We start from the raw sequence: 128,833 nt of genomic DNA on the forward strand, positions 1-128,833 counted from the left end.
AAGCTCGGGGCGTGGGCTGTCGGTTACGATCCTATGGAGGTGGGGTTTAGTTGCCGATCGAGAATGTTTGGGCTTCGGTTGGCAATTATGCCGGTTATGGTTGGTTAATGGACGGTTGTTGTTATTGTTGTTGTAACGAGGGTTTTTTTTATGGCCGGCCTTGTTGTAGTTTGTACAAACGTGGGGAAAAAGCCACCGAGGGCATTCACACACTGGGCTGGGCTTTCCCCATTCTGTACAAAACTGTTCAAGCTCAGTCAAATGAATTTGTTTTTCACTTGGAAGTTGTGGGTTACGATGTGTAAATGAAGGTGGAGAAAGTCTGATTTAATGCATTTTAATTCGAGGCTATAATGTAACAAAAGGCGAAAAATTTGAAAGGGGGTGTAGTGTCGACTTTCTGGAGGCACTTTAAGCCCTAACTAAGCAAGCCCTAGCTGTGCTCCCTTCTCCAAATGTACACAAGAAAATGTGAAATTGTCAAAGCATTAAACAAAACTTTTTCTCCTGTGCGGTTTACTTCCACCGCCGAAGGTGGGCAGAGGTTATGTTTTCACCCCTGTCTATCTGTGAACAGGATATCTCAAAAACTTTGTGGACAGATTTGGCCAAAATGTGGTGTGGAGGTTGAGTTTGTGTGACGAGGACGAATTGATTCAATTTTGGTGAAGATCCCAATCCGTATTCGGATCAGGAATATTCAGCGATTCTTCACCATCAAGTGATGGGGCTAAAACCGATATATATAGAACGATATATTAAAATCTATGTATGGATTCGGACTAAACTTGGTGGACCGGTTGGGTGTGTGACAAGGACGAGCCAATTCGATTTTGGTGAAGATCCGGATACGAGAATTATAGTAAGATTATTGGTGTTGGGGCCACAAACGATATATAACATGATATTAAAAAAAGTTGTGGACGGATTATGAATAAACTTAGTGGATGAGTTGGTTAGGCTTCAACAACAAGCCGGTATGATTTTGGTTCAGGTCGGAATCCAGATCCGGCCTATCAGTGGATACAAAACAAACTGTTCAGCCTGATGGAGGTATGTGCTCTACCGAGTGCCCTTCTAGTGTTTCTACTGTTTTCCCCAAAGTGTAACTTCATAAAATATTAAGCAGGTGAATGCTCCTGCAGTGCGAGCAATGGGCGCGGCGACCATGGCTTGGTTCTTTGTGGAGACGTCCCCCGAGTTAGGAAGGCAAAATAAATTAGAGGATTAGAATGAGTAAAGCAATAGGATACGTTAACTCCGGCTTCAAGAGGGAATTGAAAAATGTTTCCATTGGCGACAAAGCAATGAATCCCCACACCATAGCAGGATGGCCGACAACACACTCGCTCTAGGCTGGCTAGGCTGCTTTCTAATTGTTTCATCTTTTTGTGTGATCTGCCTTAATTTGGGATGTTATTTTGTTTCATGAGGAGCTTGGAGCGATGTTACATTCCATAGAAAAGCGAATTAGACGTTTGTTTGTTTGTGACCCTGCTCTGAGCTCCCGAGGTTAATGTCGACAAAATTTTGTCGGATCACATGGTTTACCACTGCATTTTACTCGAGGTTTTAAACTCATTTTCTTACAATGTATAACTTATAAACACAAGATCGAGCTACCACCTGTTGTGGGGAATGGGTGGGAGTCCTGGGGGAAGCAGGGGAGGGGCTGTGAAATGGAAGAGGGGGTGATAGGAGGGAGGAGGTATGGAGGGCAGAGGTGGGAGGCCGCAGAGGCAGGAGTGGGATGGGGGAGGTGATGTGGGTGGAGGGAGGGGTGGGAGACCGGAGGGGGAGGGGTGGTAGGAGGGACGGCAACGCTGGGTGCATGTGCTAGTCAGGAATAAACGACCTCGATCTCGCTTCGCTTCGTCTTGGGGTCGAATTATTTGCCAAGCTATTATCTTCTTAGACAAATGGCACGTCACCAACGTCACTAACTCACAAAGCCGTCGAAGAAACAACTCCCAACTCGTCAGATTGGGAATACGATCATTCCTGCAACACCATTGATGTTCAAATCATTGATTTGTGAAAGTGGGGAGATTTGTACAAGTGCAAATGAAATGAATGAATGATCGTTTTAAGGCCATTTTTCCTCGAGAGCGGGGGTTAGCCTTGCGGGCCCCATGACAATCATGGTTCCCTGTTTGAGGCAATGTTTTTATGGCCGGATGCTCTTCCTGGCGCCAACCCTTGGTCACGATCTTACGATGCGCAGGGATACGGTGTACCTATTCTAAACCGGGGTACACACCGGGATCATTCATCCCAGCAAGCTGGTACTCAATTTGCCGACCTCGGAAGGATGACAGGCTGAGTCAACCCCCCTGGCGTTAATTCAGCGATCGACCGGGATTCGAACCCAGGATCCCAAGCCGGCACCCTAACCGCTAAGCCAACATCCTAGGATCCCAAGCCGGCACCCTAACCGCTAAGCCAACATCCTAGGATCCCAAGCCGGCACCCTAACCGCTAAGCCAACATCTTAGGATCCCAAGCCGGCACCCTAACCGCTAAGCCAACATCCTAGGATCCCAAGCCGGCACCCTAACCGCTAAGCCAACATCCTAGGATCCCAAGCCGGCACCCTAACCGCTAAGCCAACATCCTAGGATCCCAAGCCGGCACCCTAACCACTAAGCCAACACCAGGCTTAGATTTGTACATGTGCATTTAAATGTTGATTTGGTTTATTAAATAAGAAATCCACACCCTTGATCTCTGGCAAAAGGAAATGTTTAATGAGCCAATAAACCACATCGAAATTCATCGGAGGAGTTTGTTGGAGTAAAGTGTCTCACTTACCCTCGAACCAAAAACAAGGCGTCAACAACCAGGAACAAACAACTCTCAGCCAAGGTCAAGGTGTGCAACATGGGTCCAGGTGTGTCACCATGTAGTGTGTGTAACAATGAAATGTATAAATCATTGGCAAACCGAATCTACACAATGAAAACGTGAAAGAAACTTCATTGTTCAAATATGTTTTTGTTCTCCACTTGGTCCACCTTGGCATTGTGTTTGCACACCTCTTCATTTCGTGCAGCAAGGTACTCGTCCACAAACGTGTCCATCACTGAATCGAGTCAGGAATGACGGTTCATTTTGCAGAAAAGGAACACAAAACCACACAGACGCCATTTAACCGGAACACAGTCGGTTCATCAAGGCAGAGGAACAGAAACACAGATTCCGGTCCAAGGATACGTGGATGGTGTTGGGACTTTACTCCAAACAAGCTCACGTACCCCGTGCCATTGTAGAAGTGTCCCTCAGGTAAAGGTTCCAGGTGTCTCTTTGTCTATTTGATGGAAATGTGAAAAGAACCTCAATAATTCACGAGTTTGTGAACAACTGAACGAAACCCGCACCACCGGATACTCACGTGAACGGTTCTCAACTCCTTTTCTGTTAAACTTCCTTTTGTTCTCAAACTCTTCTTTTGTGGTTTCTGTAAAACAATTGATGCATCAAACGTTCGACCTTAACGTGTCTTTCTTTCTCTCTTGGGATCGCGACTTGATCCGACGGTGAGATCTGCACAGCGAGGTGTTCCGAATCGGCATCCATCGACCATTTTGTTTGTTTTTGTAAACATTTCTATTTCACAGCATAAATAAATAAATAAACTCATCATTTTGTTATTAAACCTACGGAAGTGTTTGCCGTACACCTGGTTGGTAAACACCTTTGGGTTAAACAACGTCACTTCCCTCTGATACAAGTGTCGCTGTTATGCCTCCCTACCCTCCTCATGTTCTTCTACCCTCATGTGCTCCCTCTACCCTCCTCATGTTCTCCCTCCTCCCCTTCCTGTCTCGCTACCCTCCTGATGTTCTCCCTCCTCCCCTTCGTCTCTCTCTACCCTCCTCATGTTCTCCCTCCTCCCCTTCGTCTCTCTCTACCCTCCTGATGTTCTCCCTCCTCCCCTTCGTCTCTCTCTACCCTCCTCATGTTCTCCCTCCTCCCCTTCCTGTCTCTCTACCCTGCTGATGTTCTTCCTCCTCCCCTTCCTGTCTCTACCCTCCTGATGTTCTTCCTCCTCCCCTTCCTGTCTCTCTACCCTGCTGATGTTCTTCCTCCTCCCCTTCCTGTCTCTCTACCCTGCTGATGTTCTTCCTCCTCCCCTTCCTGTCTCTCTACCCTCCTGATGTTCTCCCTCCTCCCCTTCCTCTCTCTACCCTCCTGATGTTCTCCCTCCTCCCCTTCCTGTCTCGCTACCCTCCTGATGTTCTCCCTCCTCCCCTTCCTGTCTCTCTACCCTCCTGATGTTCTCCCTCCTCCCCTTCCTGTCTCTCTACCCTGCTGATGTTCTTCCTCCTCCCCTTCCTGTCTCTCTACCCTGCTGATGTTCTCCCTCCTCCCCTTCCTGTCTCTCTACCCTGATGGTGTCCCCCTCCATCCCTTTCCAATATGTTCTTCTTCTGTTATGTTCTGATCCATTCTGTGATCTCGGTCTTCCAAGAACCTAAACCTTGTAAACAAAAAAATATACTCATTCTTCATTGATTGTCCTTAAAGTTCCCCCACTCAAGTTGTCAAACAATGGTTTATGTGCACAACCACACACGCGTGTAAATGAGTGGCAGCAGTAAGCGGGGCTGTCCAACATGTATTCTGATCCGGAAGAGGGGATTCAAACACAGTTCAGGTTCACATTCATCTCCCATTGAACTAACACCAGTATTAGCTTCAAACAATTTGTTAAAAACTGACAGTTACCACTGAAGGTGTACCCACCTTGGAAGATTACTTTGGTGAATAACTCAATTTGGCCATGGATGTGGGATGATGATGACGTGGGATGATGATTTGGCCATGGATGTGGGATGATGATGACGTGGGATGATGATTTGGCCATGGATGTGGGATGATGATGACGTGGGATGATGATTTGGCCATGGATGTGGGATGATGATGACGTGGGATGATGATTTGGCCTATGTTCACGGACTCACGCAAACCATTAACATTCCCAGATCCAAACATCTCAGTTCCAAAATTCGAACCAAACTCGGTTCTAGAATTGCGTCCATATTCCCACTCACTACGCCATGTAGGCATGTTCAAGGTGAGTGTCACAAACCTGTTTAGCTGCTCCTCTCAACCAGTTTTTTAAGGAACTGTCCTTGAGATCACAACCAGTAAACACCAGGAAGAAAGGCTCTCTGTTGTCGTCCAAAGGCAGAAATGTGCCAGTCAGACCCGATCCTGGTTGTACGCTCACTAGTTTCAGTGAGCCCTCCAGTGTGTTGTAATTGACTTGTACCACAGTGTCAGAGTCTGCAAAATAAGGTAATGAAAAATACACACCAAGCTCTTTCCAAGAAAATTGGAATTGAGTGTGAGCCCTCGAGTTATTGGAAATAATTTGCAAAATCTTTCAAAACACCCCTCACCCCTCCCCTTCAAATCTCTCCCTCACCCCTCCCCTCACCCTAAAATCTCCTCCTCACTCCTCCCCTTCAAATCTCCTCCTCACTCCTCCCCTCACCCTCAAATCTCCTCACTCCTCCCCTTCAAATCTCCTCCTCACTCCTCCCCTTCAAATCTCCCCCTTCGATACGGTCTGGCACCCCGCTCTGCTCACCAAACTCTCCTCCTATGGTATCCATGGAAATAGCCACGCTTGGCCTGCGAACTTCCTCTCTGGTCGTAGTCAACGTGTGGCCCTGAATGGATTTCTCTCATCTCCTCTTCCTGTTCAGGCTGGAGTTCCCCAAGGCAGTTTTCTGGGCCCTGTGCTATTTCTGGTCTTCATCAATGATCTCTCCGTCTTTCTGGAAAATCCTCTGTATCTCTTTGCTGATGACTCCACTATCTGCCGCTCCATTCCTCATCCCTCAGATCGGCAGTCTGCAGCCTCCTCACTCTCTGCAGACCTTGACAAAATCACAGACTGGGCAAACAAGTGGAACATGTCTTTCAATCCTGACAAATCTCACACTCTTACGATGTCTCTCCGAAAAGACCGACTGGACAACCCTCCCATCCACTTTCTCAACAATCCTCTCCAAGAAGTTCTGTCACTCAAGCTTTTGGGTCTCACTATCTGCCATGATCTTTCCTGGGAAAACCACATTTCAAATCTGGCCTCCAAAGCCAGTCGCCGACTGGGCATCCTCCGTCGTGCGAAGTCCTTCCTTGGCACACCTGAGCTCCTCACCACATACACGGTTTTCATCCGCAGCTCAATGGAATACTGCTCTCCCCTCTGGGCTGGTGCTCCTGCCTCACACCTAGCTCGTCTTCATGCTGTTGAAACCAAAGCTTTCAGAATAATTGGAATCTCCCGCAATGAAGCTGATTCTGAGGGCCTTTCTCTCTCTCTCTCTCTCTCTCTCTCTCTCTCTCTCTCTCTCTCTCTCTCTCTCTCTCTCTCTCTCTCTCTCTCTCTCTCTCACCGCAGGCAGGTTGGTGGTCTTTCTGCGTTCTTCCGACTCCTCTCCGGCCTTGCTCCCCCAGCTCTCTCTCGGGGCTCTGTCCCCCAAATATTCCTGCAGGTCGCACAAGATCTGCCTGCAACCCTCTTATGGTTAAACTGCCAAAATCTCGGCTCTCTGCTCACCTTCACTCCTTCATTCCTCTTTTTCCCCACCTATGGAACAAACTCCCCCACTCCCTTTTTTTTTTTTTTTTGTATACTGAATCGAGGCTCGTGAAAGAGCTAACATTTATTTCACAAACAAATCAACCAGACAAACAAAATATACAAAAAGAGGGAGCGGAAGACAAGATGGGGAGAGAAGGGGAAGCACACAAACACAACATTTGAGAGCAGGGAGAAGTGTGGGAGGGAGAGGGCTTGGGGGCAGGAGGCGTGGGAAGGGGGGGGGGGGGGGGAGAGGTATAAAACACAAGGGGGACCGAAATTAGCAGGGGTAGAAAAGATCAAGGTTTTGGATGGGGGAGGATAAGAGATGGTGGTGGACAGCTGTTTTAAAGACCTGGAGGGTGGAGTGGGATTGAAGAGAGTGAGGGAGTTTGTTCCAGAGGTGGGAGAAAAGAGGAATGAAGGAGTGAAGGTGAGCAGAAAGTCTTGATTTTGGCAGTTTAACCATAAGAGGGTTGCAGGCAGATCTTGTGCGACCTGTAGGAATATTTGGGGGGCAGAGCCCAGAGAGAGCTGGGGGAGCAAGGCCAGAGAGGAGTCGGTAGAAGACGGAAAGACCACCAACCTGCCTGCGGTGAGTGAGTGAAAGGCCCTTGGAGTTAGCTTCATCGCTGGAGATTCCAATGATTCTGAACGCTTTGGTTTCAACAGCGTGAAGGCGAGCTAGGTGTGAGGCAGGAGCACCAGACCAGAGGGGAGAGCAGTATTCCATAGAGCTGCGGATGAAAGCCTTGTATGTGGTGAGGAGCTCAGGTGTGCCAAGGAAGGACTTCGCACGACGGAGGATGCCCAGTCGGCGACTGGCTTTGGAGGCCAGATTTGAAATGTGGTTTTCCCAGGAAAGATCATGGCAGATAGTGAGACCCAAAAGCTTGAGTGACAGAACTTCTTGGAGAGGATTGTTGAGAAAGTGGATGGGAGGGTTGTCCAGTCGGTCTTTTCGGAGAGACATCGTAAGAGTGTGAGATTTATCAGGATTGAAAGACATGTTCCATTTGTTTGCCCAGTCTGTGATTTTGTCCAGGTCTGCAGAGAGTGAGGAGGCTGCAGACTGCCGATCTGAGGGATGAGGAATGGAGCGACAGAGAGTAGAGTCGTCAGCAAAGAGATAGAGAGGATTTTCAAGAGAGTCAGCGAGATCATTGATGAAGACCAGAAAAAGCACCGGGCCCAGAACACTACCTTGGGGAACTCCAGCCTGAACAGGAAGAGGAGATGAGAGAAACTCATTCAGGGCCACACGTTGACTATCCCACTCCTCCCTCTAGGTCTTTAAAGCAGCTATTCACTACCATCGCTCATCTTTCCCCATCCAAAACGTTGATCTTTTACACCCCTGTTAATCAACCATAAAATCCACCTCCTTCAAATTCCCTGTTTTCTTTCCTGAAAGTCCTTGCAGTGTCCATCTTATTTATCCCCCTTTCCCCCACCCCCAGCCCTCTCTCTTCCACAGATCTCTCGATGTTCCTGTTCACTTCCGTTGTTGTGCTTCCCTCTCTCTCCCACTCCATTTATTATGTTATTTGTGTTAGCTGTTACATGAGCCTCGACTTAGCATACAAAAAAATAATGAGTTTCACCGAGTTATGAGATGACATGGGGGGGGGGGGGGGCTCAGGGACAAGACTCGACGCAGTTTGCACATCAGCACCGAGTTGAGATTTTTCAGCGGTAAAGCCAGTTCAATATTTGGCCATGTCCGTCTGTCCATCTGTATGTCAAAAATGAAGATGAACCTCTTGAACCCACCATGTATAATCATAAAGGGTTGTAAAGGGTAATTCAAATGGGTTTTGTTCGTTTCTCGGCTTTGCCTATTTCATATTTAAAATGTCAAACTGAACCACTTCCTTCTGGCACGGGATGGATTTTTTAGTGAAGAGATACTCTGTGGATGAGTTTGCAAAAAGAGGATCGGAGGTAAAAACAGTTATTTGCTAAATTTTGAGGAGTGACAGGTTTTCCTCTCACCCTCCAATCGAGTCCATCAATAATAATCCAACTCTGCGTTAGGATTGAACATACGAGTGACAAACCACCGTCTTATACGGATTCTTCATGGTCTATACCTGCTACAGTGATCTATTGTATGACGATGTATGAATGGTCAACCTTTACTGGGAAATAGGATTAAACTAACGTTGACCACCGAGCAGATTTTATTGGTGTATTTTAAACATTAGTGAACATTCTTGGCCAACCAACCGTATTATGTTCAGGAAGTGTAAACAAACTTTTATTCGTCTGATTAAAGTGTCCGATGATGGCCCATATTGTGTCCAACTACAATGGGTAAATTAATGAAAAGTGTAACGAGAGCACACCTGAAAACTTCACCCGGCCCCAGATGTTATAAATGTTTCCGTAGAAAGGAGCGTTGGCGAGCGACGATTTCAGCCTTTTGCAGTTCACAATGAAGAGAGGTTTTTCCAAAGGCAGATAAAAGGAGATGCGGATTTCCACAATGCGGGGATACAGCGATCCACCAACAAAACTGCCATCGGCCCTTCATGACACAACATGCAATGGATCAGAAATGATTACAAACAAGTACAGCATATTGTCGCGTCAACCCTGTGGTGAAGACCTCAGGGCGACGAATGGCCAAAACGAGCTTGAACTCCGAGGCGAGCAAGCCAAATCGACGGGGGTTCCTCTGTATGGCGCGTGCGGGAAACAGAGGTCCCGTGGTCTTAGTTGAATGGGCGGACACGACGAGGGTTTATCCGAAACCACGAACAAATAAACGTACAACACAAGAAATTTAAAATGCAACAAATAATGATTCAATGAAAATAATGAAGGCAATAAAGAAATTAACGGTGAGGTAAAAACTATAATTTCTAAATGAGGATCCTCCATCAGACACAAATACAGACAACAGGCAGAAAGAAATAGAAGTAAAATGTGGTGTGGTGCTTTGGCCGATACTCAGCCTACCATCTTTCTCCAATCCTCCCCTCTCTCCTTCCTCCTCAAAGCTGCCTCCTCCCCACTTCCTCTCCCTTCCATCTCATACCTCCACCTCCTCCAACCTTCTACTTTGCTCTGCCTTCCTTAAACAACATCTCACTGTGCCTCTTCCCATCACAATCAAACCTTTTGTCCTCCTCATCCTTCCCTTTCTCCTAACTCTTCTGCAATCTCTGACATACTATCAACTGCTCTCCCCTCCTCCCTCTCTCACCCCCATCTTACCCTACCTCTACCCTCCCGCGTCATGTACCCGATGCTGCCCCTCCCTCTTCCTTAACGGTATGGACCTCAAACATCCGGGGCCTTCGCTCAAACCTGATTGATCTCTCCATTCAGGTTGCTTCTGACAAACCAGACTTGATCTGCTCAACAGAAACTTTCCTTTCCTCCTTCAAGATGACTCTAATTCCTTAATATATCTTCCTGGTTACTCCCTCCTCCGGTATGATTGACCTGATCCTCGTCCTGGTGGGGGGGGGGGGGGGGGGGGGTGCTATTTTTATCAAAAACTCTTCCTCACTCTACTTGCACTGCCCTCTCTCCACCTTACCCTCAGGTGTACCTCTGGCTAAGGCTTCCGCTCCACGCCCACGTTTTGTTCATGTGTCCTACCCACTCCTCTCCGGCCTTGCTCCCCCTGCTCTGTCTGTGCTCTGCCCCCAAAATATTCCTGCAGTACGCACAAGATCTGCCAGCAACCCTATTATGGTTAAACTGCCAAAATCTAGGCTCTGCTCACCTTCACGCTTTCATTCCTCTTTTCTCCTGCCTCTGGAACAAACTCCCTCACTCTCTTCAATCCCTTCCCCCCTCCAGGTCGTTAAAACAGCTGTTCACCACCATCCCTCGTCTTCCCCATCCAAAACCTTGATCTTTTCTACCCCCGTTAAAACACCCCAAATCCACCTCTTTAAATCCCCAACTTCTTTCCTGAAATTCCTAGTAGTGTTCATTTGCTTTATACCGTGCACCTGTACCCCTCCCCCAGCCCTCCCCCTTCCACAGAGCTACTGACGTCCCTGTTCTCTACTGTTGTACTTGTGTGCTTCCCTCTCTCTCCCCCTCATCTCCCGCTCCCTTTATCTTGTGTTTTATGTGTCAGTTTGTCTTTTTGTGATTAATGTTAGCTCTTACACGAGCCTCGATCTTGTATCCAAAATATATATATTGTTGCAGTTTTTAGAACCTTCACTATCAAATTTAGTATTAAAATTCCTTATAAATAACCCCTGTGTACATTTCCCTTTAATTGGCTGTTAATTGAAATGAGTGCACCTTAGCTAGTCCATGTACAAGCACGTAGCCAATCATAGAACGTCTCCATAGTTATATCGTTATTCTGTGTTTCAGTTAAGGCTATGTTCCCACTAGTCGATCTTACGCTGCACCAAATCAAATAAGATAGATCCCCTTTTCAATTGCCCCATAGCCTACATTTCCAACTGCATTCGCCTCCATTACCCACACGGTCAGTTCAGAGAAGAAGGGCGTGGCCCGCCCCTCGTCATCGTGGGCGGAGCCAGGAAGAGCCCGTGCCAGCCAACCGGCACTGCGGTGAGCGACCAGGTAGGCGTGCCCTTGTAGCCCGCGGCTTGATCTCGGGGAGGGCCATAAAAGGGTGGATGAGGGACTGCTTATGCAGATGAGTGAGGGAGCACGCATTGAGAACGCATGAGGCAGAGAGCGCATGAGGCAGAGTTTTTGAGGGAGGTGCACTGGACAAGTTCTGTGGAGTGAGGTACGAGAGAGAGACGCGCAGATGATCCGGAGAGTGCTCGCAATACCAACCAGCACTGACGGCAGCTGCCGGAACCAACCTACAAAAGGACAAGTGCGTGCACGCGAACCTCGACGTCGTGCCGCGACCCCCGGACCTCCCTGTCGCCCGTTCTGTGGACCACCTGAACCTTCTTCTCCCTCCAGTCATTCCTGCCTGAGATTTCCTATTCGTGTGAGTCTGTTTGTGTTGTCCTGTATGGGTATAAGTAAGACTGTCTAAGCTAAGGATTGCACTGTGTCTTCTGTTCTTTTTCTGTAAATAACTTCGATCTTCTTCTTTGGGTTTTGGTGTAAATAATAATAAATATCTGTTCCTTCTTACCTTTGGTTTTCTTTCTCATCCGATCGCTTTCGTGATTTCTTAATTGAGTTCCTGTGGCGCGATTTCGGCCAACGCTTTATAATCGGGTTAGTCATTGCTAACGGCTCGGATTCCGCAGTTCGCCTCGCTCGGCGTAAATAATTATCAATCACGCTGCGGTCCGGGCGGTAGTATTTCCTTGCGTCCGGGAAGGTGCTGGTACTTAGGTCATAGGACGGATAGGCCTAATACCCTATTCAGCGCTGACCGGGCGTGACGTCATACCCCCAGGATCGGCGACGGCCAGTATACAGGACAAGGGGTTAACCCCCCTTGGTAAGAGGAGCGCCGTCGTCTGGATTCCGTAACAATATCTATAGTATATATATTGTATATATTTATTTATATCGTACACAGCTAATGCTTACATGTTTACATTAAATAAATATTTGTAATCAGTTCATTCACCAGGTTGGACATGTCGTATGTCGCAGTCTCACCATCGCTGGATCCTCAAATTTGTTTCCTGATAAAATCAATTCCACATCTTCCTTCCTGGAACAGAATGAAAAGTTTAAATGAATGCACGTGCTTGCAGGGTTCCAGGAAATGTATAAACTAATTTAAACCGATTAATAATTCCGAGGCCTAGTTAGATATACAGTTACTGCAGGCAACGGATCATACCATTATTAATCCGGTTTAATATTGTGAACCATGTGTTATAAAATGTTACATAATTGTGCACTTTGATTGTGATGTGAGTTTTAAGAGGAAAGACAAAATGGAGTGGTACAACTACTGGTGTGAAACGGACTCGTTTTATGGGTCTCCATTGTTAAAAAAGGAAAATGAATGCATTCCGCACATCGGTGGAGCAAGTTTATTTGTTCATTAGATCGGACGTCATTGATGTCATTGCACATGGTTTATAACAATATATTGTGCAAATGAAAAGATTACCTCGAGTCATTGAACATTCCCTAAAGTTTGCTGTGTTCCCGAGTCATCTCTGGTCACAGGCTGGTTTCTCAACATGCACCAAGTGAGTAAAGTAGCTTAGAAAAGTCTCTTTAAATACAAACACATTTTACAATTGCATTACCTTCAAACACAAATAGTACATTATTCTCCTGGGCCCGTATTCATAAACGTTCTTATGTTAAGTACACTTAAACTGCAAGTGTGACACTTACCTAGGACTAAGACTTATGTCGGTATTCATAAATGACCTTAAGTGTTACACCTCACTCAGTGTGACACCTAAATATAGGCATAACACCTAACCGTTTTGACTGGCCGTTGCTAGGGTTAATGATCATATTTCTTGCACGATTGTGTCAGTTTCTGTGGTTTGGCTGAGTGCCATGACATAAGGACGGGACTGCATAACTGGGTTCAAAACCAAATGCTATTATTTAATGCTGTTCCAAGTCGCTAGGAAGACCTTCGGCATTCTTTCCACCCTTCATCATGGCAGGGAACACTTCGTCTACGAAGCGAAAGAAAAATTTCACTGATGCTGAAAAAATTTCGGCTGTGCGAAGAGTATGAAAAGCATATTGGTGTCATCGTATCGACGTTTTCTGCCGCCGTTTCGAACAGAAAGAAGCATGACGCATGGGTTAAGATAACCGAGGCCATGAATAGAAGAAATAGTACTGTGGTGAGGAATGACGAGGACTACCAGAAAAAATGGCAGAACATGTGCTCAGTTATGAAGGATGAATACAGCGTGCACAGAAAAGAACTGGTGCTCAGTTATGAAGGATGAATACAGCGTGCACAGAAAAGAACTTGTACAGAAAAGAACTTGTGCAGAAAAGAACTTGTGCAGAAAAGAACTTGTGCAGAAAAGAACTTGTGCAGAAAAGAACTTGTGCAGAAAATAACTTGTGCAGAAAAGAACTTGTGCAGAAAAGAACTTGTGCAGAAAAGAACTTGTGCAGAAAAGAACTTGTGCAGAAAAGAACTTGTGCAGAAAAGAACTTGTACAGAAAAGAACTTGTGTAGAAAAGAACTTGTGTAGAAAAGAACTTGTGCAGAAAAGAACTTGTGTAGAAAAGAACTTGTGCAGAAAAGAACTTGTGTAGAAAAGAACTTGTGCAGAAAAGAACTTGTGTAGAAAAGAACTTGTGTAGAAAAGAACTTGTGCAGAAAAGAACTTGTGCAGAAAAGAACTTGTGTAGAAAAGAACTTGTGCAGAAAAGAACTTGTGTAGAAAAGAACTTGTGCAGAAAAGAACTTGTGTAGAAAAGAACTTGTACAGAAAAGAACTTGCCAAAACCTTAAGTTCCCTTGGCAATGTCAATGGATCAAGATTATCACCAATAACATCAATAACATCCAAAATCGTTTGCCGGTCAAGGCGGTATCGTTGGTATAGTTCGACATCGTCGTACTCATCTAGCGGATGAAGTCGGTCACGAAATACTCGTTCTCGACGAATCGCACGCCGTCGAACCAGCCGTTCTTGTGCTGTCAGAAGCAATGCAGCCATTCCGCTTCGCTGTCTGGTCGAACGTGGACAGACTATACAGTGTGTGGCCAACTTACGTTCACTTAAGACACTCCTGGTGGTGTCTCAAATATAAGCATGAAGTTGAGTGTAATACATTAGGTAAGTAGCATATTGAATACCACTTGTTCGTAAAACCTAATTTAGGAGGTACTTAAGTGTTATACTTAGACTTAAGTACGTTTATGAATACGGGCCCTGAAGTTTTCCTGACAATGTCACCAAGTTTCCCGACATTTATAATGCTACTAGCAGAAGTACCCATTAGGTAAGTAGGTGCCGGGTGGGGGAGGGGGAGAAGAAGGGGGAGGAGGAGGGGAGAGGAGGGAAAGGAGTAGGGGGGGGGGGAGTGAGAGGAGGGAGGGGGGAAAGGGAGGGAGGAGGCAGGAGAGGAAAGGGGTTAATCACCTTTTCGTTGAATATATATACTGGTGAATGTGGCATTCATCACGTTTCTGAGTTGAGTGTGATGCCGATCAAGAAGAAGAAGCCTTACTACCAACTTTGTACACTTCCGGAATTGTTTGATTTATTTGTGTTCAAATGTCTGGTGATTGTTTTTTTGTTTTTTTATTGCGAATGTGTACTTGTATATAACTGTCATTAATTTAAAAAGGCGTCGGCACTATCGAGAGATTTAGGCACAATCGAGTGAAATCCAAAACAACGATCTCTTTTTTTTTCATAATTTTTTTTTTTGGCCTAACACACTCCCAGGCACTCACTGATGAACCTCTGAAAGTTTGACGAAGATCCGTTCAGCCATCTCTGAGAAAAATGGCGCACACACACACACACACACACACACACACACACACACACACACACACACACACACACACACACACACACACACACCCCTCTTGTATAGTAGATGATGAGGCTCCAAACCCCACAATCTCACAGCAGGTCACCTTGCCCTTACCTTTCGTGAAGACTGATGACTCCCCATCTGCACACTTCATCTGCTGGTTGTCGTCAGTCCTGCAAACCAGGTGTGATCCCTCATGGCCTCCGTTGTCTTATCCTTAAATAATCCAGATCGGTGGTGTAATGCTCAGAGCGTTCCCTCCGAGTCTGGGAGGTTGGAGGTTCAAACCCCAGCTGAGTCGTACCAAAGGCTTGAAAAATGGTACGTGCTGCTTCCTTGCTTTACGTTCAGCACTTAAAAGGCTAAGAGCATGGACAATCCCCATAAGTTGGCATCCATGGGGATGATGAAATCCTCCTTAAACAAACAAAAAAAGCCCCGCTGAGTGCGGTGAGAAATGTGGCGCCAGTCATGACGTCACCGATACCCGGCGTACCCCCAGGAAGTGACATCACGTCCCACAAGCTTAGTCGTGGTTGTGTTTGTCTCATCTAACAGTCCTGTGTTGTGTCTGTGTGTGTGTGTGTGTGTGTGTGTGTGTGTGTGTGTGTGTGTGTGTGTGTGTGTGTGTGTGTGTGTGTGTGTGTGTGTGTGTGTGTGTGTGTGTGTGTGTGTGTGTGTGTGTGTGTTGTTGGTTATCCCCAAATGCAGATTGCAGCAGGTGGAAGAGAACCCTCTCGATGTATCCACCTTTGTGGATGTGTGTGTGTGTGTGTGTGTTGTTGGTTATCCCCAAATGCAGATTGCAGCAGGTGGAAGAGAACCCTCTCGATGTATCCACCTTTGTGGATGTGTGCGTGTGTGGTAGTTCCACTATGAGCCTTATATCATGTTAACTAAAAAAAGAGCAAAAGTGAATCACCTACCTGAGAACCTTCCCACACTCGGACATGATGATGGAGGCACCCGGATTCACGGTAAGTATGAGTTCCCTCAGCAGGTGGTGCGGTGCTTTGTGGGGCCCAGTGAAGACCACTGCACTCACAAATCCTGCCAAAAGAAACACTTCCACATTCCCCTCATCCACTTGCACACATTGTGGTCCAAAAGCTGGTGTTTGAGTGTTACACACCTGGAGTGCATTGTTCCAGGAATCTTGGAAATGTAAGTCTGCCGATGCGCATGCGCGTTAGTTTATCACAACAAAGGATAAAATACGTACATTCTCCATTTTTGTAACACAAAGTGTGGACTGTGTGTGCAGTTTGGTTACCTGTGCTCCATGTACACAACCTTGGGATTCACACATACAGTGATGGCTCCAATAACACAGTGCGAGGCCACAGGTAGATCTGGGTGTTTTAAAACTGCATTCACCACACTCACAATGTCTGTCAACCTGGGAAATAGAAAAGGTATTAAATACCTGCATGCGTTGAAGTTAAATAGCAGAGTGAAAGATCGAACAAGCTCAAACAATTACATTGATAATCATTATTAAAATGTGGGGGTTTCCATGACGACGAGTACGATCTCTCAATTGATTACATTGAAGCATGACGACATTTCCTCCTCATGATTTCATTGAAAGTCTAAAGGTGTTCCTCCTCCATGTGGCATCACTTATGGCACCTCTTCCTCCTTCCCACGCTATTATCTATCTCTGCAAGTGCCTACAAGCAGGCTATCCCATGACCTTGAACCCGGGCAGCATATTTTTAATGGCTGGTGCATAATTACCCTGGTGTTAGAAGGATCAAGCGGGGAGGCTTGGCATTCGGTTTACTTCCTCTCGACCATGACTGTCCCTGTACCATGTCTGACAGGTACTGCTGCAGCACCCTTGTACACAGTCCTCCATGTTTATCTGCAGTGAGCTGGAGCACCGTCCACCTGAATCGCAGTGCACATTTGTTCCCTGTTATTGCTTTTGTCCAGCTTTGTGAAGAGCAAAGAGGAGCACTTTTGATGAGAGTCTCGAGCTGAGATGCACAAGGGATAACTACAGAGGAATAACTACGGAGGGATAACTACAGAGGGATAACTACAGAGGGATAACTACAGAGGGATAACTACAGAGGGGTAACTACAGAGGGATAACTAGAGAGATAACTACAGAGGGATAACTACAGAGAGATAACTAGAGGGATAACTACGGAGGGATAACTACGGAGGGATAACTACAGAGGGATAACTACAGAGAGATAACTACAGAGATAACTACAGAGATAACTACAGAGAGATAACTACAGAGGGATAACTACAGAGGGATAACTACAGAGAGATAACTACAGAGGGATAACTACAGAGAGATAACTACAGAGATAACTACAGAGAGATAACTACAGAGGGATAACTACAGAGGGATAACTACAGAGGGATAACTACAGGGATAACTAGAGGGATAACTACGGAGGGATAACTACGGAGGGATAACTACGGAGGGATAACTACAGAGGGATAACTACAGAGGGATAACTACAGAGGGATAACTACAGAGGGATAACTACAGAGATATAACTACAGAGGGATAGCTACAGAGGGATAACTACAGAGAGATAACTAGAGAGAGATAACTACAGAGATAACTACGGAGGGATAACTATAGAGGGATAACTACGGAGGGATAACTATGGAAGGATAACTACGGAGGAAGAACTACAGAGGGATAACTACGGAGGGATAACTACAGAGGGATAACAGCAAAAGGAAGAAAGAGTGCAAGCTCTTCAAGCTAATCTGTTACACTGTACGTAACTTAAAGGTATTCATTTATAGAATAGCAAATGGCACATTGGGCTGGCAGGATGGCCTTGAGGTACGGACACTCACCTCTGGACTGCCTTGCCTGGGTTCGAATCCAGACCTAGCTCTAAACCACCATCCCGGTGTTCCACAGACAGGGCGAGGCGTCCATGTGTGTGCCCTCCCTCGAATGGACGTTAAACTGGGTACCCCGTCTGTTAGCATTAGTTGGTGGACGTTAAAAATACCACGGTGTCCTTTGCAAAGAGTAGGTGAGTTATCACGTGCACTTTAAACCAACTACAAATTCCTACCTTCACTGACCGCTGGCAAACCACCCAGTATAACCCTACCCTTCCCCATTATCTGCCACACCAGCACAGATGGTCTGTAAAAAGTATGGTAGATTGAAGAATATCATACAATATCTAGTTTCATGGAAGAACGAGGTAACAAGATAGCAAGGATACAAACAGAGTGGGGAAGTGGAGTCCCAATTGGACACAATAAGGGAATGAACCAACAACAAAAAAAGAGAAGAGGAAACACAGCAATTTCTATATAATATATAGTTGGGTTAGGTAGGGTAAATTGGGGTACAAAAACATTGCTGGTATGGATGGGAGATGATACGAGATGGTGGTGAACCATCTGATTAAACCTCTAGAGGGAAGAATGCAACTGAACCACCTGGAGAAAGGCGGCTTCATGTACGGGACAGAATAGGAACAAGCGTTGAGGTGTGCAGTTTAACCAGGAGGGGTTATGGGAAGAATGTGCATGTTCTGGAGGAGCTGGTGAGGGTTGGAGTGCTAAAAGAGCAGAGTGAGCAAGACGAGAGGAGAGAAAAAATTAAAAAAACCAGAAGTCACCATCTGTATATGATGTAACATATGATGCAACAGCAACTGGCCTTGTGGTTCTGCATAATCACAGGAGATTCCACTGATGGTGAGAGCTCGACGATCTGCCGACCCCAAAAGTGACATATGTGATGCTTGGGCACAGACACATCGGAGAAAGTACGACTCCACCGAGCTATGGGGAAAGACTTCGTTGACTATGAGTAGTTTGGAATGTTCCAACAATGAGTTAGAAAGATGGAGGATGCCTCGTCTGTAAGTTGGCTGTATGATCACGTCAGCCCAGGAGAGGTTATGGCTCATGGTGATGCTTCAAAGTTCAAGCGACTGTACCTCTTCTTGTGGCTGACCATGAAATAGACAGGTGGGATCATTGGCCGGTCCTTCTGGAGTGACGGGCGAGACCGAGATAGTTACAGGATTGAAGGTCGTGTTCCATTTATCACACAAACATAATCATTGCCAGATCAGCAGAGAGTGATTCGGCTGCTTTCTGTGAAGCAGAGATGGGGCTACCGCACGGCACAATATAGGATAGTCTGTAGAAAGGAAGAGAGGGGTTTGCAGATCAGCAGAGAGTGATTCGGCTGCTTTCTGCCGAGTAGAGATGGGGGTAGGCACAATATAGGATAGTCTGTAGAAAGGAAGCGAGGGGTTTCCAGATCAGTAGAGAGTGATTCGGCTGCTTTCGGTGAAGCAGAGATGGGGGTACCACAAGACACAATATACGATCGTCTGTAAAAAGGAAGCGAGGGGTTTCCAGATCAGCAGATAGTGATTCAGCTGCTTTCTGTGAAGCAGAGATGGGGGTACCGCACGGCACAATATAAGATAGTCTGTAGAAAGGAAGAGGGGGGTTTCCAGATCAGCAGAGAGTGATTCAGCTGCTTTCTGTGAAGCAGAGATGGGGGTACCGCACGGCACAATATAATATAGTCTGTAGAAAGGAAGAGAGGGGTTTCCAGATCAGTAGAGAGTGATTCGGCTGCTTTCTGCCGAGCAGAGATGGGGGTACCGCACGACACAATATACGATCGTCTGTAAAAAGGAAGCTAGGGGTTTCCAGATCAGCAGATAGTGATTCAGCTGCTTTCTGTGAAGCAGAGATGGGGGTACCGCACGGCACAATATAAGATAGTCTGTAGAAAGGAAGAGGGGGGTTTCCAGATCAGCAGAGAGTGATTCAGCTGCTTTCTGTGAAGCAGAGATGGGGGTACCGCACGGCACAATATAATATAGTCTGTAGAAAGGAAGAGGGGGGTTTCGAGATCAGCAGAGAGTGATACAGCTGCTTTCTGTTAAGCAGAGATGGGGGTACCACACGACACAATATAGGATCGTCTGTAGAAAGGAAGAGGGGGGTTTCCAGATCAGCAGAGAGTGATTCAGCTGCTTTCTGTGAAGCAGAGATGGGGGTACCGCACGGCACAATATAAGATAGTCTGTAGAAAGGAAGAGGGGGGTTTCCAGATCAGCAGAGAGTGATTCGGCTACTTTCTGTGAAGCAGAGATGGGGGTACCGCATGGCACAATATAAGATAGTCTGTAGAAAGGAAAAGGGGGGTTTCCAGATCAGTAGAGAGTGATTCGGCTGCTTTCTGCCGAGCAGAGATGGGGGTACCGCACGACACAATATACGATCGTCTGTAAAAAGGAAGCGAGGGGTTTCCAGATCAGCAGATAGTGATTCAGCTGCTTTCTGTGAAGCAGAGATGGGGGTACCGCACGGCACAATATAAGATAGTCTGTAGAAAGGAAGAGAGGGGTTTCCAGATCAGTAGAGAGCGATTTTTTTTTTTTTTTTTTTTTTTTGTATACAAGATCGAGGCTCGTGAAAGAGCGAACATTAATCACACAGAAAGACAAGCCGACACATAAAAAATATAACATCGGGAGCGGTAGACAAGATGGGGAGAGAGCGGGAAGGACACAAACACAACATTTGAGAGCAGGGACCGAGAGACATGGAGACATCGAGAGATCTGAGAGAGGGCGAGGGCTTTGGGGGGGGGGGGGGGGCATGGGAAGGGGGCGGTGGGAGAGGTATAAAACATATGGACACTGCCAGGACTTCCAGGAAAGAAGTTGGAATTTCAAACAAGGTGGATCTGGGGTGAATTAGCGGGGGTAGAAAAGATCAAGGTTTTGGATGGGGGAAGATAAGAGATGGTGGTGAACAGCTGTTTTAAAGACCTGGAGGGAGGAGTGGGATTGAAGGGAGTGAGGGAGTTTGTTCCAGAGGCGGGAGAAAAGAGGAATGAAAGAGTGAAGGTGAGCGGAGAGCCGAGATTTCGGCAGTTTAACCATCAGAGGGTTGCTGGCAGATCTTGTGCGACCTGTAGGAATATTTGGGGGACAGAGCACAGAGAGAGCTGGGGGTGCAAGGCCGGAGAGGAGTCGGTAGAAGACAGAAAGACCACCTACCTGCCTGCGGTGAGTGAGTGAAAGGCCCTCAGAGATAGCTTCATCGCGGGAGATTCCAATAATTCTGAAAGCTTTGGTTTCAACAGCGTGAAGCCGAGCTAGGTGTGAGGCAGGAGCACCGGCCCATAGGGGAGAACAGTATTCCATTAAGCTGCGGATGAAAGCCTTGTATGTGGTGAGGAGCTCAGGTGTGCCGAGGAAGGACTTTGCACGACGGAGGATGCCCAGTCGGCGACTGGCTTTGGAGGCCAGCTTGGAAATGTGGTTTTCCCAAGAAAGATCATGGCAGATAGTGAGACCCAAAATCTTGAGCGACAGAACTTCTTGGAGAGGATTGTTGAGAAAGTAGATGGGAGGGTTGTCCAGTCGATCTTTTCGGAGAGACATAGTAAGAGTGTGAGATTTGTCAGGATTGAAAGACATGTTCCACTTGTTTGACCAGTCTGTGATTTTGTCCAGGTCTTCAGAGAGTGAGGAGGCAGCAGACTGCCGATCCGAGGGAAGAGGAATGGAGCGGCAGAGAGTGGAGTCATCAGCAAAGAGATAGAGAGGATTTTCGAGAGAGTCAGAGAGATCATTGATGAAGACCAGAAAAAGCACGGGGCCCAGAACACTGCCTTGGGGAACTCCAGCCTGAACAGGAAGAGGAGATGAGAGAAACCCATTCAGGGCCACACGTTGACGACGACTAGAGAGGAAGTCCGCCAGCCATGCGTGGAGATTTCCATGGATACCAAAGGAGGAGAGTTTGGTGAGCAGAGCGGGGTGCCAGACCGTGTCGAAGGCACGTGATATGTCGAGGGAGACAGCTCTAATTTCCTGCTTGGCATTTGACTGCTTTCTGTGAAGCAGAGATTGGGGTACCACACAACACAATATAGGATAGTCTGTAGAAAGGAAGAGAGGGGTTTGCAGATCAGCAGAGAGTGATTCGGCTGCTTTCTGCCGAGTAGAGATGGGGGTAGGCACAATATAGGATAGTCTGTAGAAAGGAAGAGAGGGGTTTCCAGATCAGTAGAGAGTGATTCGGCTGCTTTCGGTGAAGCAGAGATGGGGGTACCACAAGACACAATATACGATCGTCTGTAAAAAGAAGCGAGGGGTTTCCAGATCAGCAGATAGTGATTCAGCTGCTTTCTGTGAAGCAGAGATGGGGGTACCGCATGGCACAATATAAGATAGTCTGTAGAAAGGAAGAGGGGGGTTTCCAGATCAGCAGAGAGTGATTCAGCTGCTTTCTGTGAAGCAGAGATGGGGGTACCGCACGGCACAATATAATATAGTCTGTAGAAAGGAAGAGAGGGGTTTCCAGATCAGTAGAGAGTGATTCGGCTGCTTTCTGCCGAGCAGAGATGGGGGTACCACACGACACAATATACGATCGTCTGTAAAAAGGAAGCGAGGGGTTTCCAGATCAGCAGATAGTGATTCAGCTGCTTTCTGTGAAGCAGAGATGGGGGTACCGCACGGCACAATATAAGATAGTCTGTAGAAAGGAAGAGGGGGGTTTCCAGATCAGCAGAGAGTGATTCAGCTGCTTTCTGTGAAGCAGAGATGGGGGTACCGCACGGCACAATATAATATAGTCTGTAGAAAGGAAGAGGGGGGTTTCCAGATCAGCAGAGAGTGATACAGCTGCTTTCTGTGAAGCAGAGATGGGGGTACCGCACGGCACAATATAAGATAGTCTGTAGAAAGGAAGAGGGGGGTTTCCAGATCAGCAGAGAGTGATTCAGCTGCTTTCTGTGAAGCAGAGATGGGGGTACCACACGACACAATATAGGATCGTCTGTAGAAAGGAAGAGAGAGGTTTCCAGATCAGCAGAGATTGATTCGGCTGCTTTCTGTGAAGCAGAGATGGGGGTACCGTACGACGCAATATACAATAGTCTGCAAAAAGGAAGCGAGTGGTTTCCAGATCAGCAGAGAGTGATTCAGCTGCTTTCTGTGCAGCAGAGATGGGGGTACCGCACGACACAATATAGGATAGTCTGTAGAAAGGAAGAGAGGGGTTTGCAGATCATCAGAGAGTGATTCGGCTGCTTTCTGCCGAGTAGAGATGGGGGTAGGCACAATATAGGATAGTCTGTATAAAGGAAGAGAGGGGTTTCCAGATCAGTAGAGAGTGATTCGGCTGCTTTCGGTGAAGCAGAGATGGGGGTACCACAAGACACAATATACGATCGTCTGTAAAAAGGAAGCGAGGGGTTTCCAGATCAGCAGATAGTGATTCAGCTGCTTTCTGTGAAGCAGAGATGGGGGTACCGCACGGCACAATATAAGATAGTCTGTAGAAAGGAAGAGGGGGGTTTCCAGATCAGCAGAGAGTGATTCAGCTGCTTTCTGTGAAGCAGAGATGGGGGTACCGCACGGCACAATATAATATAGTCTGTAGAAAGGAAGAGAGGGGTTTCCAGATCAGTAGAGAGTGATTCGGCTGCTTTCTGCCGAGCAGAGATGGGGGTACCGCACGACACAATATACGATCGTCTGTAAAAAGGAAGTGAGGGGTTTCCAGATCAGCAGATAGTGATTCAGCTGCTTTCTGTGAAGCAGAGATGGGGGTACCGCACGGCACAATATAAGATAGTCTGTAGAAAGGAAGAGGGGGGTTTCCAGATCAGCAGAGAGTGATTCAGCTGCTTTCTGTGAAGCAGAGATGGGGGTACCGCACGGCACAATATAGGATCGTCTGTAGAAAGGAAGAGAGGGGTTTCCAGATCAGCAGAGAGTGATTCAGCTGCTTTCTGTGAAGCAGAGATGGGGGTACCGCACGGCACAATATAATATAGTCTGTAGAAAGGAAGAGGGGGGTTTCCAGATCAGCAGAGAGTGATTCAGCTGCTTTCTGTGAAGCAGAGATGGGGGTACCGCACGGCACAATATAATATAGTCTGTAGAAAGGAAGAGGGGGGTTTCGAGATCAGCAGAGAGTGATACAGCTGCTTTCTGTGAAGCAGAGATGGGGGTACCGCACGGCACAATATAAGATAGTCTGTAGAAAGGAAGAGGGGGGTTTCCAGATCAGCAGAGAGCGATTCAGCTGCTTTCTGTGAAGCAGAGATGGGGGTACCACACGACACAATATAGGATCGTCTGTAGAAAGGAAGAGGGGGGTTTCCAGATCAGCAGAGAGTGATTCAGCTGCTTTCTGTGAAGCAGAGATGGGGGTACCGCACGGCACAATATAATATAGTCTGTAGAAAGGAAGAGGGGGGTTTCCAGATCAGCAGAGAGTGATTCAGCTGCTTTCTGTGAAGCAGAGATGGGGGTACCGCACGGCACAATATAATATCGTCTGTAGAAAGGAAGAGGGGGGTTTCGAGATCAGCAGAGAGTGATACAGCTGCTTTCTGTGAAGCAGAGATGGGGGTACCGTACGACGCAATATACAATAGTCTGCAAAAAGGAAGCGAGTGGTTTCCAGATCAGCAGAGAGTGATTCAGCTGCTTTCTGTGCAGCAGAGATGGGGGTACCGCACGACACAATATAGGATAGTCTGTGGAAAGGAAGAGAGGGGTTTCCAGATCAGCAGAGAGTGATTCGGCTGCTTTCTGTGAATCAGAGATGGGGGTACCGCATGGCACAATATAAGATAGTCTGTAGAAAGGAAAAGGGGGGTTTCCAGATCAGCAGAGAGTGATTCAGCTGCTTTTTGTGAAGCAGAGATGGGGGTACCGCACGGCACAATATAAGATAGTCTGTAGAAAGGAAGAGAGGGGTTTCCAGATCAGCAGAGAGTGATTCAGCTGCTTTCTGTGAAGCAGAGATGGGGGTACCACACGACACAATATAGGATCGTCTGTAGAAAGGAAGAGGGGGGTTTCCAGATCAGCAGAGAGTGATTCAGCTGCTTTCTGTGAAGCAGAGATGGGGGTACCGCACGGCACAATATAAGATAGTCTGTAGAAAGGAAGAGGGGGGTTTCCAGATCAGCAGAGAGTGATTCGGCTGCTTTCTGTGAAGCAGAGATGGGGGTACCGCATGGCACAATATAAGATAGTCTGCAGAAAGGAAAAGGGGGGTTTCCAGATCAGTAGAGAGTGATTTGGCTGCTTTCTGTCGAGCAGAGATGGGGGTACCGCACGACACAATATACGATCGTCTGTAAAAAGGAAGCGAGGGGTTTCCAGATCAGCAGATAGTGATTCAGCTGCTTTCTGTGAAGCAGAGATGGGGGTACCGCACGGCACAATATAAGATAGTCTGTAGAAAGGAAGAGGGGGGGTTCCAGATCAGCAGAGAGTGATTCAGCTGCTTTCTGTGAAGCAGAGATGGGGGTACCGCACGGCACAATATAGGATAGTCTGTAGAAAGGAAGAGAGGGGTTTCCAGATCAGTAGAGAGCGATTTGACTGCTTTCTGTGAAGCAGAGATTGGGGTACCACACAACACAATATAGGATAGTCTGTAGAAAGGAAGAGAGGGGTTTGCAGATCAGCATAGAGTGATTCGGCTGCTTTCTGCCGAGTAGAGATGGGGGTAGGCACAATATAGGATAGTCTGTAGAAAGGAAGAGAGGGGTTTCCAGATCAGTAGAGAGTGATTCGGCTGCTTTCGGTGAAGCAGAGATGGGGGTACCACAAGACACAATATACGATCGTCTGTAAAAAGGAAGCGAGGGGTTTCCAGATCAGCAGATAGTGATTCAGCTGCTTTCTGTGAAGCAGAGATGGGGGTACCGCACGGCACAATATAATATAGTCTGTAGAAAGGAAGAGGGGGGTTTCCAGATCAGCAGAGAGTGATTCAGCTGCTTTCTGTGAAGCAGAGATGGGGGTACCGCACGGCACAATATAAGATAGTCTGTAGAAAGGAAGAGGGGGGTTTCCAGATCAGCAGAGAGTGATTCAGCTGCTTTCTGTGAAGCAGAGATGGGGGTACCGCACGGCACAATATAATATAGTCTGTAGAAAGGAAGAGAGGGGTTTCCAGATCAGTAGAGAGTGATTCGGCTGCTTTCTGCCGAGCAGAGATGGGGGTACCACACGACACAATATACGATCGTCTGTAAAAAGGAAGCGAGGGGTTTCCAGATCAGCAGATAGTGATTCAGCTGCTTTCTGTGAAGCAGAGATGGGGGTACCGCACGGCACAATATAAGATAGTCTGTAGAAAGGAAGAGGGGGGTTTCCAGATCAGTAGAGAGTGATTCGGCTGCTTTCTGCCGAGCAGAGATGGGGGTACCACACGACACAATATACGATCGTCTGTAAAAAGGAAGCGAGGGGTTTCCAGATCAGCAGATAGTGATTCAGCTGCTTTCTGTGAAGCAGAGATGGGGGTACCGCACGGCACAATATAAGATAGTCTGTAGAAAGGAAGAGGGGGGTTTCCAGATCAGCAGAGAGTGATTCAGCTGCTTTCTGTGAAGCAGAGATGGGGGTACCGCATGGCACAATATAAGATAGTCTGTAGAAAGGAAAAGGGGGGTTTCCAGATCAGCAGAGAGTGATTCAGCTGCTTTTTGTGAAGCAGAGATGGGGGTACCGCACGGCACAATATAAGATAGTCTGTAGAAAGGAAGAGAGAGGTTTCCAGATCAGCAGAGAGTGATTCGGCTGCTTTCTGTGAAGCAGAGATGGGGGTACCGCACGGCACAATATAGGATAGTCTGTAGAAAGGAAGAGAGGGGTTTCCAGATCAGCAGAGAGTGATTCAGCTGCTTTCTGTGAAGCAGAGATGGGGGTACCACACGACACAATATAGGATCGTCTGTAGAAAGGAAGAGGGGGGTTTCCAGATCAGCAGAGAGTGATTCAGCTGCTTTCTGTGAAGCAGAGATGGGGGTACCGCACGGCACAATATAAGATAGTCTGTAAAAAGGAAGCGAGGGGTTTCCAGATCAGCAGATAGTGATTCAGCTGCTTTCTGTGAAGCAGAGATGGGGGTACCGCACGGCACAATATAAGATAGTCTGTAGAAAGGAAGAGGGGGGTTTCCAGATCAGCAGAGAGTGATTCAGCTGCTTTCTGTGAAGCAGAGATGGGGGTACCGCACGGCACAATATAGGATAGTCTGTAGAAAGGAAGAGAGGGGTTTCCAGATCAGTAGAGAGCGATTTGACTGCTTTCTGTGAAGCAGAGATTGGGGTACCACACAACACAATATAGGATAGTCTGTAGAAAGGAAGAGAGGGGTTTGCAGATCAGCAGAGAGTGATTCGGCTGCTTTCTGCCGAGTAGAGATGGGGGTAGGCACAATATAGGATAGTCTGTAGAAAGGAAGAGAGGGGTTTCCAGATCAGTAGAGAGTGATTCGGCTGCTTTCGGTGAAGCAGAGATGGGGGTACCACAAGACACAATATACGATCGTCTGTAAAAAGGAAGCGAGGGGTTTCCAGATCAGCAGATAGTGATTCAGCTGCTTTCTGTGAAGCAGAGATGGGGGTACCGCACGGCACAATATAAGATAGTCTGTAGAAAGGAAGAGGGGGGTTTCCAGATCAGCAGAGAGTGATTCAGCTGCTTTCTGTGAAGCAGAGATGGGGGTACCGCACGGCACAATATAATATAGTCTGTAGAAAGGAAGAGAGGGGTTTCCAGATCAGTAGAGAGTGATTCGGCTGCTTTCTGCCGAGCAGAGATGGGGGTACCACACGACACAATATACGATCGTCTGTAAAAAGGAAGCGAGGGGTTTCCAGATCAGCAGATAGTGATTCAGCTGCTTTCTGTGAAGGAGAGATGGGGGTACCGCACGGCACAATATAAGATAGTCTGCAGAAAGGAAGAGGGGGGTTTCCAGATCAGCAGAGAGTGATTCAGCTGCTTTCTGTGAAGCAGAGATGGGGGTACCGCACGGCACAATATAATATAGTCTGTAGAAAGGAAGAGGGGGGTTTCGAGATCAGCAGAGAGTGATACAGCTGCTTTCTGTGAAGCAGAGATGGGGGTACCGCACGGCACAATATAAGATAGTCTGTAGAAAGGAAGAGGGGGGTTTCCAGATCAGCAGAGAGTGATTCAGCTGCTTTCTGTGAAGCAGAGATGGGGGTACCACACGACACAATATAGGATCGTCTGTAGAAAGGAAGAGAGGGGTTTCCAGATCAGCAGAGATTGATTCGGCTGCTTTCTGTGAAGCAGAGATGGGGGTACCGCACGACACAATATAGGATAGTCTGTAGAAAGGAAGAGAGGGGTTTGCAGATCAGCAGAGAGTGATTCGGCTGCTTTCTGCCGAGTAGAGATGGGGGTAGGCACAATATAGGATAGTCTGTATAAAGGAAGAGAGGGGTTTCCAGATCAGTAGAGAGTGATTCGGCTGCTTTCGGTGAAGCAGAGATGGGGGTACCACAAGACACAATATACGATCGTCTGTAAAAAGGAAGCGAGGGGTTTCCAGATCAGCACATAGTGATTCAGCTGCTTTCTGTGAAGCAGAGATGGGGGTACCGCACGGCACAATATAAGATAGTCTGTAGAAAGGAAGAGGGGGGTTTCCAGATCAGCAGAGAGTGATTCAGCTGTTTCTGTGAAGCAGAGATGGGGGTACCGCACGGCACAATATAAGATAGTCTGTAGAAAGGAAGAGGGGGGGTTCCAGATCAGCAGAGAGTGATTCAGCTGCTTTCTGTGAAGCAGAGATGGGGGTACCGCACGGCACAATATAGGATAGTCTATAGAAAGGAAGAGAGGGGTTTCCAGATCAGTAGAGAGCGATTTGACTGCTTTCTGTGAAGCAGAGATTGGGGTACCACACAACACAATATAGGATAGTCTGTAGAAAGGAAGAGAGGGGTTTGCAGATCAGCAGAGAGTGATTCGGCTGCTTTCTGCCGAGTAGAGATGGGGGTAGGCACAATATAGGATAGTCTGTAGAAAGGAAGAGAGGGGTTTCCAGATCAGTAGAGAGTGATTCGGCTGCTTTCGGTGAAGCAGAGATGGGGGTACCACAAGACACAATATACGATCGTCTGTAAAAAGGAAGCGAGGGGTTTCCAGATCAGCAGATAGTGATTCAGCTGCTTTCTGTGAAGCAGAGATGGGGGTTCCGCACGGCACAATATAAGATAGTCTGTAGAAAGGAAGAGGGGGGTTTCCAGATCAGCAGAGAGTGATTCAGCTGCTTTCTGTGAAGCAGAGATGGGGGTACCGCACGGCACAATATAATATAGTCTGTAGAAAGGAAGAGAGGGGTTTCCAGATCAGTAGAGAGTGATTCGGCTGCTTTCTGCCGAGCAGAGATGGGGGTACCACACGACACAATATACGATCGTCTGTAAAAAGGAAGCGAGGGGTTTCCAGATCAGCAGATAGTGATTCAGCTGCTTTCTGTGAAGCAGAGATGGGGGTACCGCACGGCACAATATAAGATAGTCTGTAGAAAGGAAGAGGGGGGTTTCCAGATCAGCAGAGAGTGATTCAGCTGCTTTCTGTGAAGCAGAGATGGGGGTACCGCATGGCACAATATAAGATAGTCTGTAGAAAGGAAAAGGGGGGTTTCCAGATCAGCAGAGAGTGATTCAGCTGCTTTTTGTGAAGCAGAGATGGGGGTACCGCACGGCACAATATAAGATAGTCTGTAGAAAGGAAGAGAGGGGTTTCCAGATCAGCAGAGAGTGATTCAGCTGCTTTCTGTGAAGCAGAGATGGGGGTACCACACGACACAATATAGGATCGTCTGTAGAAAGGAAGAGGGGGGTTTCCAGATCAGCAGAGAGTGATTCAGCTGCTTTCTGTGAAGCAGAGATGGGGGTACCGCACGGCACAATATAAGATAGTCTGTAGAAAGGAAGAGGGGGGTTTCCAGATCAGCAGAGAGTGATTCGGCTGCTTTCTGTGAAGCAGAGATGGGGGTACCGCATGGCACAATATAAGATAGTCTGCAGAAAGGAAAAGGGGGGTTTCCAGATCAGTAGAGAGTGATTCGGCTGCTTTCTGCCGAGCAGAGATGGGGGTACCGCACGACACAATATACGATCGTCTGTAAAAAGGAAGCGAGGGGTTTCCAGATCAGCAGATAGTGATTCAGCTGCTTTCTGTGAAGCAGAGATGGGGGTACCGCACGGCACAATATAAGATAGTCTGTAGAAAGGAAGAGGGGGGTTTCCAGATCAGCAGAGAGTGATTCAGCTGCTTTCTGTGAAGCAGAGATGGGGGTACCGCACGGCACAATATAGGATAGTCTGTAGAAAGGAAGAGAGGGGTTTCCAGATCAGTAGAGAGCGATTTGACTGCTTTCTGTGAAGCAGAGATTGGGGTACCACACAACACAATATAGGATAGTCTGTAGAAAGGAAGAGAGGGGTTTGCAGATCAGCAGAGAGTGATTCGGCTGCTTTCTGCCGAGTAGAGATGGGGGTAGGCACAATATAGGATAGTCTGTAGAAAGGAAGAGAGGGGTTTCCAGATCAGTAGAGAGTGATTCGGCTGCTTTCGGTGAAGCAGAGATGGGGGTACCACAAGACACAATATACGATCGTCTGTAAAAAGGAAGCGAGGGGTTTCCAGATCAGCAGATAGTGATTCAGCTGCTTTCTGTGAAGCAGAGATGGGGGTACCACACGACACAATATAGGATCGTCTGTAGAAAGGAAGAGGGGGGTTTCCAGATCAGCAGAGAGTGATTCAGCTGCTTTCTGTGAAGCAGAGATGGGGGTACCGCACGGCACAATATAAGATAGTCTGTAGAAAGGAAGAGGGGGGTTTCCAGATCAGCAGAGAGTGATTCGGCTGCTTTCTGTGAAGCAGAGATGGGGGTACCGCATGGCACAATATAAGATAGTCTGCAGAAAGGAAAAGGGGGGTTTCCAGATCAGTAGAGAGTGATTCGGCTGCTTTCTGCCGAGCAGAGATGGGGGTACCGCACGACACAATATACGATCGTCTGTAAAAAGGAAGCGAGGGGTTTCCAGATCAGCAGATAGTGATTCAGCTGCTTTCTGTGAAGCAGAGATGGGGGTACCGCACGGCACAATATAAGATAGTCTGTAGAAAGGAAGAGGGGGGTTTCCAGATCAGCAGAGAGTGATTCAGCTGCTTTCTGTGAAGCAGAGATGGGGGTACCGCACGGCACAATATAGGATAGTCTGTAGAAAGGAAGAGAGGGGTTTCCAGATCAGTAGAGAGCGATTTGACTGCTTTCTGTGAAGCAGAGATTGGGGTACCACACAACACAATATAGGATAGTCTGTAGAAAGGAAGAGAGGGGTTTGCAGATCAGCAGAGAGTGATTCGGCTGCTTTCTGCCGAGTAGAGATGGGGGTAGGCACAATATAGGATAGTCTGTAGAAAGGAAGAGAGGGGTTTCCAGATCAGTAGAGAGTGATTCGGCTGCTTTTGGTGAAGCAGAGATGGGGGTACCACAAGACACAATATACGATCGTCTGTAAAAAGGAAGCGAGGGGTTTCCAGATCAGCAGATAGTGATTCAGCTGCTTTCTGTGAAGCAGAGATGGGGGTACCGCACGGCACAATATAAGATAGTCTGTAGAAAGGAAGAGGGGGGTTTCCAGATCAGCAGAGAGTGATTCAGCTGCTTTCTGTGAAGCAGAGATGGGGGTACCGCACGGCACAATATAATATAGTCTGTAGAAAGGAAGAGAGGGGTTTCCAGATCAGTAGAGAGTGATTCGGCTGCTTTCTGCCGAGCAGAGATGGGGGTACCACACGACACAATATACGATCGTCTGTAAAAAGGAAGCGAGGGGTTTCCAGATCAGCAGATAGTGATTCAGCTGCTTTCTGTGAAGCAGAGATGGGGGTACCGCACGGCACAATATAAGATAGTCTGTAGAAAGGAAGAGGGGGGTTTCCAGATCAGCAGAGAGTGATTCAGCTGCTTTCTGTGAAGCAGAGATGGGGGTACCGCACGGCACAATATAATATAGTCTGTAGAAAGGAAGAGGGGGGTTTCCAGATCAGCAGAGAGTGATACAGCTGCTTTCTGTGAAGCAGAGATGGGGGTACCGCACGGCACAATATAAGATAGTCTGTAGAAAGGAAGAGGGGGGTTTCCAGATCAGCAGAGAGTGATTCAGCTGCTTTCTGTGAAGCAGAGGTGGGGGTACCACACAACACAATATAGGATCGTCTGTAGAAAGGAAGAGAGAGGTTTCCAGATCAGCAGAGATTGATTCGGCTGCTTTCTATGAAGCAGAGATGGGGGTACCGTACGACGCAATATACAATAGTCTGCAAAAAGGAAGCGAGTGGTTTCCAGATCAGCAGAGAGTGATTCAGCTGCTTTCTGTGCAGCAGAGATGGGGGTACCGCACGACACAATATAGGATAGTCTGTAGAAAGGAAGAGAGGGGTTTGCAGATCAGCAGAGAGTGATTCGGCTGCTTTCTGCCGAGTAGAGATGGGGGTAGGCACAATATAGGATAGTCTGTATAAAGGAAGAGAGGGGTTTCCAGATCAGTAGAGAGTGATTCGGCTGCTTTTGGTGAAGCAGAGATGGGGGTACCACAAGACACAATATACGATCGTCTGTAAAAAGGAAGCGAGGGGTTTCCAGATCAGCAGATAGTGATTCAGCTGCTTTCTGTGAAGCAGAGATGGGGGTACCGCACGGCACAATATAAGATAGTCTGTAGAAAGGAAGAGGGGGGTTTCCAGATCAGCAGAGAGTGATTCAGCTGCTTTCTGTGAAGCAGAGATGGGGGTACCGCACGGCACAATATAGGATAGTCTGTAGAAAGGAAGAGAGGGGTTTCCAGATCAGTAGAGAGCGATTTGACTGCTTTCTGTGAAGCAGAGATTGGGGTACCACACAACACAATATAGGATAGTCTGTAGAAAGGAAGAGAGGGGTTTGCAGATCAGCAGAGAGTGATTCGGCTGCTTTCTGCCGAGTAGAGATGGGGGTAGGCACAATATAGGATAGTCTGTAGAAAGGAAGAGAGGAGTTTCCAGATCAGTAGAGAGTGATTCGGCTGCTTTCGGTGAAGCAGAGATGGGGGTACCACAAGACACAATCGTCTGTAAAAAGGAAGCGAGGGGTTTCCAGATCAGCAGATAGTGATTCAGCTGCTTTCTGTGAAGCAGAGATGGGGGTACCGCACGGCACAATATAAGATAGTCTGTAGAAAGGAAGAGGGGGGTTTCCAGATCAGTAGAGAGTGATTCGGCTGCTTTCTGCCGAGCAGAGATGGGGGTACCACACGACACAATATACGATCGTCTGTAAAAAGGAAGCGAGGGGTTTCCAGATCAGCAGATAGTGATTCAGCTGCTTTCTGTGAAGCAGAGATGGGGGTACCGCACGGCACAATATAAGATAGTCTGTAGAAAGGAAGAGGGGGGTTTCCAGATCAGCAGAGAGTGATTCAGCTGCTTTCTGTGAAGCAGAGATGGGGGTACCGCATGGCACAATATAAGATAGTCTGTAGAAAGGAAAAGGGGGGTTTCCAGATCAGCAGAGAGTGATTCAGCTGCTTTTTGTGAAGCAGAGATGGGGGTACCGCACGGCACAATATAAGATAGTCTGTAGAAAGGAAGAGAGAGGTTTCCAGATCAGCAGAGAGTGATTCGGCTGCTTTCTGTGAAGCAGAGATGGGGGTACCGCACGGCACAATATAGGATAGTCTGTAGAAAGGAAGAGAGGGGTTTCCAGATCAGCAGAGAGTGATTCAGCTGCTTTCTGTGAAGCAGAGATGGGGGTACCACACGACACAATATAGGATCGTCTGTAGAAAGGAAGAGGGGGGTTTCCAGATCAGCAGAGAGTGATTCAGCTGCTTTCTGTGAAGCAGAGATGGGGGTACCGCACGGCACAATATAAGATAGTCTGTAAAAAGGAAGCGAGGGGTTTCCAGATCAGCAGATAGTGATTCAGCTGCTTTCTGTGAAGCAGAGATGGGGGTACCGCACGGCACAATATAAGATAGTCTGTAGAAAGGAAGAGGGGGGTTTCCAGATCAGCAGAGAGTGATTCAGCTGCTTTCTGTGAAGCAGAGATGGGGGTACCGCACGGCACAATATAGGATAGTCTGTAGAAAGGAAGAGAGGGGTTTCCAGATCAGTAGAGAGCGATTTGACTGCTTTCTGTGAAGCAGAGATTGGGGTACCACACAACACAATATAGGATAGTCTGCAGAAAGGAAGAGAGGGGTTTGCAGATCAGCAGAGAGTGATTCGGCTGCTTTCTGCCGAGTAGAGATGGGGGTAGGCACAATATAGGATAGTCTGTAGAAAGGAAGAGAGGGGTTTCCAGATCAGTAGAGAGTGATTCGGCTGCTTTCGGTGAAGCAGAGATGGGGGTACCACAAGACACAATATACGATCGTCTGTAAAAAGGAAGCGAGGGGTTTCCAGATCAGCAGATAGTGATTCAGCTGCTTTCTGTGAAGCAGAGATGGGGGTACCGCACGGCACAATATAAGATAGTCTGTAGAAAGGAAGAGGGGGGTTTCCAGATCAGCAGAGAGTGATTCAGCTGCTTTCTGTGAAGCAGAGATGGGGGTACCGCACGGCACAATATAATATAGTCTGTAGAAAGGAAGAGAGGGGTTTCCAGATCAGTAGAGAGTGATTCGGCTGCTTTCTGCCGAGCAGAGATGGGGGTACCACACGACACAATATACGATCGTCTGTAAAAAGGAAGCGAGGGGTTTCCAGATCAGCAGATAGTGATTCAGCTGCTTTCTGTGAAGCAGAGATGGGGGTACCGCACGGCACAATATAAGATAGTCTGCAGAAAGGAAGAGGGGGGTTTCCAGATCAGCAGAGAGTGATTCAGCTGCTTTCTGTGAAGCAGAGATGGGGGTACCGCACGGCACAATATAATATAGTCTGTAGAAAGGAAGAGGGGGGTTTCGAGATCAGCAGAGAGTGATACAGCTGCTTTCTGTGAAGCAGAGATGGGGGTACCGCACGGCACAATATAAGATAGTCTGTAGAAAGGAAGAGGGGGGTTTCCAGATCAGCAGAGAGTGATTCAGCTGCTTTCTGTGAAGCAGAGATGGGGGTACCACACGACACAATATAGGATCGTCTGTAGAAAGGAAGAGAGGGGTTTCCAGATCAGCAGAGATTGATTCGGCTGCTTTCTGTGAAGCAGAGATGGGGGTACCGCACGACACAATATAGGATAGTCTGTAGAAAGGAAGAGAGGGGTTTGCAGATCAGCAGAGAGTGATTCGGCTGCTTTCTGCCGAGTAGAGATGGGGGTAGGCACAATATAGGATAGTCTGTATAAAGGAAGAGAGGGGTTTCCAGATCAGTAGAGAGTGATTCGGCTGCTTTCGGTGAAGCAGAGATGGGGGTACCACAAGACACAATATACGATCGTCTGTAAAAAGGAAGCGAGGGGTTTCCAGATCAGCACATAGTGATTCAGCTGCTTTCTGTGAAGCAGAGATGGGGGTACCGCACGGCACAATATAAGATAGTCTGTAGAAAGGAAGAGGGGGGTTTCCAGATCAGCAGAGAGTGATTCAGCTGTTTCTGTGAAGCAGAGATGGGGGTACCGCACGGCACAATATAAGATAGTCTGTAGAAAGGAAGAGGGGGGGTTCCAGATCAGCAGAGAGTGATTCAGCTGCTTTCTGTGAAGCAGAGATGGGGGTACCGCACGGCACAATATAGGATAGTCTATAGAAAGGAAGAGAGGGGTTTCCAGATCAGTAGAGAGCGATTTGACTGCTTTCTGTGAAGCAGAGATTGGGGTACCACACAACACAATATAGGATAGTCTGTAGAAAGGAAGAGAGGGGTTTGCAGATCAGCAGAGAGTGATTCGGCTGCTTTCTGCCGAGTAGAGATGGGGGTAGGCACAATATAGGATAGTCTGTAGAAAGGAAGAGAGGGGTTTCCAGATCAGTAGAGAGTGATTCGGCTGCTTTCGGTGAAGCAGAGATGGGGGTACCACAAGACACAATATACGATCGTCTGTAAAAAGGAAGCGAGGGGTTTCCAGATCAGCAGATAGTGATTCAGCTGCTTTCTGTGAAGCAGAGATGGGGGTTCCGCACGGCACAATATAAGATAGTCTGTAGAAAGGAAGAGGGGGGTTTCCAGATCAGCAGAGAGTGATTCAGCTGCTTTCTGTGAAGCAGAGATGGGGGTACCGCACGGCACAATATAATATAGTCTGTAGAAAGGAAGAGAGGGGTTTCCAGATCAGTAGAGAGTGATTCGGCTGCTTTCTGCCGAGCAGAGATGGGGGTACCACACGACACAATATACGATCGTCTGTAAAAAGGAAGCGAGGGGTTTCCAGATCAGCAGATAGTGATTCAGCTGCTTTCTGTGAAGCAGAGATGGGGGTACCGCACGGCACAATATAAGATAGTCTGTAGAAAGGAAGAGGGGGGTTTCCAGATCAGCAGAGAGTGATTCAGCTGCTTTCTGTGAAGCAGAGATGGGGGTACCGCATGGCACAATATAAGATAGTCTGTAGAAAGGAAAAGGGGGGTTTCCAGATCAGCAGAGAGTGATTCAGCTGCTTTTTGTGAAGCAGAGATGGGGGTACCGCACGGCACAATATAAGATAGTCTGTAGAAAGGAAGAGAGGGGTTTCCAGATCAGCAGAGAGTGATTCAGCTGCTTTCTGTGAAGCAGAGATGGGGGTACCACACGACACAATATAGGATCGTCTGTAGAAAGGAAGAGGGGGGTTTCCAGATCAGCAGAGAGTGATTCAGCTGCTTTCTGTGAAGCAGAGATGGGGGTACCGCACGGCACAATATAAGATAGTCTGTAGAAAGGAAGAGGGGGGTTTCCAGATCAGCAGAGAGTGATTCGGCTGCTTTCTGTGAAGCAGAGATGGGGGTACCGCATGGCACAATATAAGATAGTCTGCAGAAAGGAAAAGGGGGGTTTCCAGATCAGTAGAGAGTGATTCGGCTGCTTTCTGCCGAGCAGAGATGGGGGTACCGCACGACACAATATACGATCGTCTGTAAAAAGGAAGCGAGGGGTTTCCAGATCAGCAGATAGTGATTCAGCTGCTTTCTGTGAAGCAGAGATGGGGGTACCGCACGGCACAATATAAGATAGTCTGTAGAAAGGAAGAGGGGGGTTTCCAGATCAGCAGAGAGTGATTCAGCTGCTTTCTGTGAAGCAGAGATGGGGGTACCGCACGGCACAATATAGGATAGTCTGTAGAAAGGAAGAGAGGGGTTTCCAGATCAGTAGAGAGCGATTTGACTGCTTTCTGTGAAGCAGAGATTGGGGTACCACACAACACAATATAGGATAGTCTGTAGAAAGGAAGAGAGGGGTTTGCAGATCAGCAGAGAGTGATTCGGCTGCTTTCTGCCGAGTAGAGATGGGGGTAGGCACAATATAGGATAGTCTGTAGAAAGGAAGAGAGGGGTTTCCAGATCAGTAGAGAGTGATTCGGCTGCTTTCGGTGAAGCAGAGATGGGGGTACCACAAGACACAATATACGATCGTCTGTAAAAAGGAAGCGAGGGGTTTCCAGATCAGCAGATAGTGATTCAGCTGCTTTCTGTGAAGCAGAGATGGGGGTACCACACGACACAATATAGGATCGTCTGTAGAAAGGAAGAGGGGGGTTTCCAGATCAGCAGAGAGTGATTCAGCTGCTTTCTGTGAAGCAGAGATGGGGGTACCGCACGGCACAATATAAGATAGTCTGTAGAAAGGAAGAGGGGGGTTTCCAGATCAGCAGAGAGTGATTCGGCTGCTTTCTGTGAAGCAGAGATGGGGGTACCGCATGGCACAATATAAGATAGTCTGCAGAAAGGAAAAGGGGGGTTTCCAGATCAGTAGAGAGTGATTCGGCTGCTTTCTGCCGAGCAGAGATGGGGGTACCGCACGACACAATATACGATCGTCTGTAAAAAGGAAGCGAGGGGTTTCCAGATCAGCAGATAGTGATTCAGCTGCTTTCTGTGAAGCAGAGATGGGGGTACCGCACGGCACAATATAAGATAGTCTGTAGAAAGGAAGAGGGGGGTTTCCAGATCAGCAGAGAGTGATTCAGCTGCTTTCTGTGAAGCAGAGATGGGGGTACCGCACGGCACAATATAGGATAGTCTGTAGAAAGGAAGAGAGGGGTTTCCAGATCAGTAGAGAGCGATTTGACTGCTTTCTGTGAAGCAGAGATTGGGGTACCACACAACACAATATAGGATAGTCTGTAGAAAGGAAGAGAGGGGTTTGCAGATCAGCAGAGAGTGATTCGGCTGCTTTCTGCCGAGTAGAGATGGGGGTAGGCACAATATAGGATAGTCTGTAGAAAGGAAGAGAGGGGTTTCCAGATCAGTAGAGAGTGATTCGGCTGCTTTCGGTGAAGCAGAGATGGGGGTACCACAAGACACAATATACGATCGTCTGTAAAAAGGAAGCGAGGGGTTTCCAGATCAGCAGATAGTGATTCAGCTGCTTTCTGTGAAGCAGAGATGGGGGTACCGCACGGCACAATATAAGATAGTCTGTAGAAAGGAAGAGGGGGGTTTCCAGATCAGCAGAGAGTGATTCAGCTGCTTTCTGTGAAGCAGAGATGGGGGTACCGCACGGCACAATATAATATAGTCTGTAGAAAGGAAGAGAGGGGTTTCCAGATCAGTAGAGAGTGATTCGGCTGCTTTCTGCCGAGCAGAGATGGGGGTACCACACGACACAATATACGATCGTCTGTAAAAAGGAAGCGAGGGGTTTCCAGATCAGCAGATAGTGATTCAGCTGCTTTCTGTGAAGCAGAGATGGGGGTACCGCACGGCACAATATAAGATAGTCTGTAGAAAGGAAGAGGGGGGTTTCCAGATCAGCAGAGAGTGATTCAGCTGCTTTCTGTGAAGCAGAGATGGGGGCACGGCACAATATAATATAGTCTGTAGAAAGGAAGAGGGGGGTTTCCAGATCAGCAGAGAGTGATACAGCTGCTTTCTGTGAAGCAGAGATGGGGGTACCGCACGGCACAATATAAGATAGTCTGTAGAAAGGAAGAGGGGGGTTTCCAGATCAGCAGAGAGTGATTCAGCTGCTTTCTGTGAAGCAGAGATGGGGGTACCACACAACACAATATAGGATCGTCTGTAGAAAGGAAGAGAGAGGTTTCCAGATCAGCAGAGATTGATTCGGCTGCTTTCTATGAAGCAGAGATGGGGGTACCGTACGACGCAATATACAATAGTCTGCAAAAAGGAAGCGAGTGGTTTCCAGATCAGCAGAGAGTGATTCAGCTGCTTTCTGTGCAGCAGAGATGGGGGTACCGCACGACACAATATAGGATAGTCTGTAGAAAGGAAGAGAGGGGTTTGCAGATCAGCAGAGAGTGATTCGGCTGCTTTCTGCCGAGTAGAGATGGGGGTAGGCACAATATAGGATAGTCTGTATAAAGGAAGAGAGGGGTTTCCAGATCAGTAGAGAGTGATTCGGCTGCTTTTGGTGAAGCAGAGATGGGGGTACCACAAGACACAATATACGATCGTCTGTAAAAAGGAAGCGAGGGGTTTCCAGATCAGCAGATAGTGATTCAGCTGCTTTCTGTGAAGCAGAGATGGGGGTACCGCACGGCACAATATAAGATAGTCTGTAGAAAGGAAGAGGGGGGTTTCCAGATCAGCAGAGAGTGATTCAGCTGCTTTCTGTGAAGCAGAGATGGGGGTACCGCACGGCACAATATAGGATAGTCTGTAGAAAGGAAGAGAGGGGTTTCCAGATCAGTAGAGAGCGATTTGACTGCTTTCTGTGAAGCAGAGATTGGGGTACCACACAACACAATATAGGATAGTCTGTAGAAAGGAAGAGAGGGGTTTGCAGATCAGCAGAGAGTGATTCGGCTGCTTTCTGCCGAGTAGAGATGGGGGTAGGCACAATATAGGATAGTCTGTAGAAAGGAAGAGAGGAGTTTCCAGATCAGTAGAGAGTGATTCGGCTGCTTTCGGTGAAGCAGAGATGGGGGTACCACAAGACACAATCGTCTGTAAAAAGGAAGCGAGGGGTTTCCAGATCAGCAGATAGTGATTCAGCTGCTTTCTGTGAAGCAGAGATGGGGGTACCGCACGGCACAATATAAGATAGTCTGTAGAAAGGAAGAGGGGGGTTTCCAGATCAGCAGAGAGTGATTCAGCTGCTTTCTGTGAAGCAGAGATGGGGGTACCGCACGGCACAATATAATATAGTCTGTAGAAAGGAAGAGAGGGGTTTCCAGATCAGTAGAGAGTGATTCGGCTGCTTTCTGCCGAGCAGAGATGGGGGTACCACACGACACAATATACGATCGTCTGTAGAAAGGAAGAGGGGGGTTTCCAGATCAGCAGAGAGTGATTCAGCTGCTTTCTGTGAAGCAGAGATGGGGGTACCGCACGGCACAATATAATATAGTCTGTAGAAAGGAAGAGGGGGGTTTCGAGATCAGCAGAGAGTGATACAGCTGCTTTCTGTGAAGCAGAGATGGGGGTACCGCACGGCACAATATAAGATAGTCTGTAGAAAGGAAGAGGGGGGTTTCCAGATCAGCAGAGAGTGATTCAGCTGCTTTCTGTGAAGCAGAGATGGGGGTACCACACGACACAATATAGGATCGTCTGTAGAAAGGAAGAGAGGGGTTTCCAGATCAGCAGAGATTGATTCGGCTGCTTTCTGTGAAGCAGAGATGGGGGTACCGCACGACACAATATAGGATAGTCTGTAGAAAGGAAGAGAGGGGTTTGCAGATCAGCAGAGAGTGATTCGGCTGCTTTCTGCCGAGTAGAGATGGGGGTAGGCACAATATAGGATAGTCTGTATAAAGGAAGAGAGGGGTTTCCAGATCAGTAGAGAGTGATTCGGCTGCTTTCGGTGAAGCAGAGATGGGGGTACCACAAGACACAATATACGATCGTCTGTAAAAAGGAAGCGAGGGGTTTCCAGATCAGCAGATAGTGATTCAGCTGCTTTCTGTGAAGCAGAGATGGGGGTACCGCACGGCACAATATAAGATAGTCTGTAGAAAGGAAGAGGGGGGTTCTAGATCAGCAGAGAGTGATTCAGCTGCTTTCTGTGAAGCAGAGATGGGGGTACCGCACGGCACAATATAAGATAGTCTGTAGAAAGGAAGCGAGGGGTTTCCAGATCAGCAGATAGTGATTCAGCTGCTTTCTGTGAAGCAGAGATGGGGGTACCGCACGGCACAATATAGGATCGTCTGTAGAAAGGAGGAGAGGGGTTTCCAGATCAGCAGAGAGTGATTCAGCTGCTTTCTGTGAAGCAGAGATGGGGGTACCGCACGGCACAATATAATATAGTCTGTAGAAAGGAAGAGGGGGGTTTCCAGATCAGCAGAGAGTGATTCAGCTGCTTTCTGTGAAGCAGAGATGGGGGTACCGCACGGCACAATATAATATAGTCTGTAGAAAGGAAGAGGGGGGTTTCGAGATCAGCAGAGAGTGATACAGCTGCTTTCTGTGAAGCAGAGATGGGGGTACCGCACGGCACAATATAAGATAGTCTGTAGAAAGGAAGAGGGGGGTTTCCAGATCAGCAGAGAGTGATTCAGCTGCTTTCTGTGAAGCAGAGATGGGGGTACCACACGACACAATATAGGATCGTCTGTAGAAAGGAAGAGAGGGGTTTCCAGATCAGCAGAGATTGATTCGGCTGCTTTCTGTGAAGCAGAGATGGGGGTACCGTACGACGCAATATACAATAGTCTGCAAAAAGGAAGCGAGTGGTTTCCAGATCAGCAGAGAGTGATTCAGCTGCTTTCTGTGCAGCAGAGATGGGGGTACCGCACGACACAATATAGGATAGTCTGTAGAAAGGAAGAGAGTGGTTTCCAGATCAGCAGAGAGTGATTCGGCTGCTTTCTGTGAAGCAGAGATGGGGGTACCGCACGACACAATATAGGATAGTCTGTAGAAAGGAAGAGAGGGGTTTCCAGATCAGCAGAGAGTGATTCAGCTGCTTTCTGTGCAGCAGAGATGGGGGTACCGCACGACACAATATAGGATAGTCTGTAGAAAGGAAGAGAGTGGTTTCCAGATCAGCAGAGAGTGATTCGGCTGCTTTCTGTGAAGCAGAGATGGGGGTACCGCACGGCACAATATAAGATAGTCTGTAGAAAGGACGAGAGGGGTTTCCAGATCAGTAGAGAGGCCATTGATACAGATGAGAAACAACACAGGCCCAAAACTCTGCCTTGGGGAACTCCAGCTTCCACTGGGAGAGGGAAGGAGAGGGTTCCATTGATCGGCCCTCATCGACTCCATGTGTACAGGAAGTCAGAAACCCTGGGATGGAGGTGCCCTTCTCAGCCAAAAAAGGAGATTGTGTCAGAAAACTGTCAAAATGAGCTTTTTTGTTTTGATTAAGGGTTAATGCCGGAACGTCAGCTTTCCACAACGGGCGGCCTACCTCGATCAACGTCTTGTTGATTTCATCCATCGATCTAACTGTCCGCTGAGGAAAATTGACATGAGGCTCCACCAGGAAGACTAGTTCTTCATTCCAAGATCGCTGTAGCTTGATGATTTATAAAAATTAAAAAGATGTGAAATTGAGGATGATGTAACGGAGGAATAAAACGCATGCCCATTGCACGACGTTCCGTTGGCTTTCCATGGAATGAAATGTGGGACGTTTAAATACCTGCGCCATCAAATGTGGACGGAGGTTATGTTTTCACCCATGTCTGTCTGTCCGTCTGTCTGTCTGTTTGTGAACAGGATATCTCAAAAGGTTGTGGATGGATTCCAACGAAATTTGGTGGTGATGTTGGGGATGTGACAAGAACTAAATGGTTATATTTTGGTGAAGATCTAAATATGGATTCGGATATGAGAATTATTTAATTTTTTAAGCGATTCTTCACTCTTGAGAGATCGGGCTAAGACTGATATATAGCACGATATCCCAAAATGTATGGATGGATTTGGATGAAACCTGGTGGATGAGATGGGTAAGTGACAGGAACAAGCAGATTCAATTTTGCTTCAGGTCCGAACCCACATCCGACCTATCAGTGGGATACAAAACGTAAACTGTTCACCTGTTGGAGGTATGCTCTCTACCGAGTGTTGTTCTAGTTGCAATTGAATCGGTGAACCAAGGACTGGAAGAAGGAAAACGTTTGTAAAATGAACTGGAATTTCACATTCTGTGACGACGAACAGGTGCAGTATTACGGAGCAAGAACACCCTCCGCTTATGGAAGTCGCACATTTAAAGGCCTTCGGCGTTAGCATCACCTGTATGATGTTATAATCACAATGTCGAACCAATAGGTCATGTCATACTCACCGATCACGGTCCCTGTTCGTGGAGACCAAGGATGAGCAAAGATCAAGCTTGAAACTTCCTGGAAGCCCAGTTATGATTGTAATTGTAATCTGCGTTTGGGAAGAGTAACCCAAACGTGTTATTTTGTGTCAGACAAACACACAGGTACATAAAGAGGTATAAAACGTGAAACACAGCCACCTTATCATTTGGGGTTACTTGCGGAGAAAGGTCCTTAACACAGGTCTCGTGGAGCAGCACCGGAAGCTCGGTAGGCCGCAGGTGCGACGGTCCAGCACTGCTCAACCCAAAATGGCGCATAAAGCTGCCCCCACACACCCACCCATACATTGCAGGTGAACCAGGAAAGAAAACATGTTAAATGGTCAATGGTCGCTTAGGGCTGTGGGAATTTCAATGGGATTCTTGTATTTAGCAGAGGTAATGCACAACCAGATGTTCATCTTTAAAAAAGGTAATCTAGTGATCGTCGCACAAAATGAAAAACGACTCTATTTATGTTACAGCTAAAGCATTGAAAACATGCAAATCATTGGCTTTGTCACAAACAGGAAGTACAGCAAGGTGCAGTAAAGTCTCACAGGATGTTGCACAGAGGGCACACTCACGTCCAAGCGATGTAACCTTGGTTTGAGGCAGGTAAGCTCAGTGTTCCACAAGTAGTTAACATGTTTACATCCCACACTCCCCCCTCCCCCCATGATTTAACATGTTTACATCCCCCACTCGCCTCCTCCCCCATGAGTTAACATGTTTACATCCCCCACTCGCCCCCCCCCCATGAGTTAACATGTATACATCCCCCACTCGCCCCCCCCATGAGTTAACATGTTTACATCCCCCACTCGCCCCCCCCATGAGTTAACATGTTTACATGTTATCATGTAAATATCCACATGGACTCCACTGACTCCACGCTAACCACTGACTTCACTGATTTACTCACCTGCTTTAACCTCACTCAACATGTCAACTTTCCTACCCATAACCGTGGTCACATTTTGGACCTTGTCTGCTCTACTGGATTAATTTTGCACCATCTCTCTGGCTCCGACCTCACTCTCTCTGACCACTTAGCCATCACTCTGACCATCAACATCCCCACCCCAACACCAAGGCATTATCGCACTATCAACTTCCGTAAGTTAAACGCTCTTTCACCTACCTCATTCTCATCGACCCTCTCTGAAAAAATGTCCACTTCTCCCTTCGTTGACCTCCACACCCCTTCCGACCTCACTGACTACTACAACCACACTCTCTCCTCCTGCCTTGACCAACTTGCGCCTATAAAAACCAAAACAGTTTCTTTCACCCATTCTGCTCCCTGGTTTACCCCTGAACTCCGCCTGATGAAAACTCGTGCTCGCCAACTTGAAAGACTCCGCAATAAAACAGGTCTCACAGTTCACTCCCAGGCCTACAAGGACCACACACAACACTATAAAGATGCCCTCTCCCGCGCCCGCTCCGCCTACTACTCTCAAATTATCCACTCTGGCTCCGGAAACCCAAAAGCACTCTTCTCTACAATAAACAAACTCCTCAGCCCCCTGAACACCACCACCCAATCATTCACAATAGACAACTGCATCTCCTTCCTTTCATTCTTCCAACGCAAAATTGAAAACATCTACAACAGCTTGACCACTGCCGCACCTGCTCCCCCTCAAACCACCTGCCCCCCCTTATCCTGCCATCCCCTGTCTCAATTCTCCCCAGTCTCCCCTACTGACCTCTCTGAACTCCTCATCGGAATGAAAACTGCCACCTGCACTCTTGACCCCATCCCCTCCAGCTTTGTCAAGGCCTCCCTTCCTGCTCTCTCTCCACTTATCATTGCAACAATAAACTCCTCCCTATCTACAGGCATCGTCCCACCATCCCTCAAAATTGCTGCTGTTACCCCCATTCTGAAAAAACCTGGTCTAAACCCTGACACCCTAAATAACTTCAGACCCATCTCCAACCTACCCTTTCTGTCAAAGGTTTTGGAACGCGCTGTAGCCACTCAACTCAAACATCACCTCTCTGCCAATAACCTGTATGAAACATTCCAATCCGGATTCCGCTCCTACCACAGTACTGAAACTGCTCTCCTCAAAATCACCAACGACCTTCTCCTCTCCTCTGACGCTGGCAACCTCAACATTCTCATCCTCCTCGACCTCAGCGCCGCCTTTGACACCATCGATCACACCATCCTCCTCACCCGACTTGAAACCACCTTTAACATTACCGGCACTGCCCTCTCTTGGATTAAATCATACCTCTCTGACAGACGTCAGTTCATCTCCATCAATAACTGCAAATCCCCCACTGCTCCCCTCCCCCAAGGTGTCCCCCAAGGTTCAGTTCTTGGCCCCCTCCTCTTCATCCTTTACCTGTCCCCCCTCGGTCACTTAATCCGCCGTCATGGTCTCCAATTCCACTGCTTCGCCGATGACATCCAGCTTTTCATCTCCACCATGTCCATCTCCACCGCCACCCACTCTATCCTGACAAACTGCATCACTGAAATAAAATCCTGGCTTCAAATCAACTTCCTCAAACTTAACTGTGATAAATCTGAAATAATCATCATTGGCCCAAAAACGCTCACCAAGTCCACCCATAACTTTGCCCTCAACATCGACGGTTTCCCAGTATCCACCTCCCCTCACATCCGGAATCTTGGCATCATCTTTGACCAAACCCTCTCCTTCGACAAATACACTAAACAGATCACAAAGACAGCCTTCTTTCACCTGAAAAACATCGCCCGTCTCCGTCCATCCCTCTCCTCCGTGGCTGCAGAAACCCTCATCCACGCCTTCATCACTTCCCGTCTGGACTACTGCAATAGCCTCCTTTATGGTTCACCCTCAACAATCACCAATAAACTCCAATACATTCAGAACTCCGCTGCCCGTCTACTCACCCATTCCCGGACCCGTGACCACATCACCCCCGTCCTTTACAAGCTTCACTGGCTCCCCATCTCCCAGAGAATCCAGTACAAAATCCTCCTCTTGACCTACAAAGCCCTCCATAACCTGGCCCCATCCTACCTGGCTGACCTCCTCTCCAGACACACTCCCACCCGCAACCTCCGCTCTGCTGGTACCAACCTCCTGACCCCCCCCCCCATCCGGACCAAATTTAGATCCTGGGGGGACAGGGCCTTCTCCATCGCTGCTCCCACCCTCTGGAACTCGCTACCTCACACCATCAGAGACTCCTCCTCACTCACCACATTCAAAACATCACTCAAGACCCACCTGTTCAACACTGCATTCAACATTTAACCCACAGCATCTAACCCCTGACTATCTCCTCTCCTTCTCCCTCCTTTGTGCTTTGAATATTTCCCTATTGATTCTTCTTTTTTTGCAATTGTTTTTATGTTTTGCTATGCATTATGTTTTGCACTCTGTCAAAGCGTCTTTGGGCTTCCTGAAAAGCGCTATATAAAATAAATGCATTATTATTATTATTATTATTACATCCCCCACTCGCCCCCCCCCATGAGTTAACATGTATACATCCCCCACTCGCCCCCCCCCATGAGTTAACATAATTACATCCCCCACTCCCCCCCCCCCATGAGTTCTCCTCCACTCTCTCCCCCCATGAGTGCTCCCCCAACCCCCCCCCCCCATGAGTTCTCCTCCACTCTCTCCCCCCATGAGTTCTCCCCCCCCCCATGAGTGCTCCCCTACTCTCTCCCCCCATATGTTCTCCCCCAACCCCCCCCCCCACCCCCCCATGAGTGCTCTCCCACCCCTCACCTTCCAAAATCCGGATCAGCAGCTGCAAAATGCAACAACTGTTTTTCTGCTTGTGAAGTAGAGACAGACGATCTGTAAAAGGTTTCCAACCTCATGTACCTGTGCAGTAAAAGGAACAAAGGTTCAGTAAATATACAATAAACATAACTTTGACTAATTTGATGAAACAAAACGTCCGAAGGCAAATAATGATGGACGTACAGTCTGTGCTCCTCCCGAGACAGGTCTTCCTTTTCCATCAGACCCCAATCCGTTGTACTTTGCACTCCATTTTGCCGCCAAATTGGCAGAACCTGAACAATTGAGCGATGGAGGAAATTAAATAATCATGAGATTGTTGAATACATGTTGGGCCTCATTTTGGAGGAACTCCATCAAATAAACTGTGCACAAAAAATTGGCGTTATTTAATTAAACTCTCAAGATTTAACAAAGCATCCGGGTTATTACTACAAACACGTGATCCGCGGCCATTGTGAATGGTCAAAACAACTACGATTCAACCACATCAACGATCTTCAATCAAATCGATCACGTTCTGAACTTGAAATGCAGAACAGGTTCGAAAGGAAATAAAACCGGGGAACAGTAATCGGCCCAAAACTTGTGATTGTTGTTTTACACCAAACAATATGGCGGATTACAACAGTACTCACATCAATGTGTAACATTTGTACTCTGGCAGTTTGGAGAGATCATCGACAACACGATAATGTGTGGATACAGTGCTGCACTGATGAGGTGTGTCTGCATGAAACGGGATTCAAACCCCTCCAGGGCCCGCACTGGTTTCAAACTCCTCCAGGGCCCGCACTGGTTTCAAACTCCTCCAGGGCCCGCACTGGTTTCAAACTCCTCCAGGGCCCGCACTGGTTTCAAACTCCTCCAGGGCCCGCACTGGTTTCAAACTCCTCCAGGGCCCGCACTGGTTTCAAACTCCTCCAGGGCCCGCACTGGTTTCAAACTCCTCCAGGGCCCGCACTGGTTTCAAACCCCTCCAGGGCCCGCACTGGTTTCAAACTCCTCCAGGGCCCGCACTGGTTTCAAACCCCTCCAGGGCCCGCACTGGTTTCAAACTCCTCCAGGGCTCGCACTGGTTTCAAACTCCTCCAGGGCCCGCACTGGTTTCAAACTCCTCCAGGGCTCGCACTGGTTTCAAACTCCTCCAGGGCTCGCACTGGTTTCAAACTCCTCCAGGGCCCGCACTGGTTTCAAACCCCTCCAGGGCCCGCACTGGTTTCAAACTCCTCCAGGGCTCGCACTGGTTTCAAACTCCTCCAGGGCCCGCACTGGTTTCAAACTCCTCCAGGGCCCGCACTGGTTTCAAACTCCTCCAGGGCCCGCACTGGTTTCAAACTCCTCCAGGGCCCGCACTGGTTTCAAACTCCTCCAGGGCCCGCACTGGTTTCAAACTCCTCCAGGGCCCGCACTGGTTTCAAACTCCTCCAGGGCCCGCACTGGTTTCAAACTCCTCCAGGGCCCGCACTGGTTTCAAACTCCTCCAGGGCCCGCACTGGTTTCAAACTCCTCCAGGGCCCGCACTGGTTTCAAACTCCTCCAGGGCCTGCACTGGTTTCAAACTCCTCCAGGGCCCGCACTGGTTTCAAACTCCTCCAGGGCCCGCACTGGTTTCAAACTCCTCCAGGGCCCGCACTGGTTTCAAACCCCTCCAGGGCCCGCACTGGTTTCAAACTCCTCCAGGGCCCGCACTGGTTTCAAACTCCTCCAGGGCTCGCACTGGTTTCAAACTCCTCCAGGGCCCGCACTGGTTTCAAACTCCTCCAGGGCTCGCACTGGTTTCAAACTCCTCCAGGGCTCGCACTGGTTTCAAACTCCTCCAGGGCCCGCACTGGTTTCAAACCCCTCCAGGGCCCGCACTGGTTTCAAACTCCTCCAGGGCTCGCACTGGTTTCAAACTCCTCCAGGGCCCGCACTGGTTTCAAACTCCTCCAGGGCCCGCACTGGTTTCAAACTCCTCCAGGGCCCGCACTGGTTTCAAACTCCTCCAGGGCCCGCACTGGTTTCAAACTCCTCCAGGGCCCGCACTGGTTTCAAACTCCTCCAGGGCCCGCACTGGTTTCAAACTCCTCCAGGGCCCGCACTGGTTTCAAACTCCTCCAGGGCCCGCACTGGTTTCAAACTCCTCCAGGGCCCGCACTGGTTTCAAACTCCTCCAGGGCCCGCACTGGTTTCAAACTCCTCCAGGGCCTGCACTGGTTTCAAACTCCTCCAGGGCCCGCACTGGTTTCAAACTCCTCCAGGGCCCGCACTGGTTTCAAACTCCTCCAGGGCCCGCACTGGTTTCAAACCCCTCCAGGGCCTGCACTGGTTTCAAACTCCTCCAGGGCCCGCACTGGTTTCAAACTCCTCCAGGGCCCGCACTGGTTTCAAACCCCTCCAGGGCCCGCACTGGTTTCAAACTCCTCCAGGGCCCGCACTGGTTTCAAACCCCTCCAGGGCCGGCACTGGTTTCAAACTCCTCCAGGGCCCGCACTGGTTTCAAACACCTCCAGGGCCCGCACTGGTTTCAAACTCCTCCAGGGCCCGCACTGGATTCAGACTCCTCCAGGGCCTGAACTTGGAGCATTATTTCCAATACTATTCCTCTGGGATTATCTGTGCTGTGCGAATTAATCATCACAAGAAACGTCCAACCCTCTTCAAACCCACCAAATTGGGACACACCTCCGCGAAATGCTTCACAACAGCGGTTCCCAAAACTTTTTTGTCCACGACTAAAAATTTGGGTCTCGCGACCCAAATGGTACCGGTACGTACAATAAAGATCGTCATAGAAAATGCTTTCGACGTCAAAATTCCCTTCAAAAACCGGGATTTTGAGAGGGGTTTGAAGTTGGGGTCGTGACCCGGGGTTTGGGAACTCCTGCTCTGGATCCTCTATCCCACGATATCCCTCAGCAATCCATAAAAACAATTCACACCATGAGGAACGTCGACATGGTACCAACAACCGATGGTGGAATAACACGAAACGACTCTACATACATCGAGCGACGAAGGCCTGATCGCGGTTGGGCAATGCACCTGCATAGGTGAACACAGCTGATCACGTTTTCGGATGCACTTGACTCGACTCAGACTCTTTTACCAAGATACAAGTACAAGTGACAATGCACACGTGTACATCAGTGTAAATAACGACAGACCGAGCACGCACCGATGATTTACCTTGGAGTAGAACTCTCTGTGGACCAACGACTTCGGCCAAAAGCCAAAAGCCAAACACGAGGAGCTGTTTTGAAGATCCCATGGGATGAGCGGCAAGAACGTCTTTTTATACTTTATCACCAACATAACCACCGCAGTGGAAGAGTTCTGAAAAGAAACATCACAAAATTAGAGCTGAAACATTTCCCTCAAATCAGCCGTCTAGTCATATTTTAATAACTAAGTCAGATCAACATGTCTGACTGTACCTTGTCAAACACTTTGAGAGCAGTGAATTCGCTCATGGGGATGACAAAGACTCGTCTCAGGTGAACAAACGCGAGTCCTGCTGAGAAAAAGCTCAGCTCACCTGGCACGGGCACCACACAATACTAACATGTTTACACCATGGAAAATGAGTAAGAAACCTTCCCTTTGCTTTGGGTTACTGTACACAAACATGGTAATTGGTGTACACCTTCTCACCCTCATTGATACTGCTCAACACTGAGCTGCTCACGACGCAGGCACAGGCTCTACGTGCTGCACTCATCGATTTCCCAAGCAGTCCGATCCCGCAATCTGTTTCATACAGGGTTTCATCAGGTTCATCATCATACAGGGTTTCATCAGGTACATCATCATACAGGGTTTCATCAGGTTCATCATCATACAGGGTTTCATCAGGTACATCATCATACAGGGATTCATTAGGTACATCATCGTGCAGGGTTTCATCAGGTTCATCATCATACAGGGTTTCATCAGGTACGTCATCATACAGGGATTCATTAGGTACATCATCGTGCAGGGTTTCATCAGGTTCATCATCATACAGGGTTTCTTCAGGTACATCATCATACAGGGATTCATCAGGTACATCATCATATAGGGTTTCATCAGGTACATCATCATACAGGGATTCATTACGTACATCATCATACAGGGATTCATCAGGTACATCATCATACAGGGATTCATTACGTACATCATCATACAGGGATTCATCAGGTACATCATCATACAGGGTTTCATTACATACATCATCATACAGGGTTTCATCAGGTGCATCATCGTACAGGGTTTCATTACATACATCATCATACAGGGTTTCATCAGGTGCATCATCGTACAGGGTTTCATTACGTACATCATCATACAGGGTTTCTTCAGGTACATCATCATACAGGGTTTCATTACGTACATCATCATACAGGGATTCATTACGTACATCATCGTACAGGGTTTCATCAGGTACATCATCGTAAGGGTTTCATCAGGTACATCATCATACAGGGTTTCATCAGGTACATCATCGTAAGGGTTTCATCAGGTACATCATCATACAGGGTTTCATCAGGTACATCATCATACAGGGTTTCATCAGGTACATCATCATACAGGGTTTCATCAGGTACATCATCATATCCGGTTTCATTTGGTACATCATCATTTGCGTTTCATTACGTCAAGTGCACATGCACCAACAAAAACGGACGACATAAAAATCGACCTAAATACAACAATACAAGAGCTAGACAACGAAGCATCTCACAAAAATACCTTGGCGCAGAAGAGAGCCACCACATTTGTCATAGAAAATGCACAAAACAATTACCAAAGAATACCTGGGTAGAACGAGGCTGATCCTGAAAACATATCTCACCCCAAGAATCAAAATGAAAGACATAAACCAACTAGCAGTACCAGTGTTCCAGTACAGGTGTGGAATAGTAACCCGGCCAAAAGTAGATATAAAAAAACTAGATATAAAAACAAGGAAACTCATCACTATCCACAAAATGTTCTACAAAAATCAGTGCATCCCAAGAATGTACCTGCCGAAGAAAGAAGGATGTGTCGCCTGTGTCGGCCTGATGGAACTCCATCAGATGCACAGAGCGACAACTGTAGGATGAGCAGAGTACGTGAAAAGCTCAACTGACTATCGAGTACAATTTGTGTACAAGCATGAACACAACAAGCCAGAAAAGGTATCTCTCACTCACCTTGCAAAAAACTTCCAAAAACAGGTGTGATTAGAAGATGTCACGCACCAAACCGAAACAGCAACAAATACAGCCCCAATGATTGCAAAAAAGGCAAAATAAAAATACAAGACGAAATAACAGGATATAGTGACAACTGGGAGAAAGACAAAAGAGCAGGGAAATGTGAAAAAAGAGTTGGACAGAATGGGGATAGACAAAGAAGGATCACTGGAATGGCTAAGAAGAGGTCAGCTCAACTGGGACGGAGAACGAATCATAATAAATGCCCAAAACCAAGGACACAACACCAATGGATTAAAAAAGATGGCGGGATTGAGTCCAGTATCAGAAAACTTATGGAAACACGAACCAAGGGCAATCATTGAAAATGATGACATCATGCTCACGTACGACCTGATGATTCCATCGAGCGTGCACATAGAAAACCAAGCATTGCGTCCGGACATTGTACTCAGGAACAAAAAGGAAAAGACAGCATTGATGATTGAGATATCGGTATGAGCGATTTTGGCCTAAACAACATAGAAATCTAGAAAATGACCAAATATCAGGTCCTCAAAAATAAAGCGAAAATATCCTGGAAGCTGAAGAGCGTCGAAATTGTACCAGTGATAATAAAGAAGAACTTTACAGAGATCTAAAAAAAAACATCCCTGGGAACATTACCACTGTGGTAGTATAAATCTTTACTTGTAATTAGTTATGAGATTGGTGAGTGAGCAGGTAGTTGCAGGTGGCTCAGAGAATGTCAGGAATTTGGAAAACCTGTAAATCTCTTGTTCACCTTGTCACGGCCCCGGGCTAGAGCACATTCCTAGGCTTTCACTATTGTGAAGCAAATGTAGCATTGGAGGAACTCCCAGCAGGAGGGGATGGTTGTCAACGCCTGGGGGGGGGGGGGGGGGGTGAGCTGGTGCCGGTGAGGCGACCGAGTAACGTTTGCGGAGAACGGATTAGGATTAGCGCAGAGAGGATTAAGATTTCTGTGACCATAAAACGTGAACAACGTCCTGGGAGGAACAGACTTGTCACCAGAAGCTCTGACCTACGGAACGGAACGGAACCCTGTGAACAGCGCTGAGAGAGGACCGGCCGAAGAAGAAGAACCAACGACTTGAATTAACAATCCGTTTAGCTATTGTAGTCTTTATTGAATTGAAACAAGTGACTTAGTAATTATAATAAATCCTTACTTTATAAAGCTGTTTCGGTCATATTGGAGTCTCCTGAGTCTTAACACATTCTCCTACAACTTGGTGGCTACCGTACGTGGATCAAGTGGACATCGACAAGGTCATTAAAGGTAAGCGTGGCTTCTTGTGGATTGTCCATTATGATGTATGAACCTGTGTTTAGTTATTTTGTATATATATGGAGAAGGTGGTGTTTGGGCGTCTCAACAATGCACTATTGGTGCACGAAAGCCCTCAGAAGGAAGATATAGATGAGACCCTTTGGCTCCGGTGCTGTGCTCGCGACACAAAGATCCATTTGAGTTGGTCTAGGGTGCTGGGTAAAAAAAAAAAAACCACAAAGAACCATTGTTGAGCTGGAACTCCCGGGTGCTGTGGACTATACTACCCAAAGAACCATTTCTGTACGATTAAGATGTATTTTGAGGTACCTTGTGAATAAATGTAATGATGTAACGATTTTAACGATTGTCCGAGGTAACGTCCTGCAAAATGTCTGCTCGTTCTTTTTTTGAGTCGTAATTCTGTTGAATTCTCATTACAATGCGGAATTTAGTACGCTGGTAGTGATCGAGATCCTGGATGGCGATTTAGCAATGGTGATTGGGCGAACAAAATCACGGATGGGACATCGACAAGGATTTTAAGCCATCATTCGAGTTTAACGATTTCTGTAAATACGTATTTTTCCTGCGCTGTGTAATTCTTCTGACACGCGCCACTAAGAAACGCGCCACTGATGTGCGCGAAGCGAATGTTTGTCTGCATTCGCCTGTGTAATTAAGACTGCGTCTTTGCAAAGATTCGTGCGTAGTCGCACGAATACGCTGGTTATTAAGGGCCTTACTGTGTACTGGGAGCAAATGGACCATGAGTGCACCATGGGACGATTTGCTTCCGAGTCGTGTAAGGCCTGTACACTCGTTTACACACTCGTACACTTGTTTTGCACTTACAAACGTACCCTTGAGTTGCCCGCTCAAAGCGTGCGACTCGCTTGGCGGGCGAGAGGAAGCGGACAATGGAATTTTATATATATAGATATATCTTTTTTCTCTCCTTCAACTTATGGTATCGCGACAAAACGGCTTATATCTTTGGAACGGCTAGTTGGATTTAGACAAATTAAACGAAATTGTGTAGAACAAAACCGTGGGTCCAAGGTAAGGGAAAAAAAAAAAGGTGGAGGAGAGGGAAAAAAAAAATTCCCGCCAATTTTTCCCGCCATTTCTTATAACACCTAAAACTCGTTCGATCAACATATAAATTAATGACAGACAACGCCATCTCATGCCGGTCCAGAATTATTATGAAAGATGGCGATTGGATGAAAATTGCATACCGACGCCCCCAGGGTAAAATCGAACATTTTTCCTTCATTGTCCCTCATTGTCCCTCATTTCCATTCCGGCTACCGGTACTGCTACCTGTCTCTTGCTCCCGCTCCTTCTCCCTCCCCTCGCTGTTCCCCCCTCACTCCTCTGTGCCCCCGCCTCCCACCCCCCTCCCCTCCCCTCCCTCTAGTTCCCATTGGCGGACGTTTTGCGAGAAGTAAAGCGTTTTGCGGGAAGCTTCCAGGAAGCAAAACCAGTGCTGTTGTTTTTTTGTGTTTTTCCTCTGCTCTCTGTGCTCGCATTGCTGTACGTTATTTCACTTGGGTTGAGGCTCATATAACATGACTAGCTGAGGTACCCGGCTTCGCCCGGGTTGAATAAAAAGAATTGGTGGTTCAATTTCAGTGACCTGATATGCAAATCCGCTTCACACTTCAAGTCAATCAGATGAAAGTTGAGGATTTTAGAAATTTGAAATTGTTGTTGACTTTTGGCCTATGGTGATCTCAAAAATAGTTGTTGGTTGAATTCGGTTTGCTGATATGTAAATCCCATTCAAATTTCAAGTGAATCGGATGAAAATTGAGGAGTTATTTAATTATTAGCGATTAATGAAGTACTTATTTAATTAATCAAATTTCCTTTCTGTCCATTAACTCAGGTACCTTTTGAGTTAGGAAGCTGATATTTGGACATGACAGTGACCAAGTGATATGGCTATCAAGGATTTTATTGATTTATTGATTAATCATTTAATCAATTAATTATTTAATTTTTATAAAGGACTTATTTAATTAAATTCCTAAAAGATACATCTTCGGATGAAGCACTTGTGGTTTAATTATGCTATTAGCCAATTGATTAAGAAAATATTTTGTGATAATCTTTTATTGATTTTAATTATACAATTAATCAATCAATTAGCGTACACCTCTCCCTCCCAAATGCAGCCTCTATGAGGCGCCCCGGCAATGCCGCGCTGTAGGATATTTAATTATTTGGCATGGGGGCGGTGTACTTTGAATGTATCTGTACTTGTTAGAGGACCATAGGTCACGTGTTGTGGCGGCCATGTTGGAGTTAGTGAAAATCTATCTCCTCTTTCATTTTTGACTCGATTGAGTTGAAACTTGGCACACATATACCACACCCCAAGGCAAAGAACGCTCTTTTCTCTGAATTTTCATTTAATTAGTCTACGGCGCACAAAAAAAGAAAAAGAAAAAAAAGTGCTGACTCTGCATTTCTTTTATTTAAGTAATATTGTGCTGCCATGAACTTGGTATTGACCTGCAGGCCAAACCGTTGGTCAGATGAGCTTGATACCTTGACCAAGTATAGTAGGTCACTTGTTCGGATGCACATACTAATTATGACGTCATAGGTCACGTGACATGGCGGCCATATTGTATTTCGTGAAAATCTTTAAAATGCATCCCTGCGTTCATTTTTCGATCGATTGAGTTGAAACTTTGAACAATCGGATCTGGGCTGTCGTTGTCAACGACTCTGGCGCGCACCCGTCCAATCAGGATGGAGCGGTATGGTCCCCGGATCATTACTGCCCGCAGTTTTAATTAGTTTTATTTTTACCTTTCACTCTTTACGTTCATTGTTCTCTTGGTCATACAATGTTTTTTTGTTTTTTTTTGAAGACATGTATGTCATGATATATTCAAACTGTTTATACAGGAAATGTTTGTTGTTCTTGTTGGTTGATTATGAGAGAGGATTATAAAATCATGATGATTATTATGAATGACATCATAGGGCTTCAATGGAGAATGATTGCACGAACTTGGAAAAGAGCTTTCAAGCCCTATAGGATCAATTGTGTATTACAAGCAATTGAGTTCCAAATTTTAGCATGAATGAATAAAATAAAATAAATTTTTGGCAAATTATGAATTGATCATCGTTTTGTTCATAGAACATTTCAGGAGTTTTACGAAATTTTGATTGCCAAGAGGGTTTGGGTACTATTGAAAAAGGAGACATTTTTCCCAATGAAGTTTCACATCTGCCATCAATTTTGGCTGTCTCACGAATGAAGGATGAGTTGCCTTTAGTGGTTGCAAAGTCGAATTTGTGGTGACCAGGCAAAATTGAGGAAAAATATATGTCAGATATGACCCTAGTACAGAACAGTGATTCATCAATTAACATGAGGTAGGCATCAGAGGTGACGACCGATGATCTTCGATCTCAGTCAATGGATAAATCTATCCTGACATCATTGATGAAAATGATGATTTGAATGAATGATTTGATTTGAATGAATGATTCATGATTTGAATGAATGAATGAATGAATGAAAATGAATGATTGATGAAATGACTGATGGGGAAAGGGCTTGTGCAGGGAGTCATCAAGAGTGATTAATGTGATTTATTGATGAATATTGATAGATTAATTGAAATTGAATGATTGAATTGATTTAATTGAATAAATTGATTGATTGATTGATGAGGATGCGGTCTCAAGAAAGAAGCTTTGATATCTTTGTGAGATATTATCAATGTGAGGATAAATATTTGATAATAATCCTAATAATTTTAATCCTAGGAATAATATTGCTAATAGTTTGTCTGAAGGCTTTGATAAATACTTGTCTAAAGCAAACAGTGACTTCTAAGATGACAGAAGTGTGGGGTATTTGGCATCGCCAGGCTGGCTTATTGGTTTAGGAATGTTTAGAGGTCATTACAATGTGATAATTACTTGTGTGATCATTTGTGAAATTTCATGAACAGATATGTGAAATGGATCTAATGTGAGTGTGTATGAGAAAATTTGCTGCAGGATTCGTGGAATGTTCAAGGTCGGACATGATCATTGGAGAACTTACAGTAAATTTGGGAAAAAGAAGTGACCTTCCATAAAGTTCTAACAAAGATTTCATAGGAAGAAAGAGAATAAATTTGAAATGGAAATTCTGAAAAAATTAAAATTAAAAGACCCTGTATTGAACTAACACATGTGCTTAGGGGGAGCATCATGGGGAATATAACTTTTCAACTTTCGGAACAATTTCGGAACAAATTTCAATTTTCGGAACAATTGATTTACCAGTTAATGAGACGCTATGAAAGTCGCATGAAATTTAATTATAACATAACTCTCACATAGAAGTCATAGGATGAAGCTGAAGGGATAGGTGTATGCTGCATGTGGGAGTATATGTGCGTGTGTGCAACGAAGGCTGGAAAGGGTGGAAATGCAAATGGTTCGGGGAATGTGCGGAGTATCGTTGAGAGAGAGGAAGACAAATGATGAATTGCGAAAGATGATGGAAATCGAGCCTGTGATTGATGCTGTAAAGAGGAACAGGTTGAGATGGTTTGATCATGCATTGAGGAAGGATAAAAGTGACTGGTTGAGAAGAGTGATGGAAATGAATGTAGATTGAAGTAGAGGACGGATGAGGAAGACCAAGAAAGACTTGACTAAAGATGGTGGAAGAAGAAATGCGGGCAAAGGGGGTTAACAAGGAGAGATGCAGAAAATAGGGCAAAATGGAGAACATTGTCATGGGGACCGCAAGGCTAACCCCCGCTCTAGCAGGGAAAATGGCCTTAAAATGCCTGTTGTTGTTGTTGTTGTTGTTGTTGTTGTTGTTATCTGGCATATGAAAATATCTGCTATTAATCTTGGGGTAAAATTTTGGGGAGAATGGACCAAGGAAGGTAAAAGGGAGCTGGAAATGTTAATAAGGATAGACGAGATGGGAAAGCACTGGATAAATTATTGTGGGAATCAAAAAGGGTAATTTCAAGGTGACATTATAGGGGTTTTCTAAGAATAGACTTTTGGTCCATTTGTGTATTAGCATTTCTAAAATTGAAGGACAAATTTTATGAAATTGAAATAAAATAGAAATATAATTTGATTATGAAAATTATCTCTTTTGTCAAGGGAGATGGAATATAAAGATTTGATTTGCTGAGTCATGAGCAGCCATTCATTAATAGTAAAAATTGGGAAAATCTTGGGATTTTGATAGAATTTATATGAGAATCAAAGCTATTTATGGATATGAGCTTCATAAAAATGTGGGAGTACAAAATTAGCCAAATTTGGGAGAGGTCTTACACTGACTTCCCAGAGTACTCTGCTCACGGATTTTCTATATATATAAACTTGAATTTTATCAGCCTATAAATTGTGCTGTATGTATGGATGTGTATTAGGCATAAATGATATGGGAAAATAGTAAAGAAAATCTTGCTGGTTTGAACTATTGTGAGTTTTAAAACGGAATGCATTGTGAATCTTAAACCAAGGGGCAGACATGAACGCGCTGTTACGTCATTTATACTCAGAACGCGATGTCACATGTACCTGCAACATATTTGTTAATCTTGCACACCTACATTGGCATACTAGTGTCAGTAGTACTCACTGGGTGCATAGAAATGGATGAGCAACAGTTAAGGGGGTGTAAAAACACTTACTTGGATATTTTCTACAAAAGTAGGGGTTTCAATAAGTGGTAGCTGTGCACATGGGATTCATCAAATTAAGTTTTGGAGTTCAAACAAAGTCACTGGTTAACAGATGAGAAAGGATAGTAAATAAATTATTCGATGCTGGGTAAATTAAGTACGATATTACTAAGACTTATGAGAGCTATTGTTCTTCCTTACAGCAGTGGAAAATTATTGAAAAAATTAGATCCAACATAATGAATCTATAAATGAATGTGATAGGGATAATATCCTCAATTTGTACTAATTATTTGATTGTGGGTAAAGGAATTAATTTATCGTAGTGGATTGTTAACAGCAGCCTGAAAATGTCCTGAGAGTGTGCATCCATGTAATCAGAAATCCCAGAGTTGTTTTTACAAACAACATTTTGGTAGAGGTCTTGTGTGGACGAGCACTTCCTTGGTAGATTTAAAAAACGGTACTGCATGCTGGCAGCCACTTTTGCGGCCAGTTAGGCCAAACAAATTGAGAGGAAATTGTAGTTAAATACGTAAGTTACACATGGCTATTTGTAAAAAGGAAATTTGTTGAGATGGGAAACATTTTTCGAAGGTTTATTAAAGTGTTATAATATAACATTTGGCAAGGCAAACTATTGGATGGGAAAATTAGATCTGGTTATAGAATAAATTTATTGACCCCTTGAAGTTAATTCTTCGAATCATTGTTTCACTGGCATTTTGAGTTCACATTGGAAATAGTTTGGTAGAGCTTTGGTTAAAACCTTTGGTTGCGGTATTTTGGAACGAATTGATAAACCATAGGAGATTGATAAGAATAGAAACAAATATGGACCCAAAATAGAAAGTTGGATTCATGCCTCTCATTGCAAGCGAGCACATGGGGCTAAGGTGGATGGTCCCACAGAAAATGAGGCTGCACCTAGCAGCCCAGCAGAACATTCAGTGGCGGATAAATGATAGTCGTGATTTACATTCATTTGAATTACATTTTAACACCCCTTGCATTGATAAACATTACATTTTCAACATTTAATATTCCTACTTGAATTAGGGAAGATAGTGACATTTATTTGCCTACATGACATACCATTATATACTGATATTAGCGCAGCATGAGGGATAATGTATCACAACTACACTCATGATTAGGGGATTTAGCTCGACCCCGGGAGATAGGGGGATCAGGGTAAGACAAATAATCTGATTTATGTTACATATTAAGGGATTTTCTTTATTTACCTTTTAGGAAGCTTGTTAGTTTGGTATATAATGTTGAATGTCATTGACATATAATTATGTTATAGGTATGAACATATACAAGGGGTAGCTCACATGTTTTACAGATGGCTACAGGTGGGACAAGAGGGAGCAAGATACCATGATTATATAAAAGGGGGTGCCTTTGCATGGTTGGGAAACACATTTGGAGGAGTAGCAGCTAAGATACTCAAATACTTGTTTGTTGGTTTAGTAGTTATATTGACAATTGTTTTAGTGGTGGCTTGCTTGAAAGCCTTAGTGACGGTGTGTTTGAATAAGGTAACCAACAACACTATGAAAATGCATGAAGTGACAAATGAGGAAAGAAATGTGGAACCACAAGAGGAAGACTTTTATGGCGACATAAATACCGAGATTAAAAGAATGAATCAAGTGATGTTGCAAATGAATACAGTAGAGTTAAGATAAGGGCATAACAAAAATGTTGTGAATTGTGTCAACCGGTGAACTTCCATCACCACAAGTTACACACTGTTTGGGAAAGAAAAAAAAAAAAAAAGTGGGGAGAAATTATGATAATAATACATTATGCTTAATTTGTTGGTTTGCTAAATTTGTTGGGAATTAGATATTCCTGTTTGTGATTGTAATCATATACACTCGTTATAAATGCATTTATTTTCTTTGAGTCGTGATAAAATACCTGCATGAGTTAATTTTTGAACTATATTAACCTGAAAACAATTGTGGATACTATTCTTAGTTTAATAGTCAAATACATACCTGATTGAATATTATTTGTGTGACGCATATAAATCAATATAACTTTTTGAATGTTTTAAGGAAAAACAACAAATTGTTGAATGTGAAACTGTCGGAAGATATACATGATTATGCTGATTTCATGGTAAGATGTACCCTATCTGATTCAGTGTGTGTGGAAAGCAGATTCAGATGTGACTGAGCATAAGGATAAGACGAGATCACATTTTGAAGGGGGTGCTAAAGGAATTGGGAAGAAGTTCGAGAAAGAAAATTTGTGGCTAAAAAAATGAAGTTAATCTTGGCATACACCCTCCTTCTCAAAGAATGATGAAGACATTCTCCTGTGTAACTTGGAGATGGATGCTTACCTTCACCAAGGAAATTTATGTGACCATTTGCCTGGACCACACTGCAACATATGAAAGAAAGGCGATCACTTACTCTTGTTCGAAGGCTTCGAACATTCATCACATCAGAAGTTGCAGGACAACAACATTTTACCTGCAACCTCTACGAAATGCGGGGACATATGTTATTACTTCACCAACTTCCGGGGAACCAGCATGGAGCTGCAAGCAAACGGCTGTGCCCTTTTCACAACAGCTGTGCACGATTCTGCTGGTTGCTCCTGGTATGGACCATGGATGACCTGAACACCATGGTCCCAACATCATTGTGGATGCATCTGGCATCCCTGTTCCACATCTTGCTGGCCAATCAACGTCACACCAATACTTGCTGCCCACTCATAATGAGGGAAGAGGCAAGTCGACTATAACTGGGTGAAGGCCTTGTTCAGGAATTACTATGGTTTACAGCAAGAGTGGCAAGAATGCTGCATGGAGAGCAGGGTCAGTCTATGACTCCGCACAGTTGTTACAACAGCGAGGCCCTACACGAAGTAGTGCAGGTGCTATGAAGACATTAGAAGAAAATGTTTCATACCTGAATTCAAACACAAGTGATCAGCCCTTCCTTTCAAACAAAGAGTCAACATTTGTTTGGAGGCAAACGTTTTGCCAGATGTTGCAGATGCTTTATAAAATTGAAAATTGGTGAAGTGAAATTGTTGTGTCTTGGTGATGGTGAAGTGTTGTTTTGCAAAGATATTTGTGATGCGAGTGAAATAGATTGAATTAACAATATGGAAGGAGTCAATGACCAACGAAATGTTTTGTGATACTTGCAGGAGGACGGTGTATGCCTAAGGGAATTGGATTACCAAAGTTATGGTTTGAGTACTTGTATTGATGTTTACTTGTAGTGATTGATTGTTTACTTGTACTTGTATTGATGTTTCGATTAATGGTTAATATAAACATAAAACAAAAAGATGAGGGATTGTGGTCGTATAAATCTTTACTTGTAATTAGTTATGAGATTGGTGAGTGAGCAGGTAGTTGCAGGTGGCTCAGAGAATGTCAGGAATTTGGAAAACCTGGAAATCTCTTGTTCACCTTGTCACGGCCCCGGGCTAGAGCACATTCCTAGGCTTTCACTATTGCGAAGCAAATGTAGAATTGGAGGAACTCCCAGCAGGAGGGGATGGTTGTCAACGCCTGGGGGGGTGAGCTGGTGCCGGTGAGGCGACCGAGTAACGTTTGCGGAGAACGGATTAGGATTAGCGCAGAGAGGATTAAGATTTCTGTGACCATAAAACGTGAACAACGTCCTGGGAGGAACAGACTTGTCACCAGAAGCTCTGACCTACGGAACGGAACGGAACCCTGTGAACAGCGCTGAGAGAGGACCGGCCGAAGAAGAAGAACCAACGACTTGAATTAACAATCCGTTTAGCTATTGTAGTCTTTATTGAATTGAAACAAGTGACTTAGTAATTATAATAAATCCTTACTTTATAAAGCTGTTTCGGTCATATTGGAGTCTCCTGAGTCTTAACACATTCTCCTACACCACAAATAAACTACAGGTCGAGGTTGTACAGGGCTCAGTGACGATCCTGAAAAGAGCTCCCGGAACAAAATTCTGAGAACAACAAAACTAAGCCCATTAATCACGATCCCTTACTGAAACTGAAACGGAGGTGGATACTTCGAGTCCGGGGACTCGAGATTCGAGGGACTATCAAGTTCGAGATTCCACCTTCTAAAACTCAAATAATGAGTAAACTCAAATAATGGAGATAACAACTAACAAGAAACACAATCAACTACAACTACACACAAAAACAACTACAACCACACAAGCACAAAAACACGCACAAAACACACACACACACACACACACACACACACACACACACACACACACACACACACACACACACACATACACACACACACACCTTTATGAATGTCAAAGAAGTGAATGGAATAGCCAACCTCAGTTGTCCCATGAATATCTTATGTTTTATTGCTCACCTTCACAAGTTTCCGTGAGTTCTCCAAGTCTGAAATGTCTGTTTCACCAATCTGAAAACACAGTACAATCATGTACCTGAACACATCTATGTACATATCGACCAAGCATCTGACGACTCGTTTCCAAAAAGACTATTCCTTACACAAATGCTTTTGAACCAATCACCAAATGATATTTAGGCTCCCCACCTGGACTGACATTCAGAGTTCCTGTATGCTGATGAAGATGATTACCTTTGATGGCTTCCCTCCCAATTTAACCTTGAATTTCACCAGAATCGCTCAATATAGTACTCTCGGGAAACACTGATCATGGTCTATTTCAGTGACCTCTCTACGTCACTGAAAAGAAAACATCATTTTTCAGATGACTCAACCCTATGCTGGACTGTTCCTTTTATGCCTCTGCCAGGCAGGCCCTGGCAACATCAGTCTCTGTCGATTTTGACAACATAAGCAACTACTCATCTACCTGAAAGATTATTTTAATTCAAGAAAATCCCACTTTAACTTTGCTCCTCAAGAATCACCTGGCAAACTCACCAAGTAATTTGTGTAATCGGTCTCTGGGAGAGGTACAGTCTGTAGGGCTGCCTGGGCCTACAATCTTCTGTAGCCCATCTTGGGCAGATCACATCTCCAAATGAGCCACTGTCAGGGAATGATCCACAGGACCAAGTCTTTCCTCAACCATCCTGGTTTGACAGTGTACAAGGCCTTCATCAAATGTGCCATGGAATATTTCTCTCCCATGTGGGCTGCTTTTCCCCATTTTGTCTGTTTTAAGGCTGTGAGGTCTAAGGCTTTCAATGTCAGTGGAATCTCATTAAAGGAGGTTGAATCTCAGGGTCTGTGTGTCGCTGAAAATAGAAGGTTGTTGGGTGCATTTCAGTCTGATTTACCTCTCCAGCCTTTGCACTTCTCTGCCCAACCCCTACTATGCTAGGTCACGTGCATTTTAAAAAGAACGCCTACCTTGCTGCCTTGTTACCCTATTACCTTCCCTATGTCAAACTTGAAGCTCACCTCCATCCTTTCCATATTCCCTCAATCCTGCAACCATCTTCCTGAGACTGTTGTCTGGTGCTTCTTCCTCAAGGTCTTCAAATCTGCTGTCCACTGCCACCTCATGGTATCTCCTATTTCCCATATCTGTTGAGACCATGCCCACCCTTTCACCTGCTAGTCCCCGAATGCTTTAGTGCATCAATGAATGATTCTTCTCCAGTTGTCTTCCTTTATCCTACTTTGTGACGACCTTTTCTGTTTGCTCTGACAAAAAAGACGTCATGGTTGCAAGTGTCCTTTGCAACAGTGTGGATGCTGAATAACCATCTAATCCGATCACACTCAACAATGCTGCATGGTCTAAACCACTGTCTAGGGCCTACCAGACAAACATGTTGATCATTGGTCGACAGATGTAATATGCATTTATCAGTGAACCAGACAAATTCCCAATGTCAAAGCTACCAGTTTTTATGATCGCAGCGGTAGTCCAGCTACATTATATGGTGTCATGAAATCAGTTGGGGAGTTGTTCCTGGTTGTCTGGACCTAAAATCATACACTACATGGCCAAAAGTATGCGGACATCTCTTCTAATTAGTGGATTTGACTGTTTCAGCCACACCCATTGACAGGTATATATAATCAAGCACGCAGCCATGCAATCTCCATAGACAAACATTGGCAGAAGAATGGGCCGTACTGAAGAGCTCAGTGACTTTCAACGTGGCACCATCATAGGATGCTCCATGTAAGAACCGCGAAGAACATATAATCCTGTTCCAAACTCATTTATGTTAACTCATGTGCAACGGAATGACAATTCTCCAAAGCCATGTTTCAAATATATCAACCTTCTCATGGAGTGGTTACCCTTCGACCTTGATCAATATGCCAGGTGTACAAATTGGGAGGTTGATACAGTGACTACATAACATGGTAATTACGGAAAGTGACACAAAACTGACCAGGTATGTGCTTGTGTATCCAAAGACGACAATATTTGAGAAGTTTGGAGTTTCTAGACCTAATCAAGAATATTTGTTGGCTACTTCTGGCATATAGAAAAGTCAACAGTCAAACTAGCACAGATTGTGACATTATGTCAGGCAGCCACAGTGAGAATGATTCAATGTACAGGAAAATTTGGGATACATGTCTTTTTAACGTACATCATGAGAAGAATGCATGATAAAAATCACTCACAACCACCTGAATAAGTCATCAAATACATTTGTTATTACTGTTATGTTTGTGAGGGGGTAGACAATGGATTACCTTAGGGCCAGGTAGGATTGTATAGGATAGTGTGCTCCGAATGTCGCGATGAAGAAGAAGAACCCGTGTACTTAAGTCGGGACCCGTTAGACCAGATGTCGTGTAAGAGTGCATCTTTGTCCCCATGGTGAGGGGTGGGGTTATGTTAATTAGGTAGGGGTTAAGGGTAAATCCCCTGTATGTAAATGGCCTCTGTGATTTCTCCTTTGTTTATTATAACACACACCACACCTGCCATGCACTTCACTCCTAAAAATAACACTAAATAAAAGTAGCAGGAAACAGGACATTCAACTACCAATGATACCACCGACTGGGACATCACAAAGTCGGCACGTGGCCGTGAGGCCACGAACCGAAGAACGATTGGTCAGGACGGCCATAGGGGGAGGAGATGGACTCGCTGATTGGAGCACGCGCATACGTCATGAAATGACGTAAGAGCCCGGGGAACAAAAGAGCGGTGTCCCCGACATTTTCTCTCTTGCCTTGGGGCTGTCATCACGAGCAGTCGACGTTATACCTCTTGTGCTGGGTTTGATTGTGAACGGTCGCACTTCCCTGTCACCCTTGGTACTGCTGCTCTTTGTCTCACGAGTTGATGCGAGCGGTCGCATTTATTTCCACTCTTGGTCCGAACATCCATAACGAATGGTTCGGATCCCTCCGCTTGCGCTGGGTCCTCGTTGTGTGCGGTAGGAGTTCGGACTCGCTCTTGGCAGTGGCACACCACACTCTGTTCCTGCCTTCGTGGATGTGATTACAAGCGGACGCATCCTGTCCTTGGTTCATTGGTGCTGACTTTGCGAAGGCTGTGGGCAGCTGAGAGGCTTCGGAGCGTTGTGGAACGCGGGACCAGGGCAGAACGAGGACCTGCTCGTTTCACGTTTACGGTTGGTGGGCGAACGGACTTCGCGCCAGGGCATGTCTTTCCCGCGCAGGGACGCGGGACCTTCAACGGCCCCGGACGGTCACGGACTCCAGGCGGAGTGCAGGTAAACACACTTCGCAAACACTACGCATTTTTTTCACATTTATTTATCCCTTCGTGTTGTTTTACGAGTCCGTGTGGGGGCGCTCCATTTATGATTTTAGTTACTGTGCATTCTTTGTTAACTTACTGGATTAATGTTTATTTGCTTTTGGTGGAGGTTTTCTTGATCACAAACTGGTTACTTGCACCTCTATTTTAAATGCTTCTCCTTCTCATCATCTTTCTCTCTTTGTGCGCCTTCCCTGCCCCCTCCAGGATGGACAAGTCCATATAGTAACCCCCTCCTTGTTAGGCCTCCAAACTCAAGTCGTACTGCTCACTTCCTTGTTCCTCCTTTGCTTGTGTAACTGCCTTCCTGAGCCAGTTCTATCCAATTATTTTTCCAAAGCTTAAACAGTCAGCAGTTCAACAGCAGCTCAAGTTATTTTTCAACTCTACCTGTGATCTTTACTCCTCTCGTTATTCCTCTTACTTGCTCTCCTCAATCTCTATTCCTCAATCTCTTGCTCTCCTGTTCCTTCATTCCATTGCTTGTTGAGTTGTTCTGATACCTGCATGCACAACTGTCAGTATGATTTTGATTCCACGGTTTGGATACAAATGATTTTTAAAATGCCAGATCTACCCAGTTCTGGATTGGAGGTGAAAATAATGTTGAAGCATCAAGTTACTGCAGCAAATGATAAAACCAGAATATCAGCATGGAGATAAAAAATATATCACTTCATGAGAACATGAAAACCATCCTTTGGAGTTTAACATGCACTCACCATCCAGATAGCATAACGAGGAATGGACATGGTGAGAACAACGTGACGACTGTTCACAAAATGAGTTCCATCTGTTAAAAAATAAAAAATAAACATTTTTCGTTAATCTACGAAGAAACAGCAATAGATTCAATTCCATTAACTATGGCAGCAGAGGAAAGAGGAATGCTGAGAATCTACACAAGCAGGTAATGAGTTTGATAATCATGAGATCATCAAGGAAGGGTTCAGTCACAAAGCCAATGAAGTCATAAACATGCATGTTGCCCCTGCATCTCAAATACAACTGCATCAAGTTTGACTGAGATTCCTTCACTCGTTCTTAAGTTATCACGGTAACGAAATAATTGTAACTTAACATGATCTCAGATTTTTCACCACTTGACCCCAAAATCAAATTCGTTCATCATTGCATCCCTGGTGTTGGGCTAGCGGCTAGGGTGCCAGCTTAGGATCCTAGGATCCTGGGTCCGAATCCCGGTCGATCGCTGAATTAATGCCAGGGGGGTTGACTCAGCCTGTCATCCTTCCGAGGTCGGCTAATTGAGTACCAGTTCACTGGTAATTCCCTGCTTGTCGTAAAAGGTGACAAAAAGGGTTGGCGGCAGGAAGGGCATCCGGCCGTAAAACATTGCTTCAAAAAGGGGACCAAAAAACAACAACAACCACGGTCCCCGAAAAAGGCCAACCCCCGCTTTGTGGGGAAAAATGGCCTCTAAAGGTGGTTATTATTAGGTTTACTCTCCATGAAATGGAGAGAAACCTATTATTACTGCTAGAGTTTTTCTTATTATTATTCTTCCACCCTATTTTGCACCTCCGAAAACTTCACATAATTAAGTTTCTCAGCAACCGCTGGTCGGATTGACAGGAAATTTTCATCAAATGATCGGCGAGGCTCGTAGAATTTTTTAATGCTAATGATGACGTCATAGGTCACGTGGTATGGGCGCCATCTTGTAAAACACCTTCAACTTTGCCCCTCTGTATCTCCGAAACGGCTCAATGGAAAAATTTGAGGAATGGCTCATTCTAAAGAACTCTGCAATGGGAACAAAAAACATGTGTATTGAGTATATCAAAAATGCTAACGTTAAGAGGTTAGAATTCGTCAAACACAGTTTTTCTCCCCCGAAAATGAGATTTTTTTCCCCAGATGCTTAGTTAAAAAAAACTCAGAATGCGAAAATTTTCGAAGTCATACGTCACATGGTTCGGCCGCCATCTTGTTTTCCGTGAAAAAACACAAAAAACCCTTTTTCTCCGCAACGGCTGAACGGATCGAGCCCAAACTTGGCATGCATATTCGGATACCCATGACAAACAAAAAAGTCAGCGAGCACGACGTCATCCGACACGTGGTTTCAGAGTTATGACGTTTTAAAATTTCAAATTGAAATGGAATCACCTCCATAATTTGTGGAGATATCGAGTGAAAACTTTACACAAATGTTCCACATGGGGGGATGTTTCATCGTTACTTGAGACGTTTTGATAAGTCACATGGTTTGGCCGCAATAAATAATGGAAGTTAAATTTTAAAAAGCTTGTAACTCTTGAACCACTGCATGGATCGAATTGAATTTTTAATGCAATGTAGCTCTCATCGGGTGGACCAAGTGTGCAAAATTTCAAGATGATTGGATGTACGGTCGCGAAGCTAAAGTCTTTATTGTTGAAAGAAGAAGAAACACACCATTTTGTCCTCCCAGGCCACGACATCATCCGACATCAGTGCGATTGCCATTTTCAGTTTTAATTTCCTTTAAAAAACATTTTCTCTGCAATAATAGGGCCGATTGAGATAAAATTTTCACCATAGGAGGGACTCGGTCTGTAGAATATTTTAATGGTAAACATGACGTCGTAGGTCACGTGGTTCGGCAGCCATATTGTTTTTCGTGAAAACACGAAAACCGCTTTTTCTCTGCAACGGCTAAACAGATCGAGGCCAAACTTTGCAAGCGGCATCGCATACTCATGATGAACAAAAAAGTCAGCGAGCACGACATCATCTGACACATGGTTTCAGAGTTATGACGTTTTTAAGCATGAACCTTTAAAACCTAGCTCCTCCCTCATTTTTGATCCAATCGAGGAGAAAATTGACAGATCTGTTAGTCTACTAAAATGTCATTTTAGAATTTGCGATAGGTTACGTGGTTTGGCAGATATCGTTAATTAAACGAATTTTTTTTTTTTATGGATATCTCTTGAATCGCTTTATTGATCGACGTGAAACTTCATACTGTAGTAGAAGTCATGAAGTGTAACAAGTGTGCAAAATCTCCAGATGATTGGATGTACGGTCGCGAAGCTAAAGTCTTTATTGTTGAAAGAATAAGAAGAAACACACCATTTTGTCCTGCCAGGCCACGTCTCACAGTGAGTGCTATTGCCATTTTAAGTTTTAATTTCCTTTAAAAAACATTTTCTCTGCAATAATAGGGCCGATTGAGATAAAATTTTCACCATAGGAGGGACTCGGTCTGTAGAATATTTTAATGGTAAACATGACGTCGTAGCGTGGTTCGGCAGCCATATTGTTTTTCGTGAAAACACGAAAACCGCTTTTTCTCTGCAACGGCTGAACAGATCGAGGCCAAACTTTGCAAGCGGCATCGCATACTCATGACGAACAAAAAAGTCAGCGAGCACGACATCATCTGACACATGGTTTCAGAGTTATGACGTTTTTAAGCATGAACCTTTAAAACCTAGCTCCTCCCTCATTTTTGATCCAATCGAGGAGAAAATTCACAGATCTGTTCAGCATGTCAGTCTACTAAAATGTCATTTTAGAATTTGCGATAGGTCACGTGGTTTGGCAGATATCGTTAATTAAACGAAAATATTTTTTTTTAAATGGATATCTCTTGAATCGCTTTATTGATCGACGTGAAACTTCATACTCTAGTAGAAGTCATGAAGAGTAACAGGTGTGCAAAATCTCCAGATGATTGGATGTATGGTCTGGAAACTAGAAGTTGTTATTGCCTGAAGAAGAAGAACCACAACACATTTTTTTGACCAGGCCATGTGACATAACCACCTCACGAGCTAAGGGTAGCTCGAAATTAAATTGTCTTCGGATTTGACAGTCGCTAGAGGGTGTTAACATTCGAATGCAACAAATCTGGGCAAATTCTGATGAAGTTTCGTAAACTACACGATATTGTCATTTACATTGGAAAATAACATTGTAAAACTCTCCGCCGCCTCGGCTTATTTCTCGCTCTGAAGTTCATCCTGTCTTCAATTTTAAGGAGAAAGAGAGGTATCTGCAAGCAATGGTGACCTTTATTTTGTGGAAATCCGATTTAAAATGACGAAGTTATCCAAAATCTAACATTTTAAATGGGTAGCATTTCCAAAGTGAATCTTACACAGGTAAAATATCCACACGTGCAGGCACATCTTACGGCGTCAATTTGGCTCCGATTTCAAATCGGATTTCGATTGTCGTATTGCCTCGGATGAGTTAACAAAATACCACAACAAATTTGGTGACAATCATGAAAAATTTGACCAAGTTCGATCGACGGGATACTTCGTTCTACGCTGACATACGGCACGGGCCACGGATGACGTCATGCCACGGCAGGACGTTCTTCCACGGGTGGCAGATATCGTTAATTAAACGAAAATATTTTTAAAAATGGATGGGGTGGGGGGGATGTGTGTGTGTTTGTGTGTGTGTATGGATGTGCGTGTGTGTGGATGTCTGTGTGTGTGTGTGTGTGTGTGGGTTGGGGGGGGGGGGGATATGTGTGTGTGTGTGTGTGGAGGGGTTGGGGTGTGCATGTGGAGGAGGGGGGGATGGATATGTGTGTGTGTGTGTATGTGTGGAGGGTGTGTGTGTGTGTGTGTGTGTGTGTGTGTTGGGAGTGGGATGGGGAGATGTGTGCGTGTGTTTGTGTGTGTGTGTGTGGATGTGTGGATGTGCGTGTGTGTGTATGTGTGTGTGGGTGTGAGGGGGCGGGTGGATATGTGTGTGTGTGGAGGGTGTATGTGTGGAGGGGTGTTCGTGTGGGGGGAGGGGTGTGGGGGTGTTTGTGTGTGTGCATGTGTGTTAGGGTTGGGGGGGGCGTGGGGGGATGTGTGCATGTGTTTGTGTGTGTGTTAGGGGTGGGGGATATGTGTGTGTGTTTGTGTGTGTGTGTTGGGGGTGGGGGGGCTGTGTGCATGTGTGTGTGTGTTAGGGGTGGGGGGATATGTGTGTGTGTGTGTGTGTGTGTGTGTGTGTGTGTGTGTGTGTGTTGGGGGTGGGGGTGGGAGGACGTGTGCATGTGTTTGTGTGTGTGTATGTGTGTGTATGTGGGTGGGGGGTAGGGGGAATGTGTGTGTGTGTGTGTGTGTGTGTGTGTGTGTGTGTGTGTGTGTGTGTGTGTGTGTGTGTGTGTGTGTGTGTCAGGGTTGTATCCAAGGGGGTTGTGTCAAAGCATGTCCAATGAAAGTGGGGTTGTATCACAAGTGGGGTTGTATCAAAAGTGGGGTTGTATCAACAGTGGGGTTGCATCAAAAGTGGGTGCGAGTAAACCGGTCATCACTGCCAGCAGTTTTAAAGTGGCAGTTCTAGTTTTATATATTTATTGCATCATAATACATACAGGGTGTTTCAAAAAGATTGATACGACTTTGACTTCCTGCCATTTCTTTGTTTTTTGACCAATACCGTTTTCCTTTTCAGGGTTTGGTGGTGTTATCGTGGTATTTGTTCCCTGGGACTTGTAGCTCCGTAGCACTATGCCATTTACAGTGGAGCAGGAGACAAAAGTGGTGGCTCTGTGGTATGAGACTAAATCAACAACCACAACAACATTTTTTGGGAGGCAGAACCACCTGAGGAGATCACTGAGATGTACCTGAAAGGGCCTAAGGTCACATGCTTCTGCGCCTTCAATGTCAGATGGAGAATGCTAGGGCCTTACTGGTTTGAGAATGACAACCGCAGGACGGTGACGATCAACAGTGAGCGCTACCGGGCCGTGCTCCAGAAGTTCCATAATGATCTCGCCCAAAAGGTCACCCCAAACCAGTTCAGCATGACCTGGTGTACACAGGATGGTGCACCCCCACATACAGCTGATGACACTGTAGAAGTGTAACTCAGCGTAACTTATTAATTGGCACTGGTAACTTATTAATTAACCTGGTAACAAAGCAAATACATTTTACATGCAAACTCTGTGAAGGACGAGTTTGTAAATGAGTTAGGAATGTGCACGAACATGATAATCTCTTGAAACACCTGGTCACAGCCCCAGGCTGGAGCACCCCCCTATTGTTTGATAAATGGAACTCACAACAGGGGGGGCTAGCTGGCGCCAGGAAGGCGACCAGTAAACGTCAGCGGAGAAGAGATTACGAGTTCAGCGGACAGAGGATTAAGTCGAGTTGGTCCATATAAGCGGGAGCTGCGGCTGGAGTCGAGAGGACTTGCTGCGAGGAGCTCTGACGAACGGGACCATGGCGGAGGAACATCAGCCGAACGAAAAGGACCATGGAAAAGAGTTAATCTCAGCCATTGAATAATGCGGTATTATTTGGTAAATGGAATGAAGTGAATAATAAACAAAGACCTTTTGTAAACCTGAGTCCGGTCATTGGAGTCCTGTGAGTCATACACGAAATTCTTCCACAACACCATCACTTTCCTGCAACAGCTCTTCAGAAACCGCCTCGTTGCCCTGAGTACCGCTCTGTCTACGTCAACCGACCTGCCACACTGGATGATCTGAAGCAGGAGGTTTCAGACTACCTCCAGGCAGTGCTACATGGGACCTACAGGAAAGTTGGACAGAACTTTGGAATCAGGATCAATGCCTGTTTGAACCGCGGAGGGGCACACATCGAGAACGTCAATTACAAGGATTTTGCGTAAATGACAATTTCACACCTTGGCCTCTCACTAACTCTAGCAGTCAGTGATAGAAAATACCATGTCATAAGATTTCAGGAAATGTTTGGTTCACGTTCCTGAAGTTTCTGTTTCTTTGTAAATAAACGTTTAATGTTGTATCACTCTTTTTGAAACACCCTGTACTTGTACCAATTTTGGTCAGAATCCCATCACTGGTTCACACGTTATCACGATAACAGAATTTTTCCTAACATGACCTCTGACCTTTAGCCTTTGACCTCGTGACCCCAAAATCCAATCATTCATCTTTATCTCATTGTAAATATCTGCACCAAGATTTACTAAGATCCCTTCAGCCGTTCTCAAGTTATTACGGAAACGAAAACCTATCACGGACAGACGGACAGACAGGTCCATCATTCCAGAGGCGTAAAAACATTCCGTTACACTTGAATATCATTTCCCAGATGTTAGGTCCATCTCACCTTTGAACTGATGAAGTTCAGGCAATGACGATTGGTTACAAAACCATTGGGTTCCCAACTTTGACAGCACCAGGCTGGATCGGAATAATGCAACCTGATCACAACTTCCCACTCACCAGAATCGCGTGCCATGATGCGAGAATCCAAGAAGCTTTCCGAGAACATGACGGAACCCAGAATTCCCATTCCATCATCGAGGTCAGGTACATCCCAAACAGTCATCCTTGCCTACAAATGCATCAAAATCAGAATGCAAACCCAATCACTTGCATCACACAGTCAGCAAGCTCATCACAACCTGTCACCTAGAAGCATCACCTTGCAAGTGCATGCAAGTTGCCTGTTCATGTGCACCATGTTCAATGTTTGACAGTTGGTAAATTGCCTGTTAGAGTGCACCATTAGTAAATTGCCTGTTTGTATGTACCATTAGTAAATTGCCCGTTCGTGTGCACCATTAGTAAATTGCCTGTTAGTGTGCACCATTAATAAATTGCCTGTTTGTGTGCACCATTAGTAAATTGCCTGTTAGTGTGCACTATTAGTAAATTGCCTGTTAGTGTGCACCATTAATAAATTGCCTGTTAGTGTGCATCATTAGTAAATTGCCCGTTCGTGTGCACCATTAGTAAATTGCCTGTTAGTGTGCACCATTAATAAATTGCCTGTTAGTGTGCACCATTAGTAAATTGCCTGTTAGTGTGCACCATTAGTAAATTGCCTGTTAGTGTGCACCATTAGTAAATTGCCTGTTAGTGTGCACCATTAATAAATTGCCTGTTAGTGTGCATCATTAGTAAATTGCCTGTTAGTGTGCACCATTCATAAATTGCCTGTTAGTGTGCATCATTAGTAAATTGCCCGTTCGTGTGCACCATTAGTAAATTGCCTGTTAGTGTGCACCATTAATAAATTGCCTGTTAGTGTGCACCATTAGTAAATTGCCTGTTAGTGTGCATCATTAGTAAATTGCCTGTTAGTGTGTACCATTAGTAAATTGCCCATTCGTTTGCACCATTAGCAAATTGCCTGTTAGTGTGTGCTGTTAATAAATTTTAGTAAATTGCCCGTTTGTGTGCACCACATCCGGTGTTTGACCATTAGTAATCCCTGTTCAAGCCATTTTATCTTCTAACGGTTTGGATAAAAAGAACCATATAGAGGTTGAAGCGATGGATCGGTGATTATTCCACAAATCCTCAAAGGAGATGTGCTGGTAAGAAGGATAGTGTGGCGGGAGGGTGTGGCTAAGGGGAGGGGCTTGTGATCCTGACAGCATGTGGGCGGGCTTTTTTAAAACATAAAAACGCATTAAATTGATCATCCATCTACTATTGCATTCATAATTGTGGAATCTACTTTACGGTTCCAAAGCTCATCAGGAACATAACTTTTATAAACAGGCAGTGCTCGTTATGAGGTAAGGATGATCATTCTGGATTTTTATCTTACTGGTGAGGTACCTGTGCTACGCACGGGAGGGAGGCCAGGAGCAAACAGACAATGCAGAAACGGCGAATGCTAAAGCATGAAGCCAATGAATTTCACATTGCTGTAGCACCTTCAGTCACACGTCAGACACGGACAGCAAGTTCGTGAAGGACTTCCATGAAAAATGTACCCATTCGCAAACAAACGGGTACGTTCACGTATAGAAACATCGATCGTGGGTCCGTGGCGAATCTGCATATGGCGATCCGCGAATTTCACGTTTAGAAAGTAGAAACCATCACGGCATGTCGTCATTCACTTCAACTCGATATCTTTTTTCATTCCAAACAACATAACTCCAATCACAAATTAATCACAAAATAAACTTTTAACAACATTGTTAATGTTTCCTTCATTGTAAAAACTACCAAGTCAACAGTTAAAAGGATTTTGAGCCGATAGGTGCTACGGCCTCGGCAAGATCGATGGAGACAGCGATCTGTTAGCTTATACACCGCCCAAATAGCTAAGTGGAATTCTCTCATGTAGAGATTAAACCCACGTCGTTTGAACTTTGGCCGAGGTCATTATTTACTTTTAATGATGTTTATATACGAATCAAAAAGGGGATAATTAGTTTTGGGTCGTCCTTTCCGCATACCTCGTGGGATTGCGAGTTGGAGAGACGACAGTGATGGCGGGGAGGGGGTTGCCATTCTCTCAAGCAGGGATGCAACCCATGTCCTTATAAAAGGTCTTTGTCCGAGGTCATTATTTTTAACTGTGTGTTTTCATTCGTCAGGTTGCGATCGGTGCAGCCGTTTGTGCGGTACCCGGGAAAATAACGTTATGCGGGAGTCCAAACCGGAAAATGCTGGAGGCCAAAGCTGAAATTGGAAAAACAATATAGCCTATTTTACTCCAGGGGATGCCAGGATTACCCACCCAAAATATCGTTCGATCGGTTCAGCCGTTTTTGCGGTACCTTCGAACGGACGGACGGACAGACAGACGGACGGACGGACATTTGGTGAATTATAGTAAGATTACCAAAAAGCCTTCACAAGGATAAGGGAGGCAACCATGTGACAGTTCATCCATTGCACAAAGTACATTAAAACAACAGCAGCATGCACAGGAGCTCATCAAACTGTTCAGGTGTTGGTAAAACTTACATTCTTCACACTGAAGTGATGCATTTCTTCATCCACAGGAATGTTTCTATAACACAATTTACAAAAAGGGTACAGGTACATAACAACAACCAACTTGCACTTCTGTATAAGTGTCACACTAAAGGGAGAATGTCTGGCTAAGTTATCAGGAACAAAATGGAAACGTATGAAAGGCCTTTGGCAAGCCTGGCTCAGATTCCTGAAAAGGGGGAAATTCTGACAAGTTTAGGAGAATGAGCAAAATATGGTCAGTGTGAAGTAAAGCAAGGGAACCCTTGGCACCTTTGAGCGTTTGTGCCAACAGGTGAACCGTGGCCAGGCCAGAGGATCATCTCGGGCCTGCACACCCATTGCCCTAACACGATTTCACTTATCTGGCTTCCAACAAGTAGCTGCAGCCTTCATTAGCCTGGCCTAGTGGGCAATCAAGCTATCATCTGGAAAGAAAGGTTCGTTGTTCACGTACATGGTGGTACTCGCTCTTCTTCGCTTAGTTTCTTGCTTCACATGGGGTGAAGATTGTCGTTTCCTTATTTTGTAGCCGGTCACAAAACCAAACAGGATTGCCTTCAGTGTCAAATAACGAATTCACTAAAATGTTTCAAAACTGAGAAAACACATTCCAAAACAAGAAATAAACATTTAAATGAAAAATATATACATTTCAAGGGTCGTCCATTAAATCTGTACAAACGATGGGTCAGGGTGGAGAAGGGTGAGAAGGTACGGGATACGGTTGTACCGTTGCATACATGGTACATATTAGGCGTGAGGGAGGGGCAGGTTGTTCAGTTGCGTACCTGGTACATACTGGGGATGGGGGAGGATGTACGTTGCATTCATGGTACATACACGTACTGGAGGGGAGGGATTGTCTGGTAGACCCAGGTCGGTGGGTTGTACCCACAGTACAATTTCAATAATACGAGTTAAATTACACTGTACAATCCCAACAATATTTAAAGGTCGCCCTTGCAATCCTCATAACATATAAAACTCCCCCATACAATCCAAATAACACTTTAAAGTTTCCTCTTCTAATCCCAATGACATTAAAAATCCCCCTGGGGACACTGGGGGAAAAACCCGGACACACTGGGGAACAATCCTGGGCACACCGAGGAACAGTCCTGGGCACACCGGGGAGCAGTCCCAGGCACAGTGGGGAACAGTCCCGGGCACAGTGGGGAACAGTCCTGGGCACACCGGGGAACAGTCCCGGGCACACCAGGGAGCAGTCCCAGGCACACTGGGGGAACAGTCCCGGGCACACCGGGGAGCAGTCCTGGGCACACCGGGGAGCAGTCCTGGGCACACCGGGGAGCAGTCCCAGGCACAGTGGGGAACAGTCCCGGGCACACCGGGGAACAGTCCCGGGCACAGTGGGGAACAGTCCCAGGCACACTGGGGAACAGTCCCGGGCACACCGGGGAGCAGTCCGAGGCACACTGGGGGAACAGTCCCGGGCACACCGGGGAACAGTCCTGGGCACACCGGGGAACAGTCCCGGGCACACTGGGGGAACTATCCTGGGCACACCGGGGAACAGTCCTGGGCACACCGGGGAGCAGTCCCAGGCACAGTGGGGAACAGTCCTGGGCACACTGGGGAACAGTCCCGGGCACAGTGGGGAACAATCCCGGGCACACCGGGGAACAGTCCTGGGCACACCAGGGAGCAGTCCCAGGCACAGTGGGGAACAGTCCCGGGCACACCGGAGAACAGTCCCGGGCACACCGGGGAACAGTCCCGGACACACCGAGGAACAGTCCCGGGCACACCGGGGAGCAGTCCCAGACACCACTGGGGGAACAGTCCCGGGCACACCGGGGAACAGTCCCGGGCACACTGGGGAACAATCCCGGGCACACTGGGGGACAGTCCCGGGCACACCGGGGGGACAGTCCCAGGCACACCGGGGAACAGTCCCGGGCACACAGGGGAACAATCCCGGGCACACCGGGGAATAATCCCGGGCAAACCGGGGAACAGTCCCGGGCACACCGGGGAACAGTCCCGGGCACACCGGGTAACAGTCCCGGGCACACCGGGGATCAGTCCCGGGCACACCGGGGAACAGTCCCGGGCACACCGGGGAACAGTCCCGGGCACACCGGGGAACAGTCCCGGGCACACCGGGGAACAGTCCCGGGCACACCGGGGAACAGTCACGGGCACAGTGGGAAACAGTCCCGGGCACACTGGGGAACAATCCCGGGCACACCAGGAAGCATAGGCCACAAAAAAACAGGAGTTAACCTTTCACACTATTAAAAAATATGTTCTTACCTTTTTCCATCGCGAACAGCCATGATGTAAAATTCCATTTTGGGTCTGAATAAAAGCATGGCAATGAGGAGACGTGTCCACAATGAGGAGACCATTGCATCGACATCATCGTCCAGCTACCTGGATCCCACCCAGGCCAGAAGGCAACATACAGTGGAGACCATGTGTTCAGTACGGAAGCTTATGTGGATATTAACCATCCACAAGGTGTTTCACATAAAGGTGATTGTTGGTCCAGTTCGCTCGCCACAATCTTTATAGTTTGGGCAGAAGGCTTCTCTTTAAGTCTCGATTGGTTATTAAAAGCAGCTCTTAAAGGAGTAAAACACCTACTCTTAAGTGTACTAATAAAAAATTCTAAAAAAAACTCACCATATTCCTCCTTTAGAACATTTGGACGTGTCCAATTTACCAGGAGGGCCTTGTTAAACACCAGAACAGGTAAGTTACAATAAGGAAACTTATTATACAGTTTCATTAAAATAACCATTCACACAATTATCACACGTTTTCAGAAGTTTAAAAAATGTCTAATATTTTAAAAAAAGTAAAAATGGCCGAAACAAAAGTCAAAATGGCCTGATTACTTGCTACCTTGGGTACACCTTTATACATGTGCATGTGTCGAAACAAGTTTACAACAATGAAGATAATAAAACAACAATAATGATACCCACAATAACACATCCTTGTATGTCGGGAGACCATTGCTGTCGAGACTCGAGAGAAACATCTCCTCCACTTCTTTATTCAGCTACGAGTTCAGACGAGGTAAAAGTGAAAGGTAAAAGTGAAACTGTTTCCTTTTAGTTTTCAATGCACAGAGGAAAGGTAAGCCTTCAATTTAAAATAGCTAAGGTATTGCGCATTCCACTTACCTTAGTGATATTATCACCTTGAGCATACCGATCTATTCCAAAAAGAACGGCTTCCACGGCAGCCTTGTAGACACCTTGCAAAACCCTGAAAAGTAATGAAGCTTTTACGCACCTGCATTATGTCACAAGGATGGAACACATTCAAAACACTTCACGTTTGGAGCAAACGGCACACAGTGAAGCTGTGTCTGGAACGCCGCATAATGTATAGTACGACAGTTCGACAAACTGTGTGCCACACACACACCGCATGGCTTTAGTGTTCCGTGCCCCCACACAAGTGCCACACACACACCGCATGGCTTTGGTGTTCCGTGCCCCCACACACACCGCATGGCTTTAGTGTTCCGTGCCCCCACACAAGTGCCACACACACACTGCATGGCTTTGGTGTTCCGTGCCCCCACACAAGTGCCACACACACACACCACATTGGTGTTCCGTGCCCCCACACACACCGCATGGCTTTAGTGTTCCGTGCCCCCACACAAGTGCCACACACACACTGCATGGCTTTGGTGTTCCGTGCCCCCACACAAGTGCCACACACACACACCACATTGGTGTTCCGTGCCCCCACACAAGTGCCACACACACACCGCATGGCTTTGGTGTTCCGTGCCCACACACACACCGCATGGCATTGGTGTTCCATGCCCCCACACAATTTCCACACACACACCACATTGGTGTTCCGTTCCCCCACACAAGTGCCACACACACACCGCACGGCTTTGGTGTTCCGTGCCCCCACACAAGTGCCACACACACACCGCATGGCTTTGGTGTTCCGTGCCCCCACACAAGTGCCACACACACACCGCATGGCTTTGGTGTTCCATGCCCCCACACAAGTGCCACACACACACACATCGCACCACATTGGTGTTCCGTGCCCCCACACACACATCGCACCACATTGTTGTTCCGTGCCACCACACAAGTGCCACACACACACAACGCACCACATTGGTGCTCCGTGCCCCCACACACACACATCGCACCACATTGGTGTTCCATGCCACCACACAAGTGCCACACACACACAACGCACCACATTGGTGTTCCGTGCCCCCACACACATATCGCACCACATTGGTGTTCCATGCCACCACACAAGTGCCACACACACACACATCGCACCATATTGGTGTTCCGTGCCTCTACTCAACATATTCCCCACACACACCGCACGACATTGGTGTTCTGTGCCTCCACACACCATGTGCCTTACACACACCGCATGGCTTTGGTGTGTCGTGCCCCACAAGGTTCAAACATTTGATAATGGCTCCTTGTAAAACCTTTAACATGTTAAATCCAATGTACCAAACAAACCTCAACACTGGGTCTCCTTCCTCTTCATAGTTTCCTACAAAGTAAATTATTGTAAATTAATGCACAAACTTATTCAGTGGAAACGATCATAAATGTCATGAAGAATACACCAACATTCATCATATGATAGATCAAAGGTGAATACCTACCCAGGTGAGGAAAGGTGGAACTGCCAAGAAAATATGTTCTTGTACATATTAGAGAAGACTTTGGACAAACGCATTGCAGAACCTACAAGACACCATCAGACAGCCTGATCATTAACAAAATTAACTTCTCCCTCACTCGTTAAACCAACCCCGACCCCTCCCATCTGCTCCCTTCATGCATTTAACCTTTTCCCTCCAATCTTAGAAAATGAAATGAATGAATAATCGTTTTAAGGTCATTTTGCCCCCTAGAGCGGGGGTTAGCCTTGCGGGCCCCATGACAATCTTGGTTCCCTTTTTGAGACAATGTTTTTATGGCCGGATACCCTTCCTGACGCTAACCCGGAGTCGCCTCTTACCCTTCCTGACGCCACCCGGAGTCGCCTCTTACCCATCCTGACGCCACCCTTAGTCACCTCTTACGATGCGCAGGGCTACGGTGTACCTATTCTAAATCGGGGTACACACCGGGATCATTCATCCCAGCAAGCTGGTACTCAATTTGCCGACCACTGAAGGATGACAGGCTGAGTCAACCCCCCTGGCGTTAATTCAGCGATCGACCAGGATTCGAACTCAGGATCCTAAGATCCGAAGCCGGCACCCTCACCGCTAGGCCAACATCCTAAGATCCCAAGCCAGCACCCGAACCGCTAAGCCAACATCCTAAGATCCCAAGCCGGCACCCGAACCGCTAAGCCAACATCCTAAATCCCAAGCCGGCACCCGAACCGCTAAGCCAACAACAACATTTATGCACTGCATGGCGACCTAACGCGCCCCTTAGGCACCTAAGGCGACCGAAGGCAATGCCGCGCTGGAGGATATTTATTTATTTGGCATGGGGGCGGTGTACTTTGAATGTATCTGTACTTGTTGTACACCTTTCTTATTCCATCTCCAGGCACTGCATGACGTCATTGCCGGGCACCGAAGGGGGCTCAGCAATGACGCACGCTGAAAGGGAGTACTCAGTTTTCACTCTGGTTGTTTGTTTGTCTGGGTGATATCTCAGCCATCCTTTGAGCTTGGAAGCTGAAATTTCAGCACAATAGTGAGCAAGTACTTTGGCAAAAACAGTATTTTTTTGTTTTTTTGATTAATCAATGAATTTATTAGTTATTTCATTATTATCGATTAATTAAGTACTTATTTATTTTCTTTCTCATCTGGGCATTATCTCAGGCACCTTTTGAGTAAGGAAGCTGATATTCAGACACGACAATGACCAAGTGATTTGGCTGTAAAGGGTATTTTTGATTTATTGATTAATCAATTGATCGATTATTTATTTATTTATTTTTGATGAATTCATTATTAAATATATTTTTTTAAAGTTACATCTTTGGATGAAACACTAGTCGTTTAGGTATGCCATTAGCTGATTGATTAATTAATTATTTAAAATTATTTCTTTCTTTTAATTATGTAATTAATCAATCAATTATTGTACACCTCTGCCTCCCAATCCTTTGTTTTCACTGACGTCACAGTTACCCATCTCGCATTGCGCGGCGGCCATTTTGATACCCAAGCTAATCTGTCCATGTGCGCTGATATTGATTTGTTGCGTTGGTTTATGGTGAATGCGGATCGCAAAAAGTCTGTTTTATAAAGTAATTTTGTTTGTTTTGTCACGTTCATGTGGAGTGTGGTGCCATCTAGTTTATATTACGTATTGTTGCCCAACAAACACAGAACATTCGGTTTAAGTTTGCCGTGGACCAGTGAACTGGTGAACACCTGGGCAGTGGGTCAACCTGCAACCAACTACCTGTAGAACAGACTTGGAGTGTACGTAAGGATACGGTAGATCCAGGCTTGAGTATGGCTAGCAGTGCGAGTGCCAACCTTGGCTACCAAGAGACGCTCCCCCCGGACGTTCTTGTTCGTTACAAAGAGAAGATTTCTGTCATTGGGTGCGACCCTTATGGTCTATCAAATGATCGATTTGAGAAGAATGTGAGCAAGTGGCCTCAGGTGACCCACATCGACGTGATCAACTACCTGTTGTTCAGCAAATCGGCCTATACCAAAGATGAGTTGAAGAAGTATAAATCCCTCGAGGCATACAGGTTGTACCAAGATGGATGGGTGCGACAAATCCGACACAAAGAACTGAATGACGTCCACTTGATTCGATCCAAGGTATTAATATATTAAACAAACATGTATTTTTTAAAGCTGCTTGTGTTAATGTTATGGACCTGATTGATTAAGTGCCCTCCATTTGTTCAAAAACCACTGCAGTTTTAAGCTGTGCATGCATGTGTGCATACTTTGTAGACATGTGACGCACAGTGCGAAGTGAGTGCCGCCATGTGTGCTTTGTGCGTATGGCCATAAGTCATCACCTATATTTATCATGTAAGCAACGAATACACAGCACGTTCTTGACATGATAAAATCGAGATTCATTTTGACCGAGTTGATAAGAGTACATAACTTTAGAAAGTTTATTGGACAGTTTCAAATTCAATAATTTTATGTTCCAGGTTTCGCATTCCATGAAACATGTTCTTACTTACTGTTAACAAAATGCTCGGAGCAGACAGGTGTGCGATCCCACTGTGATTCTGTTTGGATGTCACTGCGATTGATGGCAGCCTTCCACAAACGCCGCCTCTCTTCACTTAAATTTCTTGTTTCCTCACCCTGATTCAGTAGAAGTTTGGGCGTTTTGTATAACTTGACTCCTGGCCTAACGCCTGGCCTGTTTGAACAACGAAATACGCCGCAAATTGGCATGACTGGTCGTGAACAAAAACTATTTAATGTGAATCCGCTGACGACGTTGTTCGAGAGGGTATCAAAATGGCCGAGGTGTCCCAGGGTGCCCTGCGCGCGTGCTCCGATGACGTCACAAGAAAACAAGCAATAGCGTCTCTGAGCTGCACGGTGATAACAAACCCGGAAACGCCGCGCTGGAGGATATTTATTTATTTGGCATGTGTACTTTCAATGTATCTGTACTTGTACATACTTGTACCAAGTTTGATTTAGTTTCCTTCAGACATCAAGTTATCACGGTAACCAAAACCTATTACAGAAACTGACCTTTGACCTCCTGATGCAGAAATCTGCTTGTTTTGTTTATGTTTTTGTTTTGTTATGCGGGAGTCCAAACCTGAGAATGCTGGAGACCGAAGCTGAAATTGGGAAAACTAAATAGCCTATTTTACTCCCAAGGGTCCCAGGATTACCCACCCAAAATATCTTTGCGATCGGTTCAGCAGTTTTTACGGTACCTTCGAACGGACAGACGGACATTTGGTGAATTATAGTAAGATAATACCTTGTACCACAGGTGACTCCGTTCCCATCAGCCGTTAAGTTATCACGGTTACGAAAACCTATTGCAAGCTCTGACCTCTGACTTCTCGACCCCAAAATCCAATCAGTTCATCTTTACATCATTATACATTCATCTTTACTATACATCATATCATTATAGATCCGTTCAGACGTTCGCAAGTTATCGTGTTAATGAAAACCTATCACGAACGGATGGACAGGCGGACGGACAACCCGAAAACATAATGCGGTTTGGGTTCCCCTTGAAAAAAAAATGATGGTATCCAGATCCAGATAATCACCAAAATCGAAACAATTCGTGCGTGTCACACACCCAACCTGTCCATCGAGTTTAATCCGTATCCGTCTATAACTATGAGATATCCTACTCACAGAAAAACAGACAGACAGGGGTGAAAACATCATCTCGGTCCGCCTTGGGTGACGGAGTGTAATTATTAAATGTAGTTATTCGATCATAAATATGTTCTGGTGAAAGTTTACCATGTGTCGTGCATGAGAGCCCCCATGGCCAGGGGTCTTCAGGGAACCGCCTCTTTCCTTATTCTCCTCAATGCACCGCTTACTCGTGTGCACTCCAAATAACACATAGGGCTGCATGCTAACACACACACGCACACACGCACGCACGCACACGCACGCACGCACACACACACACACACACGCACACACACACACACACGCACGCACACACACACACACACACACACACACACACACACGTTCCTGCCAAGAATCACAATCAATCATTGAACAATAACAAGAAATTCCCATTGCATCAAATCAACATTGAAGGATGTAAAGGATGGTACCAACTCTGCAACACTAACACTAATTGATTTGAAAACGGATGTCGCAAAATACTTGCAAGCCTAAAGTAGGAACCCGATTAATCTGCAAACAATGAAATTATATATAAACAGTGCTGTATTTAAATTTTAATAACATAGTTATTATAACGATCGACGTTTAGTACTATTGAAGTAGTGATCCAGAAGCAGTCTCGAATACCACCCATATACACCACCCTACAGTAAAACCTCGCCGACCACGTGTTTGCGGTGTGCGATTTCGCGTACATGTGCTTACCTTTAAAAAAGCCCTTCTCTCCCTCCGCGCCAATACTTCCGCGTGCCCGTGGAAAATTGAACCCCTTCCCCCTTAAACGCGTTCGGTTTTCATGTTTTTAAACAGTACATTTTTGGACCACGGTATTTTCCTTAATTTACCTTTACGTGTTACATTAAATTACCGTCTCGCCAAAAAATATATAAAAAATTGAAACTTTGCATTCTGCGTCGTCCGGTGTCGTGCCACAACACTACATTAGTTGTTTGTGCCTGTTGTCTGTGTCCTTTGTAACATCCTCAAACACGGTCGGGGTCCTGATTGGAATGATTTTTAATTTTGCTTGATTGCCAGGCCGGCACATGGAGTAAAACATTGTCTCAATTCCTCTCTGCGCATGCGTGATCGGAGCAAATTCAAAGCCAAAGTACGTTGACTCGTCTTCCTATTAATGTTCAAAATATAAGGCTGGTTAAAATTTTTTCCTGTTTATCATCGGTTTTTTTTCAAAAAAGTGGGTAGGGGGGGGGAGGGATTTTTTTTTTTTTTTTCAGAGTGAAATTTTAATGGATTATTCAACGTACAATGTTTTTTTTCTTAAATATACTTGATCGGACATACATGATGAATTATGTTATGATTTCTAAACTAGTAAACCTTCGTATGTACGCACTGATACGATTCAAATAAAGAAAATAAAGAAACCTATGTCACATTGAGTTCTGTTTACTTTGAATATTTGCTGATACATAACAATATGGGAGACCAAAACTTCCGCTTTTAAGAATAATGTCCGGTTGCCATTCATGGATCTATCAGCAGCTATTGCCATCACATTCATACATATCGAAAGCATTATGTTCATTGGTCTTCTGTTGGTTTGGCTGATCCAGGACAGTAATAACGAACTCAATGAAATTTCCAAGGGTGTTGATGACATCTGCCAATGTTGAATCTCTAGCTGGAACATGGGTCATTGGGTCATAGTCTTTTTATCTCCCACTGAGATGCTTACCACTCCATTGGTGTCCTCAATTGGTACACCTGAAAAAGAAAAATCACTATAAAATATACTTGTATATTGTCTACTATACTGTTTACCTATCAGCCAAGCCACAAACATCAAGGTTCAAACAACAAAAATGTGGGGAGAAATTGTACATTGAAAAAATGAACACCACCGCCCCCCCCCCCCCCTCCCCTACTCCCATACACACACACACCCCTACACACACACACACCCCTACACACACACCCCTACACACACACACACCCCTACACACACACCCCTACACACACACCCCTACACACACACACACACACACACCCCTACACACACACACACACACCCCTACACACACACACACACACACACCCCTACACACACACACACACACACACGCACACACACACACACACACACACACCCCTACACACACACCCCTACACACACACACACACACCCCTACACACACACACACACACACACCCCTACACACACACCCCTACACACACACACACACACACACCCCTACACACACACACACACACACACCCCTACACACACACCCCTACACACACACCCCTACACACACACACACACCTACACACACACACACACACACACACACACACACACACACACACACACACACACCCCTACACACACACCCCTACACACACACACACACACACACACACACACACACACCCCTACACACACACACACACACACCCCTACACACACACACACACACACCTACACACACACACACACACACCTACACACACACACACACACACACACCCCTACACACACACACACACACACCCTTACACACACACACACACACACACACACACACACACACACACACACACACACACACACACACACACACACACACACTTCCTTTCACAACTAATAATTGCAAGTATTCATCAGTCTCAGATCAAATTCAGTGTTTTGTACTGAAATTCTGTTTTTTCCAAGTCTGGATTTAGTTTGGAATTTTGAACTAAACCACCCGGGAATGAAAACTAGACATACAGATCTGGGATCCCAGTGCAGATATATTGACAGATTTTAATTTAGAACAGAACTGGAGTCCAACATTTCCCACCATTCTTTATGAATAAAATAAGGAAGCGCACACCCCATTTATCAGAAGCAAAACCTTGCGGTCCACGTAAATGGCGAGTGAGGGGGAAACCCGCACACACTAAATATTCAACAACAACAACAACAACAACAACAACAACAACGTACATTAAAACGGTTATATTTCTCACCATCAAGCGTTCCCGACACTAGCTCATACTACAGTTCGTCTAGAGTGATATTTTCTGGCACTTTGACACCAACCCAGGCCTTCAGAACACTGGACGTTCGCCGAATTTGGCAAACGACGAACGGCATTTTCTGTCAAACTGTCGCGCACATGTAACTTGGCTCAGACAGTACACGAGCACACACAAAATTCGAACCTGTTCCACTGAGCGGGAACGGATTTTACTGACTTCGCGAGCAAAAAAGAAGAAGATTTTTTAGGGGCGGACGACTTTTATGGGGCGGGCGTCGATGATAAACAGGAATTTTTTTTTAACCAGCCTAACCTTCGATTTAGATAAGTTGTTCCTTGATCATAAACTGATGACAGACGGACATGACCCAAATACTTAACCCCGCTTTTCGCTTCGCGCATGCGGGGTAATGACTAGAAACCAACAGTGCAACATGTGTCAGACACATTAATGATGTATAAATAATAATTAATACAAATTTTTAAAATACCGTATTATAATTTCCTCATACTATTATTATTATTATTATTATTATTATTATTATATGCGAAGCACATTTGGAGGTGCATGCATTTTTTTTTTTTGTATACAAGATCGAGGCTCATGAAAGAGCGAACATTAATCACACAAAAAGTCAAACCGTGACATAAAACCCAAAATAAGGGGAGCGGTAGACAAGATGGGGAGAGGGGGGGAAGGACACAAACACAACATTTGAGAGCAAGGACATCGAGAGAACTGTGGGAGGGAGAGGGCTTGGGGGGAGGTGCGAGAGGTATAAAACATATGAACACTGCCAGGACTTCCAGGAAAGAAGTTGGAATTTCAAAAAAGTGTATCTGGGGTGAATTAGCGGGGGTAGAAAAGATCAGGGTTTTGGATATATATATAAAAATAAAAAACCACCTTTAGAGGCCATTTTTCCCCGCAAAGCGGGGGTTGGCCGTTTTCGGGAACCGTGGTTGTTGTTGGTTTTTTGTCCCCTTTTTGAAGCAATGTTTTATGGCCGGATGCCCTTCCTGACGCCAACCCTTTTTGCCGCCTTTAACGACAAACAGGGAATTACCAGTGAACTGGTCCTCAATTAGCCGACCTCGGAAGGATGACAGGCTGAGTCAACCCCCCTGGCGTTAATTCAGCGATCGACCGGGATTCGAACCCAGGATCCCAGGATCCTAAGCCGGCACCCTAGCCGCTAGCCCAACACCAGGGTTGGAAAGAAGTTGGAATTTCAAAAAAGGTGTATCTGGGGTGAATTAGCAGGGGTAGAAAAGATCAAGGATTTGGATGGGGGAAGATAAGAGATGGTGGTGAACAGCCGTTTTAAAGACCTGGAGGGAGGAGTGGGATTGAAGGGAGTGGGGGAGTTTGTTCCAGAGGCGGGAGAAAAGGGGAATGAAGGAGTGAAGGTGGGCAGAGAGCCTAGATTTTGGCAGTTTAACCATAAGAGGGTTGCAGACAGATCTTGTGCGACCTGTAGGAATATTTGGGGGACAGAGCACAGACAGAGCTGGGGGAGCAAGGCCGGAGAGGAGTCGGTAGAAGACAGAAAGACCACCAAATGCTGATAATCAAACCATTTTTCAGGCACATGGCCTTCTGGGCATCCATGATGAAAATACGTCCTGAAGGGCTGAAACACAAATCAAGAAATCCATCAAATGTAACAAACACATAAAACATCGCCATACAAGACGAGCAAACCGCACCGACAATGTGCGCACGCCATTAACCGAACAATCAAGGTGCCTTCCATCGAACATACCTCTCCCACGTCCAATGGCGATGCATCAGGTGTAGTGGACGAACTCTCCACATCCAGCAGAGAAAACACATTGCTCCATTGGTGTTGAAAAAACGTGAGATTCTGCACAAAAATAAATAAATACACAAATATACGGAAGCAGAGGATGGTTGATCCTTTAGATTCTTCCATTCTTTACGAGCATTAATACTTTCGCTAACGCAGGTGGGAAAGTTAGAGCAAGTTGATCTGCTTGCATTTCCAGTGATGGTCTAAAATAGTCTTAGACACTTCACCGTGGGGACACTTAGACACTTCTTAGACACTTCACGACATATTTGTCCAATCAGTGATGATCTTTTGAATAAAGAATCCTTTTCTGATATATTTAGTCTGCTTCTATGCCTGAAAAACTTCCATTTGTGACCTCACGTGGGTTTGGTTACCATCTCTCTGTTACAAATAAATGAGATTGAGAAATCCTGTCGTAGCAGTTTATAAATTTTCAGACTGGATCCTGTCACCTGTCATGCGTCGATAGTTCAGCGAGTGCATGCTTACTGCTCAGGCTCTTAGGTCTGTCTTGATATGATAGATATCTCATGAAGGCACAAGCTTAGTAGACATTCTCTGAACCCTTTCCAGTTTATCTGTGTCAGAAACGCATGCAGGACCCCATGCCATGCCATAAGATCAATGACCCCATGAATTCGGAGAAAATCTCATTCAAGTCCCGAGTAACCATATTCAAGCGCACAGGTCTCAGATGGGACTCGAATAACAAGGGAAGTGTACAGTCACGTGAAAAAGTAAGTTCACCCCATGTAAAGTTTTGACTTTTTCAACATATTTCAACATACATCTATTTGATCTTCATTTCAACAATATTGATAGATAAAGGTGATATAATATAACAAATACCATGAAACATTTACATTTTGTAGTCCATTGTATAATTTAAACAAACAAAGGCAAATTTCGCATGTGGAAAAAGTAAGTACACCCTTGGCTCCAATAGGTGGTATTGCCCCCTTTGGCAGAAACAACCTGAAGTAGGCGTTTCTTATAACTGTCTACCAGTGTCTGACATCGACAGGGAGCAATTTTTGTCAACTCCTCCATGCAGAATTCTTTCAGCTGTGCGATGTTTGAGGGGTTTCTTGCGTGCACAGCTCGTTTCAAATCCCCGCACAACATCTCAATGGGATTTAGATCCGGGCTTTGACTTGGCCATTCCAGAACCCTCCATTTCTTTCTTCTCAGCCATTCCTTGGTGGATTTACTGGTATGTTTAGGGTCATTGTCATGTTGCAAGGTCCACCTTCGGTTGAGCTTCAACTTTCCGACAGATAGCCTCACATTATCCTCAAGCACCCTCTGGTACAATGAAGAATTCATAGTGGATTATATGATGGTGAGCTGCCCAGGCACTGATGCAGCAAAGCTGCCCCAAACCATAATATTTCCACCACCATGCTTTACAGTTGGTATCAGGTTCTTGTGGTCAAATGCCCTCTTTGGTTTTCGCCAAACATGTCTTCTGGTACTGTGGCCAAATAGCTCTACCTTTGACTCATCTGTCCGGAGCACATTGTTCCAGAAGTGCTGGTCTTTGCCCAGGTGTTCATTGGCAAACTTTAGTCTTGCCCTGATGTTCTTTCTGGATAGCAAAGGTTTCCTCCTGGCACACCTCCCACGTAGATCAAATTTGTGCAGCCTCTTTCTAATGGTAGACTCGTGCACTTTGACATCAACAGTGGCAAGAACTACCTGTAGGTCCTGTGATGACATTCTGGGGTTCTTAGAGACTTCTTTCAGCATCTTGCGGTCTGCTCTCGGGCTGAACTTGCTGGGGTGGCCTGGCCTGAACAAGTGGCAGTTGTTTGGAATCTTCTCCACTTGTAGATGATGCTCCGGACAGTCGAATGAATGATTTCAAATTGTGTAGAGATCTTTTTAAATCCCTTCCCAGACTCGTAGGCATCTATAACCTTCTTTCTGAAGGCCGCAGAGAGCTCTTTTGATGTAGGCATGGTGACGCTGCACACTTCAAAAACAAAGAGCAAACCAAACTAAATGTCTGAGGTTTAAATAAGACAGGTTCCTCCAAGATCCTCTCTGACGATGTTCTAATCATTTGCACCTGAGCTGGTGCACCTGATTCTAATTTTAGGTATTTGAAGTAGTGATAAATGTCGGGGTGTACTTACTTTTTCCACATGTGAAATTTGCATTTATGTTTATTTAAATTATACAATGGCCGACAAAATGTAAATGCTTCATGATATTTGTTATATTATATCACCTTTATCTATCAATATTGTTGAAATGAAGATCAAATAGCTGTATGTTGAAATATGTTGAAAAAGTCAAAACTTTACATGGGGTGTACTTACTTTTTCACGTGACTGTATGTCTACACTAAGATGGCTGAAAGATTCCTTTTCATCATCCCCAAGTTTATGTTGGCCTTCTTTACAGTTGCAGCAACGTGCCTGTGAAAGTGAACATCCTTGTGTAAAATGATCGCAACATCAATTTCTTCTTGCACTGGTGGACATTTAATGATGCACTTGATACATCTCCAAGATGGAGTTTTGCCGTTTGCAAGATGAAGCACTCTGCATTTGTAAGCATAAAAGGTACTTGCCATAGAGACGAGCAATCTGCAGCTTGAGGCAAGTCTCATGACAATGAGTCCGGTTGAGATTTATTCTGGCCAGGTTGGTAGATTTTTGGGTCATCTGTATAAATCAAGGTCTTGTTGTGCATATTCAGTGGATGATCATTAACATACTTTACATGACAAACAGTACTGGACCCAACACACTACCCTGTGGTACTTCACTTCCAACTTTGATCCATTTTGTTTCTGCTCCATTAAGACCATCACCTGGATCCGGTTTAGGAGTAAAGTCGGTTTGGCATTTAACCCATGAAGATGGTCCAGAATTAAGTAAGTCAGAAGTACTATATGGCAGAGATGTTAACAAGTCACTTGAGCCAAGTCTCAAACAAGTCTCAAGTCTTTGAGGGTAAGTCTCAAGTCTTTGAGGGTAAGTCTCAAGTCTTTGAGGGTAAGTCTCAAGTCTTTGAGGGTAAGTCTCAAGTCTTTGAGGGTACATCTCAAGTCTTTGAGGGTACGTCTCAAGTCTTTGAGGGTAAGTCGCAAGTCTTTGAGGGTAAGTCACTAGTCTTTGAGGGTAAGTCGCAAGTCTTTGAGGGTAAGTCGCAAGTCTTTGAGGATAAGTCGCAAGTCTTTGAGGGTGAGTCGCAAGTCTTTGAGGGTGAGTCGCAGGTCTTTGAGGGTAAGTCGCAAGTCATTGAGGGTAAGTCGCAAGTCTTTGAGGGTAAGTCGCAAGTCTTTGAGGGTAAGTCGCAAGTCTTTGAGGGTAAGTTGCAAGTCTTTGAGGGTAAGTCGCAAGTCTTTGAGGGTAAGTCGCAAGTCTTTGAGGGTAAGTCGCAAGTCTTTGAAGGTAAGTCGCAAGTCTTTGAGGGTAAGTCGCAACTCTTTGAGGGTAAGTCGCAAGTCTTTGAGGGTAAATCGCAAGTCTTTGAGGGTAAGTCGCAAGTCTTTGAGGGTAAGTCGCAAGTCTTTGAGGGTAAGTCTCAAGTCTTTGAGGGTAAGTCACAAGTCTTTGAGGGTAAGTCTCAAGTCTTTGAGGGCAAGTCGCAAGTCTTTGAGGTAAGTCTCAAGTCTTTGAGGGAAAATCTACTGGAATCTATATACCCCATAAGGGTTGCAGGTGTGCTCATTTACCAAGCAGCTAGATAGTGCTTGCCAAGCCAGCCATTCCTTAACTGTTTTGAATGGAGTGCTTGCTCGAATGCTTTAACCAAATGGCGATCTCTCCACAAGAAACTTGGTAAATGAACACACACCCAATGTTCTTGAGACCTGACCATAGATCGACTGTAATCTATATACCCCAAAGAGCAATGACCCTTCCTGTAGCTTCCGCAGTGAGCAGGTGTAGCCTACTTGTAAATTCAAATGTCGGTCGATGCAGTCAGCCATCGTAATAACATCATAGACGTAATGACATAACGGACACAAAACTGATATATTTTAACTTCCAGTACGTTTGCAGACTCTACGAAGGGACAGAGATCGAGAGTATATCTGTGTACATGTGCGGGGGAGGGAGGGGAGGAGGAGGGGGAGTACACATCTGTGGGTTTTGAATGGGGAGGGAGAGGAATAGGGCAAGAGTGAAGGTGTATCTGTGTGTGTGTATGTTTGTGTGTGTGTGTGTGCGGTGTGTGTGCGCGTTCGCATGATAATGTAAAGCGCCATGAGGGTAGTTTACTCTGCTTGATGGGGCTATATAAGACTCCTTTATTATTATTATTATTATTATTATTATTAGTAGTAGTAGTAGTAGTAGTAGTGTGACGATTAGATTTACTATATCAAAAAACCGAGGCGAATTCCTTACTTCCGTGGTTATTAATATTTATATTAGTGTCGAACACCGCTCATCACTGATTCATGAACCATACACCGCTTCAATCCATTAACTTTCCATTCACGACATTGGGATTAAAGTGTTATGTTTATATTTACTATATTATTATGATTATTATGAAAACGATAGTACTGAAACGATACAGTACTGTATTAACAAACCTGGGCTTAATTTGTCCGAAGCAGTCCGAAGACGAGGCATAAAGCCTAAGGCCTATACGTACCATATTGTTTGATGGAAGAGCCGTAACGCCGATGGTTTCGATATTTGATGGTCATTTTAACAATCGGTTTGTTTGTGTTTCACAGTGAATGAAAAACGTAAAAGGTAGAGCATGGCGATTGTGATATATGACAGGTTCAACGATATGTTCGGCATGAACGACATATAAATCAAAATGGCGGTGTGTGGAGAGTCAGCTGCTGTACTGCCGTAATGACGTAAGACGTAATCACATCACACTGTCATGTGACCAGATCCTCAGCTTGGTATAAGTTTGAAGGGACATACATACATACGGACAGACAAACAATGTTCTAGACTGCTTAGCCTTATGGGCTACGCCATAAAAAAAAAACGTATGTACATGAGACAAGTCAGTAAGCTCAGATTGAGTTTAAATACTTTACATACAGAACCAAAGCATTCAATGTGGAATGGGAAAGGAGATTTAAATAACTTGGTTGTATATATATTGTGTACGTTAAAATGAAACTTATCATCAGGAAGGAAGGTGGAGCATGAGGATGGGGTCTGACGTTAGGGAATTAGGAAAGAGGCGGGATGTTAGGGAATCAGGAAGGAGGCGGGACGTTAGGGAATTAATTAGGAAGGGGGTCGGGATGTTAGGGAACTAGGAAGGGGCTGGACGGTAGGTAATTAGGAAGGGGGCAGGATGTTAGGGCATTACAAAGGGGGCGGGACGTTAGGGCATTACAAAGGGGGTGGGACGTTAGGGCATTAGGAAGGGGGCGGGACGTTAGGGTATTAGGAAGGGGGCGGGACGTTAGGGCATTAGGAAGGGGGCGGGAAGTTAGGGCAGAAGGAAGGAGGCGGAACGTTAGGGAATCAGAAAGGAGGCGGGACATTAGGGAATAAGAAAGGAGGCGGAACGTTAGGCAATCAGAAAGGAGGCGGAACGTTAGGGAATCAGAAAGGAGGCTGAACGTTAGGGAATCAGAAAGGAGGCGGAACATTAGGCAATCAGAAAGGAGGAGGAACGTTAGGCAATCAGAAAGGAGGCGGAACGTTAGGGAATCAGAAAGGAGGCGGGACGTTAGGGAATCAGAAAGGAGGCGGGACGTTAGGGAATCAGAAAGGAGGCGGGACATTAGGTAATCAGAAAGGAGGCGGGACATTAGGGAATAAGAAAGGAGGCGGAACGTTAGGCAATCAGAAAGGAGGCGGGACGTTAGGCAATCAGAAAGGAGGCGGAACGTTCGGGAATCAGAAAGGAGGCGGAACATTAGGCAATCAGAAAGGAGGAGGGACGTTAGGGAATCAGAAAGGAGGCGGAACGTTAGGCAATCAGAAAGGAGGAGGGACGTTAGGGAATCAGAAAGGAGGCGGGACGTTAGGGAATCAGAAAGGAGGCGGGACGTTAGGCAATCAGAAAGGAGGAGGGACGTTAGGGAATCAGAAAGGAGGAGGGACGTTAGGGAATCAGAAAGGAGGAGGGACGTTAGGGAATCAGAAAGGAGGAGGGACGTTAGGCAATCAGAAAGGAGGAGGGACGTTAGGGAATCAGAAAGGAGGCGGGACGTTAGGCAATCAGAAAGGAGGCGGAACGTTCGGGAATCAGAAAGGAGGCGGGACGTTAAGGAATCAGAAAGGAGGCGGGACGTTAAGGAATCAGAAAGGAGGCGGAACGTTAGGCAATCAGAAAGGAGGCGGGACGTTAGGCAATCAGAAAGGAGGCGGATGTTCGGGAATCAGAAAGGAGGCGGGACGTTAAGGAATCAGAAAGGAGGCGGAACGTTAGGCAATCAGAAAGGAGGCGGGACGTTAGGCAATCAGAAAGGAGGCGGAACGTTCGGGAATCAGAAAGGAGGCGGAACATTAGGCAATCAGAAAGGAGGAGGGACGTTAGGGAATCAGAAAGGAGGCGGGACGTTAGGGAATCAGAAAGGAGATGGAACGTTAGGGAATCAGAAAGGACGCGGGATGTTCGGGAATTAGAAAGGAGGTGGGACGTTAGGGAATTAGGAATGGGGCAGGATGTTAAGGAATTAGGAAGGAGGTGGACGTTAGGGAATTAGGAAGGAGGTGGGACGTTAGACAATTAGGAAGGAGGTGGGATGTTAGGGAATTAGGAATGGGGTGGGACGTTAGGGAATTAGGAAGGAGGTGGGATGTTAGGGAATTAGGAAGGAGGTGGGACGTTAGGGAATTAGGAATGGGGTGGGATGTTAGGGAATTAGGAAGGAAGTTGGACGTTAGGGAATTAGGAATGGGGCAGGACGTTAGGGAATTAGGAAGGAGGTGGGACGTTCGCGAATTAGGAAGGAGGTGGGACGTTAGGGAATCAGAAAGGAGGTGGGACGTTAGGGATTTACGATGGAGGTGGGATGTTAGGGAATTAGGAATGGGGCGGGAAGTAAGAGAATTAGGAAGGAGGTGGGAAGTTAGGGAATTAGGAATGGGGTGGGACGTTAGGGATTTAGGAAGGAGGTGGGATGTTAGGGAATTAGGAAGGAGGTGGGACGTTAGGGAATTAGGAATGGTGTGGGATGTTAGGGAATTAGGAAGGAGGTGGGATGTTAGGTAATTAGCAAGGAAGTGGGACGTTAGGGAATTAGGAATGGGGCGGGACATTAGGGAATTAGGAATGGGGTGGGATGTTAGGGAATTAGGAAGGAGGTGGGGCGTTCACGAATTAGGAAGGAGGTGGGACGTTAGGGAATCAGAAAGGAGGCGGGACGTTAGGGAATTAGGAAGGAAGCGGGATGCTGTGGAAGCAGAAACAGGGCGGGCAATGAGGAAATTAGTAAGGAGGTGGGAAGTTAGGGAATTAGGAAGGAGGTGGGACATTAGAGAATTAGGAATGGGGCAGGACGTTAGGGAATTAGGAATGGGGCGGGATGTAAGAGAATTAGGAAGGAGGTGGGACGTTAGGGAATTAGGAAGGAGGTGGGATGTTCGGGAATTAGGAATGGGGTGGGACGTTAGGGATTTAGGAAGGAGGTGGGATGTTAGGGAATTAGGAAGGAGGTGGGACATTAGGGAATTAGGAATGGTGTGGGATGTTAGGGAATTAGGAAGGAAGTGGGACGTTAGGGAATTAGCAATGAAGTGGGACGTTAGGGAATTAGTAATGGGGCGGGATGTTAGGGAATTAGGAAGGAGGTGGGAAGTTAGGGAATCAGAAAGGAGGTGGGATGTTAGGGAATCAGAAAGGAGGTGGGACGTTAGGGAATTAGGAAGGAAGCAGGATGCTGTGGAAGCAGAAACAGGGCGGGCAATTAGGAAATTAGTAAGGAGGTGGGAAGTTAGGGAATTAGGAAGGAGGTGGGACATTAGAGAATTAGGAATGGGGCAGTACGTTCGGGAATTAGGAAGGAGGTGGGACGTTAGGGATTTAGGAAGGAGGTGGAACGTTCGGGATTTAGGAATGGAGTGGGACGTTAGGGAATCAGGAAGGAGGCGGGATGTTAGGGAATTAGGGAGGGGTGGGACATTAGGGAATTAGGAAGGAAGTGGGATGTTAGGGAATTAGGAAGGAGGTGGGACGTTAGGGAATTAGGAAGGAGGTGGGACGTTAGGGAATTAGGAAGGAAGTGAGACATTAGGGAATTAGGAAGGAGGTGGGATGTTCAGGAATTAGGAAGGGGGTGGGATGTTAGGGAATTAGGAAGGAAGTGGGACGTTCGGGAATTAGGAAGGGGGTGGGATGTTAGGGAATTAGGAAGGAGGTGGGACGTTAGGGAATTAGGAAGGAGGTGGGACGTTAGGGAATTAGGAAGGAGGTGGGACGTTAGGGAATTAGGAAGGAAGTGAGACATTAGGGAATTAGGAAGGAGGTGGGACGTTCAGGAATTAGGAAGGGGGTGGGATGTTAGGGAATTAGGAAGGAGGTGGGATGTTAGGGAATTAGGAAGGGGGTGGGATGTTAGGGAATTAGGAAGGAGGTGGGATGTTCAGGAATTAGGAAGGGGGTGGGATGTTAGGGAATTAGGAAGGGGGTGGGATGTTAGGGAATTAGGAAGGAGGTGGGATGTTCAGGAATTAGGAAGGGGGTGGGATGTTAGGGAATTAGGAAGGAGGTGGGACGTTCAGGAATTAGGAAGGGGGTGGGATGTTAGGGAATTAGGAAGGAGGTGGGATGTTAGGGAATTAGGAAGGAGGTGGGACGTTAGGGAATTAGGAAGGAGGTGGGAGGTTAGGGAATTAAGAAGGGGGCGGGACTATAGGGAATTAGGAAGGGGACTGGATGTTGTGGAAGCAGAAAGAGGGCGGGGACACTGCCAAGGGAAAATTAAACGTGTACCTTATTAACTTCAATTGTTGTCTTTTAACATAAACTGTACTTGTTATGCTTTCCTTTTAAAAAGGTAAGTCGTGATATAATTTACAATTATTGACGAAGTTTAAATAATCCAAGTGGAATGATATTTAAATAGTCACAAAATCATTTTATTGGGTCGCGACGTGCTCGGGCCAAGTTTCCCCGATTTGACACAAATGTCATTCACATGGTTTGAATAAAGTTGTACAGTACTTCCTGCATTGGTAAGACTGGTGCTTCTTACTCGTACATGGTGTGTTCTGTGCTGTCTGGAGAGTGTACGGCTCCCTTTAACCTTGGTGGAGAACAGTATGCGACCTGGCGGCCATGAACGAAGGTGTGCTACATATGTACAGTCCACATGTACAAGGAGATAATTCGTCATTGGCCGAACCCGCACACGCAGGTGACTGAAAATTATCCACTCTTTATTTTAAACCCCATTTGAATTCAATGTTTATTTCACGATTATTTTCCAAACATTGTGACCAAGTCATTATAAACTCGTAAGTTGCAAGCAAGTCGCAAGTCCCCAGACACCAAGGACAAAGTCCGAGTCTCAAGTCAATTTTCTCAGGTCCAAGTTGAGTCGCAGGTCAGAAAATGTTGCGACTCGAGTGAGTCACTGATTCGAGTCGCCACCTCTGCTATACGGGGGCCACAAAGTACCATACTTAAGTTAATTATCTGAAAATGAGAATTAATACACTTGATCATGCTTGGACATGAGGGAGTAGAGTTGATTCAACTTGAATTAACCTCTAATTCATATGGAGGCAGCCATTCCTGGCCTATGATTGGCCAAAATGTGTGACGTCACAATGTATACGACATTGGCTTATGCCAAGCAAAAGGGAGTTTACCTGCCTTAGCATTAATCAGCATTTACCTTTGTGCTGGATGGTAAAGATACATGACACATCAAAGCTCCAATAAATGAACATCGATCACCTGGGTTATGAAGACTTTTAAGGAAACTGGATCCATCTGGTTGTACACCATCTGAAGATTGTCGCTCACATCAACAACCTGAGAGCAAAGGGAACGCGAATCATTTTTTATGATAACAAATAAATAGAAATTTGAAGGAAAGTTTCGCATCTTCAGATTAAAAGTTGCACGTTATATTAAAGCTCGCGGAGCGTACACGTCGCATCGCCAATGGAGCGATTTGTCATCCTGTTTGCCAAAATACATTTACCCATGCGAAGATTGCTTTAACCTCAGCGTTGCCCAGGTAAAAGAGGAAAATGTAATACCCTCTGCCACCACCAGGTGGTGTGACACGGTGCACATTTACATAGAGAATTTATGCCTCTCCCCCACTATTACAAGTGTGAGGAGTATGTAAAAATAGGTAAACTCTCAAGTGTATCCATAGTCTTCGTCTTTTTGAACTGTACCGTGTGGTTCATAGTGAAAAATCCTCGTCCAGCTCCAATCGTTTCGAGAGCAAAAGCTTGGACGATGGGCCACCGTTCCACCACAAGAGAGTCACATACCTGTGATGGACCTGCAAAAAGCCACGAGAACACGAGTGAAATGTTCCAACAAGTTAGTGTCGTGAAATGATCAGGTATTAGAAACTACCCTCACAGTGAACAATATGACCGCGCGTTTGGTCTCGGACAAATTTTGAATAAAGGGCTTTTTAAAAAGGTGGTTGGAAGCATTGCAAGGTAGTGATTGGCATTCAGGGTCACTTTATATTTTAGGATGTGCCGAGTTTGATTCAAGTGTTTGCCACATTCCATTTTGTTTTTGTGAAATATTATGCAATGGCTTCACCTGTCTTCATTTCAATAAGATCTTTCAGTTTTCTGAGGTTTTATTGGCTCGAGAATTCAACGACAATCCACAACAGACTGTGAGAAGTTAACAATATGTGTTACGGACGTACTTAATGATTGGCAATAAAAGACACCAGAAGGCTTTTCGTTTCAATTCCTCAACAACAGACAGGATACAAGTAATTAGACCTCCTACATTCCCCAAAATAATAAGGTAATTGACTCCTCCCAAATGAAAATTTAAAAACAAGTTGATGGAATATGGATGTAGAATCACAAGGCGTTTGCAGCTTTTAATGAATTTGTCACTCAAGCAATCGATCTGTGATTGGCAACAGTATCAGGCGGACTATCAAGATGTGTTGCGTTGATTAAATAAGATACGAGTACGAGAAGCTTGAAAAGGTTGTGATTTTTTACAAAAGAAAAGGTGTTGGCTTAGCGGTTAGGGTGCCGGCTTGGGATCCTAGGATCCTGGGTTTGAATCCCGGTCGATCGCTGAATTAACGCCAGAGGGCTTGACTCAGCCTGTCATCCTTCCGAGGTCGGCAAATGGAGTACCAGTTCACTGGTAATTCCCTGTGTGTCGCAAGAGGCGACTAACAGGGTTGGCCGCAGGAATGGCATCCGGCCATAAAACATTGCTTCAATAAGGGGACCATGGTGCCCGAAAAAGGCCAACCCCTGCTCTGCCGGGAAAAATGGCCTGCAAAGGTGGTTCGTAACTCCTGCCAAATGACCAGAATACTCCACCACAACCCCCTCCATCATGCATCCCCAAAACTCGAAAGAAATTACGTATAAAGCAATGCTATATGACAAAATTGAATTTCAGATAAATTACGTACAATACATCCTCCAAAATGTTCTGACGTAAGCTGTCTTGGCGATGACATCATCAGCCGTCGGTACGTGGTAATCTCAATTGTTTGCGGCTGCACCGCATACCGAGGCAGCTTTTGGTGCACCACCCAAAACGATCTCCGAATACGCTATAGGAATCGGATCGAGGGAGAGTGAGCATGGCACCAGCTTCTCATCTTTGTGGGTCCAGCCCATGGATGCAACATTCGGGAGACATGGATGTAGAGAGTGGGATTGGTTCCAGACACATACGTAATAGTGGAATTGTGCTGCATCAGATGATGGAGGTAGATCTTCTTGAGAATACCTTGACTTGTGCCTCGTCACAACTGTCTCCATGTGGTACTCCATATACTTTGCAGATGAAAACCTCGGATGATTGGATGACGTCATCGGTAATTTTATCTTTGCCTAGACTGTCCAACAGGTCATGGTGTTCCTCGGGTCCGTGCGTTCAAACCTCGCGTTACCTTCCCGGCAAATTAATCCCCCCAGATAAGGCCTGCACTTATTAACGCCCCACTCCTGTCCAAACAGCATGGCCAAGCATTACCGTTCATGGGACGTTGACTAATCCTAACCATAGCGAAACAGCGGCGAAGAACTCCCATCCACTATACACACACTATTGTCTAACCAATGGAGAAAAGACAACCAGGAAGTTTGGAAACAATTTACAAGAACCAAAAGGACACGTATTGACAGATAAAAATGGTTCACAAGAGAAATAACCTTACCCCTAAACACACAAGCCCCTTAGTCAGCCACCTTAAACACAATCCTACAGACATAGGTTCCTCCGTCACTCCAGGGAAACGAGATAAGCAAGAGGGATAGCCAGAGAGAGATAAAGAAGGCAGTGTTTGTTGGTGACCCATCGCTCACCCGACATACACCTGCGGGCTTACGTTGGTCCCAACATGAAAAATGAGAGGGGGAGAAAGAAGAGTGTGTGATGGTGTGGTGCGCTGTGTGGGGAGAGATACGGGTGAACGCTTCCTAATGTGGCAGAGGAAATGGTGAATGTGAGTCGAACCATTTCCTGTTAATACAAGAGAGTGGTGGTGGTGCTGTTACGTGGTCCCCTCGGTGACTACCTGGTCTCGGTGACCCCCGGACCGTGAGAGGACCTTCGCCAGCAAGTTGTATTATATATGCGCTTTCGCCACGCAATCCATATGAATTCCACCCAAGAGAAAACTGATGTTCCAGGATATATTTCAATGGTAATGATACCATACAATTTCAATGATACAACCACGGAGATTTTCCCCGAGCAATCAACAACAAACAACCATCAACAATTCCCAATCCACAATCAATTCCCTATATGATTAAGATGGCCATCTTATATATGTGTGTCCACTTCTGTACGCACGACCCCCTTTTGGTCTCTGCCCCTCACAATGTCTCTGGGCCCCTCCTGACCGAGATGCTGGTCGGCGTCGCCGCACTCGGGCGGTTGAACGAACCCCGGGTGGACGTGTTTCCACCGGGCAGGTATCGTACCAGGCACCGTGGCTGCAGCCCTTCGTGGCCACGCGAAGCGGGTACGGTAAAGCAAACCAAAAGCCCCACGCCGCTTGCAAGGCGTGTTAGGCCCCAAAGTGCGACCCGTACGCGTCTGTTTAGACGGTGCCGCGAACGGTGCCAGACGCGGGGTCGATGCACGGCCCCACGTCAACTTGACGTCTCCACCGGGTAGGTACACGTCCCGGTAACTCCTCTCGCCAGACGGGCTTCTGAACGCCGCTTTTCCACGCAGCACAAGGTCGATCCCACCTTTCGTCGGAGCGGGGCGAGGAAGAATACTCGTCGCTTTCTTCCTCGTGTCTTTTCCTCTTCCGTTTCCGGTCACTTCCGTTTCCGGACACTTTTCAGAAGGGCTCCTGACCCTCCAACCACAACAACCCTTAATCTATTACACATGGATAAGCAAAGACCTGAATGGTAATTCACATACATTCACATAAATATGTAACAGTGCACACATGTGCGTGCGCACACACACAAACACACTCCCAACATGATTAATCACAAATAGAGTCCACTCACGAAAAGCAAGGGTTGAGGGTTCGGGTAGCATGCATCCATCCAATCAGGGCTTGCACCAGTCAATATTATCGTGAGTCTGCCGTTCAAACAGCTGCAAAATCTCAGCCCATTGGATGAGCTGAGAACATTCTCCATCTTTTTCATTGTGCAGAGGCACACCCCTTTCTCTCAGGTATTTTTCCAAGTATTTTCAGCTTATATTAGAAGCCATTTTATACATTTGTAAGCCATTTTAGGTAACCATCCTTATCTCGCACGCACGATATACATTAACATGCCCAGCTGAACGCTGTTTCTACGTCTTTCTGGACATGCACGCCGAGCATTCTGGGGCAAATTACGTCATTTTTAAAATCCCGTATTGGAAAAGCTTCAGACCGCAGCATGACAATGTCCAGCACAAAACTCTTTAAATGGTGCTTAATAGTAATAAAAAAAGAAAACATGGAACTGTGCAGAACATGTAAATGAAAGGGAGAATGATGCAATTGTAAAGGAATAAAAAAGCAGATTGAAGGTCGAGGATGTATTCGGCCGAGGAGGCAAGGGAGGGAAGGCGAATGTGGGAGAACGGGGTTGGAAGCAACCCATCCAGCATTTTGTGTATACAATATGCAGATGTTTATGTTTAATGTCCACATGTCCCCAACAGCATGACATCTACAACAGGGATCAAGCAATACATGCGTGTTACCATTCGTGCTGCTTGGGACACCAACGGTCTGACATGAGTGAACCATCTCCACAAAGCTCTTTATCTTGAATTCTTCTGCTGCTTCCTGATCCTTATACTGAAGGAAACAGCAATCAGCCAGTCCCAATCAATCCAAACAATACAGGCCATTGCCAAGGACTGATAAATAAGGTCGATTCAGTGGGTGGCCACAATACTGTAACTACAATGACAACACATTCAAACCCCATAGACAGTGGGCCAAGCCTCCAAAATCTGTCTAGTTTTTGACTTTCGTGACCCACCTCTGGTATCTACCTGAAATTTTGCAAAGATTTAGATAAAAAATCACTTAGAAAGAATTCACAACTCGTCAGTGCAAAAAGTTGCACATTAATTAGTTATGCTAATTAGCAAAATCTATAGCGCCATCTTGTGTCCATTATTATATAGTGTACAACTGAATGTACAACTGTGTACAACTGAATGGGAATTCTAAATATAAAGTATGTAGTCTATGTAGAGATGGGGAAACCATCCAGGAGTTTGGGTGATCGAGGTCCTACACCCCTCTCACACACACACCTATACCCACACACACACACACACACACACACACACACACACACACACACACACACACACACACACACACACACACACACACACACACACACACACACACACACACACACACACACACACACACACACGATAAAAAAATTTTTGCCAGAAAGATGGCCATTCTAATTTTAATATCAAACTGAGTGATATATATATTTTTTAATTCTTCATGAACTGAAATTAATTATCAAACTAGTTATCCAAGCTCTTATTAAAAATGAATTGGAATGTTATAAAAAATAACATTTATGAAAAAATTTACTTATTAAAAATCTTATTAAATTGGTTCACGAGTTATCAAGTGACCACTATATTCGTCATGGGTGTGTGTCTGTCTGTGTGTCTGTCTGTCCGCAGCATAACTACCCGATGATCATCCGATCTTGATGAAACTTGGGTGGGAGATCGATATCATGATGTAGTTGTGTCCTGCGTAGAGTGGGCGTATTGCGCCCATTGTGGGCGGAGCCACGCCCGAAAAAGATGTCTTTTTAGGGGGTAATCGAGTTCAAGCTACATCTTCTCCGAGGGGTTTGGTGGAATCTGACAGGGGTGTCGATATTTGGTTAGGCCAATGTCATGTGTCTCGCCCCACGGAGCTCGATTTTTCATTTTCGCCCCAAGGTCAAGGTCACAAGGTCACGAAATTTAGGAAAGTCGATTTTTGATGGTTTTATTACATTGTTCGCTTCCTGATAGGGTGAAATGTCGTACATGAGCTTATATTATCACATACATCATGAAATACAAGTTTTCCAACAAATTTAAGAATCTTCGACCTCTGAAGGTCACAAAGGTCAAAGTTTCAAAGTTGTCGGAATCGAACTCAATTTTCGGTATTGTGTACCTAACTAACCTCATAAATGATTATACATTCTTTTCTATCTCATTTCAAGGTCAGTAACCTTCGTTTTGACATTTCCGGGCCTGGCCTGTCCGGGCCTGTTTCGGTTATAGTCCATCCTTTGTCATCGAATACCGATCGCTCTTGAACCATCGTCGTCTCCTGAATTGTCTTATTTAAAATTATTAAATAATGGAATCACTCTGCTGTGCGTATTGACGACATGCATGAAGCAAAACCCCGAATAACTAACATCAGAATCTTCGCCTTCCATGGCTGCATCTGACTACATGTAAGTCGCCATGACAGCTGCGCCAGCACTGTATGTACAGTCTGAAACGAAGCGCGCGATTGGCTGATTAGCGCTCACGGCCACTCGTGGCCTATGTTACATGTGCTGTGATTGGACAATATTTATTAAAAAGATCGTCAACATTTTGGGTGTTTTTCCACATTTTGAAAATACGTGCAAGTTTTGTGCTCGACGAGTTTCAGATATTAATTCTGTAATATTTTTACACAACATATTATAAATGCAGGTAGCTATGCGAGGTGGGTCACGAAAGTAAACAAAACAGGGGCTCGGCCCACGGTCTACCAGTGTATTATTGGGGTTACTTTTGTGTACAGGTACCACTTCCGTCACACATCAAACACTCTTGATTTAGTAATGCAAAGTATCTGACACTTTACAGGTGAACAAAACATTCTGTATTGAAAATTATCTCAGATTCTCTCCTCCATTCTTTCATTCTCTCTACGTACACACATATTCGGGTATCTGTTCATCCTCTCAAAACTTATTGGGTATTGGTTCACACATTACGTCATCCTCATTTAGTCACATTACATAATACTCTGTCTGGTCGCGTCACGTCCTTGTTTGGTCCCGTTACATAGTCCTGTTTGGTCCCGTTTCATAGTCCTGTTTGGTCCCGTTACATAGTCCTGTTTGGTCCCGTTACATAGTCCTGTTTGGTCCCGTTACATAGTCCTGTTTGGTCCCGTTACATAGTCCTGTTTGGTCCCGTTACATAGTCCTGTTTGGTCCCGTTACATAGTCCTGTTTGGTCCCGTTACATAGTCCTGTTTGGTCCCGTTTCATAGTCCTGTTTGGTCCCGTTACATAGTCCTGTTTGGTCCCGTTTCATAGTCCTGTTTGATCCCGTTACATAGTCCTGTTTGGTCCCGTTTCATAGTCCTGTTTGGTCCCGTTACATAGTCCTGTTTGGTCCCGTTACATAGTCCTGTTTGGTCCCGTTACATAGTCCTGTTTCGTCCCATTACATAGTCCTGTTTGGTCCCGTTACATAGTCCTGTTTGGTCCCGTTACATAGTCCTGTTTGGTCCCGTTTCATAGTCCTGTTTGGTCCCGTTACATAGTCCTGTTTGGTCCCGTTACATAGTCCTGTTTGATCCCGTTACATAGTCCTGTTTGGTCCCGTTTCATAGTCCTGTTTGGTCCCGTTACATAGTCCTGTTTGGTCCCGTTACATAGTCCTGTTTGGTCCCGTTACATAGTCCTGTTTCGTCCCATTACCTTTGATCCAACAGTCGTTGACACTTCATCAAGAATGTCTTCGTTTTAATACAATTCCAATTTTTAGAAATGTGATGAAAATGCAGAGGAAGATGTGGTGAGTAAAATGTTTGTAAAGTACATGTTCAGACGTCGGCACCAAGACCCCACGGTGTGTAAAACATATTATGTAAAGCATCTTGTCCTGTTTGATGATCGTGCTCATAATTCACTAAAATACGATAACGAGCTTATGTGCGGACAAGGCCCATGTTTGTACCTCATCTTCGTTCATGCAGTGGACACGTAGATTCCTCCAAGAGACGATGGCAGGAAGAAGCGGTTTATAATTGATTGGGTTGCAGTAAATGTGAACGCCATCCACCTCGACGAGAATAATCACGTCTGGTGGACAAATACGCACATTTTGTCATCACGAGGAAAGTCCTCTCCATAGCAAATGCCTACACGCTCACCTGATGATGATGATAATTGGAATAATTCCGCATTGGAAATGGAGTGAAAATGTACAAACTGATCTTTTGATATGCTGTAATCAAGTGTAACATGTATCAGGTGACAAAGCTCGTACCTTGCAGAGTTTCCTCCGAGATGCCCCGTGGACGCGACATTGAGGGATGACGATCATAAAAACCAAGCAGCAAGTAATTTGCGAGCTCGGTGGAACCCTTGCTGTACCAACTGTCAATGCCTACACGTACATGAAAACGTGGCAGTGGAAGCACAAAGAAAATCAAGCTACAGTAAACGTGTACACTCCAGAAATAAAGATACAGTGTAAACCTGTGAAGCAAAACATGGTGTAACACGTGTGAAGGCCAGAAAGTAGTAGTGGTAGAACAGCAATCCTTAGTTTCACACCACAGTTGTGACAGCATGGTTCGTTTACACAGAGACCGTACCAATGTGCTCACGTGCTTGAGGAAATCTGGGGAATGATGGAAGCATGAGAAGGTAGAATTGTGCTTACCGAAGGCGAAAGCTCACAAATGAGGCCAAACCATGTGCTATTCCTGAGGGACCTGTAGTGAATCTTCTTGCTCGACATAATCCGTTTAACCTTGAAACTCGAAGAGATGATTCCCCATCACCTTGAGAAATACACGTTCTGCATGCTTGGTCTGAACTATGAACCAATGAGGCAAGCAATATGAACCAATGAACAACCAACCTCAATGAGGCAACTGCATTCCTATGATGAAAATCGATATTAAATCCAGGAAAATTCCACAATGTCACTTCTCTTCAAAAAAGATCTTGTCGAGCACTTCGATTCACAGTGTATGAGGAATTGTCGAGCAGTGCCAAGGAATTGACTCACTATGAGGACCTGGTGCTTTTCCATCTCACCGCGACTTCCTACAGGAGTCTAAGGCCCTCAGAATGATCAATATCTCTCGGCAGGGAAGAGTCTGCTACTCTCGTACCACAGAGGTTGATGATCTCAAGGTCTTCCACTTACACGCATCGATCTCAATCCATCGACTCGCTCAACCTCCTGCCCTTCCACACACCAACTATGCCATGTGCACTGCAAATCCACACATCCTCTTTTACTAAAGCTGCCGAGACTCATGGAAGAGGAGAATGCCAGAGGGAAATGGACAAAATGGAGCAAAGGTAAACGGTGAAATGACAACAGGGAAACACACCACAGCACAAGGAGAAGAGTGAGAAAAGGTCTGTGTGGGTGTAGTAAAGCTCAGTAATGGGAATGGAAGAGACCATGAGGTCATGGTGGGCAGAGATTTAAAATGCTGTAGGAAAAAACCACATTGGACTCGGGAAGATTATTTGATAGGTGAAAAAACCCCTGAAATTATGGAAGCGAGTGTTGGGATTAGACTTTGGAGGGTAATGAGGGAATGGTTTCTGTGAGCTGAAGAGGAAGGTGATCAGCCGATAGGTGAGAGGGCACGATGATCGAGAGCAGGATATAACATAAGCGTTTGAGGATGCCTGATATGGATGTCTGTACTTTAAAACCCCCACACCTTTTCTGTTATCTATGAAACGGACTTCCGATGCATGTCCAGTCTGTCCTGTGATACAAAAATGTACTTTCTCCTCCCTCTGGTTCCTCAAGGTTGCAGTTCATATTCAACTTGCGTTAAAAATCAATTCATTTCATCTTTTCTTCTTGATTTACGCCCGTCTGTAAAACCTTTTCAGTTCCACATCTTGGGTTCTTCACCCTGCAGTCCTTGGAGTTGCTCTTCCGCGTACTTGGATTCCTATTTGGTGCAATCGAGTCATTATGAATACAATTGCAGAATGCTTAAATAAATTGCCATTCTTACCGAGGACACAGAGCAGGCCATCAGTCCCACATTTCTTCAACAGAGCTTGGAGGCGGCGTAGACGAGTAGAACTGGGACAGTGAAGGAGACGGCACGCGTAAGGACGTGCCAATTGTGTTCAACAATCTATTGTGTATCAATCAGCATCATCATAATTTTCACTTCATAACCACACATTGTCTCAGGGGACATGATCTTGGAAATCCTATGCTATACAGTGCCCTCCATAAGTATTAGAACAGTGAAGTCAAATTTGTTATTATTGCTATTTACTGAAGAAATTTGGATTAGGAGGGTCAAATCCATCAAATTGAAGATTTGTCAAAAGATGAATATGAGGCAAGAATACAAAAGGTGAGCTTTTATTTTGTGCTCTTTCTATGAATATGTTTTACCACTGAAGAACAATAGCACTTTTTATGTTTAGTCCCCCAATTTTAGGAAAGTATATGTATTGGAACAAATGACTGACTGGTGTTTTTTGTTGCTCAGGTGTTTCTTGTTGCTCAGGTGTTTCTTCTTGCAAGATGTTAGCCATGTTTACACATAAAAGAAAAGTGAATATCTTATGTCTAGTCTTGGTTTTAGCCTTTGTTTTTTGCCTTGGGAGTCGGACGCCATAAACCAATATAAAGACCAATGAACTGTCTATGAACAAAAGGCAAGAAATTTGGAAGCTGAAAGAACTAAAGAATTCATTGAGAACCAGCGCACAACAACTTGGCAGAGCAAATACAACAATTTGGAATATCTTGAAAAGGAAAGAAACCACTAGTGTACTTAGCAATAGACTACGGTGAGGTCAGACAAGGAAAACAACTGCGGTTGATGACAGAAAAATCATCAGAGCTGTGAAGAAAACACTAAAACAATGGTCAGTGAGATCAACAACAACCTCCAGAGTGCAGGGGCGAAAGTATCACAATCTACCGTTCGCAGAAGACTTTGACAGCAGAATTACAAAGGCTACACCGTAATATGCAAACCTCTCATCCGCACCAAAAATAGAGGCCAGATTAGAATTTGCAAGAAGTGGAGGTGAGCCAGTGAGTTCTGGAACAACGTTTTATGGACATCAAGATCAACCTTTACGAAAGCGATGCAAAGGTGAAAGTGTGGAGAAAGTAAGGAACTGCACATGATCCAAAGCATACTACCTCATCTGGGAAGCATGGTGGAGGTCTCGTCATGGCGGGGGCTTGCATGGCTGCCTCAAGAACTGGCTCACTCATCTTTATTGATGATGTAAACAAATGATGGCAGCAGCAGGTTGATTGTGGATGTGTACAGAAACATTTTGTCTGTCTATGTACACGAAAATGCCTCCAAGTTCATTGGACAACACTTCAACATGCAGAGACAATGACCCAAAACACACTGCCAACGCAACCAAGGAGCTCATCAGGGGGAAAATGTGGAAGTTCTTAGACTGGCCAAGTCAATCTCCTGATTTAAATCCAATGGAGCATTTCATGTGCTGAAGAGGAGATTAATGTCAGAAACCCGTAAAACAAACAACAACTGACAAAAAACAACAAAAGTTTGGCAAGGTATCTGAAAGTGAGATACCAAGAGTTTGTTGATGTTGATGGGTCACGTGCTTAATGCAGTTATTACATGCAAGGGATACCCAGCCAAATACCAACTATTATACTACTTTAATTTACTTTAAGTTCATCTTTTCTAATACTAATGCTTATGCTAACCTAAAATGGAGGGACTAAACATAAAAAGTGTTATTGTTATACAATGGTAACACATATATGAATAGAAATACCAAGAAATAAAAGCTCACCTTCCATACTCTTGCCCCATATTTATCTTTTGATCTCAAATCCAAGTTTCTTGAGTGCAGCGCCAAGGAATGTAGTATATACAGACTTGGCATTTAATATGGAATATATATTTTTTCTTGACTTGGGTTTACTTTCTTAACTCAGTCTATCAATCTGTTGAGTTTATTTTACCCTTCGGTGATGTCTTTGTTGAAAGAACCATGTCACTGATTGTCTTTCGCAGCAAGAAGTCAATAACAGGATTATATCACAGGTGGCGTGGCAAAATGTACGGACAGGTGCATTTGACGATTGGCTTCACAGTCGGGTATACAAGGGTTGTTGCGTTCTGTATTAGTGGAAAACAACTGCTGCACGTCTCCAAAAGTTATTGCCGCTTCCTCTGGAGATGGTCCGTCAACTCGACAATGCTGTTTGTCATGGAGTGGTGGCTTTACGAAATTACGGCATGAAAGAGCGTGCTATTGCTCATCAGTACGGCATCACTCAAGGTCAGGTGTCAAAGATCCTGAAACAAAATGCTCAGAGGGGTGTCCCTACTCCAATACCGAAGCGAGGACGTCCCCGCGGAACCACAAGGAGGGATGATCGCCAGCTGCACCGGTTAGTTCGCACTGGCCGTACCAAGTCAGCTAATCGGCTGAGGGCCGAGTGGCAGCAACTGACAAATGTGCCTGTATCCAGAAGGCTAGTCAACCAACGACTGGTTCAAGCAGGCTATCGTGCCAGGCGTCCCCTGAGAAAGCCACGCCTGACCAGACAACACCGCCAGCACTGATTGCAGTGGGCCAGAGAGCACCGTCAATGGCAGCCAGGACACTGGAATCACGTGATCTTCAGTGACGAGTCTAGATTTATGGTCTATCGTCAAGATGGCCACGTCCGAGTGCGCAGACAAGTGCATGAAGCCTACAACAAAGATTGTATAGTGCCAAGAGTCCAGGCTGGAGGTGGTGGGGTGACCATTTGGGCTGCTTTTCATGCAGGGGGCAAAACTGACCTGGTTGTTCTGAATGGAAACCTGAACCAGTTTAAGTACAGAGCCATTCTGGAAGAAACATTGCTTCCATTTGCTCGTGCAGCCTTTCGAGGAAACTTTGTCTTCCAAGATGACAATGCACGGCCTCATCGTGCTCGCATGATCCAACACTTTCTTGCTGACCGTGGTGTGGAGCATATGGAGTGGCCTGCCATGTCCCCGGATATGAATCCGATAGAGAACTTGTGGGCAGAATGTGTCAAATCGACCACTTGGACCAGCAGCCAACCTCTGTGCGTGAATTGCAGCAGGCTATTGTCACTGCATGGCAAGCGATTCCTGTCCAAACCTTGGCAAATCTCGTGAACAGCATGCCTCAACGTGTACGTGCTCTCCTGAATGCTCGTGGGGCGGGGGTTACACGAAGTACTGAACTGTAATTTTACTGTCCGTAATCCCAGTCGTAATTTAACTTTTGTTTTTGTTAAAAAAAAAATTGGCTAATGTGCAAAATAAAGAGATACTTCTGGAAAACGTACAAAAGTTTAACACAGTACTGTCCATGAATTGAGTTCGATATCAGTTTTCATCACTTTCAAGGATCAATTTATTTGTTTCGAAATGTCAAATGTGGTTTTTGTTTCTTTTAAAGGTCACATTAACAAAATCTAGAATAATTTCAACATAATTCCAATGAACTTTTGGTTCTAAGACATCTTGAAAAGTAAGTTCACCCCCACATAAAAAATATTCCATATTAAATGCCAAGTCTGTAGTATATCGCAATAACAACAGATTTGACTTCACTGTTCTAATACTTATGGAGGGCATTGTATCTCCTTGTTAAAGTCTATAGCGTACTTGTTATCAGTTTCAAACAAATTTTGAAACAGTTAATCAAGTAACCCTCCATATACGAGTTATCAAACCGGATAGCTCAGAGTAATCCTGCAAACGCACCACACCACATGGATTTGTGTTGGAGGTAGCAACAGGTCGAGATTGCTCTCAACAATTTATACCATCCAGATGAAAGTTCTAAACATATAGGGCAGGGAAAGTAATCTGGAAGGGCCTCCCAAGGTGGACAAGCCTGCCAAGGTGGACAAGCCTCCCAAGGTGGACAGACCACCAACAACTAACTGATTTATTTTCCACAATTGACAATGAGGATGAAGTCAAAATGGAGAAGGACCGAAAATATCGGTTTCAAATCACTCTCTCATCGATAATAATGTTATGTTTATTGGGTGGAAAGGGGTTTAAAGCCCCCCCCCCCCATCCTCTCTATCTCACTCCCATCCCCTTTAAACCCCCCCTCTTTGCTCCCCACTCCCCCCTTCCCTCTCTCATTCTCCCACCTGTTGGCTTGTTTCACATGTTGTGTTACAACCTGAATTTAAAATGAATTAAATTGAGATTTTTTTAAATCACCGATCTACACATATACCCCATAATGTCAAATTGGATTTTTTTTTTTAATTAACAGAAATTTCCATCAGAATCCCACAACAAAAGTAAAACGTCAAATATGTCGTAATGGTAATCCATGAGGATTAATAACCACCTTTAGAGGCCATTTTTCCCCACAAAGCGGGGGTTGGCCTTTTCGGGCACCATGGTTGTTGTTTTTTTTGGTCCCCTTTTTGAAGCAATGTTTTGCGGCCGGATGCCCTTCCTGACACCAACCCTTTTTGCCGCCTTTAACGACAAACAGGGAATTACCAGTGAACTGGTACTCAATTTGCCGACCTCGGAAGGATGACAGGCTGAGTCAACCCCCCTGGCGTTAATTCGGCGATCGACCGAGATTCAAACCCAGGATCCTAGGCATCCTAAGCCGGCACCCTAACTGCTAGCCCAACACCAGGGTTCCTGGTGTTGGATCCATGTTACATGTTACACCTGCAGATGTTACACCTGCAGATGGCTTACCAAGGAAAACAAGTAAAGCAAGTCTTGCCAGAGAACTACAGAAAGACATTGTTCCGGCAAATGAAAGAGTAACTAATTCAGCATGTGTTATAGATGGAATGTCATTAGTTCATAAAGTAAAAGGTGAACACAAAACCTTTGGTGACATAGCTTCTGCTATCCTCTCAAAGGCTCTCAATGAAGCATCTGCAGGTGTAATAAGAGGATTGTGGTGTCGTATTGTGGTGTCGTATTGTGATGTCGTATTGTGGTGTATTGTGGTGTCGTATTTTGGTGTCGTATTGTGGTGTCGTATTGTGGTGTCGTATTGTGGTGTCGTATTGTGGTGTCGTATTGTGGTGTCGTATTTTGGTGTCGTATTGTGGTGTCGTATTGTGGTGTCGTATTGTGGTGTCGTATTGTGGTGTCGTATTTTGGTGTCGTATTGTGGTGTCGTATTGTGGTGTCGTATTGTGGTGTCGTATTGTGGTGTCGTATTGTGGTGTCGTATTGTGGTGTCGTATTGTGGTGTCGTATTGTGGTGTCATTCAAACTTTGTTTTGTTTTGTTTTATCTTTTTTGAGATTACATCTCTTAGCCCAGCAGATATGTGAAAAAATTGTGCTTTTGGTGATACAAGCATGAAATTTTGAACACTGATAGAGCATACTACTAGGAAGATTTTTGGATATAGGGGCATTCAAATCTTTTCCTAGGGACAAAATGGCGGCCATTTTAAAAATGGCCGTTTACGGATAATAAGATACACAGTACCGATGTCTATAAAACTAGATTTACTTATTGCTCAAGCACACCTATGATGTTTTTTTCACGTAAACAGGTTGTAAGATCATAATTAAATGTCAACAAACTCACATAACATTTATTTGGTCCTTATTCTTTACAAAAATAATTACTTTTTGAGCTATTTTGAGCAAACTCCAGAAACACAATGGAAATGAAGTGAAAATGCCACATTAACGCTGTGGAAGTGACTTTCACTATAAAACAGTCTACAAAACAGTCTTCCACATGTTTGTGTATATGTAACAGGTGTGTTATTCCTCCTGTATACTATCGTGTGCACTCCCCTGCACAGTGACACAGAGCTGAGCACTGGAGTGCGGCCTTAACACACTTGCACTGTTTCCTGCAACCCTTCTTGCATCCACATCTAATCAATTGTCGGCATGCCTCAGTTGCCTCTGTGAGGGTTGTCCAATATATCCCCCAGCCGTTATTACTCTGTTTCCAACCCCATTCACTTGGCGATGGGAGCTCAGGTGCGCAAATCATCATCTGGCCCCAACAAAAGCCGGCTTGGTAGGCAGCTCTCTTGATGTGTTGTCTGAGGGCTTCTTGCGTTGGTGGGATAGCCTCTATTGATCTACCAGTCTGGGTGAAGAGATGCTTGCGGGCATCGTTAACATGTTCCTGGCTGCTTGTTCGATCGTAGAGCAGAACAACAAAACGCTCCAGTGGATCCATGTTGTCATTTGCAGTTGAAATGGTTGGTGTGGCAGCCAGTGCGCAGAAAGCTGAGGTGACCTCATCATAGGCTTTCCATGTTTCCCATGCTGTTTTCTTCCCCCTTCCGCCGAAGCAGGACACGGTGTCACACCCAGTGAAGGCGTGGAAGAATGGCAACCCTCGGCACTTGTTTGGTCCCAGTGCCACAGCCATCTCGTGAGCTGCCAAGTGCCTGAAATTCTTCCCTGTGCCAAAAGCAACCCAGAGTTCATCGATGTCAAGATATCCAGTTGCTGCCACTGCAAGGATCAAAACATCTGTGTCCACTGTGCGGATTGACACCTTGGTATAGCCCTGTCTGACTGCATCTTGGACATGGAGTAGTATCCTTGTATCTGCCTCCTCGTGACTACACGGGGAAAGACCAGTAACATCTCGTGGCTGTGTACAAAAAACTTCTTTGTGGTTTGTGGTGACGATTTGCTTGTCAGTCTCAATGTTTGCTATCCTCGTTGCTAGAAAGTCAAACAACTCCACCTTGTTCTCGTCTATGCGAAGGAAGGCCTGCCAGTTTCGAGGGATGGAACTAGATGGCTCAACTCGTCTCCTGGTGCCTTTACCCCTCGTCTTCCTGGTGTCGGCTTTCAAACTGTCTGGGAAATATTCATCCCAGATAATATCAACCCTGCTCTTATTTTGTATCTGAGATGTGATGTATGGCAAGAATACTAGTGATGCATACTCAGAGAAGGTCTTCGCATTACGAGGTGCCAGCATGTTCACGATGGCTGCTCCATCCAGGATCATGACTTCAACAGGGGGGCTTACATCATCATTTTCCCGTGAGGTGATCAGATCTTCTAAGCACCCAACCAGATCAGACTTGGTTCCAAGCCGGATTTTGCCCATTTGTGACAATGCAGGGGGACAAGCTTGGTTTTCATGTGCAAAGAATTCATCAAGATCTCCATTCCGTGTCTGGGATGCAATAAACAGCCTGGAGAACAGAACGCAGTCATTCTTCAGAGATACCACCTTCAACTCTGTTCTTGACTTCTCTCTGACTGGGGGTTGGCTGAAGAGAGGGAGATTGTTTCTTTTTATTGGGTCAGTGATAGGCTTTGTCTGATGTACAAGCCTCTCGTTCACATATGTGTCATACTGTTCTTTTCCCAGATTCTCGATCTGGTAAAGGGTGTTGATGACTGCTGGGTCTGCCAGGTCTCTGCTGTCTAGCACCAAGAGATCTTTGCTGTCGTCACAGAATGGGTTCCCCATCTCTCCTATGACACGGGTGAGTGCTCTCACATCTCGAGCAAAGGCTACCTGCGTGTGCTTTGTCTGTTCATGGTGTTTTAGTTCAGTTTTCCTAATTCTTTTTTCTGTTGTGGCCTCGAACTTATAGATCAGTTTGGCCATCTCTGGACCAGACACCATCCATCGGCGCAAAGCTGCAGCATTCTCCGTAAGACCTACAGCCCCTCCATCACCTTTCACCAATGCATTATTTTGCTCGTGTGCCTGGTCTAAGGCTATGGCAGAGAATGCACGTGTAGTCTTCTTCATGGTGAAGTTTCCTGCCAGAAACTGTGCGTATACAGTTGGATGCTTTGTTGCAAGTGTCACCATGTCGCACAAGTGAACTGGGATCCACCTGGCATAGTTTGTATGTCCCAAGGCGAAGAACCATGGTACAAGCTTGGTCAGAGCATCAGTGTACAGTTGGAAGTTTCCTTCACGGACGGATCTCACATAGATCAGGACTGCCAGTTCTAGCTGCATAATTAGGAACCAGAACTGAAACTGTGGACTTGCATTGGCTTGTTCACCGCACCAGTCATCTAGTGGTATCGTATCCTGTCCCTCATCTAGTCCACTGGTGTACTGGCTGTAGGCTTCCTTCAGGAGAAGATAGAGTACTGGCTGTGACTTGGTGTGCTCGTCGTGTGCGTGTCACATGGGTCACTTTCAGGAAGGAATCAGCAGTACCACTTGTAGCAACCCCTGCAAGCATCAGAACGCCTGTCCACCCACTGCTATCCAGAAGGTCACCGAGGGTTTTCCATGCTGCCATCTCAATATGGAGTCCACCAAAGACCATGACGAAGTGATCTTCTCCGTGTGTTTCTGGCCATCTCCATTGGATCTGTTTGGCAAGTGTGTACAGTGACTGATCAAGTGTGATTACAGGGATCTGACCTGGATTCAGAATATCGATTGCTTTCTTGATGACATCCATGGAGTGACGAATCATTGCCACAGATTTTGCCTGGTCATAGAAGAGAGGCAGCAATGAAGTTAAGGCCACACTACACTCTGGTTCTTCTGGAATAGACTGCTTGCTGGCATGGTATCCAGCCCATGATACTGTCTCGTCTCCCTTAAGTGGTGTGTCAGATAGCACTGTCTTCTCCATCTGCTCCAGCCACCTGTCAAAATGCAAGATAATGAACACAATTAAGAACAAACAAGTCCACACAAGTTAACAAGTCTTGGTTATTTAGGTACACATATAACTGTCCACAGTTCAAACACAATAATCAGTTACCTGTACTCAATCTGCATTGCTTCAGGGATGAGTTGGCAGTTGCTTTTGTTGGGACCCGCTAGCTTGGGTACAGGTGGGTCACATTTACCCAGAACAACAGGAGGTACGATGGTGTATGACTGTGGCAGGTGTGCATCTGTTGTTGATGTGTCATCTGGGTTTACCCGTTGAACTCCACGGCTATCGCTATTTGGGTGCTGGAAAAGTGAAATGCCAGTGCCATGGAAGGAGTCGTGGGCACTTGTTGAACTGGGGTTATGATCAATGTTATCCACTGCCCCAGTTGTGAAGAGGTCACTTTTTAGCTCAGGGGGGCAAACTGTACCCTCATTTTGGAAGAAACGGCAGATTCTGTTCCCCAAGTCCGTGGAGATGCTAAGCACCCTGTCATAGGAGGTCGAGAGACCCAGGTTGAACATAGTATCAACCAGGTCTCTTTTTCGAGTCTTTGTGTGGATAAGGGTGCCCAGGTACACAGGCAGGGGAGTCTCCCGATTGTGACTGTGCCTCGTGGACGTGGTAGTACTGCTACTCTCTCTGCGGCGTGAGTAACTGTTGAACATAAGGAGTTGTGAGATTGTGAGAGTAGGTGTTGATACCGACGAGTGGCTTGACTGCTCTTGGATGTTAGGACCATTCAAGATCATAGAAACTAGTGATACAAGCGAATTAGGTACCGAATGTTCTTGGCAGTGGGCTTCAAATGAACCACTAAATGTTGAGTTCATTTTCAACATGTCTCTACGAACTATATTTGCGGCTCTAGCAAGACAAACTCCATCACTGTCAGTGTCGTGATCACATGCCTTCTGAAGGGCTGAGCCAACATCCTGGTTGAAAGCAAGCAGAATATCTCGACCGGACATGTGCTCCTCTAGGTCTGGAAAATATGTCATGATTCGATCTTTGAGTTTGGTGGAGTGGACACGCCTGGTCAAGACTGTTCCAAGCTGTTCCAGCCTGGTGGTGTATAGTCTTGCTAGGTCTACCAGCTTGAACACTGGTGTCACAAGAGCATCTGTGCGGGCATCATCGATGTAGGACACTAGCTCTCCAAGTGCTATACCGTGATTGATATCATCTTGTTCATTCAGTGTTGTGCTTGTGGCCCTTGCTTTGTTATAAAGTGACACCAGACACTTCACGTGGTACTGTGCATCTTGTGCTATAAGGTCACCTGCACTCAGTTTAGCAAGAAGTGCCTGATCTCCTAGTTTCAGGGCAGCTGTCCTGACATGTTTATCGAGGTCGAAGGTGGAAGCTTTTCGCAGAGAATTAGTACCCGCTGGTTTGTCACAAAAGAAACACTTTTCAGGCTGTGGCTGTGTGTGGTCTACATGTACTCTGTGACGGGTGTACTTTCTTGAGACACTTGCGGTTTCTTCACTAGACGTTTCTCTTTTTTGTGCCCGATGCAGTTCAGTTTTGTTGTATTTCAGTCTGCATGAATCATGCCACTTAGCCTTGTGGCTCTGGAAGGTTGACTGGATACCTTCACCATCGTCCAGGCGGGACAGTTCTAGAGATTTTGGCAGGCAGCCCATCTGGCTGAAGGTGAGGAGATAATCTGCAAGAGTTTGGTATCCGGACCCTGTGGTTCGCTTGGAATCAGCTGGACAGGCAAGGGCCTCATCGGTGACCTCCTGACATAACACACACTTCTCCCAATCTGTCAGATAAGGCATGTTTGTTCCAGATGTACTAGGGCTTTGGGGGTCTAATAGCTTGAAATTTTTGTTGGCCATTGTCAATTAAGCATTATCCACCACCACCATCCAATCAATATACAAATTGGGAACCAAATCTAGGTAGCTACTACAGTCAATGAGCGAAGGTGCAGTGCAGTCGAGTTATCATCTGAAAAAGAAATACATACATTATTATCATAAATATAGTAATTCGCTTTCGTAACTTTTCACTAGCCTTGCATTGTTCCTTATAGTCACCAAGTCTATGATAGGAAAGTTCATAAAGCTACATCAAAGTTGTTCATATAAAGGTATTGAACCAAAATTACACCCAGGAGAAATCAGATAGTCATGCAAAGTTAAATAATTAAACCGCTAGACCAGTCCTGTCTATTGCAATGGTAAACCATTTGTTCTGCCCCTTATAGGCCACCGTAGATTCCAATTTTGAACCCAGTATGAAGGTATTGCATAGCATGTACATGACAATTTATAATATGCTCATTACATTGTGTTTCAATAGCAGCACAAATGACAAGTCTGAAATAATAGGTAAATATGTCCTTCTTAGCCGCCATTTTGGGCCAAGGAGAAATCTGGAATGCCCCTACATCCAAATTTCACTGTAAGGGTATGCCCTAACTGTGTGCCAAGTTTCATGCTTGTATCATCAAAGGCACAATTCTACCACAATTCTTCACATATCTGCCGGACTATCTCTATGTTTTAACCAGGTGAGCTAACAAAAATGAAATGTTTTTTTCGTGTAACATTATTGTAACATTTATTTTAACGTTTCTATCATTAGAGTATTTAAATCGTGTTTGTTTGGAATAATCATCTATACAAATATTTTCAACGTTTGTGTTTATTTGTGTTATTTATGTTTGGTTATCTTTGTTTGGTTGTGTTTATTTGTGTTATTTGTGTTTGGTTATCTTTGTTTGGTTGTGTTTGTTTGTGTTTATTTGTGTTTGGTTATCTTTGTTTGGTTGTGTTTGTTTGTGTTTATTTGTGTTTGTTTGTGTTTGGTTATCTTTCTGTTTGTTAGTGTTTATTTGTGTTTGGTTATCTTTTTTTGTATTTTGTTTGTGTTTTGTTAGTGTTTGTGTTTGTTTGTGTTTGGTTATCTTTCTGTTTGTTAGTGTTTATTTGTGTTTGGTTATCTTTTTTTGTATTTTGTTTGTGTTTTGTTAGTGTTTGTGTTTGTTTGTGTGTTTGTGTTTGGTTATCCTTTTTTGTATTTTGTTTGTGTTTTGTTAGTGTTTGTGTTTGTTTGTGTGTTTGTGTTTGGTTATCCTTTTTTGTGTTTTGTTAGTGTTTTGTTAGTGTTTGTGTTTGTTTGTGTTTGGTTATCTTTCTGTTTGTTTGTGTTTATTTGTGTTTGGTTATCTTTTTTTGTATTTTGTTTGTGTTTTGTTAGTGTTTGTGTTTGTTTGTGTGTTTGTGTTTGGTTATCTTTTTTTGTGTTTTGTTTGTGTTTTGTTAGTGTTTGTGTTTGTTTGTGTTTATTTGTGTTTGGTTATCTTTCTGTTTGTTTGTGTTTATTTGTGTTTGGTTATCTTTTTTTGTATTTTGTTTGTGTTTTGTTAGTGTTTGTGTTTGTTTGTGTTTATTTGTGTTTGGTTATCTTTCTGTTTGTTTGTGTTTATTTGTGTTTGGTTATCTTTTTTGTGTTTTGTTTGTGTTTGTGTGTTATTCTTTCACGACCAAACCGAAACACCTGGAAGACCCAAATTTTAGGTGGTGCAACGTCAGAATGTGGGCCAGGTTGTAAGCTACCCCTCTCCTCTCTAAATAAATTATCTGCATGGATGGATGTTCGTCACTTTGTTTAGGTCGGAAAACTATATATGTATAAACAAGAGAAAAATGACCACAGTGTGGTCAGCAGCTGCGACGTGTAGAATCATGAGGATATCCGTTGCAATATGCGCTACCAAATTCGACCAGTCATTAAATTATACGCATGCACTAGCGTCTTTTTGTCTTTCACTTCTGGTCTTGTCCTTTGTTTTGCGACGCAACATGCTTCATCAACTGATTACATATAATGCATGGACGTGAATGTTATTTCTGTTAATTTTAATCTTAATTCATTAATGTTATTTATTAATGTTAATTCTGGGTGGCAGAGGGATAATTTGAAACGGGCTTGGTCGGTAGGGGATTTGAAAGTGGGTGTGGTTATGTGAAAACAGTGGTGTGGTTCTGTGGTTCTGTTTGGTGTGGTGTGGTGAAAGTGATTTGAAAGTAAAAAAAAGTTCTGTGAAACGAGATTGACATGAAAACATTCATGTTGTCTTTGTTGCTAAATTTATTCTGGTTTCTTCAAACAAATCGCGATTTTAGTCCGCGATGTTCTTACCTCATACCAACGCACGTCCGAGTGTATGCGCATGCGCCATTCAATAATTACACCTAATTTGTGTCAAGTTCTGTGAAACGAGATTGATATGAAAACATTCATGTTGTCTTTGTTGCTAAATTTATTCTGGTTTCTTCAAACAAATCGCGATTTTAGTCCACGATGTTCTTACCTCATACCAACGCAGGTCCGAGTGTATGCGCATGCGCTATTCGTATTCAATAATTACACCTAATTTGTGTCAAGTTCTGTGAAACGAGATTGATATGAAAACATTCATGTTGTCTTTGTTGCTAAATTTATTCTGGTTTCTTCAAACAAATCGCGATTTTAGTCCACGATGTTCTTACCTCATACCAACGCACGTCCGAGTGTATGCGCATGCGCTATTCGTATTCAATAATTACACCTAATTTGTGTCAAGTTCTGTGAAACGAGATTGATATGAAAACATTCATGTTGTCTTTGTTGCTAAATTTATTCTGGTTTCTTCAAACAAATCGCGATTTTAGTCCGCGATGTTCTTACCACATACCAACGCACGTCCGAGTGTATGCGCATGCGCTATTCAGTAATTACACCTAATTTGTGTCAAGTTCTGTGAAACGAGATTGATATGAAAACATTCATGTTGTCTTTGTTGCTAAATTTATTCCGGTTTCTTCAAACAAATCGCGATTTTAGTCCGCGATGTTCTTACCTCATACCAACGCAGGTCCGAGTGCATGCGCATGCGCTATTCAGTAATTACACCAAATTTGTGTCAAGTTCTGTGAAACGAGATTGATATGAAAACATTCATGTTGTCTTTGTTGCTAAATTTATTCTAGTTTCTTCAAACAAATCGCGATTTTAGTCCGCGATGTTCTTACCTCATACCAACGCAGGTCCGAGTGTATGCGCATGCGCTATTCAATAATTACACCTAATTTGTGTCAAGTTCTGTGAAACGAGATTGATATGAAAACATTCATGTTGTCTTTGTTGCTAAATTTATTCCGGTTTCTTCATACAAATCGCGGTTTTAGTCCGCGATGTTCTTACCTCATACCAACGCACGTCCGAGTGTATGCGCATGCGCTATTCAATAATTACACCTAATTTGTGTGAAGTTCTGTGAAACGAGATTGATATGAAAACATTCATGTTGTCTTTGTTGCTAAATTTATTCTTGTTTCTTCAAACAAATCGCGATTTTAGTCCACGATGTTCTTACCTCATACCAACCCACGTCCGAGTGTATGCGCATGCGCTATTCAGTAATTACACCTAATTTGTGTCAAGGTCTGTGAAACGAGATTGATATGAAAACATTCATGTTGTCTTTGTTGCTAAATTTATTCCGGTTTCTTCAAACAAATAACGGTTTTAGTCCGCGATGTTCTTACCTCATACCAAAGCATGTCCGAGTGTATGCGCATGCGCTATTCGTATTCAATAATTACACCTAATTTGTGTCAAGTTCTGTGAAACGAGATTGATATGAAAACATTCATGTTGTCTTTGTTGCTAAATTTATTCCGGTTTCTTCAAACAAATCGCGATTTTAGTCCGCGATGTTCTTACCTCATACCAACGCAGGTCCGAGTGCATGCGCTATTCAGTAATTACACCTAATTTGTGTCAAGTTCTGTGAAACGAGATTGATATGAAAACATTCATGTTGTCTTTGTTGCTAAATTTATTCTGGTTTCTTCAAACAAATCGCGATTTTAGTCCGCGATGTTCTTACCTCATACCAACGCACGTCCGAGTGTATGCGCATGCGCTATTCGTATTCAATAATTACACCTAATTTGTGTCAAGTTCTGTGAAACGAGATTGATATGAAAACATTCATGTTGTCTTTGTTGCTAAATTTATTCAGGTTTCTTCAAACAAATCGCGATTTTAGTCCGCGATGTTCTTACTTCATACCAACGCACGTCCGAGTGCATGCGCATGCGCTATTCAGTAATTAGACCTAATTTGTGTCAAGTTCTGTGAAACGAGATTGATATGAAAACATTCATGTTGTCTTTGTTGCTAAATTTATTCCGGTTTCTTCAAACAAATCGCGATTTTAGTCTGCGATGTTCTTACCTCAAACCAACGCAGGTCCGAGTGCATGCGCATGCGCTATTCAGTAATTACACCTAATTTGTGTCAAGTTCTGTGAAACGAGATTGATATGAAATCATTCATGTTGTCTTTGTTGCTAAATTTATTCTGGTTTCTTCAAACAAATCACGATTTTAGTCCGCGATGTTCTTACCTCATACCAACGCAGGTCCGAGTGTATGCGCATGCGCTATTCAATAATTACACCTAATTTGTGTCAAGTTCTGTGAAACGAGATTGATATGAAAACATTCATGTTGTCTTTGTTGCTAAATTAATTCCGGTTTCTTCATACAAATCGCGGTTTTAATCCGCGATGTTCTTACCTCATATCAACGCACGTCCGAGTGTATGCGCATGCGCTATTCAATAATTACACCTAATTTGTGTCAAGTTCTGTGAAACGAGATTGATATGAAAACATTCATGTTGTCTTTGTTGCTAAATTTATTCTTGTTTCTTCAAACAAATCGCGATTTTAGTCCACGATGTTCTTACCTCATACCAACCCATGTCCGAGTGTATGCGCATGCGCTATTCAGTAATTACACATAATTTGTGTCAAGTTCTGTGAAACGAGATTGATATGAAAACATTCATGTTGTCTTTGTTGCTAAATTTATTCCGGTTTCTTCAAACAAATCGCGGTTTTAGTCCGCGATGTTCTTACCTCATACCAACGCATGTCCGAGTGTATGCGCATGCGCTATTCGTATTCAATAATTACACCTAATTTGTGTCAAGTTCTGTGAAACGAGATTGATATGAAAACATTCATGTTGTCTTTGTTGCTAAATTTATTCCGGTTTCTTCAAACAAATCGCGATTTTAGTCCGCGATGTTCTTACCTCATACCAACGCAGGTCCGAGTGCATGCGCATGCGCTATTCAGTAATTACACCTAATTTGTGTCAAGTTCTGTGAAACGAGATTGATATGAAAACATTCATGTTGTCTTTGTTGCTAAATTTATTCTGGTTTCTTCAAACAAATCGCGATTTCAGTCCGCGATGTTCTTACCTCATACCAACGCAGGTCCGAGTGTATGCGCATGCGCTATTCGTATTCAATAATTACACCTAATTTGTGTCAAGTTCTGTGAAACGAGATTGATATGAAAACATTCATGTTGTCTTTGTTGCTAAATTTATTCCGGTTTCTTCAAACAAATCGCGATTTTAGGCCGCGATGTTCTTACCTCATACCAACGCAGGTCCGAGTGCATGCGCATGCGCTATTCAGTAATTACACCTAATTTGTGTCAAGTTCTGTGAAACGAGATTGATATGAAAACATTCATGTTGTCTTTGTTGCTAAATTTATTCTGGTTTCTTCAAACAAATCGCGATTTTAGTCCACGATGTTCTTACCTCATACCAACGCAGGTCCGAGTGCATGCGCATGCGCTATTCAGTAATTACACCTAATTTGTGTCAAGTTCTGTGAAACGAGATTGATATGAAAACATTCATGTTGTCTTTGTTGCTAAATTTATTCTGGTTTCTTCAAACAAATCGCGATTTTAGTCCGCGATGTTCTTACCTCATACCAACGCAGGTCCGAGTGTATGCGCATGCGCTATTCAATAATTACACCTAATTTGTGTCAAGTTCTGTGAAACGAGATTGATATGAAAACATTCATGTTGTCTTTGTTGCTAAATTTATTCCGGTTTCTTCATACAAATCGCGGTTTTAGTCCGCGATGTTCTTACCTCATACCAACGCACGTCCGAGTGTATGCGCATGCGCTATTCAATAATTACACCTAATTTGTGTCAAGTTCTGTGAAACGAGATTGATATGAAAACATTCATGTTGTCTTTGTTGCTAAATTTATTCTCGTTTCTTCAAACAAATCGCGATTTTAGTCCACGATGTTCTTACCTCATACCAACGCACGTCCGAGTGTATGCGCATGCGCTATTCGTATTCAATAATTACACCTAATTTGTGTCAAGTTCTGTGAAACGAGATTGATATGAAAACATTCATGTTGTCTTTGTTGCTAAATTTATTCTGGTTTCTTCAAACAAATCGCGATTTTAGTCCGCGATGTTCTTACTTCATACCCACGCACGTCCGAGTGCATGCGCATGCGCTATTCAGTAATTACACCTAATTTGTGTCAAGTTCTGTGAAACGAGATTGATATGAAAACATTCATATCGTCTTTGTTGCTAAATTTATTCTGGTTTCTTCAAACAAATCACGATTTTAGTCCGCGATGTTCTTACCTCATACCAACGCAGGTCCGAGTGTATGCGCATGCGCTATTCACAAAGGCACCCCAACAACAAGAACAACGCGGTCCTCTCATCGAGCTGCTCGTCGCAGCTAAAAAGGGCCAATCTCTACCAAATTTTTCAAACGTGCTGGGGGCAGGTACCTCGGGTCAGGTCATGGAACAAGTCCCACCCCCCCGTCGACCCCAAACCTTCGCCAGGTGAATAGTTTACACTTTACAGTATTCACCGATGGATCAGATCTGGATTCGGACCTGAAGAAAAATCGAATCAATTCGTCCTCGTCACACACCCAACCTGTCCACCAAGTTTCGGCCGACTTCGTCCACAACTTATTGAGACATCGCGCTCACAGACAAACAGGTGTGAAAACATAACGTCGGTGCACCTTCGGCGGCATAAGTACCAATCACCTGAAGAAGATCGAACGCAGACTCATTCGAGGTCACACTCATTCACGTTTATTCAATCACTTGGGTCGATCATTCTCAAACGATTCACTCATTTTCACACACGATTCTCTCTCGCACTGACTGACTCCTCACTCATGTCTACACTTACTTTAGTCACAAGTTCTCCCACTCACCTCACACCTGGAGACTCATTCCCAAGAACATGTTCTACGGAAGGACAGGTCCAGTTTGATGTGCTAGTCATGTTTTATTATCCGTATTTCCTTGGTTTCTCTCTCTTCAGGCAGTCACGTGATCGGACCGAGAACCCTCCGCGCTGGCGACGAGGGGGGTGGGTGGGGTGGGGAGGGGTTCCGTTGATATATCTATTTATATATTTTAATCGATATTATGATCGATCTCATGGTTTTATTCAGTCTTTACTAAAGGTATAGAAACTTTTTTATTTTCTACAATTGGTATTAAAGAAGTTTACGTCCACGCAAGTTTTTTTCATTAACCATTGGTACCCCTAATTAACGTCGTGTTGGTACAGTCCGTTGCTAGGGCCGGGACTCACTCCGTTGCCAAAGCCGTTACTACGAACGCTCCGGATTTAAATAATGGTGGAAGAGCGGGAAGGAGCCTTGGTTTACCGGATCGAGTGGAGCAGGAGAGGTTTGATGAACGATTTAAATAAACTCGGTAATTCGAGCCCGTGTTAAAATGTGAACACTTTCGTTAAATACACGTTCATAAAACATAACATGATCAAGTCGGAAAACCAAGGGCACAAGAACCTGGAGCGATTTGTTCAAATTCCCAAACACACACAAACAACATAAATAGATCGAAAGATCAAATAAACTAGAAGTAGAAATCTGAAAATGCAAAGCTCCCCACTTTATACTCGAACTGAACTTGATCACGGACAACAGAATTTTTTTATGAATTAATTTCATTCAACTTAATCTTCTCTTGCAGTAATAATGGTTCGTGAAAAATTTGATGACAAAAGCTGAAATAGTAAAAAACAAAAAAGAAGAAAAAAAAAAAAAGGTTATGCCTTACACACAGGGACACACATTGACACATATAAGTACACACACACACACACACACACACACACACACACACACACACACACACACACACACACACACACACACACACGTGTATGTGTATATATTGTGTAATATATCCTTTTTAATCAGAAAATAAAAATAAATGGCTTCGACAAAATTATTGACACCCGAGACTTAATATTTCAACTGGGACGGAGAACGAATCATAATAAACGCCCAAGACCAAGGACGCCACACCAATGGATATAAAAAGATGGCGGGACTGAGCGAGATGGACAAGTGTAGATTCTGCAAGACAGAAACAGGAGGTACGAGTCACCTGCTCTCGGGATGTTAAAAACTATTATCAGGACAACTTTACACACACAAAGGCACAACAAAGTATGCAAAGTGATTCATTGGCAAATCTGCAAAAATGTAAACATCCCAGAACCAGAAGACTCGTGGAAACACAAACCAAGGGCAATCATTGAAAATGAGGACGTCATGCTGACGTACAACTTGATGATTCCATCGAGCGTGAACATAGAAAACATTGCGTCCGGACATTGTACTCAGGAACATAAAGGAAACGACAACGGCACTCAGTGGAGAGCCTGCCTCCACCTGGTTGGCCATATCACTCAAAGGAGAAGAATCCGTTAAAAATTCTACTAGCCGGATCCACATCTTCACCAAAATTGAATCGATTCTTCCTCGTCACGCCCACAACCTGTCCACCAAGTTTCGTCCAAATCAATCCATAACTTTTTCAGATATCCTGCTACGTATCGTTTTTGGCCCCATCTCCAAATGGTGAAGAACCCTTAAAAAAATTAAATAATTCTCATATCCGAATCCATATTCAGATCTTCAGCAAAATCGAATACAATCGTCCTCGTCAGACGCCCAACCCGTCCACCAAGTTTCGTCCACATCCACGCACAACTTTTTGAGATATCCTGCTACATATCATTTTTGGCCCTCTCCCCCAATGGTGAAGAATCACTTAAATTCTACTAGCCGGATCCGGATCTTCAC

At 45.1% G+C, this 128,833-nt stretch overlaps 1 protein-coding gene across 1 annotated transcript; it reads right to left on the reverse strand.

Moving 5' to 3' along the window:
• Nucleotides 1–2,835: 2,835 nt before the first annotated feature.
• DNAAF9 (dynein axonemal assembly factor 9) lies at nucleotides 2,836–111,043 on the reverse strand. The gene is given in 38 exon segments (XM_078772719.1): nucleotides 2,836–3,082; nucleotides 3,214–3,307; nucleotides 3,392–3,457; nucleotides 5,093–5,289; nucleotides 8,947–9,128; nucleotides 12,147–12,233; nucleotides 15,934–16,057; nucleotides 16,140–16,177; nucleotides 16,281–16,406; nucleotides 16,748–16,900; nucleotides 43,180–43,268; nucleotides 43,360–43,483; nucleotides 46,950–47,048; nucleotides 47,151–47,242; nucleotides 50,139–50,285; nucleotides 50,387–50,487; nucleotides 50,604–50,669; nucleotides 50,672–50,699; nucleotides 63,477–63,527; nucleotides 67,527–67,597; nucleotides 73,991–74,102; nucleotides 76,481–76,696; nucleotides 77,599–78,031; nucleotides 78,770–78,814; nucleotides 79,447–79,523; nucleotides 79,648–79,732; nucleotides 80,986–81,019; nucleotides 81,135–81,216; nucleotides 84,933–85,050; nucleotides 89,399–89,454; nucleotides 89,587–89,688; nucleotides 99,490–99,567; nucleotides 99,942–100,051; nucleotides 103,942–104,038; nucleotides 107,188–107,312; nucleotides 107,500–107,619; nucleotides 109,229–109,299; nucleotides 111,024–111,043. Coding segments are annotated over 38 exon segments (4,023 nt in total). The 3' UTR covers nucleotides 2,836–2,975.
• Between the last annotated feature and the right edge of the window lie 17,790 nt (nucleotides 111,044–128,833).

This window comes from Myxine glutinosa, chromosome 2 (genome assembly GCF_964187855.1).
Source record: "Myxine glutinosa chromosome 2, kmMyxGlut1.1, whole genome shotgun sequence".
Lineage (NCBI taxonomy): Eukaryota > Metazoa > Chordata > Myxini > Myxiniformes > Myxinidae > Myxine > Myxine glutinosa.